At 40.5% G+C, this 132,250-nt stretch overlaps 2 protein-coding genes and 1 pseudogene across 8 annotated transcripts; 1 reads left to right on the forward strand and 2 right to left on the reverse strand.

The window, feature by feature from the left end:
* Positions 1 to 3,879: 3,879 nt before the first annotated feature.
* On the reverse strand, positions 3,880 to 19,853 carry MLH1 (mutL homolog 1; the record flags this gene model as incomplete). The annotated part of the gene is given in 25 exon segments (XM_040545863.1): positions 3,880 to 4,205; positions 4,704 to 4,817; positions 5,176 to 5,268; positions 5,943 to 6,107; positions 6,616 to 6,679; positions 7,485 to 7,593; positions 9,278 to 9,426; positions 10,165 to 10,185; positions 10,217 to 10,404; positions 10,406 to 10,451; positions 10,453 to 10,535; positions 11,246 to 11,278; positions 11,280 to 11,345; positions 11,347 to 11,401; positions 12,344 to 12,368; positions 12,371 to 12,436; positions 12,991 to 13,103; positions 14,533 to 14,621; positions 14,940 to 14,982; positions 16,245 to 16,336; positions 17,220 to 17,292; positions 18,358 to 18,431; positions 18,999 to 19,097; positions 19,232 to 19,322; positions 19,759 to 19,853. Coding segments are annotated over 25 exon segments (2,214 nt in total), but the record flags the coding sequence as incomplete, so codon positions are not given.
* A 4,112-nt stretch (positions 19,854 to 23,965) lies between these two features.
* LOC121065011 (solute carrier family 12 member 7) lies at positions 23,966 to 104,052 on the reverse strand. Of its 7 annotated transcripts, XM_040547404.1 has the most exons (26): positions 103,754 to 104,052; positions 91,444 to 91,541; positions 89,087 to 89,209; positions 82,618 to 82,764; positions 81,805 to 81,859; positions 67,946 to 68,076; positions 66,673 to 66,914; positions 62,125 to 62,336; positions 58,647 to 58,814; positions 56,602 to 56,700; positions 55,897 to 55,954; positions 53,940 to 54,114; positions 52,464 to 52,582; positions 50,497 to 50,595; positions 48,224 to 48,343; positions 46,542 to 46,646; positions 44,120 to 44,288; positions 40,038 to 40,233; positions 39,505 to 39,674; positions 39,224 to 39,355; positions 37,757 to 37,864; positions 35,565 to 35,681; positions 33,137 to 33,318; positions 31,773 to 31,787; positions 25,357 to 25,490; positions 23,966 to 24,917 (listed from the first exon to the last, which is right to left on the reverse strand). In XM_040547404.1, the coding sequence occupies exons 1-26, from the start codon at positions 103,902 to 103,904 to the stop codon at positions 24,826 to 24,828; spliced, it is 3,417 nt and encodes a 1,138-aa protein (XP_040403338.1). In that variant the 5' UTR covers positions 103,905 to 104,052; the 3' UTR covers positions 23,966 to 24,825. The 7 variants fall into 7 exon arrangements, with proteins under 7 accessions (XP_040403338.1, XP_040403332.1, XP_040403334.1 ...); XM_040547398.1 differs by lacking the exon at positions 35,565 to 35,681 and having other exon boundaries at positions 103,754 to 104,050; XM_040547400.1 differs by lacking the exon at positions 35,565 to 35,681 and having other exon boundaries at positions 103,790 to 104,049.
* Positions 69,509 to 72,391, forward strand: LOC121065012 (annotated as a pseudogene).
* Positions 104,053 to 132,250: the final 28,198 nt, after the last annotated feature.

The following is a 132,250-nucleotide window of genomic DNA, read 5'->3' on the forward strand; positions in this document are numbered from 1 at the left end:
CATTTTGCCACAAATGGCAATGCTCAAGCTAGAGAAGATATTAAATATTCTTGAGCAGCTGAAGCTTCTGATTTGAAATTGTCTAGTGCCCATTTGGAGTAGCGGGCAGCTTCTTCTTTTGAGCCTCCCTGTCTTCAGTAACTGTTGTCTTGACTGATCTTAATCTTGATTTGTGTCATCTGTTACAGAAAGAAAATCCCCTAAAAAAGTTGATGGGATTTGGAAGCTGTGGCAGCGGAGTCTGTAGTTGACTTGCTGGTGGAGCTGCTGAAGAACTTATTCCTTAGAAAGCAAAGGGAATGGTTCCTATGTACTGTAATACCTCACAAAGATGTACCTTGTGACATATGTATATTAGATTACCTCCCAGGTGGTATGAAAATATTTGTTCATGATGTATTATTCAGTGATTCCTGAAGTTGATCTTCTAATGACTAGGTAATTACTGGAAAGTGTTGTCTTTGTGTACCTAATCAAGAGACTGGTAATATATTGAAGTAAAACTTCTCTATGGTGGAAGTATATTTAACAATTGGGACTCACTAGGTAAAATTATTTTATGTTTTTGAGAATTTGTCATTAGTCTTATGTTTACTTTTTTTTAACTCTGTGCATTTTCTTTTTTAATGGATATGTTCAGTTTCTAAAATAAAAATGTGAAACGCAGCTAATGCACTGATATTTTTTTGCTTTATCAGCAGATAAATCAGCACATACCAGTCCTTTGTTTCTTGAGGGCTAATGGGGATTCTGGGTTGCATAGTTTTTGTACAGAATGTGTTCACAGTGCTGTTTTGGCTGCCTGTAGGGATGCAGTATTAGTGCTTAGCAGAATGGCATTTATTTGACAGTTGCGTATGTGGTATCAAAAGGACACAAGGAGCTTTCTAAAATAATTTAGTTCCTGCTCCTGTCTGGTGGTGGGTGTTATGCCAGTTCAAGGAGGAAACTGGAAGTGGGTTGAGCCTTTGCAAACTGTAGAAAAGGGAAGCTTTAATCAATTGTTGCATATAGGTGTGTAGGTATAAAATGTGTTTTTTTCAAATACAAATTTTAAGTGTTAACCAATCAAATTTTTTGTTGATCAAAAAAATTTTCAGTAACACCTAGTTTCTTCCAAAAGGGGATTGTAAGTTTTGTCACTATCTTTGTAAAGCCATTAGTTTTTATGATACCATGAGCATGCAGATAGCAATCTGCACAGCAAATAGTAGGTACCACTGTGTTCCTCGCATGTTAACGCAGATGTATGCACTTCACTGCTCTGTAATACTTCTGTAGCTACATTTAAGCACATTATTTGAGAATATCTTCACACCTATCTTATTTCACTTTAGGTTGCGACCAAGCTTTAACAATTAAAAACATCACCTTTTTTCTCCAAATAATGGTTCTGCAAATGTGTATGACTAAAAACGACGTATCCCATCTTCCTTCACATGGAAGATCATTATGCCTTGAAGGCAGTAGGTAGTTAAATTGGCTTCAGTGTGCTGTTTCTAAAATTCTCCGATGTGACTGTTGAGTTGGTCCTAACTTTTTCATTCTATTGGTTGCGTGACTTAGAACATTCAAGATCTGTTTCAAAGGATACAGGTAAGAATAACTCATTAGAAGAAACAATCAGAAGTTGGAACTTCAAAGTGTTGAAATGTTCCTAATCAAATATTAAAGTCAAAGAGAAGAATGCATCTGGGCTAGCTAGCAGTTCCATTGTTATAAATAACCTTTATCTAGATGTGTGACTTCTTTAACACCTTCCTCAATTTGCAGTATGGAATTCATCTTGAAATCCAAGAAATGTAACCTTATTCTCAGTGCATGCTTCCTCCTGCAGTTTAAGATGCACTTTAATACTTGGGGAAAAATCAGAAAAGGGGGATGGGTTAAAAATACCAGCTGTGAAGTAAAACAAGCCATATGCAGCAGTGATGGATTTTTTTTGGGGGGGGGAGGGTATTTTTCTTATATCAGACACGTGAATAACTATGTAGCAATCTCAAGGTAAGGATTTTGCAAAGCTTTCCTAAGCCAGCATATTTTTTTTCCTGTGGTATATAGTTGAGGTTCCCAGTCTGTATGTTGAATTGAGATGTTCTGTTTTTATACATGGATAGTAGTTGTGCCAGACGGAGTCATTTCCTTGGCAATCTGCTAGTTTTGGTTGCTGCCATGAGAGGTTTTATCTCCTGGAAACCTAAACTGCATCAGTTATGGTATGTAAAAGTTAAAATACTTGATCTGAAATCATTTTGTTCATAAACTTATCCCTCCCAAACCTACCTGCATCCCTCGTGAGATCCACAAAAAGCTCAGTTGTTCCACCCTGCTTTTCCAAGGATGTTTCCTCCTCAGCCAACCCCAAAGATGTCCCCAGAAACCTTTTGTACCAGCTGTTCCTAGAAAATGTTACTTGCTTTTGTTTGTAGCACAAATGAAATTATTCAGGGACAGTACGATACTGGCTGTCATGGTAGATTTCTCAAAAGTTGACATTTTTGTTGATGTGAGCTGTGCTCAGAAAAACAATGAGCTAATAAGTAAAATACAGAGTTGAGCGTGGTGTGCATTTTAACTAAACTAATGTATGTCAGGCCTGGAGATGTGTTTTCATATAATTGTTCTGTTTTTCTGCAAGTTGTGGGTAATTGAGATGATCTGAACAATTAAAAAAGCAGGCAAGAAAGATCGCACTGACCTTTTCTAATTTGAAAAGGTGAATCTGAACTGTTGTAAAGGCAGCAAATGTGGCTGTGTGCTGTTTGTAATTAAATTAGTTTTTTTTGGGGGGGTGGGTGGGGGCTTGAAAATGAGGTTTGGAATGAGTGTTGTTTAAAGAGGCAGATTTCAGTGAAGAAACTAAAGAGAAAAAAATAAGAACCCCCAACGAACTGTTAGCGAAATTGGTACTGTTATTTGGTTCTCATTTTGTAATCCATAACAGGCTTGGGAATGTTTTGAGTTATTGCAATCAGCACTGCAAAATACATCCTGCATTTTCCTCCTGTTAAGGAGACAAGGTGTCTCCAGTTAATAGTTGCTTAAAGCTCTGAACTATAGAAAAAGCAGTTTCATCTGTAATGGAGGTTGGATGATAGGTAGCTCTTAGATTTGGGGAAAAAAATTGCTCTCCCTATTTGAGAAATATTGTTGGAAGTAACAAATCTCCCTATGCCTACTCAGTGAACAGGATGCTAGAATAGGTTGGTGAGCAGAGAGATCATTGTGCTGTTAATTCTTTATTCACTTTGTGAAACCATCAGTTTTAGTAGTTGTATTTCTGGTGTATTCTGCAGATAAAAGTGATATTTTGGACTATGTACAAAACATCTGCTAAAAACTTTTTTTTTGGCATATGGCAAGGGGCACATCTTTTAGTTCAGTTTGTTTTTCAAACCACCTTCCTTACGATCATCCATAAGACCATCTTGCTGGACTCTGGAAAAGTCAGAGGTCAAATTAAAGCATAAGCATTTTTTTTCCTACCTAAGCAGGAAGAATGGCTTCCTGTCACCCTGGAGCCTGCACTCAGCCTGACAACTGCAATTCTTCTTTGAAAGGGATTTCATAGGTGCAAACTTATTTGTTACCTGTCATAGGCATCCTGCTTCCATTTTCAGATTCCTTGGTTAAAATGGCACATGATCCCCCTTATTTCAAGCAGGGGATCTGAAACACAATAGCTCATCCAGTACTAAAAAATTAACCTAAGTGCATTCCATGTATGTTTGCGTGACTTGTTTGACAGTACCTGCCTCATACTTGAACTCAAGCTCATTTGTTTTTTCAAGATCACTTAACTTGATTCATCTCTATTATATTCTATTGCTGGATTGTTTAATATTGACACTGAAACCATGAGTGAGGATTTAACTGAAATGTTTTAGTCAAAGTATTTCTTTATTCTTTAAGTTGAAGGAAAATAGGTTTGCTATTATATTAGTATAACATTAAACACCTTCCTCCCTCAGCTGAGATTATCTATTAAATAAAATAGAAAACAACATGTGTACAAGTCTATACAAATAACTACTTGTTCAACATCTCTCAAAAACTTTATACAGGTCAGGCAAGTTAGCAAGCTGCAAGATGTTGCCATCATCTGTGAAGTGTTTAGGAGGTAAAAGGTAAGTCCTAAAAGCTTTATAAACAACGTGTTCCACAGTCCATTTCCATGGTGGTGAAGCAGAGTCAGAATCCTCATTCTGAAATACAGAAAAAGTAGAAACAAGCTGAAACTTTTACTGAAGGAGAGCATTTCAACTTTATCAGACTTCAGAGTAAAATTCCACTAGCGTTAAGTTAACTGTACAGAATGAACTCTTAAGTTCTGCAAAGTCTGTTTTGAGTTGTGCCACTTGCAGAATGAGCTAGCGTAACTGAATGATTAAGCAGGTACTTAAAATACAGTCTGCTTATGTTTATATGAAATCTATTTCAGCTGAACAAGTTAAAAAAAGACATCCCAAACTCCAAGGCCAAGGCCTGTTGCAATATTAAGTACAGTGCACAGCCTGCCTGCTGTTAAAAGGTTCTGTCAGGAGACATACTTCAGAAAACCTCAAGCCCCACTCTTTCATTCACAGTCTTGCTGCACTGCTACTCGATTTACTTTGTTAAAAGGAGAGTTAGTATTACAAGTCTATAGTTGAGGGAATTCAAGTCTTAACTCTGCTCATTTAAGTAGTTGCATATTACGGTACCTGGGAGTGGGTCAGGGTGATTTCATCTATTAAATATTGCTTTCTAATGGAGTAAAACAGAGAGAGTTCTTTACTCAGGCTTTCAAAGCACTCCTTTTCTTCATCCCAGTTTACCTGTTTCAAGAAAGAAATTATTTAATAGAGCCTGAATAAGCAGCCAGAGACTTAACAAAAATTCCTAAGATGGAAAAGTCATAATATTTTGACCATTTTTGTGTTGGTAAGGTGGAGGCACTGAACAAAAAGGGGAAGAACTGGAGGCATTCAAATCAAAACATTCAATTAGCAGCTACAAATACAGAGGTGAAGTACAACTAATCAGTAACCACAGCAAAAGTGTCTGGAGTATGTAACAGTACAGTTAATCGACTCCAGCCTCTCCTTTGCAGCTTCTGATAAGGAATTTGATTCATTTCAATATTTCCTAAGTGGAAAAAATTCATTTGTGAATGAATTGTTGAAGAACACATACCTCTGTGGCCAGACGAAGGATAAACATAGGTAGTCCTTCCAACAGGGGAATGTAATTATCTATCAGAAGTGGCAAGCCAATCAGATTTCCTTCCTGCAAGGCAAAACTGCTGCTTCAGTAAGAAAAAGAATTGTTCTTTCTTGCAGTAAATGAGCCAAAACTGTTATGTGTTGTAGAACTGATTTTTACTGAACTTGCTGAGCCTTAAGGGCAGCTGAAGTTAAAAGGTTTTAACACCTGATTTTAGGCAGACATTACAGGAAGAAGGTCAGTGGTGGTATTTAACTTACACTGCCTGAATTTTGACCTTTTACCGCAAGGAGACTTCAACTCAGCTTTCTCCTCCACCTCTAACCCTTGACTATACCAGTCCCATTTCTGAGAACTCTGGTGGGGTGCCCGAGTTATGGCACCTGCTGAAGCTGTTCAGTTTGTATGGAATAGGAGTGCACAAAACAAGAACCATGAAGAGCAAATGTGATCCTGTAGATCAGAGTTGGTTAAGCCACACACCTTGCTGGACAGGAGACATGCAGACTAGTTAGTGAAGAGATGACTCATTTGATAACTAATTAATTAAGCTTTGCATAGTCCCCCTCTAAAAGCAGCGTACATCCTGAGCCTTTTTTTTTTTAAATGAAAAGGGTAAACCACCTAAACCTTACAGGAGTTGGCTCTTAGTAAGTACAGCAAGCAAACTGTTGTGGTTATCAGTTACCAAAATGTAGCACCATTTAGAACAAAGAGCAATAGTAGCAGTCATCTACCTCGTCAATTTCAAGAGAGAAATAGTCTTTCAGCATTTCAGCCTTCTTTTTCAGAAACTCAACTATGTACTCAGCAAGACCTTCTTTTGGGCCATCTTCTTCTGTCCAGCCACTCTCAGGGTCCTCTAAAGCAAGCATTGCAAGCTCATATAAAGGAGCTGCCTCCTAAAAATGAAGGAAGCAAATGTTGTTAGTGATCGCACCACGAAAGGCTGTAGCTTTTTCCTTTACAAACAATTTAACTTTACTATACAGCTTTTGGGATGCAGAGCAGACAGTTCTGCTAATGAAGCAATTTAAGGGTAAGTTGATTTCTGATACAAGTCTCTGCAGCCCACGATCTTGCTAAGTGTTGATATTTACAGGATAAGCACTAGCATTCTATACTTTCTAATAAAGGTAGATTGTGTATTATAATTTTGTCCAAATGTAACAAGCAATAGCAAAGCTGGGTGAGTAGTCAGAAGCAACACTAGCAACAAGCCCCCAGGATCACAACAGCTGTAGCTACAAAATGACTCAAGGTGTTTGCTATTTTGTATTACTGTGAAGGCAATGGAGCATCACTCTTACAGGGTGCAAAATCGAACTGATAAACGTATAGATTATCTGAAAGGACAGCCCTACTGTAGATAAGCATTTTTTATATAAAATAATGTAAAATTATACTTACAGAGAGCCTTAAGACTCCAAAGTTTGCAAAGTCATAAATAAGTATCTGGTAGAAGAGTTCTTGGCTAAATTGAAGTAAAAAAAAATTAGTTACACAGACATGATCATGCATCTCCAAGGTACCATAATGAAAAGGGGAAAAGTAAAGATCATCTTGGAAACAAGAAGTGACCATATCCTTTCATATTAATAAAGATCTTACTTTTAACTCAACAGCTTAAGATTCATACACCCTCTCTAGATGTTTTACAATTAAGTGTTTCTTAGTTCTGACATCACCAACACTGATGCAGAGCTGTTACATAAGCATGGACCTGCTATCAGTTTATTCCCAGATAGCTTTTATTTCATGGTCTTTAATCCTTTGCTGTGCTGCAAGAAATACACAGGAACTTGGAAATTGATACAAGTCCATCTCAAATTTTGTAACAAATAAGAGAATATACTTGTGTCTGGCCCAGTAAGATCTCAGGTGCAAAGCTTATGTTACATCACATCCTGCAGCTTCTCTTTACCCAAGTGGATTGAGTCACTGACTTTTCTAAAGCCTCTGCTCGCTCATCTTTTCACTGTAGGTAATGAGTAGTTGCTGTAGACAAGCATAAAGCAAGTAAAATTTCTTTCCCTTACTCCAGTCTGTGAGCACAAAATGCAGTAGCTGGCATTTAAGATTACACTGAGCTTATGCAGCTTTTCACAAGCAGTCCAGACGTGTTTCTACTGTTTTGAACAGGCTGCTTAATCATCAGCCTCATGATTTTTTGGACAGACCATAATTAAAAATAATTTTCTATCATTTCCTTCTTCCCTCTAATGAGCTTGGTAACAGGTAATTATTTGAACTGCCAGCAAGTGTGACAGCTTCTTTACCTGAGTTTTGTTGTATTGAGAAGATACAGTTTTGTCTGATATTGCACCAGAGCCCACTGAGGGCTGACACAGCCAACAAATGAGTGATCACGTAGCATTTCCTGAAGACCTGAAACAAGGGGAAAAAGTAAAAAAAAAGTTAATGTTCTGTGTGCAACTCTGTCCAAATTTAGTCAGTTGAGTGATTTGTGACTATCTAAAGTCTGGCTACTGTTCAACTACTACTGCACTACAGTTTCTAATATACACATACTACCAACTCTAATTTATTTTAAAATGTTAATCATTTCTTTGTATATGTATATATTCATAATATATTAAAGCATAAGTGAGATAGTTTATAAAAATTCACACACAGTTAACTGTTAAGAAAAATCTCTCCATTTGATTTGAACAACCTGACTTTCTGAAGTTGTTTCCAGCCACAGGAGACTAGTAGAGGAGCATAGACTTATTTCAAAGAAAACTGTATATGCAAAACAAATTTGCAACAAATCTCATAGTACCAGACTAGGTTCTGGCAGTGCAGTAGATTAGGCCTGTAGTCAGTGTCGTCTTCCCTCTATAAGTTTCCAGCCTCTTTATTTGAAGAAATAAAAGTGCAGAGTCCAGATTCCATGTTCATTTTATGCACTCTGCCAAAAGTCACTACAGCCCTCAGAAACAGCTTCATCATTATAGGAGCTCGACACTGCCATCACAGCATGTACAAAGCATTACACTAAGCAAATTCCATTGCATATTGTATTCTGATGGAAAAGGTGACAAGAAGAGCATTTCTTACACCGGTCTCTTGTAGGTGTTTCTTACATATGTGAAGATGAGAACCTCAAGCAGCTGCACAAGTTGTGCTGTGTACTTTAGGGCATTTTTGAATATTTCATGGCACAGGAATAACTACCTGATTTCAGTATTTAAACCGCAACAGCCTAATATGGAATTACGAGCTTAGAATTACCAACCTCCTGCAGAACTTATTCTATAGCACCGGTAAAGTGTCAGTACACGCTTACTAGAAACCTTGATCTTAGAAGTTTTTTTTTAAAGATTTTAAAGAGTTATTTATTTCAGAAGTCTGTTAGTCTAGCCATTTTAGCTGTGGAGCTTCTCCCCAGATTCACAATTCAACAATGACAAAAAAACAGAAGGTTCCTAACATTTAGACCAATTGAATATTACTGGAATATGACTCAATATGACTCTTAAAGCAACTGAAAGAGCAAAGAAGAAACAACCCTAGGAAGAACTGCAAACATTTCACCTTTTCTCCAAAGAAAGAGTATTTCACCAGTCTTTTTTGAACTCCTCCCATAAGTGGGGACAGATCCAAATAAAAATGACTAGCAAAAGCAGTAAATAAGAAAATATGACCATCAGGCCTGTCCCATAAAGTTTTTCTTGTGAATATTTTGTAATCATGCAATTAAGCAAAATTTTCAATAACTATTAACAGATATTTGTTTGAAAATTTCAAAATACCATAGCTTTTCAAGCTGTGATTTTTTTGGTATTACTTATGATGCAAGTTAGAGTTTACAAGCTATTTAGAATGAAGCGTTTGCCTACTAACAAGATATGCTAGTTTTTAATAAGTTTTCCCAGTATGTCTCATGCTTTTAGTAGCAGACTGTTCAGAGTTTGACCCTTGACATTTAACAATTTTGTTCGTCAAAAGCTCAGTTAAAAACATGCCCCAGTCAGCTCACTGTGTTGCTAACTTTCTTCCCCTCAGTAGTCCAAGCAGTCGTACTTAGTTGGTGAAATAAGCCTAAGAATCAAAGCCACCTGCTTACTTTCATGCGCCCGGCTGCTAATTTCCTCCCGAAGAGTCAACACACTGGTCAAATTGATAATTCTTCTTTTAGGGGTGCAGGCAGCAGTCATCTCCTTTCTGGAAACATCTTTTTCCATTTCTATGTCAGTGTCTTCCCGGGGTCTCTTTCTGCAATACAGAAACAAAAAGGAATTATGTTCTATCCTCCTATCACTGAAGCAAAACACAAACAGATGGTCTGCTGCATTCACACATTCTACGTTAAAAAAAAGGAAATGCAGGAAGTTTCCCAAAGCTTCCACTGTTTTTATTTTACTTCCTATGCATAATTTGTTAGAAAAAGATAATTCATAACGAATTTAAGACTTTATTATTGGTCATATTGGATGTCTGTTAAGCAACAAGCCAATGGGCTCTAAAGGACACATTACAAATGTTGACATTTCTAATGATGCCCCCACACACACTCCTCTGGCCTCTCATAACAGCTCCATGCAGGGGCTACAGAAGATGACAGTGCTTCTATCTTCACTAGGGTAACGTCTGCAAAATTCAGTGATGTAGTTTCTACCTTTCAGTCATACCACAAAATGGTGTCCTCCAAATTGAGGAGGACCACTATTACCTTTCTCAAGTAAGTCAAGGTCATCATTATTTTTATAGGTTCCTGCCTTCCAGGCATGCACAGAAATCCCATTCCAGTTAGAAAATTTATCACGAGTTATGTAAGTTACAGTTCACAGATTAAGCTGAATTTCTCATTAAAATACCATGAGAAGTTATTCTAGAAAAAGTTTTCCTTCTGAAAAAACAAGTCCACAGGTATCATGAAAACCCTCCAAATTCAAGGCAAAGCCATGAAATAAACGGGTAGGACTGCAAGACCTCAGGAAAGACGAGACTTACCGAGGAAGTACTTTTCGGAGACAAGCGTTCTACTCTTACTCAGCTCTCAGGCATTGCCATGTCCTGCTGAACCTCAGCCGCTTCAAGGATATCAGCTATTTCAAAATCACTGACATCTTCCATTTCAACATCCTGCAGCCTGGCAGGACCCTCCAGAGGTGCTGCATTAACCCCCACTGTCACTTCAGCAGGGCCTGTACTTAGGGGATTGTTCACTGGCTGAAGGAAAGCATCCAGTTTTCTGCTCTCGGGAATCAGTGCGGACCATCTGGTGTGCATAGATTTATCACTGCTTCCTTTGTGGCCCCAGAAAGGTTTGCTGCTGATTTTACCACCTCACTGGAAGAACATTCAGCCCCTGGAAGCAACGTCTTCATTCAGATATGGGGAAGGAGACATCAACAGTAAGTAAGTAAAAGCAGAGACCAATCACGCTTCTCACAGCGCCCTTACTGTTCAAAGGTAACTTCCAAACCCCACAGACACCATGTCAGTTGCTTAAACAGGCCACCAGCTTTGCAGTGGCTTTCTGCATAATATGAGTGTCACCATCTTGGCAATTACTGAAATCATTAGTTTGTATTTGAGACAAGGGAAGGTTAAGTTTTAAAAACAAAAACTTTTAGAAGATTACAGTTAGCATACTATGCTATATATAAAAGAAGTTAGGGAGTTTTTTCCTGCTACTTTTCTGGTTATGTTAAATCCGAAGGGTCACCAAATACACAGAACGAACAATTTCCTCACACATCTTTCCTATAAAAAAGGGCAGAATAAAAAGTTTAGTGCATGTGAAGGATAATATACTTGTAAAAATCAAGAAGATTGAACAGATACTTGACAGAAAATTATTTTAAACATTTCCATGCACTTCTCCAGTAAGTTCACTGCCTCATTGTTAACGTTGGTATATTAAAGCAGATCCATCCCTGGAACAGAGCAAAGATGTACCAGTGTAACTACCAGTGTAACAGTGATGACTATCCATCACTGCCTAGCTTGTGCTTCTGAAGAAGGTAAACACACCCACTACTGTTAAAATAGCGCAGAGCTATGGCTACTTGAAACCATGTATTCTCACCTGAGTGAAGTACATCCTTGAGGAATTAGAGCCCCAGTAACTTGCTCTCTATGTGTTGCTGCACACGCTCTAGAATGCTGTCTTCATGAAGGAAGTGGACCCTCGTGTTTTGTAGGGTGCACGTTCACATCTACATTCTTGGGAGCTATTTCCAGGCTGGAAAAGATTTTAAAGGAAGTTAACCTAAAATTTTCCCTGGATGGCAGAGAGCACACATTGGCTCAGTATAAAGTTTGTAAGACCTGGGGCAAATACTACACTCAAAGAAGCCAATAATAGTCCCAAAACCTACTAAAGTTTCACTACAGTCAGATTTGTTTGGTATATTAAAAAAATAATACTCTGAAGAACCCTATTCTGAACTCAAAGTCACCTTGCACAGGTAAGCTAAATCAACCTCTCCACTGTACTACTAAAAACCATTTTTAGAAATAGCTTTTACTCACAGTGTCTCATGAGTTGTTTTTGATGCCCTGTCATTATCAATGACCCCAAACACTGCAATGCAAGAACGTTATTCTTAGAAAGCGCTGGATATCATTAAGTTTCACTGGTGAATGACGAGATTTAGTTGCTTACCATTAGTTGCTTAGTTCTTAAAATTTTTCATACTCTCCAAACTTTTAAAAGAACAGTCTGTTTTAGCTATTCTTTGTAAATAATTACTTCCAGTAAGCAGCATGCAGTTCACTTTTTTGTTACACTAGCTACCAAGAAGAACAGTAACTATTAAGAAGAGAGATACAAATATAATTCCTAGCAAGAAAAAAATATCAATGGCATTTGGAAAATTATCTGAGTGGTCTTAAATGCACTGCTCTATTCCTAGTATAACTCATTTTCCTAAGCAAAGAGCATAATGTCAAAGGACTTAAGTTCACTGCTTCTGAAAATTAAAGCCTGTCTTTAATTGTTTGTACTGACTTTTTTTTTTGTAACCTTGAAGAATGCATGGTGAATTACTCCTGTCTAGCAATAACCTACCTCAGTACAATACTTAGCACTACCATCAGGAACACAAATGACCTTCTAAACCTACTCACCCTAGCTCCATCCTCTAAGATAGTAGCAAAAGGCTCCTTTTTCCCATTACTTTACCTTAAGTATAGGAATGGATGCGTACTTTTGGCAAGTAAGCAGCATACACAGTCTCTATGGCTTTCCGCAAAGCTGTTGACTCTACCAGTCGATCTGAAAGAGAACAAAATGCTATTTTTCCAAAAATGCTACAGAATAACTAATCCTTCAGAGCAATATCTTCATGCTTTATATTTCAAAAGGCACGCATTTTATCCCTCTTTTTCCCTAGGCCTCTCCAAGTAAAATACAGGTTTAGGCAATGCCATCCTTAGTATGTGTTTTATATTTAGAAGTACTTTCACAAATACTGAAATCAACCAGACTACCTTTTCGGTATTTCATACAGTCAAGGTTCATTGCACCCTGCGCTCATGTTGCTAAAGAAGGAAGAGACCACTCGTGTTACTGGGCAGGACACCCTCATAACCTCGGTTATTTCACAACCTTCAGTTTAGACCCAGTCTTAGCTGCTTTCCTAGTACGTACAGAGCAAAACTTGACCCACATTACACATAGAAAAACCTTAAGATCTACTGTTAACTATAGTATTTGTTCTTCAATGTTTTCAAGAATTTTATACTCACAAGATTTTTGCAATTCTTCAGAAAGTTTTGTTCTGATTATTACATAAGAAGCAATGACTGTACAACTTTTTTTAAACTTACGGTTTATGAAGAGTAAAAATATAGATTTCTTCACAGAATAATTTGCATTCGTGATGTAGCCTTTCATTTTAAAGGCCAGATTTGCATCTTCACAGCCCACTTCTATCAATTCCCTATTGACAGTTCGACAAAAACACACACAAAGTTTCTCCTGTTAATGAAAGTTTCAAACGGTATTCACAAGTAGCAGCATACTGTTCTATGTTCTATTTATGCCACGGTTACAGAAAACTACAGTATGATTTGAGAGCTCCAACATTCTTTGCTGAGCCACAAAATTATCTAACCACAAAAAAATAATGAAGTGCCAACTGCATTTTCTTTCTTTCATTGGTTTCTTTCTGCACCCTCGTATCTCTCCCTAAGAGAATGTAAAACAGTAATCCAGTATGATTGGAGTCTGTAAAACTACCTACAGTACCTTTTTAATACTTATCACAATATCATAGCCATGTATTGACATAGCATTAACAATTTTCCTAACAGATTTTATACTTTTCGTGGTACATTAGTTAGAGAAATCCAGTTACATTTTAGTAACTTATAAGTATACATTTCTAGCAGCGTATTGTGCTAGCTGCTGAAGCTCACATAAGAAAGGCTTATGGGCTTTTATTTCCCATTCGACCTCTCTATATACACAAGTGCCAATTTAATGCAAGTTCCTCTTTTAAGTCAAAATAAACTAAACACAATCTGAAATTGGGTAAAATAGGTTTCACTTGAAAAAGTAAGAAAAACATGTCGAAATGGACAACTTATTCAGGACTGTACAAAGGAAAAACTGTATCAAACAAGCATTGGAAGTAGACAAAAATGCATAGCATAGAAATACTGTCTATCTTATTACTAAGCAGCCTCTCTAGTGTGCTGTATTTCCATGTATTACAAGTTAAATTCCTTAAAAGTGAATTGTGATTTTAGTAACCAAATCAAACTGACACCTTGGTATTCATGGGGAGACCTCAGAGAGCCTCATTCGACTTGTCTGTGCTATGAGTTCTTCTCAGCTGAAGATTTAATAAAGAGATTTTTTCCTAAAGTGGCAGATAAATTTTGAATAGATGACCAGTTTTGTTTCCAACTTCTCTGTCTGGTTTACTTAGCCTCAACTGATACAGCTTTCGTCAAAACATTAAACCTTAAGATTTTAGAAAAAAATTGAGAAAACTTCGAAATGTATCAAACAGACTGCAGTATGAAGAGGTAAGATTTTCATGGTGTAGGAAGAGGACAGGAACTCATAAAGAACACAAGTACAGTTTGCTTTTTTAGATTAGCACACAGAATTACAAGTAGGTTGTTCCCTTTCCGCACATTGAAGGAGTAATTTTACAGCTTCCCTATTTTCTTTGATATATTTAAAAAAAAAAAAGAAGTCACTGTCTGCAATACAAAGGAGAGCTTTTTATTACTGCAACAGTCACACTTCCATGTAATTCACCTTGAAGGCAGGAGAAGTTTGCGTAGCCTGTGTTCTTTAAAAGAGAAGGTGGGAGGAGATTCGCTAGAAAGTCAAAACGAAACTCAACGCCAACATACCTGCTAACAGCATTTCCAAAGATAGACCTAATGTTGTCCACTGTTGAGGCATTTGTTAAAGTTCTAACATCTGACACGGTATCACCTTGCTAAATAGAGCAGAAATAAGTATCAATCAGTTCACAGTTCTGTCTGAAGTTTCAGAAACACATTCAACTTAGCAATAATAATTCTAACAAAAAGGTACAATGTAATTATGTTTTCTATTATTTCCTTATTAATATTCAGAAAAGTAACATGTTAAATGGCACAGGACTGCAGTATGTTAGCCCACATCAGACCTATTCACGCTAATACTCCATCTTTGAAAGTGAAGAACATATGCAGCTCTGTACAAAAGTTCTGTTGCTTAAAAAAAAACTTGACCAGGTGTATATATGGTGAAGTTAAGGACTTTTTTCACATACCTTTTTAACTGAAAAGCTGATACCCGAGTTATGGATGGCGTACCTGAAAAACAGGCAAGCATAAGACTGCGGTATGTGAAAAAGAATCAAATGTCACTACATGAATGTTGAAAAGCAGCTAGTAACATGGGCAAACAAAAAAGTATTTCCTGCTATACAGTAACGTGATTTGAGCCAAAATGAGCTTTTGTAGACCTAACAGCTATAAAAAGTGTTCTGTTTAACCCATCTGTGATCATATAAAAAAATATGAATAAACTTAGCATATTTCTCAAAAAAAAAAAATAAAGAACAACCCAGACCTAATGCAGCTTATATTGACCTGCTTAGTTCAGTTTCATTAAATAGATTTAACTAGAACAGCAAAGCTCACTCAATATAACAGAATTAACTCTCAATTCATATGGAGAAAAATCTGAGAAGTGGCTGGCTTGCCCATCTAACCTCCCCTACCTGGATAGTTCAGCAGCCTGTGGGTCTGAGTTTTGATACATACAGCTGCATAACCTTGGCTTAAGCTTCTAAAGAAATCATTAAGTCATGAGAAAGAACCTTGCAAGATGAAAACGGTAAAAACGCAGAGGTTAGATTGCTGTAACCAGTACAGTTGGTAGCTTCAGATCAGCCCATTCCAGAGTACTGGGACCTGACACTTTACCTCCTGGCTGAAGTCTTCCTGGGCAGTAAAGATACTTTAAGTAGCTCATTCAGGGAGCATGCTAACACTTTTGCTACTCCTTGCTATCTTTTGTTTTCACTGGAAGTACAAAGCATTTTTTTTTGGTTAAATTGAATAGATTCTACTTGCAAAGCTTCCACACGTGGCAAAAGATGCAAAAAAAAAAAAAAAGGGGGGGGGGGGACCCAGTAAGGGAATGTTACATCTGGTAGTGGTTTTTTTTTTTGAGTTGTTGTTGTTTGTTTTCTGTTGTTGTTTAAAAAAAAATATGTGAAATTGCCATTCAGCCTTTTCTTATTCAGCCAAATCTCAATACTCTTACGCATTTTTTACACTGATTCTTTTTTCTCAAGTTCATTGACAGTTCACTCATTTAAGTCTATCATTATTTGTTTGCTGGGATTCTTGGTAATAAGAGGCATGGAGTGAATATACTATGTTTCCTGTTTTTTCTTTATCAAAGTGGACTGTTAACTGTTATCCAACACCATACGCTTAAAAAAAAGCGGAAGAAAAAACACAAAACACAAAAATACCATACATGCATATGCCAATACCTCTGAAAACAAGCAACAAAACAGTGCTCTCCATGACACTAGAAACTGGAGTTTCTTATTTCAGTTTACCTGCCAACAACTTCTAGTATTTTTGCATACTCTTCACTTGGATTTTTTAAAGCTTTCCTCCGTGTATTTATATTGTAAAAGAGATCTTCAACCTACAGAGATGATCACAATTAAAAACATTTAAGAAGTCTCCTCTCACATATAATTAAGATAATTTTTGAATATATACTACAAATTTTCTGAGAACATTTTAGTTTCTGAAGAATCTGCATTTGATTTTTTTCCTTACCTGCTTAGGTTTACCTAACAAATTTAAACTCTAGAGAAATACATGGCTTTAAATATTTTGGTACATTAGTTTTTTGTTTGTTTTTTGAAAAAAACACCACCACCTCTACAAGTACTTGCTTTTCAGTGAAAATTATATTCCTTCCATTGCTGATAACAATGGATTCCCTGATTAGATTGTCATAATGAACCACAAATAAACTTTAAAACAGCTGTTGCAATCAGGGCTATTAATGTTATTAAAACAGCAGCTTAAGTTGTTCATTTTCACTATTTATCGAAACAATATGCAAGTTTTTTCTTTTCTATAGTGAGAAAGGCAGAATTTTGAAGTTTACTCTTTATGTTATCCTGTATAAAAACACAAACGTAAATCTACGGCTGATTCACACACAAAGCCTGGAGGGTGCATATTCCCATTGCAAGGCAAGCACACACCTGCAGACTCTTTGGCCAGGCTGGCTTCTATTTCCCACCCTAAACTTTGCAACACACATGCTCTTTCTCATTTTGAGTTCCCCACTTTTCTTTATCGTAGCCTTCTGTCTCATCCTGATTACATGCTAACATCTGCAGTCCCATCATCTCACCACAAGACCAACTGAAGATCTGCCTATACCACTCCTCAACTTTCCACTCTTTTTTGTGTAATATACCCCACTTCTTCCCTTGCAACGCAACACATACCAATAGGTGGTGCAAATATAAAGACCAGGGAACAGCAGGATAACATACAAAAAGACTTACCGTGATCTGTGTCCCTTGGTTTCCAGCACAGGGTTTTGGAGGGGCTTTAATTTTTCCATCACTGTAAGAAGCTCTAGGCAGAAAATAAAAATAAGTTGTCAGATAGCTGCCAGGAATGGGGGAAGAAGACAGAAACCCCATCATCACCACACTTCTCCCAGCAAAGAACTTGGGTTGCTGCGAATTGGCTGCAGCTTCTCCCTTTCTGCTAGCAGAAAACTGACTGTATTGACCTTACGGCCCATCAGGGCCACAGGAGAGTGGGAGTAACAGCAGAGAACATGTAGTAGATAACAGAATACGCATTTTGAAATTGTACTACCCAGACTGTTCCTATAATTGTAGGATTATTATATTGTAATAGTAGGATTTAATAATTCTTCCACTAGACTTCACACTTCAGTTATATTTTATATATATTATATATATATATATATATAAAAATATAATAAATTATTGACTTTATACATAAGATGTGTTTCCTTTTGGGCCAATAACAGGATTTTGACCATAAAAGATTTCTGACCCATTTAGTTCTTTCTGAAATTCTGCATCTGCATGACTTCCTAAGGACATGCTTTTGACCTCTTACATACCCTACATAATTAATAAAGACCATCATCATACAGTCTTTTGAAAAAAAATGTCAAATGTAAACCTTTTCCCTTCTTTTTCATAAAAATAGCTGAGACGCTAATGAGCTTTTTGCTTATGTTTAGAGCTCAAGTCTTCAGGAGGATATTCAAAACCCTTTGGAGTAGGATCAGGAAACACAAAATGTTTCTGTGTTCAGAGACTTATGAAATTTGCAAGACTTGCTGACTGTGTACATCATTTTATCCTTAAATGCGAAAGATAAAAGTTAACCCTACACTGGCTGCTGAAGTAGAATTCCTTTTAAGATTTCCCCCACACACATTTAAATTATACTGTTTAGGTAAAGCCTACCTTTACAGTCTGCAATAAAAATAATTCAAAACTAGGTTTTCTCAATTCTGGGCCCTGTTTGTAACTGTCCTAGAAACAAAGTATTCATTCAGTGTCCCCATTCCCACCAATAAGAGCACTGAAAGAAAATGAAACGCATCTGTTTCTTATTATCTACCAGCAGAAGTTACTTGGATCATAACTAGCATACCTGTATGCACACTTTGCATCAGCTGTTTTAGTTGTTACCGTAACATGGGCAACATGACTGATGCTAGCCAATGCCTAGAGAAAGAAAAAGCACCTTTGTAAACCTTGCTCTAGACGTCACTGATAGCTGAAGAATCGTACAAGCTTCAAAGAGCACCAGAAAATTCTCATATACTGCCTGCAAATAATTAATAAAAGCTCCTGTAAAAAAGTCGCTGGGGTCAGTAAAGCTTTAATGACTTTCAGTACCTATAAAACCAGTCTTTATGCAGGACCTTCTTTTGGCTTTAAGTACTGTATTTAGCAAAAAGTCTGTCATCAGTGATTTACCATCCAGTCATATCTTCCATTGCCTTTCACCTGAAGCAACCTTGTTCCTGAAGCAACACTTGAAAAGACAGGTCTTGTTTTACTTAAATAAGTTCTTACTCCAGAAATCAAAAAGAATATACACCTCTCACTAGGAATCCATATATTCTTAAAAGACAAAGAAATATATTTTGAACTACATTCATAAGGCAGACTCTCAGAAATCAGAACCTTCTGTATAAAGTTTTGAGAATGAGCAATTATGTAAGCTCTGCACTACAGAAGGACAACAATAAACAATGAACGATTTCAAAACCTTGCTGAAGAGCTTACCTCACCCCTGAAACCATATGTAGAAATACTAGACAAGTCTTCAAATTTTTGTAGTTTACTCGTAGTAAATCTCTCACATACAATGTTGAGATCTTCTTTCTAGGTAACCAGGGATAAGAAATAATAACAGCTACTTTCTGTTTCCACACTTTTCAAGATCAGAAACATTTATAAATCAAAATAAGTGTTAAGAGGTAATACAAAACATCAGCACAGAGCTGTTGGATACTCACTCTGATACCACAGCCATTATCTTGGACTTGGATGAGCTTCAGACCGCCTTCTGTAACTACTACCTGGATACTTGTAGATTTAGCATCCAAGCTGTGGAAAGCAAGAAAGCATAGTACAGAACAACCATTCTAGAGAATAAATAACTATACGAAAGCGAATTTTAAATTGTTCTTATATAACTGAGAAATGTTTCTACTCTAGTTTTCAGTCACATTGGAACTTCTGTTTCAAACAAGTATTTACCACCTTCTTCCTTTTCTTCTAGCAGCGACGTAAATGATTCTAACTCACTATTCACAATTCAGACACGCTTTCAGAAAGTCCAGAGAGCAAGGAGGGTGCCTAGGCCCGGAACAATCCCTTCTCCCCCCACTCCCGGGGCGCACTGCACTCAGCTGCTGCCCTCCACAGGCCTGGCTCACTCAGCTCGCCACAGCGCCCAGGCTGCAGCTCGAACCCAGATGGGCCTCCCCTTCAGAGCGACCGCACGGCGCCCTCGCACCCCCATCCCCACAGCTCGCTTCACCAGTTCTCTATCATCTCTTTGATGGCATTCGCCGGTCTCTGGATGACCTCGCCGGCCGCGATGCGGTTCACCACAGTTTCATCCAGCCGCCGGATTCACGCCGGCCATCGCCACCGCGACAGGAGCGTGGCCCTGCCCTCTGCGACGCCAAGGGGCCGGGGGGTGAGGGCTGCGGGGCCGAGCAGAGGGGGGAGGCGAGAAAATGGCGGCCGCCTCAGGGCCTTACGACGGTGGAGGGAAACAGCCGCGCGCCCGGCCCGTTCGCAGCCAAGCGGCAGCGCGCCTCGCAATTGGGTGAGGCAAGTGTCCATCACTCGGTCGCCCTCCCGCCCCGCGCAGCGATTGGCGGAGGGCTGGGGGGCCGGCCTCGTTGTGACGGGCTGGCGAGGTGGGGGGTCCGTCTTCCCTGTCTTCATGTCTGGGGTCATCATTAGTTGTAACATGCTAACAGCAATCGGTAAAACAGTTTTCACTTTACAGAAAGAAAAAAAAATCAAAAAAACAGCCAGAGTATACTGAGACCAGTCCCCCCTGCTCATGACACCCGGTGATATGGTTAGCATAACCAACGCCATTTCATGAAGCACGCAGCTGCTATCTGCCGGCAGGCTGATTGCAAATCACCCCTTCCACCTCTCTGCATGATTTTTGAAAGCACATGTGCCCACCAGCACTGTGAAAGCCCTGGGCATGGAGTCCCTAAGATATGGTGACACCCATTACGAAGCAAGGGAGCAAAGCAGCATTTGAGATACCGCCCGTCAAACCCAGCAGCTGTTAGTGGGACTTAGGTCAGAATTGCTGCTGGGCAGCAAAACCTGTGACCCCCATGGCCAGGGGCACTGCCAACATCATTTTTTTCCTCCGAGGATTGAGTAACTCATGTAATTTTACATGTATTCTGAATCTAGATCATGATTATTAAGAATTTGACCCAACTGGCAGAGTGTCTAGGTGATCAAAAATCTTAGGTAATAAAAAAGCCATGCTGATTGCTAAAAAATCTATCTAATAATGCAACTCTAATTATAACCACAACTAAGTGGCATCCACATTCTACTCAGTATCCCTAAAGAACCTGCTTTAATTCTTTTAGTTCCCATAGCACAGGTGACAGTACACTATCACAGGTTCGCTTTCAAACAGGGGTTTTACAAGGTACCACATGCCTTGGCCAAAGGCATGAAGAGACACAGTACCTGCAAGAAACATGTGAAGCATGAAGCAAAGCCATTTTTTTCTGGGTGTTGAGGGTAAGAGTGTGAAAACATGGACTGGCTGTGTCTTGCTATAAGGTACCTTACCTTGCAAGGAGGCCAGTAGTCCTGGGAATGGGATGGAAATATCTGGAGAGAGTCAACAGACTCCAAGATTGAATTTGAGCCAGATTCAGAAAGTAGGGAGGTGGTAGAAAGCCCAACCCCTCACAGAAATGCAGGAGCAGCAGGAGCTGGCAGGCAGCGGGGTGCAGATCACATGCACCTGCATCCCAAAAGAGTTAAAGGTGAGAAGGAAACATATGTGGAATGACCTTGTGCAAGTCAGTGTCCCACAATCAGATGGGATCACAACATCAGAACTGTTGCGCCAATGGCAAAAGTTAGCGCCTTTGCACAAAAAAAAAAAAAAATCATTCCCCTCCACCCCACCTCAAGGCAAGGCACTAACTGGCAAGTGCCAAAACAGCAGAAAGGAAGGTCTGGTGGTTCCTCCCAAATATCTACACTGTAGCCTCTTACCACAAGGGGGACCAACACCCTCTATGTTCCTTCAACTACAAAGTGTCAGTCTGGAGGGATTTTACCTGTGTTAGCTCTGGTGGATACTACCGGAGCTGAAGTTACTGTATTACACTGAGATATTAATGGTAAAGAAGCCGCACCACAGAGCACAGAAATTCCCACCCTCCCCCCCGCCAGCCCCCAAGATAAGATTACTTTAACAGTAGGAAATACCACCCCATTTACCACAATGGTGTTAATTGCAACAGTTGAATATATTTTGGGTATTGATGTGTTAGCAGGATGAATTGTTGAAACAGTAAATGGTCACTTCTGCTTCGGGACATCGCAAGGGGGATTTACTATTCAGTCTGTAACTGCTTTGTGTGAATTCCCAAAGTGGGATCCAGTTGTGCTGCCCACACCTGCCAAGGTGGCAACTGTAAAAGAGCATTGCATTCTGAGGGGCAGAAGGAAATTACTCAGACCGTTCAGGCACTTTAACAAGTAGGAAAAAGAAACCATGACTGCTTTTAGGAGAATGTAGATTGTAGAGAGCTGACCAAAGTCAAACCCCCACTTGTAGTTACAGTACCAGACATGGTTACTCTCAGAAGAAATTACCAAAAATTCACAGCCCTGGAAGGTAATCCTCTGGTTCCAGGAATTATATTATAGCAAACAGGTGTACAGGCATCTAGTCACTGGGCCTTGAATAGCTGGCATATGGGTTACATTGGCCCCCATCCATCAAGGGGGTGGTGACGTATATTCACTGCTGTGGATACAGTGTCAAGGTTGTTCACTAAACCCACCAAATATGCCAATCAACGTAGTGCAACTGAAGCACTAGAACAACTCATTAATACAGACCTCCTCACTAAATACATGACCAAGGAACACACTTTAGTGGACACAATATCCTAGACAGGGCTCAATGGCTAGGTAGAGATTGGATATTCCAATTTGCCTACCATCCCCAAGCTGATGGCTTGACTGAAAGAATGAACGGGATGCTGAAGGAACAATTAAAAATATTAACCAGCACTAAAACTTTATAACATTGGAACTTTCATCTTGCTAAATATTTGTTGTTGTTGTTATTTTTTTATTATTATTTCTCTATTGTTAAATTACCAGAATGTTCATAATCAGACATGCAATGATTTTATCACAACACCTATACTACAAAACATGGTAACATAGGGTTACAGTTAGGGTTAGGGACATTAGGGGTTTGGGTTAGGGTTAGGGCTGGAGTTAGGGCCATTAGGGCTAGGGCTATTAGGGTTAGGGTTAGGATTAGGGCCATTAGGGTTATGGTTCAGGTTAGGGTTAGTGTTTGGGCCATAACGGTTAGGGCCATTAGAGTTAGGGTTCGGGTTTAGGGTTAGGGTTATGTTAGCGTTAGCGTTTAGGGTTAGGGTTAGTTTTAGGGTTTAGCATTTGAGTTAGGGTTTATTGTTAGGGTTAGGTTTAGGGCCATTAGTGTTAGGGTTAGCGTTTACAGTTAGGTTTAGGTTTAGCGTTAGGTTTAGGGTTAGGTTTTTAGGGTTAGGCTTTAGGGTTATGTTAGGGTCAGGCCTCGGCCTAGGGTTAGGGTTTGGGTTAGGTTTAGGGCCATTAGTGTTAGGGTTAGCGTTTACAGTTAGGTTTAGGTTTAGCGTTAGGTTTAGGGTTAGGTTTTAGGGTTAGGCTTTAGGGTTAATGTTAGGGTCAGGCCTCGGCCTAGGGTTAGGGTTTGGGTTAGGTTTAGGGCCATTAGTGTTAGGGTTAGCGTTTAGGGTTAGGTTTACATTTAGTGTTAGGTTTAGGGTTAGGGTTAGGTTTTAGGGTTAGGCTTTAGGGTTAGGGTTAGGGTCAGGCCTCGGCCTAGGGTTAGGTTTAGGACTAGAGTTAGGGCCATGGCTAGGGTTAGGGTTTAGGGTTAGTCTTAGGGTTAGGGTTTAGGGTTAGGGTTATGTTAGGGTTAGTGTTAGGATTAGTGTTAGGGGTTTGGGTTTGTGTTAAGGTTAGGGTTAGGTTTGGGTTTGGAGTTTGGGTTAAGATTTATTGTTAGGGTTAGGACCATTAGCGTTAGGGTTAGGTTTAGCATTTACGGTTAGGTTTAGGTTTAGTGTTAGGTTTAGGGTTAGACATGAGGGTTAGGGTTAGGGTCAGGCTTCAGCCTAGCGTTAGGGTTAGGGGTTAGAGTTAGTGTTAGGCGCTCCTAGACAACCAGGGAGCACAGCAAGTCAGGAAAACAACCTGTTGCACTTCAGATGGCTCTCACCTCCAGGACACACCAAGAGGCACTTGTAGGGCCATGGTACAAGGCAGAAGTTACTCATGGATCATTTTGGTATCTTAAGAGTCTTTAGAACTGTAGAAGTAAACAATGACTGAAAACAGGCACATTTCTGACCATAAACTTTGCTTCTATCAAGCACTTAAGTTGTTTGTTCTACTAGTACAAATAAAACACTTACAGTTTCTTTTGGTTTTGCTTTCCTGAAAAGCAGATTTTATTTTCACAGCAGTGTGTACATACAGCATTTCTCAAAATACACAGATTTGAAAACAAGAGACTACATACAAGTCATTGATCAGTTTGCTGTGGTTTACTAATAGCTGTAAGTTTGTTTCCAGCAAGTGGCGGGCGATACTGCATCATAGACTTCCTATGAATTGGACTGTTTGGTATAATTATGCAGTATAGTGTAGCTCATGAAAAAAAATTGCACAATTTACTATTACTGTCACCTGAAGACTTTTGAAGTATACATACCTTTCCTGAAATAGAATAGAAAAATACTATTTAGAGCAAGCGTGGCAAATCATGAACCTCAGGGAGATGCTTTAAAATACCTAACAGCATCCTAATTTGAGTGTTTTTTAAACACATTTCTGAATTAAGTTTCCTGAACTAATCCCAACAGGAGCAACGTAGCAGCATCTTTGTAAGTGAGGAAGCCAACTTCTCCATTTTATTTAGAAGCAGAGCAGAGACTAAGAACAACAAAAGTTGCTTACATTTCTGTAATGTTTAAAAATAAAATAGCATTACCATTTCTTTTTTTTGTTTCACCACAGATTAACACGTATCAGAATATGCTATATATAAATATCCTAATCCATGCAGCATTTATTAATCCACTACAGAAATATTTTCAACATATATCTTTTGAAAATATAATTTAAATATAACATTTTAGTAGAAAAAAACAGAACACCTCACCAGAAGATTCAGTTTGCAGATTGTTTTCAATGTGCTAGAGCTCTTAATGAAGTTGCTCCAATTACATCAAATAATGTTGCACATTTTGCCCCCTGCCCCAAGAATCACAAAACAAAACAAAAAAACAGGTTAAGAATAAATGGTGATCACTTCACGTCCACTGCCTCGGACTAGGAGAACTCTGTCCAGACCTTCTGTCAGTACTTCCAAAAACTCCATGTCTGAAGTATCATTAAGTAAAAAAGATCACAGAAAAGAAGCAAAACAGCTACTAATGACCCAAGATGTCTGGTGTACAACTAAAAAGCAAGTTCATCAGGAAGCTTTCCTGTGTCTCTCCCTTTGCTGCCCAATTATGCTTGGGCACTTCCACCTGCTTATTCAGGCAGAAGAAGTGAAGACTAATTCTGGGGATTTCTACAAGAAAATGTGTTGTTCTGCCCTACTGACCTACATAAAAGAGAAAATAGAAGGTTAAAAGAAAAGTTCAACATTGAGGAATGTCTTGCATCAATTCAACTGATAAAAACTCCGTGGTTGACAGCGGTAGCACTATCAACACTTGATTTTTTTCTGTGAAATCGAAAGTAGACAACGGCACAACCAAAAAAATCAAACTTCCAATTTCAGGAACTATAGAAGCAATATAGCAGAGGATACAGTTTTCATCCCCTTTTCTGTTTTTAGGAGGTCCAGGCATATTCAGGAGAACTAGTTGAGCATGTTGTGATTTATTAAGCACCACTCCATTGAGCTTCACAGCAGTGTGCATTCTTCTTACATTCGACTGATTCCTGTACACAAACAAATCTTTTTAGGTATTGCTACAATACTTGTATATTTGTGCTTATAAATTAAAATGTACACATCTTATGCATTTGAATTTATAAGTGTAATCTGTATGCACGTATAATAACCTATTTTCATGGACCTCACTCGTACATATTCAATATAAATTTGAGAAAATGAAATGCCTATGTTTTAAAGATTTTTTTCTTCAAAAATAAAACTTAGAATTGCCTGAATATCATCATTAAGTGAATTGCCAAAATGCACAACCCTTTCAATTGTCGGTTATCTTTTACAAAGATGACACAAAAGCTTAATTTCAATGGAAATGAAATTTAGTCAAACACTGAGAATCCTGCTAATTGAACTACATAAATATGTAACTGGATTTTGCAAGAAATTCTAAACATTGAAGGAGCTACAGAAATACAACAGAAAGATTACGGTATTTGTTATCATGTCCAGTACAAGACTTCCCCTGTGGTCCTTTACAGGGTTATTGTAAGCCCGGCAAAGAAAATTCATAAACAGCAAAGAATTTATGAGGAAAAAAAAATTCAAAAACACACAATAACACCCCACCCCACCCTCCAATTCCCATAAAATCATGTGAGCTCAGCTGGGCTCCCATACTGCCTTAGGTCTGGCATGTAACTAGTGGCAGGACACAGACATCCTCTGAAGTGCCTGACCAAGTCCAGACTCTTTTGAATTCCACCAACAGTAGTCAAAATGATAGTACAAATGCTTCAGCACCGTTTTAGCCTAGGAAAACAATGGACATGAATGAGATCCCTTTTCCCAAAACAAAAATATTTTGGATCTCAAAATTTACAAAAGAAAACACACACTACTTTGTTCTGCTGCCACAGGCAGAACAGCAGGTCGTTTCAGTGGACTAACCCTATATTTAATTCTAGAATCTTCCAGCAACACAAGGCCACCATCAGATTACATAAATAAATGCAACATTCAGAAGAGCAGACAGACATAGGTTCATTCAAACAAAGGATGGGACAACAAAAATAGAGAAGGCTGGGTGCATGTGTACTTGTGTTCCAGCACACCCCATTTTACTGCAAAGGGAACAGCTGTTAACACAAAACTATTAGAAATGGCATGTCTCAAGTCATATTTTTATCCTTAACTTTGCAGGTGCAATCAGAAAAAAATGACATTTGGCCTGAAACTTAGCAATCTGTAGAGACCAGCCTCACTAATACCCATTTTCCTCCAAAAGACAGTGACATTTTTAAAGCTAAGTTTATCAGGCTGGGGGATTTTCTGTCACAAGGGCCATCTGTCCTGAGTAAGAACCAACTGTAAGCAAACCATATATGGAACAAAAGAATACTTGAACCTCAGCTTTTCAGAAGCAGAACAGCAGCTTAAGGGGACAAAAGAACAACTATGAGGAGAGAGGTGTATAACTGAAGAGGTGCATAAATACTGAATTAGAAATTTTAAGCTACATATAAAATAAAGGGGAAATAGGGTAGATGTAAATTTGTGATGGAGCAGACAAGCATTCAGCACTGAAATAACGGGTCAAATTGACTGTTCACCATGTACAATGTAAACTGAGGTTATCTAACCTCATTTCCCTATCAAGTGTTGGTCAAAATGAAATAATATATGGAACACAAAGTAAGCCTTCTAGTTTTCATAAGAAGCTCAAACTGGTAAACTGACAAAATGAAGACAACACAGGTCTGAAAAACAACAACAACAAAAACAAGCAAACAAACAAACAATAAAAAACACACAGAGCATCATGAGTTGGTTCCACACAAGTACAAGTAGAGATGAGATGCCCCAAATGGTGCAGCAACCATTTGCACTAGTAAAGGCCTCCCTTCTTACTTTGCTCTTAAGACAGGATAGTGGGCATCCAAAGGCTGCAGGTGTCTATACCACCCACCCCAGTGCTGTTTGATGCCTCCACCTAGACAGCTGCTGGAGGGTGAGGCTGCAGTGCAGACTTCAGACTGCAGGAAGTGCCTAGATCTTTCTCTTGTGGCAGGCACAGAGGCTTACCTGTTTGCAGAAGTTGTGCCCAGATGGAGGGCCTCCTGCAGCAGGTAGCCAAGCTGCTGTCAGAAGTGAGAATCTGACTGCACAACATCAGGGAACCTGAGGAGTTAGGTGGTTCCATGTGCAGTCTGCATCAGACCCACAATCAGAAACTCCCCCCGCAGGAATACACAGAAGGAAACAATGCTCAAAACAGAAAAATGAAGCTTGTTATGGCAAGGACAATCTGAAGGGACTTCCCCCACTGCCTGATATGCCCTTGCAGAACCAGTTTACTGCTCTGGGGACTACAGAGGAAGGACCTGTCATGTCAGGGGAGACACTGGTGTTGACTGAGCCAGCTCAGTCTATTCCCAGTATAATGATCAGTCTAACCAAGAAAGAACGATGGGTGATAGTCATAGGTGACCCTCTTCTGCAGGGAATGGAAACACCCATTTGCCAACCTGACTTAACCTCAAGAGAGGTTTGTTGCATATAAGAGACTCATGCTGGGGATGTCACCAAGAGACTACCGAGCCTTGTACAGCCCACAGACTATCCACTGCTTTTATTTCATGTGGGTATCAATGACTATCGAGAGCAGTCCAAGGCATATTATGAAGGGCTACAGAGCCCTTGGAGCAGCTGTAGAGGCTCTTGGAGCACAGGTGGTCATCTCTTCAATCCTTCTGGTGAGAGGAAAAGGCTTTGAAAGGAACTGGTGCTACAGACGGGGATTTGGCTGTTTAGACCATGGGACTCTTTGAGAAACCTGGTCTGGGGACCACCGGGGACTGATGGGGTCCATCTGTCAGAGAAAGCAAAAAGTATCTTTGGTTACAGGCTTGTCAAGCTGGTGAAGAGAGCTTTAAGGTTGCTGGGGGAGAGGAACGTTAGTCCATAAGACTTTTATTGGTCAGCATCAGCAATAAATGCTCAGAGATGGGAAAGGGCACAGGTGTCAGTGGGAGAGCACCTGAAGGGGAGCACAAAGGAATTCCAATCACTTCATCCAATAAAACAGTTTCATCGGCCCAATTTAAGTGCTTCTATTTCCCATGCTGCATTTATTTAAACAAGGTAAACTTGAATTTTTCTTAAGTCTCAGGACTTTCATGCCTGGAGTGCTGTGATAGATGGTTACAGACTCTACAGGAAAGATATGTAGGGAAAGAGAGGAGGTAGGGTAGCTGTTTACAGTAGGGAATGCTTTGACTGCATGAAGCTGAGTGATGGTGATGAAAGGGTTCAGTGTCTCTGGGTAAGAGCCGGGGAAAGGCCAATAAGGCTGATATTATGGTGGGAGTCCATTACAGCGCACCCAACCAGGATGAAAAGGTAGATCAAAAATTCTATAAGCAACTAGAAGTCTCACAATCACTAGTTCTCGTTCTCATGGGGATCTTCAACTTCCGCAAAGTCTGCTGAAAATATAATACAGCAAGAGGGAGACAGTCTAAGATATTGCTGGAGTGTGTGGAGGATAAATCCCTGACACAGGTGGTGAGGAAGCGAACTAGGGAAAGTGTCCCACTTGAGCTGTTGTTTGCAATCACAAAGGATTTTTGTGTGAGGTAGTGGTTGGAGGCCATCTTAGGCAAGCAATCACAAAACTATAGAGCTTTTGATCCTTGGTGAAGTAAAGGAGGCGATTATCAAAACTGCCTTGGATCTCCAGAGGGCAAACTCTGGCCTATTTTGAGATCTGGTTGACAGAGTCCCTTAAGGAGACAGTTCTGAAAGGCAAAGGACCCAGGAAGGCTAGACCTTCTTCAATAACAAAATCTTAAAAGCACAGGAGCAGGCTGTCCCAATGCACCAGAAGTCAAGCCAGTGGTGAAGATCAGCTTGGCTGAACAGAGAGCTTCTTCATTCAGGAAGAAAAAGAGAGTTTATGAGATCTGTAAGAAGGAGCAGGCAACTCAGAACTGCTGTCAAGTTGTGCAGGCAGAAAATTAGAAGGGCCTAAGCCTAACTAGAACTCAATTTGGCTAGTGCAGTAAAAGAAAAATGTTTTTATAAATACATCAACAGCAAAAGGAGAACTAGGGAGAAACTCCATCCTTTGTTGGATGTGAGGGGAAACATAGTGATGGAAGATGGAAGATGGAAGATAAAGCTGAGGTACTCAATGGTCTTTTTGCCTCAGTCTTTACTTAGTAAGACCTATTGTTCTGAGTATACTCAGCCCCCTGAGTTGGAAGATGGTGACAGGGAGTGAGATGAAGCCACTATAATCCAATGGGAAGCTGTACATGACCTCCCCCATGTTTTGAATGCTCATAAGTCTACAGGGCTGGACAGGATCCATCAAAGAGTACTGAAGAAGCAAGAAGAAGTCCTCACCAAGCCACTTTCAATAATTTACCAGCACTCCTGGCTAACCAGGAAGGTCCCAGATGACTGGAGATTAGCCAATGTAACTGCAATCTACAAGAAGGACAGAAAGGAGAATCCAGGGAATTACAGACCTATCAGTCTGACCTCAGTACCAGGAAGGTTATGTCATCTTGAATGTCATCACACATTCTGTGATCAGATCCAGCCAGCAGGTCCTGCTGCCTGACTAACTTGATCTCCTTCTGACAAGACGACCTGCTTATTAGATGAGGGAAAGGCTGTGGATGCTGTCTACATGGATTTTAGTGAAACATGTGACACTTGCCCACAATATCCTCCTGGAAAATCCAGCTGCTTATGGCTTGGACAAGTATGTGGCTCAATGGCTGAAGAACCGTCTGGATGGCAGGCTCAGAGTCACAGTGAATGGAGTTCAATTCACTTGACAGCTGGTCACCAGCAGTGTTCCGCAGGGCTCAGTACTGGGGCCAGTTTTGTTTAACATTTTGCTAAAAATGATCTGGATGAGATCAAGTGGACCTTCAGTATGTTTGTTGACAGTACCAAGTAAGGTGAAACTGTTAATCTGCTTGAGAGTAGGAAGGCTTTGCAGGAGGATCTGGATAGGGTAGATCGACGGACAGAGTCTAATTGCATAATATTCAGCAAGGTTAAATGCCAGGTACTGCACTTAGGTCATAATAATCCCTTTCCACAGTACAGGGTTGGGGAAGAGTAGCTGGAAAGTTGCCCAGCTGAAAAGGACCTGCTGGTGCTGCAACAACCAGCTGAACATTATCTGACAGTGTGCCCAGGTGGCCAACAAGGCCGACTGGCATCCTGTCCTGTATCAGAAATAGTGTGACCAGAAGGACTAGCAAAGTGGCTGTCCCTTTGTATGCGGCACAGACGAGACTGCACTTTGAATGCTCTGCTCATTTGTGGGCATCTCACCACAACAGAAATATTGAGTTGCTCATGTGTGCAGAGATGAACAACGAAACTGGTGAAGGGACTAGAAGACATGACTTAAGAGGAGTGGCTGTGGGAACTGGGATTGTTTAGGCTGGAGGACAACAGGCTGAGGGGAGACATTATCACTCTTTAAAACTACCTGAAAGTAGGTTGTCAGTCTCTTTTCTCAGATGGCACTGACAGGGTGTACGGAAACTGTCTCAAATTGAACCAGGGGAGGTTTAGATTGGATTTTAGGAAGAATTTCTTCACAGAGAGGATGGTCAAGCATTGGAATGCATTGCGCCTAGAGAAGTGGTGGTTTTGCCATCCCTGGAGGTATTTAAGAGACGTGTGGATCTGGCACTAAGAAATATGGTTTATCAATGGAACTCAGTAGGCCAGATTGACAGTTTAACTTGATGATATCGAAGGTCTTTTCCAATGTAAATGATTCTTTGATTCTACTCTATGATTTTTGTATGCTAGTGCCATACCCAATCTATTATCTGAACTCACTATAGTTCTATACATGGATTGTGGAAGTGAGGCAGAACTGGCATTTGATGGAATGTGAAAGTTCTTTGTGATATAACTACTTGGACAAAAAGAATGGAACTTATCACAGTGGGGGCTATTTTTCTAGACCAAATTTATATTCACTTTTTATTGTATTTATTTTGTTTATTTTAATCTGGTGGAGAAGAGTACTGTCAGATTTTGCATTCTTCTAGAAACTAAAGTACTTGCTCTGTGACTTACCTTGAAAGTTGATGATATTTAGAAGAAAACATTAACAGATAATGAAGAAAACTATTTTTCAGTGATAAATGCTAAAACACAGCATAGAAAACAATGAACAAAACAACATACAAACTGCAAATCATGATTTAGGAACATGCAGACAGTATACACCACCACAAGAACCAGGGAACACAACCAAAATTGCTTAAGTGAAATGAAATTTAGAGACTTACAGATTTCCCCATTCTCTACATGGAAGGGAAGCAAACGTATAAAAGTTATTTTTATGCTATCAGGTACATGTTAATTCAACAATAGCAATGCATTGTACAGGCACACCAAGTTCAAACTATAATTTCCACCCTGATAATATACAGTAGTTTTTAAATAATAATACCTAAAGTCTACACCTTGTACAATTCTAAAGAAACAGGAAATCTTTCCAACATTTAAAAGAAAAAAAAAAGTCTAAGAATTAGAGCACCTGTTTTTTGTTCTGAGCTCCAGAAGGTGAGCAAGATGTTTGGAATTTGCAACAGGCAAATTCTTTCCAAAAAGCATAGAGCAAATCCACAAAACAATTTAGGATTTTAAGAAAGTACACCTAGAATTAGTGCCTATTCTGACTCTAAGTCCTAGATTTAAGATATGTTTCCTCTAGACATTAAATTTCCCTTGCCATCCACAGTTTTGATTTGAGCATGGGCAGAGAATAGACCAGACCATGCTTAGAATTCCTTTCCTTCCAGGACTCAGAAAAGATGCGTGCACTTGAATCACAAAACAGGAAGGAGGCAAATAAGCTGACATCCTTCCCTCATCAGTTTCATGGGTCTACTATATCAGGCCTGACAGTAGCTCTTATTGAGTAAGTGACTTAAGTGACTTAAGTGACGTAAGTGATTTTAAAAGACATTAAGAGATAAAGCATAGCTTCTCCAGGAAATACTGAATATATCAAGACATACGTATAAAGCAATATAGAACTTGTGCTTATATACTCATTTTAGAGGAAGAAGACCTAATAAATTTTTTCCAAAAAATCATATAAATCTCTTTCAAGATATTTAGTTTATTTGATTCTTTGTAGTTCTACCACCCCAACAAAACACAGTAAATTTAAGGGAAATGATATACAGTAAATAGGTACCCAGAAGAAGACAGGAAAACGAAAGTTATCATTAAGCATTTAACATTTGTGCTTTCTGGTACAATCCATAAGCTGAAAGTCTTAAAGTCTGTCATACTTGAGATCCATCCACAACGTTATGAATATTTTTATATGTATATTAACAACATTCATTACTTTTTTAATATTATATTCATTATATTTTTATATGTATATTAACAACGTCCATTACAGACATTCCACCCAGCCTGTCTCACAAAGATGGCATTTAAGTGAAGTGCATGGAAAGACCGTGTTTGTACTCAACTTTAAATAAACCTGAATCTCTTAAACACAAACAAACAAACAAACAAAACTATATAACAGCAACAAAACACACCAACCAACCAAAATCCACCCAACAAACAAGAAAACCCTACACCCAAAACACAGAATCGAATACAAACTCCAACTATCACGTGTACTTACGGCTTCATGTTGAAAATATCTTTAAAACCAGACACATTTGTGTCTTTGTTTTTATGCTTTTCAGCTACAAACTTTTCTTTGGTCCAGGTCATTTGCACTTTTTCTGGCACAGAAGCAGCCACACTTGCTTTGACAGCTGGAGTTGAGTGCGAGGCTGTGTTTCTGTCATGGATCAGTTGAGCCTGGAGACAGACAGACAGGCAGACAGATAGACACACACACAAAAGAAACCAAACCAAAATTCAGCCAAATGATCACTTGTAGATTATAGATTATTAATACCTTGAAATTGAATTTCACTGAAGTATAGCAAAAGAAAAAAACAGAAAAAGCCACCTTATTTTGTGAACAAATATCAGAAAGTGTTTTGACATTGTCATGAAATGAAACTGCTTGTAAAAATCTAGTTATTTGTTTATATTTGCAGGATTACTTTTGGGCTGGGACATGATTCTTGTAATGAACTAAAGTGATTTTGAATCCAACCTGAGGTTAATCTTTATTAATACCAGGGGCTTATGACAGTGAACAATGTGTAGGACAGTGCTCTCATTCTTCCTCAGGTTTCTATCAGATAAATTGTTATTTTTAATTTACTGTGACAATGCTGTAAGCACTGCACTTGAAAGATTTTATGTGCCTTTATCTGAACTACCAGCATGACCATTACAGTTCTAAAACCACAACATTGGATTTTAGAGCTTCTATGGTTGAAGTGAAGGCCAGCCATGTTCCATTTTGATGGAAGGAGCATAGATTATTTCTGCACGCAAATGCATTTTACATAACAAAAGCCAATCACAGTCTTACCATGGAAGAGCCTTGTCTTCTGTTCTAATAGCAATAACTCAATAAATCAAACCTTTAAGAATATAATGTTATTGTCTCATGTATAAACACTTCTGAGATCTCCATTTCCCACTCGCCTTTGTCCTCTTGAGGAAAAAAAAATAGAATATTTAATTCTTGTTTACTTTCCATCACAATACATTGTCCATAGGCTTTTGTATTTCCATCAAAAGGATCCCAAGTACAGTACCTTAGACTCTTATGATTGTAAATAAATAGGTATCGGTGGAAGGATGATTGTTCTTGTGGTTTTTGTTTGCTTGCTTCCTTGTTTTTAAAGTTTTAACAGTTAGGAACCATCTTCAGATACTTGTTAAATTGTGAATTGGATCCCCTATTCCATTCAAGAACCTCAATTACTCACGCTAGTGAGGGGCATTGTCCCTCCATACATGTGATGATTCAGAAGAATTGATTTCATTTAGTCACAATCAAAGGCATGAATAAAATTGAAGCAGATAAGAAAACAGCATTCATTCTCAGAACACTGATTCCCCCCCAAGTGGTTCACAGACTGTAGTTGTAGCTGTTTTAACTGCCTAAGTGCTCCTGTGTTTTTCCTAAATTATTTCTCTCATCCCTAGCCTAACCTTGAGGATTCTCAAATCCTGGAGCTCATTTTTCTGGTTCACATCTCTCTGTATGATGGTCTTCATATCTCCCCCAAAAAAGTAAATCATGAGTCAAGAGTATAAATCAGAAGTTACTGTGAATACAGTAGCTATTGTGAATACGGAAAAAGTTAACAAAATACATGCAGCTAGTATACCTGCTATACTGCAGTATCCAATAAACTAAAACTTCAAACTAACAAATGTAAGATGAATTCAATTCAGTTATGCTTTAGGGGAAGCTAGTTGTCCATTTTTGGAAAGACAGTGAGGCCAAAACAAATTCCGAACCTATAGCACATTTTCACAAAAATGCAGAGACAAAAAGGTACATTTTTGTTAGTGCTACTTTGATAACAAATTAATTCCATGTAATAAAAGGCATGCTTCCATACTTCAAGAAGAAAGGGAAACACAAAGGAATACTGCACTTCTACAAACTAGGCTATGCATCTTTACAGATAAGCAACACTTCAAGTGCACACTAAAAGCATTGATAACATCAGTCAACTTCCTTTCAAACTCAGTAAGCAGAAAAATAGTAATGACTAAAAAAGCCCTATCTATACAGTCTTTGAGAAGCTTCATCACTTCAGTAAGGGAACTAAAAGGAAAAGCAATGCTCTGAAAGCATGAAATGTGCTCATTAATCAAACACCCACTATAAAAATTTGTAAGAGAGAGAAGGCAGAGAAATAGTGTTGCTTCTAACTCTTAAGAAAACCAATTGCTCCCAGATAATATATGCATTTTTTTAATCGAAACTGTGACAAAATAGGATGCAATTCATGTCACAAACATCATCTAGAGAAAAAAAAACATAGCATGATTAAGACTATACTAAAATTAAAATTTATGAAATGCTGTTTTGGTAACAATCAAGATGTTCATTTCTAGTTCAGTTTGCAATAGTGGCACTAAGTGTTGCAATGGGAAAGACCTATACAGCCAGTACAATGTCCAGCTACCTCCTCCTCTCCATAGTCATTAGTCATCAGTGCCTGTACATCTTGGCCAATGGACTGTAGACTAGAGTAGCTTTTTCTTCTGATTGAGCCTCGAGACTCATCAGTGATGCTCTGAATCTGGGACAAAAAGGTTACCAATGACAAAAATAGTCTAAAGAAAAAGAACAGATGATTGTATTATTCAAAATAAAAAATGTCTTCATTTAAACAGATGAGATTTGGTATCAAAGGCTATTATACACTTGGTTTGTTTTCAGAGATGTGCCACTTGTTTATATATGTGTATATTGTGGAGTTCTGTACCTAACTGCTAACAGTTTCAAAAAAAGTCTCTTTACAGAAATTTGTTAAATCATGAAATGAATTGAAACATTATGGGAACCTCAAATACTCACATGTTCATGAGGGTCATATCCCTTCCTATGTGTGATGATTCAGATGAATTGATTTCATTCAGTCACAATCTCAAGTATGGACAGAACGTAAGCAGATGAGAAAGCTGCTTTCAAGTTCTAACTGTAGATTCATTCCCCAGGGGTTTACAAACTATAACTGTGCTCTTCATCTACATGTGTCCACACTTCTGTCAATCTTACAATCTATGCAAGAGTACTTACGTAGAACAACCCAACACCAAGTAGCGTTGGGATGGATGACTGCCATATCAAAACTCGAACAAAATTGCTGCCTGCCCCAACAGTTAGAACTAACCAGAGGAAAAAGCCAACCATAACCAAGCAGATCAGCAAGGAAGTGAATCTCTCTCTACATTTTTTTCCATCACAGAATCACAGAATGTTAGGGATTGGAAGGGACCTTGAAAGATCATCTAGTCCAATCCCCCAATATTTGAAGCATTATTGACAAAGTCAAGTAAATAAACGTTTAGCAGATGCACCTAAATCTGCAGATCTTATTCTTTGCAGGCATATATAGTAATTACACTTGAACGAGAGCAAACTAACCAACTTCACCAAAAAAAAAAGGGAAAGGGGGAAGGGGGAAGGGGGAAGGGAAAGGAAGAATCTAATGTCTCCTGTGCCCCAATTCTGCAAGAAAACCCAGCCATCACATGGTCAAGATGAAGCAAAGTTCACTTAAAAAAAAGTGAAAGAAGGAGGGACGACAAGGACAATTCCTCAGGTATATGAGCAGGCCTATGAAGGAAAAATGAAAAGAACAATGTACAAAAACAAATTATCTTGATGAGGGTTTGAAGAAGTACAAGCACAGAAGAGCTCTTTTTTTCCCTTTTTTTTTTCTTTTTTTTTTTTTTTTTTACTAAAAAGATTTTAGGTAGATTCAGACCAAAGGGAAACTATTATGACACAGATGAAAAAGAAATTAAAATGTACAGCAGCACATTTCTATAGCAATACAGTGTAACTTTAGGAAATCCTACAAAAATGAAAAGGATAACTAAGGACAAAAACAAAGGAACTACACAGGCATGAAAGATTAATGTCAAAAAAGCTTAGGTGTAAAATGAGTTACAATTCTCATTAGACAAAAAACACCAAGACAAATATTCTAGTTATTTCATGAATGAGCAGTTAAACACTGTAGAGATCTCTCATTTGGCATGGGAGGGAAATCACTACAAATGACAGAACAGCCAAATTATTTAATCACTTTTACAGCACTAAAACGTGTTGGTAATAATAGGATAGTTAATAGAATAAATGAATGGAGAGAAACACTAACCAAAAGTGAAAAAGAAGATCATTTTTAATAAAGTTACAAATATTCAGGAAAACACAGCTGCATAAAATTTGTCATTACAATGTACAAAATACCATGGAGGACTACCAAGAGTAGGGGAGCAGCAAACAGCATCCTCATCTGGAAGAAAATATGGGCTCAGAGGATTAAAAGCTAGTCAGCCTAATTTTGTCTTCTGGTGCCACAAAAAACACAAAACCCAACAAGAAAAAAAAAATACACACACACACAAACCCACAAAAACAAACAAACAAAACCACCAGGAAAACTATATGAACACTTAGTCAAATACATAGGGATTTTTTTTCTTCAGATTATTTTATTCAAGTAAGTGAAACCTTCTGCAGAGAAAGTAACATAGAATACAGTTATAAAAGCTTTTGACAAGTGAGAAACTGATAAGAAATCACAAATAAGAAACACTATTTTCAGATTTTTGACAGAGTATCTTACCAAGCTGAAATTCCTACCTCTCTTTCCCTTTCATTCTTTGATAGTTGCATCTGTTTTAGCATCTGGGATCGCTGTTCCATCATAAGTGTCTTTTCATACGTAAATGCAGAAATGTCATTTTCAAACTGCAAAAATGATTGGCATTAGAAACATCCGAAGTACTACTCAAAAAATGACCAACATTTAGACACTTGTACCCCACTTATTACTGCATTCATTGAGCCCTAGATTCATTTATGGCATTAGAGAAATCCCAAATGTATATCTGATTGACCATTTCTGCTGTTTGAAGATGAAGTGTTAAGAATAAAGACAATCTCCTACTATAAACTGCCATACTATACCAACAGCAATGTAATATTAGCTAAATTTGAGGTACTTGGGACAGACTTTCCATTGTTCTGTTCCAACAAGGCTGCAGAAGTGAGGAAGGGTCAAAGGCATTTGTTCAAACTGTCTGCATTGCTAACCCCTGAGAATATGAGTGTTATTACTATCTAAAGACACTCTGTGTCTTTAGAAACAGTCTAGAGTCGCAACGTAACACATTACCCTTTCTCCAGTGAGAACTGTTCACTATAAAAGCACTTATGAAGAAACTCTAGTGTATGAGCTCACATGAGCTCAAAGCTAAAATACAACCTGTAGCACTTATCTGTGCTGTCACTGACATTTAAAGTATCTCATCATTTGGAAGATTCTCAGGCTTAAATATGGCCCACGTAAGAAATGAATAAATTGTGCTTCCTGTGCTGACTTCTGCTTACAATGCAACCAAGGCCTTTCTTGTGGCATTCTGTCCATCTTCTTTCACCTGTGTACGCCACAGCATTTTTTTTAAGTTATTTATGCTAATTTAAGTGATTCTTAAAACAGTCTAAACTTGCTTTATGGCATGATAAATATTGAGAGATCAGCTATCTCAAAATATTCTAAGAACACCAGATCTTGAAAGGAACAACCCATTCCTATGCCCCGTTCATATCACTTCAGAATGAGTGGAGAAGAGATTTCTGGTCTTAGGTCTGAAAGTGAAATTACGCTTTTCCTTAGTTGCCAAATGGGTATGTACAGGCTACAGCTTTATCCCTTTCTTTTTAGCAGCTTACACTAGTGTTAAAAAAAAAACAAAGTACAAAATTTACTTTGTCTGAATTTGAATCATGAATCTGTAGCTACATTGTCTTGCTGTTCAGTGCCAAAGAGACTGACAATGCCAAAAACAACAGACAGTATCATGGGGTGCTGAAGATTCCTTATTCCAGAGACATTTTTACAACAGTTAGAGAGATGGACACGTTAGTCATTTCTCATGCTGGATGCCAGGGATTATTAAACTAAGCACATTTGGTCTTTTTTACCAGTGACCACTCACTAAAAATCTTTTCAGTGTTTTATTTATGCTAACATGTTAGTTTCAAAAAGACTAAATCCAGTTTCCCAAGTTTAGTCTCAATTTCAGTGAAAAAAATGCAGTAACATACCATTTCAACAACTTCCACTTCAGCATTCAGGCGAAGATGGTACAAGAACATCTGAAGATCCTTCTTCATTTGAATGCTATTATCATCCATTTGAGCAACAGTGAAGATACGCATTTTACATTTTCTCCAAACCTATCCAAAAATGCATTATTTATAACTATTCATACTACAGTGATTGCTATCTCCAAGTATAATTCTTTCACGGTGAAAAGTATTTCACTAGAAACATTTAGAACTATTTATTACAAAATGAAATCCCAGCCATTTTCTATTGTCCTTGCCTTGTGCTGTCGAAGGAGAAAAGGCAGTAACATCAGCATACCACCATCATGAACAATCCACCACACATCTATGTTTCCTTCAGTAAAACGTTCTTGATTTGTTGGAAACAAATCAATGTTCTTAGCCACCAATAAAGCCTGCTGAGCTGCTGTTGTTTCTCGTACAGTGTCTGCAAGGGAAAATAAGACATTTGATCAAGAACTTCTAGCTTTCATTCCCCATGTTTTATTTGTATGGTGTTTTTTTTATTGTTATTGTTGATGTTTGTTTAAAATTTAAGAGCTTAAATCCTCCCAGATTCTGCCTTGGTGAAAGAGGACATTCTGGGTTTAGTGAATAATCTGCTTAAGAGGACAAGAGAAGCCATGGTTAAAGAGACTGAGTGCTGAGAATACCCACTCCACATGAAGTTAGAAGCGGGGAAATACCAAGTGTCCACTAGATATTCAGCCTCACATTTTTCCCCCCACAGCAAATACAATAGCTATATAGTTGTATTACAACTGCAATAAGAGAGTCAATAAACACGTACCAACAAAATTTTTCCAAGAGAAATGATTTTCTGTCCGCTTCCATGACTGTGGCCATGCCATCAAGACTGTGTTGTGTTTCATTCCTCCTAGACCAGCTGACTGAATCAAATGTGATATTCCATCTCTGAAACTAGGAGATACCACAATCTGGCAAAATCCTTTGGTCTTTTCTACTCCCATTAAGGCCTTAACATTCTGTGTGAAAGGAAGATTACACATGAGGAAGTACAGTCAACAACACTGATAATAAATACCATAAGGAATAACAGTACTACATAAGAGAAAAACATTAGACACAATGTACAACCAACATCAAGGAGCCACTCCAATTCTCCAATAGTGATTTCCAACCTAAATATGATTTCATGATGCTACAATTCTATGGTAACTAAATCCCAAAATAACCCCTGAAAAGGCACCAGAGGTTTTACATTTGTTTAGTTATTCAGCCTTTTATTTCCAAAGAAGAATCAACAGGATATGAGTAAAATCACATTAAATAAAGCTAGTAAATGCTGCTCCAAGTGAAGCCAAAACTTTCTTCACTGAGAAAACGCCGTATCTATGGAAAGGCAAGTCCTTCTTTTGGAATTGGAAGGGTATGGAAAATGGGATGACAAAGACTTTAGAACTCCTTAAGAAAGAGACACATTATTTATCTGCTCCTAACATGGTAAAATAGATGTGCAGGAGACAATCAGAATCACTGGCTGACTAATGATAAAATAAGCTGACTAGATTTAGTTCCCACACTTCTCAATTTCAACATGGCTCCCCTTCATTTAAACACTGGCATATAGTCACATAATCAAATAATTTAAAAGTAGCATTCCAAATGGCATCAAGGTTTTGCAGATGACACCAAGCTGGGGGAAAGTGTCGATCTGCTGGAGAGTAGGAAGACCCTGCAGAGGGAACTGGACAGGATGGGTTGATGGGCAGAGGCCAATGGGATGAGGTTCAACATGGCTAAGTGCTGGGTCCTGCACTTTGGCCACAACTACCCCATGCAGCACTACAGGCAGAGTGGCTGGAAAGCTGTGCAGAGGAAAAGGATCTGGGGGTGTTGGTCAATGCTCGCCTGAACATGAGCCGGTCGTGTGCCCAGGTGGACAACAGAAGGACAACAGCATGCTGGCTTGTATCAGGAACAGTGTAGCCAGCAGGAACAGGAAGGTGATCGTACCCCTGTACTCTGCTCTGGTGAGGCCACACCCCAAGTACTGTGTTCAGTTTTGGGCCCTTCAGTACAAGAAGGACATCGAGGCCCTGGAATGTGTCCAGAGAAGGGCCACGAAGCTGGTGAAGGGTCTGGAGCACAAGTCCTACGAGGAGCGGCTGAGGGAACCAGGGTTGTTTAGTCTGGAGAAGAGCAGGCTCAGGGGAGACCTTAGTGCTCTCTACAACTACCTGAAAGGAAGCTGCAGGGAGCTGGGGGTCGGCCTCTTCTCACAGGTAACTAGTGATAGGACTAGAGGGAATGGCCTCAAGTTGCGCCTGGGGAGGCTTAGGTTGGAAATTAGGAGACATTTTTTCTCAGAAAGAGTAGTCAGGCATTGGAACACATTGCCTAGGGAGGTAGTGGAGTCACCGTCCCTGGCGATGTTTATGGAAAGGTTGGACGTGGTGCTTAGGGAGGGACATAGTTTAGTGGGTGACATTGGTACTAAGGGGGTGTTTGGACCAGATGATCTTGGAGGTCTTTTCCAACCTTAATGGTTCTATGAATCAAAGGTTGACAAGGGAACGTCAGATTTGGCATTTCCTATGTTTTGATAGCATGACTTTGAAAATCCTATCATCATCAATCGCCTATGTGGGAGATAAGCATAGTTTCTAATGAAAGCACCAAAGCACCAAAATATGTATTTACGGAAAGCACCAAAATATTTTTGTCATTTTCTGTTTATTTTAGAAGAAAATCGTTTGGAAGTTCAGAGGAATAGATGGTTTTGGACTCACAAAATAACCTTCAATAACACATACAATAGCATTAATGCATTCCTATTTTCTTTCAGATGAAGCAGCTTGTAAAAGTGGACAGTCACTAGGTTTGCTCTTTGGCTTCATAGTTGTGTCAGATACGAAGAAGGCTGAGGACTGAAGAACTGTCAATTCTGCTCTGCATTTGGCCAGTTTCAGGAAGTTTCTGGGCAGTTCATGCTGCCCACAGTGTCCTTCGAAAGGTTATCCCTACCATGGTAGCATCTTGTTCCTGCTTTCCTCTCAACAGAAGAGAATCCTCTGAATTCCTGCCCACTTTTTATTCCTTATAGTTGCAAGCTCATATCTCTGTCTCACTGTATATAAGTTCTCACTAGGTTCTCTTGTCTGCTGTTCCTTAAGCGTATCTCCATCTCCCTCCTCATGATAACAGGAGGTCAGACAAAGGAACTGTTGCACAAAAAGTAACACAATTCTCTGCTCTTAGGTCCTGTGCCTGACCACACAAAGACTTCCAATCAAAAAGTACTGTTGCAAGAGAAGCTCTATAAAACACCAGTAAGGAGACATTTGATTACAAAATGATTGGTGCTAGCTTAGTGTGGTTTCACATAAGAAATTCTGTTCAGTATAGAAGAAAAAAAAGTCTTCTGAGAACTTGGTATCAAAACTGACAAGTCTGTGTGTTCAAACAGTATCTGCAAGGGCATGTATATATATATATATATATTTCCTTTTCAAGAGAGAAAGGAGAAATTTTGATTTTCCACAAATCTTCTAGAAAACGCATTTTCTAGCTGATGTTTTCCAAAACCACTGAGCCATTCAGAAACTGTTTTAACATTTGTCTTCATTTATGTTTTAAAAGCAACAGTGTCCTTGATCTTGACAGCAGAGGGTCTGACTTTTCAGAGAACATAGAGATTAGGTCTCCCTTAAATTAATTCCCAGATCCATCTCTCAGAAATGCTTATCTATGTTAGAGGTGTCAGGTCCAAATAATTTAGTGCTTTAGGAGTCTTTACACAGATTTCAAGAAGCCTTGGCTCAAAACAGTAGACAGTTCAACTGTTGCTCATTTCAGTAATACTGCAGATATTACCCATTTTTGAAAGAGATAAAAGACTACATGGTATTTTCTAAAAATGTTTTGTTTCTCTGTAAAGTTAGGAGTAAGACAGCTTTAGAACTCTATAAGCAATTATATATCTATATTACCACCAAATACCAATACTGGAGCTACTGCAGTATACGAAGAGGTACACAGTTTGTTTAAGATGAAGCAAAAATGTAAAATTGCTTTGCTTTGAAAATCAAAGTTTTATGAACAACAGATATTCAGAACTTCAGTCTATTAACTTGCATTTTTCATTCAAGGGACAGATTTAAAATTAGATTTCAGATATTTTCAAGTGCTTCCCACAAAAACATCTCCATGTAAATCCAAATAGGTAGCACAGTCAAATACAGGTTGTCAGAAAAAAAAGAAACATTCAAATTAAATTAAATTGTGTTTGTAAATACAGTTAGATGTCATCATAAACTATATGACAACTTGCTATTTTTTTCCACCTCATCCTACCATCTTTGGGCATATGGGGCAAATAGTAAACAGAAAAAGAATGATGTTGCTTTATATTTAAGCAACCAACTAAGATACAGAAAAAGATTGTTCCTAACCTTAGCTCTTCTAAGTACTTCTAGGACAATGTAGAAAGCAGTATCAGGTATACATCTAGAGAATGAAATTATGCCAAAATTCTGCATTTTACAATGAATAAATCTGTTTTCTTCATAAAGTTATTGTTAAAAATCTACCACTTAAGATTTTTCAAGAATGTAATTTGATTGCGAACCCAGGGCCCTCAACACTGAAAATACATCTAAGAAGTATCGGCATTGTCTCATTCCATTCGGAATTTTCATAAATAATTTTGATATAGTAAACCAACCTAGTTTTTATTTATATATGAATATATAAAATATATACATATATCAATTGTGCTGACAGTCAGAACATTTTTGAAAGCATTTTTTTACAGCAGTTTTCAAATTATTCAAATTATCGTTTCATTCAAATTATCAGATTCAACATTTAAATGCTAATACAAGAGTATGTAATACATCTTTTACATACCTCTTCAGCTTTCTGAGTTTCTGTACATTTATCCAAATAGGTTCCTTGAAGCACAGATCCCACAATAGTCAGCCCTTTACCAGCCTTCAACTGGGAGGTGAAAGAAAGCAATCTTGGATGTTTCACCAACTGTTCACAATCCAAATTTAACAAGACCAAAAGCTGAGGTCTGCCAAAAAAAAATTTACATAAGAGCACACACATACACATACATAAAAGCAGGGAAGAACTGGAAAATAGAATTAACAAGCAATAAAATGCAGATTCAATGGCAAACATTCAAACATCAAGCAAAGAAATCATAATTAGCAGTAGCTACACCATTTCAGGTACATGAGCCACCATCCTCAACACCTTACCCTAAGAGAACAGGTTTACTAAGAAAATTGTTGAAACAGAATTATCACCCTTTGGAGGTTATATAGTCCAACCTGCTGTTTGAAGCAGTTAAATGTTAAATTGCACACCAGATTGTTTAGGCTTCAGTCCAGTTAGATCTCGAAAACCTCCAGGGACAGAGATTCTACCACCTCTGGGCAACACCTACCGATGCTTAACCGTCATCATTTTTATTTTTTTTCTTTCCATTTTATCGTTTTCTCTCATTCTCCCACCATATATTGCTGTAAAGAGTCTGTCTTTTCAGCTGTCTCCTCTTACGGACTGGATGTTTACTAGCTAGTTATACTAGCTTTTAGGTTCCCCTTAAGCCTCCTCCAAGCTGAATAAGCCTAGCTCCCTCAGCCTTTCCCCACAGGAGATATGCTCCTGTGCCCCACTCATCTTGGTGGTCCTCTGCTGAATGTACTGCAGCTTACTGATATCTGTCTGGTAGTGGGGTGCCTAAAACTGGATTAAATACTCCAAAGATATTCTAACGAATGTTGTGTAAAGAGGAATATTTACTTCCCCTCAGTAGGCTAGCTATGCTCCTGTTGCTGCACTCCAGCAATGCCAAGGCCTACTGCTGGCTTACTATCCACTCAGAACAACAGGTTCTTTTCACTATCCTTATCCTGTACCATTGCACTGGGCTAGTCTGTCCCATGGAGTAGACTTTGCCTTTGTCCTCCTGAATTTTCATGATGTTGATGTTGACTCATTCCTCTACCTCTTTAGGTCTTTCCTAGAGAGTCATGATGCATTGACTGCATGTCATGATTGACAATGACGATGCATTGACTGCATTGACAGCACAAGTTTGGTTTCATCTGCATACTTAATGAGGTTGTATTCTGCTTCCTTCAATACACAATTTGCTTACTTTCCCCAAACAAAAGTTCTATAATTTTCCTGTCACTACTAAAAATTCAAAAGAACTACAAGAGAACTGGAGTGTTATTTCCCTCCTCAACACCAGCATAGCTTAAGGTGGAACGAGAAGGTCTAGTTCTACCAATTACGTTAACACAATAGCAGGATAAGTCATCTGTAACTGACTGCAGACATTTAACATTTACATTAAGTTATTTTAGTTGACATTTAAGTTAACATTTACACTAATGTTTATCATAGACGTCAAGCTCACCCACAATATAAAGACTAGGAACAAGCAATGGCTCATGGATTCTTTAGTAACTGCTTGGGTTCTTCAGCCCCATAACAAAAGGTAGAATAATACAAATAATGCTGTCACACAGAAGAGCAGCAGAACATTGCTTGTGCATGCACCCAGGGATACAGTCACATCTAGTGGCAGTTTCTTTTTTGTGTCTTCCACTGATCTGTGAGTTATTTTAATTTGCACTGCATATATCAGAAGTGACAACGTGTGAAAATACTTTTGTTTTTAAATAATTTTTTGTGTTGGCTTTGAGAAAATTGATAGTTTACCAAGTAAAAGGAATAGATTGTAAAAACAGTAATGGACACTTAACCCCATTACAAACAAAGTACTCCAAATGTGAGATTTTAATAAGATCTAAGCACTTTCAAAGATCTTGCTATTAAATTACATCTACCTTACATTATATTAGGTATAAAAAAAACATATTGCCACAAATAATGACTCCTCTGTGTATTTTTACAATGTATTTCATAGAAGCAAAATAGAAGTCTTACAGAATTGCAGCATGTTTCTTTCGTTAGAGACAGTGGGACCAAAGTAAACTGTTCCTTTGAATGTGAAAATCTCGATAAAAAACATTAAAACCCGTCTGCATTTTAGAAAACTACATCAACATCACATGGATTTCAGTTCTAATTTACACATATCCCTACCAAGCTGATTACATGCTGACCACAAGTTAACTTTCAATTACAGTAAAACAATAGTAGAACTGCAATGCCATCATTTCCATGACCAAGTAAAAACATTATTTTAAAGACGAATATCACTTTGGCCACTAGCTTTACCAGTAGTATTCCCAATAGATTTACATATTTCTAGAATGATGTGAACTTAGATGGCATAGACTTTTACCTCCAGTTCTTGGTGTGAGGAGGACCATCTTCAACACGAAGCAAAGCATAACGAGCTGCATTCAAAGACAGTCCGCGTATTCCATCACCCCACTCTTTTTCTGCTCTTTGTGGTGCAGAAGACAATTAATTAATTTAATTAATTAATAGGATGCAGTTTATTTACACAAATTAAGTACATTTTCTCGGGTGTGGGATAAAGAACATAAACAATGAAACTCACCATTTTTTTTTTACATGAATGCTTGAAAAAGACTCATCTCGCAGACTTAAATCATGAATGAAGACTAACCAATAATGAAGCAGTCTCAGGTTCTTTCAAGAGTTGTATTTATTAAGTATTTATTATTATTTATTGTGGTCTCTTTTATACTTCAAAAGATTTTTGTTTTAATCATGAGAACCTCTTAAATTGCTTGTAAGTGGTAGAACAAAAAAGTGAAATTTGAGTTCCTATGCATTAGTTTTACATCTCCTCCCCACCCTCCTAAAGCTGTCTCTACTTCCTTTCCTTCCCAGCTTCTCACAGATGAACATAAAGCTTATGCTTCTTCCCAGGGAGAGAGATTTGTCCGGACAGAAGTTTTTAGACTGTTTCAGAGTGAGTTCTTGCTCACTCCTCAGACCAAATCTGCCTTTGCATTTGTAGTGGGAGGGACTGAGTTTCCGCAAAAAAGAATCTTTCTACAAGGTAGATGCAACAGCTTATGGTCCAACGTTTGGAGAATCTGTATATGAATTTGGATGTATACATATATATACATCCAAAATATTTTATGTATGTATATACATACATATACACACAGGCAGAATTCCTTTCATCTGATCTGACTTGCTGGCTAAAACAAGCAAGAGAATTTGTAATGAATTCAATAGTGGGAGCTGTTATAATCCAGGAAGACTATATCCACGAAAGCATCTATCCTGGAGATGGAGGTATTAAAAGATGGAGAATCCACAACACGGAACAATCTATATCTGTTGATCTACTGAACACTTGTGCTTAATTACTCATCAGAATAACTAGACTCATTTCAATTTTCTGGTCTTGCTCTTTTTTTTTTTTTGCCTAGAATTGCATTGGGTCTTTCCTTAGAAAGGGAAAATGTACACACCAAAATCATAAATACAGAAATAAAATCTAGAAGAGATTATTTAATGAACTGAGCATGCTCTTTAACTCTCTTTCTGTACTGCATTTCTTACAGGTGTGGCTCTTAAAGTACATTGCAAATTAAATTCTAGCCTTCAGAAAATAGATCAGCGGGCTCTCTGGATTGTTCTGTGTGATTGATTCTAAAAAGTGCTAAAGTCTACATAAAAGAGTAGAGTTTTATGGCTTTGGCACAAGATAATATAATATTTTTGTAGTAGTTCCTGTTTGGTGTAATAAGACGATATACCTGAAGTATCAAATTTGACAGCAAAAATTTTTGTTCATATGAAAACTTCCCAACCTTATTAGTTCTTATTTTGATCAGTTATGCCTGCTGAGGAGTTCAGAACAGAGCTTCCAGAGAAATTAGAACCTGCAAACTTGTAACCCTTAACAGAGATGGAATCTCACCTGTTTTCAGGGAACACTTTGTTCTATTGCTTCAGTTGTATCTACCTTATATAAAAAAGCTTTTTGCTGAATGTTAAATATATTAAATATAAAATACATAAGATATATGGTCTTACCCTCTATATTCTATATACTTGTATATACATCCTGCAATTAACATGGCAATCAAAGCATAGTACCAGGAGCAAATGAACATCAAGGCAAGACATAAACTCATCCCCAGGAATGAAAGAGTCCTAGAAGAAACCATTTTTTCAATTATTAAATAGACATGCACGTGTTCTACAAAGTCAATTTCTTACTTAAGTCAACTCCCAGAACGACCTCTCTATACCTTCAAAAATTTCATAGCTAAATATATAAAATACATTGTCACAGCTTTAGTTTATAAAAGTTACATTCTGAAGCCTATGTGAAATAAATGTAATTGAAGAACTAGATATAATGGATTTACCACTATTGCCAGTTCTGTAACTCTACCATTATTTTTAAGTAGGATCTGTTTCAAAACATGCTATCGCTTACTGTTGATTTGAATTTAAGCTTTAAGATTTCTCAAACAATACTGAAGAACATTATGCTAATTCCAGCAAAAAAAAATTAATTTAAATTAAATTTTACTAATGAATTGTATGTTCTACTTACAATGTGGCATGTCTCAGGTAAGAACACACACGCATAGTAGAACAGATTACTGAAAACAATCTTTCAAAGGCTTTAAAGAATGACTGAGCTGAAAAAGTCACAGAAACATTTCCAGATTAAAGTTTATATGCCTGTTTTGTACCTAATATCATTCAGACAGATGTAGGTCACCTCAGAACAGGACAGTTTTGTGTCTACTTTTAGTCAGATACTACATCTTGAATTTCTTCATACCTGCCTTGCAAATCAGAGCTAGCTTTTACTGGATTGACAAAGAACATAAAAAGAGACAACTTTTATTTGGCTCCTTTAGTTTACTTTTTTATTACCATGCAAGTATTGAGTACAAATGAGTTCAAAGAAATGCTTTCTAGCTGTTCTATCAACCTAAATGTAGCCTGTCTAGAAAAGCAACAGATGCTCTTCAGGCTTAATTTCACCTAACCTAAGAGTCTGCTTTTACTCAAAAAATAATCCCAACCCAACTCTGACCAAGCATTTTGACACTCAGTTTGCCTGGCAGAAGTGATTATATAGACACAGTCAATCAATTGGCTCACTGGTCTCTCTGAGGGAGGGGACAGGTTGTAGAAGTGTTGCCAAATCGTTACAAACTTTGCAGCTGCCATGTCAAAACCCTTTGCTTTTTATTCCTTACCACGGCCCATCCTCCTCTTGCTACCCTCTATCTTACTCATCTGCTTTAGCTTTTTTGCTTTGGACCTCCTACTATTTCTTCCATAATCACATTATGTGGGAGAGGAGGGGCTTTAAAAGACAAAACAAAACAAACAAACAACCTCAACAAGACACAACACCCACATTTTCTTCTTGATGTTGTGAACAATACTTGCAATGATAAACTTCAGATACAGGCACTGAAATATTTGGAGGTTTAAGTGCCAAACTAATAAGTACCTACTAAGCATATTCAAAAAGATGTGTCAGGGATATAATTGTGGCATTTCATTTCCACTCTACCCTCTAAAGGGGAAAAAATAAACAACTCTTACATCCTAGAATCAGGCCAGTATATCTCCTGAAGGCTGTAGTTTTTAAAGCATTTTGGCAGTAAAATTTTTCAGTAAAATTTCTCAATTGAATCATTGCTAATAAAAAATTATATGCATTTTTAACATCAACTCAAAATTAAAGTACTCAATCTTACTCTGAACTTGTTCTAAGACACTTAAGAAAAATACTTTGTATTTGACCTCATTGACTCTCAAGTATTCACTTTTCTTCAATTTCTGAAGCAATGGCTAAAGCATGACATAATTTAAAAATACTGATTGGTTACATAGCAAACTGATACATATTATTATTTTTTTCTGTAAAAGTTTGTTTTTTGTATATGCTGATTATTTTTCTTTTTGCATAACAAAAATGAAAGTCAGCATTCCTGAAGATTTTCACTATTTCTTTATCTATATATGAAAGATGATACTCCATTACATTTTCATTCTTGCGTATTCAGAAGGTCTGTTAGATAAGCAACGTCATCCTCTCAACAGGCCCCTTCTCAGGGCCTCTGTATTAGTCACTGGTTTTCATGCTTGAAACTTTCACCAGCCCTATTCTAAACACACAACAGCAAATGTTACCGTTAGAGAAATTGGTTCATGGACTGAATACTAACTCATTGAAGTCAGAAAGGATATTTTGCTTAATTACAGCAATGCAATTAACAAATCAAGGCTGCATAAGCAGTTTTAATTCTTCTGAATGAAAGAATATCTCCTACCAATGGTAATACTTGAAACGAGGTCTCCAGTTGGGAGTCCGTAAAAGCGTCTGAACTGCACAAGCCAGATTTACAAACATATAGCACATCAGGAAAAACCTGTTACGGTAAAACAAACAAACAAAACCATTTTCCAACAGGAATGAACTAGACAGACTTGTGTTAAAAGGCTAAGTCTAAACACAGTCCAAACAAAGTGCAGAAACTTCTCTACTGTGTTCACAATGGCCAACAGAACACAAGATGTAGATTAAATTAATGCTTTGTCTGCATTTTGGTGGGGATAGAGTTAATATTCTTTCTAGTAGCTGGTATGGTGCTGTGTTTTGAATTTAGGATGAGAATAATGTTGACAGCACACCCATGTTTTAGCTGTTGCAAAGCAGTGTTTACATTAAGTCAAGGACTTTTCAACTTCTTATAGTGCTCTGCCAGCAAGGAAGCTGCAGGTGCACAAGAGGCTGGGAGGGGACAGAACAAAGACAGCTGACCCAAACTGGCCAAAGGGGTATTCCATACCATGTGACATCATGCTGAACAATGAAACCAGGGGAATTGGCCAGCTGGGGGGGAAAGAAGCACTGTTGCTTGGGCACTGGCTGGGCATTAGTCATCGGGTGGTGAGCAACTGCACTGTGCATCACTTACTTTGTTGTTCTTCCCACCCGACCCTCAACCCCCCATTAAACTGTCCTCATCTCTTGCTATATATCTTATATCTTAGCTTATATCTTAGCTCTTAACTTATATCTTAGCTCTTGCGTTTCTCAATTTGCTCTCCCATCCCACTGGGTGGGGCAGGGATCAAATGGCTGTGTGGTGTTCAGCTGCCTGATGGGTTAAACACCAACATGCTGGTAGAATGTCATGTCTCAAAACATGATGTTAGAATAATTTTCAGTCTCAAACAAAGATTTCACAGAAAACACAGCTAACATCTGACAATAGTGGTGTATTGGTTTTGGCTGGGATAGGGTGATGGTTGGACCAGATGATCTTGGAGGTCTTTTCCAACCCTAATGATTCTGTGATTCAGTATTAATTTTTTTCATATTAATTTGTATGGTGTTATATTTTGGATTTGTGACCAGAACAGCACTGATAACACACTGATGTTTTAGCTATTGCTGAGCAGTGCTTGTACAGCATCAAGGCCTTCTCTGTTTCTCACACTGCCCTGCCAGTAAGTAACCTGTATGTGCACAAGAATTTCGGGGGGACACATCTGGGACAGCTGTCCCCAGAGGATCAAAGGGATATTTCATTCCATATGAAGTCACGCTTAGCAATAAAAGCTGAGGGAAAGGAGGAAGGGGAGGATGTCTGGAGTTATAGCATTTGTATTCTCAAGTAACTGTTATGAGTGACAAAGCCTTGACTTTTTTCGAAATGGCTAAATATTTGCCTACTGATAGGAAGCAGTGAATTCCTTATTTTGCTTTGCTTGCCGATGCAGTTTTTGTTTTAAATATTAAGCTGTTTTTATTTTAACACATTATTTTTTTCACTTTCACCTTTCTGATTCTCTTCCCCCATCCCACTGTGAGGGGAGTGCACGAGTGGCTGTGCAGTGCTTAGCTGCCTACTGGGGTCAACCCAAGACACATGGAATAAACTTCCAAGACAACGTCAGTAAAATAAATTTCAGTTCATACCCTAAAACACGAAACTGTTTAAATAGGGAGAATTTTCATTTAACTTCTTTTTTAATATGTATATTTTTTTAAAGTTAAATGTTTTTACTAGCATTCAAGAACTCTGTCAAGGAAAATTACTTGTGCCTTGAAATTAATTCCAACCAAAACATTTTTTTCATTTCAGATTATCTCAAGGATCAAATAGAAATGTAACTTGTTGGAAGACAAAGCCTAGAATGCATTATTTCGAAGAGAAAAAAAAATCTAGTTAATTCAAAAGTAAAGTACTATTTAACTTAAAAGAACATGAAATAACAAATTCATACTTACATTGAAAGAATTGGTGCTACACTGTCCAAAGAGGCTATCAGAATTCCTATTTCACAAATACCAGCAGTGAGGAGCAGAGCCCACGTTGGTTCTCCATTTGCTTTTCCATGACCAAATACCTAGTTCAATTCAAGTATACAGTAAAACTGGGGAAAGGTGCATTTTATACTATTGTCAAACATATTGCGGATTGTGACCTAACTAACTTGAACCTAAACCAGTAATTAGTTACAAAGTAAAACAAGAAAATCTATAACATAAAACAAAAATGTATGTTTTCCAATGTTGCAATCTTTACTAAAATAAACAATGATAAAGTGCTACTGCAGCTGCTGTTGAAATAAACTTAATTAACTTGAAATCTGAATGCATCAGAGAGTTATGCTTAGTCTATAAAAAGCTAATGGTTGAAAGCATTATTTTTTGTAATATACAAAATAGACATCAAGTCTGTATTTACAAACATAAATATTGATCCTTATTATTGATTATTCCTAAGAGGACTTAGGAAAGCCCAGGATTCTGCACAAAGCCCTACGAAAAATCATCTAGCATGTGGTAATTTCCTTTGTTGTGAGAGCCATCCAGCTATACTGATGATAGATGGGGGAAATGCCTCACCTAAAGCTAGAGCTACATTCAGTCTCCTCCACACTCCCCTCTGCAATTATAAGCACCTAAAGCCTCACTCCCATTTTCCGTAACTGCTTCCTTTCCAAATATCTAGGTGCTTCACTTCATTCCTTCTCCTGTCTTCTCCTCTTCCCTTATCTTCCTCTCATTGATCAGTCTACATTCCTTTATATTATAAAATGTCATTTTTTCTGCTCATGTTTTAAAAGAAGTTTTTTTGCTTCTTTCTTAAACACGTCATACTCTTGCTCCTGTATTCATCTCCTCTCATTTCTCTTATTGTCCATGGAAAGGCTGTATGACTCCAAAACTGTAAGTACCTTCCAAGTCTAAAATCTCTCTTCAAACATGTTTTTTTTTTAATTTGTATTTAAAAAAATGCATGACATATGGAGTCACAGAATGGAATTATATTCTTACATCTTTCTTGACTTCAGCCTACAAAAATGAATAAAAATGAGAACTGTATCTCTATGACATTAGAAGTTAAGTATCATGCATCTCCATCATAAAATTTAATTAACTTATTTCAAATTACAAATTGTCAGCACAATCTGGACTCAAAAAAAGTTTAGTTGTTTCTTAGCTTGTTCATTTCCATTCACAGAATATTTTTAATTTTGACTCTCTAATATTTATATGTAAGGACAAAAATAATTAAATTGCACAGAAACAGACATGTTCAAACTTTGGCCTGAAAAAACAACATATTACTGTACAAGACTACAACTGAGCTCCAAAACGTTTCCTCACAGTTCTGGAGGAATAACAGAAATAATGCCTCATATTTTGTTAACAAAAGATAAACCACATTTGAAATATAAAGAAAAAATATTATCTCACTTGGATAAATGGTACAATGCCATCTCTTGCAATGGCCTGCAACAGACGGGGTGCACCAGTGAGACTCTGTAGACCAGCACCACATGTTGAAAAGAATGAACCAATCACAATAACCCATGGAGAAGGCCAGGCCAGTGTACCAACCACTAGATTTCCATTAACTGCTTCTCCAAACCTCAGGGAAGTGAAGAACAAAACAAAACAGTGAACAAATACACACATAAACCATCAAACTCTAGAAGAATTTCTTTCGTAGCTTCTAAACCCATATCTCGAACTTTTTTGGACAACATCGCTTTTCAGCAATAAACACCACATCACATCATGCACTATAGGATTTCCCAAACAACCAATTTATTATGCTGTATTAAAGAAAACATAATTGATTGATTTTAGGTATTGCCTTTTAAGCAGACACTGACATATGGACAACGAAATACAGAGAAACTGTTTGCATTGTCATGCTAACTAATGCAATTTAAAAGAACAACTATGACAAACAAGGTGGGGAGGGCGTGGAAATAAAAGAAAGAAGTGTTTTCATAACATAGCACTGAGTATCCAATCCAAACATAATTGACTTTATGCTCATTTATGGACATCTTGGGTAAAGCATGAAAAAGTACTCCCCCCCCCCCCCCCCATGGTAGTATATAATTTCTTTACGTTTTCATTTTCTTAAAAATACCAGAGAAAAGAAAAGGCTATAGGCTAAGAAAAATGACATGCTTCATCTCTTTTTGGACTGGCTATTGACAACGCCAAGGTAAATCAGATTAATATAACAAGCCAGTGTTCAAGTTCTTGTGTATGCTTAAGCTTGGATGCACAGCTACGTACTATCTTCACTACATGGGAAGACAGAGGAAAAAACACTACTTAAATATATAGGAGAAAAAAAAAAAACACTATGCTTCTCTGATGACATATAGCTGCTTCTTAACGCTGGCATCGAAGTTTGGCTTCCATTAAAACAAAGAGTAGGTACAACTTGAAAAGATTGAAGACAAACACTAGAAATGTACAAGCTTTTTTCCCCATGGCAGATATCATGGCAATCCAAGATGAAAACAAAACAAAAAACAGTCTTTGAAACAGACAAATCCCCCTACATTTTACTATTATGCTGATTTATTCTCATTGTATTAGCTTTGATTGGAATCCAGATTTTAACTTACACTTTTCCTTCTAGACTAAAAGAAATAAATCGCCTAAGCATTATCTCTTTCAGCTTCCAAACGATATCCCAATGTCCCTGTTTCATCAACCAAAGCAAATTTGTGCATTGGTCAGTATAAAAATAGACTCAGAAACAGGCAGGGAAAGAAAATTGAAGTCTGCTAGCACATTCCCCACAGTATCTTCTTCACCTCAGTCTCTCAACAGAGAAATTTATCAAGATCTGGAGGTTCTGTTCATGCTTATCTCTATTAATTTTATGCCGTTCATGCTTCAAAAAGTGAGCCTCAGAAAATAACACGGATGACAACTAATCTGCATAAGCATCACGCAGCCAGTAGAAATTATAGGCCTGATGGTGCATTGCAGTCTTTCTGATGAACTCTGCTTGTCATGCAACTGTCAAAAATTTTTCTGCCTGCATTCTTCAGGAACATATTACCTCTCCCTAAGTAATATCATTCCCCTTACTCCACCTCAATAGAAATACTAACTATGCTTTTTCTCTCAAGACCATTTTATTAGGAACAGTTCCACTTAACAAACATTTATCTCAGATTCTTCTTCTACTTTTTGCAGTGATACAGTCCATTAACATTTCCAGTTTTTGCAGCCATCTCAGCTCAAGAGATAGTCTTTCCCTACAGTTTTACCTAAGTGAAAGAAAAATATTCCACATGGATGTTTCCCAGAATAGCCATTAATGAAAATAAGTCTGATTAACATAACCCATTTTCGTACATGTTCCTGATAAAAGTACAAGTTGAATGCAACTTACTTATCTCTTAATATCACACCTTCTATACAAGCACCAAACAGCACTATGCAAGAGAGATCTGTTATTGAGACTGAAGGAGGATTACACTGTAAATGAAATAGTTATAGAGAAAAAACTATTTCCTACCCAGGGATGAAATTAAAATGTCTATGATAAACTTCTTTTTTTTTTCATTATTCTCCCATACTACAACTTTTTAGTTTATGTTCCCTACAACTGTATTTGATCCACAATTGATCTGGAAAATATTTTAAGCAAGCAGTTCATGCATCATGCAACTGGATATTTTCTCATACAAATATATTTGTGTCTTCTAGTTATTGAACAACTAACAATTTCTTTTGCTGTTAGTTTGCTTTAAGACTTTCAGTAGTTATGCTGAGTATAATGACAAAGCAATCTGCCAACTGAAATACGCTAAAATGTCTATGTCACTTAACTGAAACCATAAATTGTAACTTGGAGCTTAAAATATTAGTAGAAGATAGGAGATTTTACATACATACACATACATATATGTATACATCTACATACACACACTATATATACATATTTGTGTGTGAATAGACAGATATTTAAAATTTCAGTTTAGATTTCATTAATTTTATATTCAGGCAACTCAAACGACTTTTTATTGAAATTCTATAAAGTACTATACCTACAGAATGTCCACTAGAAAAAAAAAAGCCACAGAACAAAGGATACAAATAAAAGAAGTAGTTGAAATAGCTAAAATTGTTCCAGTAGGAATAGATTTCTGAGCATCCTTAAGATCGCCAGATCTGTTTGAACCTGCCATAATACCTGGAGAAAAGAAAAAGGTCACAAAAACATGGAATGTTAATTTCATTTAAATAACCAATACCTCTCTGACCTGGACAGGATGGGTTGATGGGCAGAGGCCAATGGGATGAGGTTCAACATGGCTAAGTGCTGGGTCCTGCACTTTGGCCACAACTACCCCATGCAGCACTACAGGCAGAGTGGCTGGAAAGCTGTGCAGAGGAAAAGGATCTGGGGGTGTTGGTCAATGCTCGCCTGAACATGAGCCGGTCGTGTGCCCAGGTGGACAACAGAAGGACAACAGCATGCTGGCTTGTATCAGGAACAGTGTAGCCAGCAGGAACAGGAAGGTGATCGTACCCCTGTACTCTGCTCTGGTGAGGCCACACCCCAAGTACTGTGTTCAGTTTTGGGCCCTTCAGTACAAGAAGGACATCGAGGCCCTGGAATGTGTCCAGAGAAGGGCCACGAAGCTGATGAAGGGTCTGGAGCACAAGTCCTATGAGGAGCAGCTGAGGGAACCGGGGTTGTTTAGTGTGAAGAAGAGCAGGCTCAGGGGAGACCTTAAAGCTCTCTACAACTACCTGAAAGGAAGCTGCAGGGAGCTGGGGGTCGGCCTCTTCTCACAGGTAACTAGTGATAGGACTAGAGGGAATGGCCTCAAGTTGCGCCTGGGGAGGTTCCGGTTGGAAATTAGGAGACCTTCATTTGATTCAGAAGTTTGTGTTACCACCCATCATGAAATTCCAGAAGGCTCAGAAAAAAGTCAATCATTTTTAGAATGGGGAAATATACAAGAGTAGCAAAATGTAGGGGATGGATGTTTTAAACTAATAAGGGTTTAGAAATTTTAACCAGTGTGACCAAATGTACTAACTTTCTACTAAACAGACCACACACAATAACATATGTAAGCAAATCAATTAATAATAACAACAGAAACAAAAGGAAAGGAGCAGGCATGAAGTACAGAGGGATCACAGGTCAGGGGATCACAGTCATACATTTGTGTTTGAACCTAAATACAGAACAAAAATCACTTTCCAACACACTGTAAAAGAATGGAGAAAAATCATGCACTATTTCTGCCATCTTTCCTAGAATTGCCCTGATCACTGTTAGAGGCAAAAAGGAGAAGCTAAGGTCAAGAATCCAGTGCAAAAGCACTGCCAAACTCTACACAATGAAATTGTAACCACAGGCTGGGATACAGTAAGATTTTGGTAAACAGACAAGGGTGGAGAAGAGGGATGGGAAACAGGAAAGAACCTGAAGTATAGAAATGAGAACAGTGAGGGGACAAGCATATGAAGGGACATCTCCATTTGGTATTCTTCTAGCAAATAATGTTGCAACTTTGCATCAGAATTCTGTTTTGTTACTTGATATTGTTGCTTGAGCTAGGATTTTTCAATAAAAAATTATTTAGTTATTTCAGTCAAACAAGACCTGAGGGAAATGATATAAAACTAACCTAACTTTTAATCTTGATAAACAAAAAAATCTCTACTAGTCACGGTTGAAAAAAAAAATGGAAGTTTAAACAAAGCACACGCAGTTCAGGGCTTGAATACCTGAAACACCTTAATACCCAACTGTTCTCTCTCATGCATTTGAAGATTAACACATTCACATTATGAAGGTAAGAAATTTTCAACTCAGCTGCAGCTTATTCTGAATAAACATTTAGTAACACATGGAGCTTTCTTTTTATTTCCAGGTATAGAAATAAAAAAGTATATTTCTGTTTTATTTCCAGGTACATAAACAGCACTTGAACTGATCCATTAAGTTCTATAAACTCCTAAAATAACCAGTAGCCAGCTATGTCTTTCTAGCACCAGAAAATCTGCTACTTAAAACTTGGACAGAGACTAGGAATATTGTGTCAGCGATAAACATTCACACAAAAATATTTTTTCAGCTATGAAAACACATCTTCATTCAAAGAAAGTAGGCATATCTACCTGTTACAGATGGGAAATAAATCCCTACAAGCATTGTGAAGTAGGTCATGATGTCTGTAAAAACATAAGGGCGTCCACCAATTTTCATGTCTTCTGAACCAGAAACTGATGACTGATCTTTTTTCTCAACTATTGATCCTTTTTCTGAATAGGCACTCCACAGATTATCTACAAGGGGAAAAAACAATAGCAACTGTCAACTCTGTTTCATAATATTAAATACTGAGAATGAAATACCATCATAAATTAGATGACTTTTCTTACACAAAAGTCATGATGCTTCCCAAAACTCCCTTATGAAATGAAGAACGTAGAATCAATAACATCAATATCAGTTGTAATTTGTAGACATTTCCACTGTATGCCAGTAGAGATGCAGTGGTGTATGGGATGCATCATAGAAGATTTTCTCTTCCATTAAAGAAAGATTTAGTTATAGAATTAAATTCTAATACACTTCTAGAACATCCACTTACATTGCACAAACATAAGGGTGTATGATCAGCTATAGTAGTCAAAAAAAAAGAAAAGTATAGCAGTGAAAAAAGAAATATTTGCAGATTCAGGCAATCTTAGCATACATCTACATTTCTTGTTCTTAATTTTTGAGGAACAGGTAAAAAAAAATGCTTCTTGGCAGCAACCTGAGTTGAGACCTGCTGTATAGTATAATCTGGACAATAGTTCAAGACTTGGCTGCTCATGATTAAGGTATTCCACATGGTCACTAACCAGACTCCAGAAGAGAACAGACAATCAAAGGCGGTTTACTCTGTTTTTGTTGTTTTTTTAAACAAAAATAAAACAACCCCCCCCCCTAAAAAATAAAAAATAAACAAGAACCATAGCTTTTGAGAGCTTACATTTGGAGAAATTCTAGTTATGCCCCTTAAAACGATGATAAGGACACCTAAACCTGACTTACTTTAAAATAAGATAAGGTTTCCTATCACATGCTAGGAGACAAAACAGATACTCTCCCTGTTAAAGAGAGATTCTATACAAAGGATTTTCCATCACAGAAATAAATACTTCCTATAGACTGCCAGGACAATAGATCTGATGGTCAATTTTCAGTCATCCAGTGCAACTTTCGGGAGCTGAGCATAGCATTCTAAGCCTCCACAATAGCAACATGTTACCTTGAGCACAATACGAAGATTCAGAGTCAGACGTAATCTAAGTGGCCAAAGATAGAGTGGCTGTACGCAGATTTGGCAAATATTAGAATTAGTATGAAATAACCATAAACAGAAGCATGCATGAGAGAACAATGCAAGAGTAGAATAAAGGTTAAAAAGAAAGGTAAATATGAATTGCTACAGTGCAGCTATGTGTTCTTTCATTCAAATGAAGAAGAACAAATTGATGTAAAGATGAAGACTGAAGCCACAAAAGCAGAAGTTAAGGAAAACAAGAGAACTGTAAAATTCAGGAATTTCAGCAAGTACTTGAACAGTGACATAAAATGACACAAGATCTCCAAATTAATGTCCAATCCCTCTGAAGTGTATAAAGGAAGTCTAGAAATCACTTTGTCATTGCCAATCAAAATCACTAAACACTTACAGGACTCAACAGCAAGTTTCCTTTGTTCAGTGTGACACAGACATGACACTATCCTGACCACTCCAACAAACATATTTGTATTTGTGGATGTGCACATGCGAGCACAAACAAGAAAAAATAGCTTAGAGATTTTTAATATGTAAATCACTTTCTCCTTTCGTGAGATCTCTCACTGAGCTTGGTTACATTAAGTTCCTATACTCACTGTCCCCAAAGTGATAAACCAAGTGGACTTGAAATTCTGGGTGAAGAAAAAGGGTTACTTTCTGAAAGATGTAAACTTACTGTATACAGATGTCCTGTAAATTGTGGGAGGACTCAGCACACACTTCCTGAGACATCTATCTATGATATCTGAGTATTCCCAGCTACAGCCATAGACACATGGGTATTATTGTCTTTGAATTTGGGTAATTATTCATTCACACTGCTTTTTTTTTTTCTTGAGTTTTAGGAACTGGGGAAGTAACAGCTTTTTAGAAAGAAAATTGTACGTCAAGAGTATTCTTGATGGAAATATAAGTGAAGGGGATCTACTTAATTTAGCCCACTCAGATTTCCCACGTGTTTTTGATAGATTCCTTGGGTGAAGAACATTAAGACAGTCATGGGACAAGGGGAGAAGTCATCACATGAATAATAAAAATGGTTCAAAGATAGAAAACAGGTAAAATTAAATATAGATTCAGTTTTACAATGCAGGAAAGTCACCAGTGAATTTCCACAAGAAATCATACCAGGATGTAACCAGTGCTTTGCAATGTACTGGACTAGAAAAAGGAGTTAGTTGCAAGATGAGAAAGCTTACCAGTAACACTCAGTTATTCAAGGTGGTGGAAGCAAAAGCCAACTGCGAAGAACTACAGAAAAACCATACCACACTCAATGACTGAGCAGAAATAGATGAGTTTCTTCAACAGGTTAGCAATGAACACTGGTAAGTGTTTCTCTAACATTGAGCTTTCAGCAGACTCTGAACAGTTGTTAGAAAACACGGCATTATATGACACTGGAAAAATGAAATACACTTTTATATGGCAGTCCTGGTTCAAAAAAAAAAGTAAACAGAGTACATCTGGAAAGAAGATGGACAGAAGGAAGGAAAGAAAGAAGGAAGAAAAGAAGGGTGGAAGGAAAGAAGGAAGGAAAGAAAGAAGGAAAGAAAGACAGACTGCTACAAAAGAGAAACAGTAGTTTGAAGTTCAAATTGTAGCAGAAGTTAGAACACAGGATTGTATCCTGAGCATGCAGGGGGAATGTAAAGCAGCATCAAAAGAAATACTTCTTAAAATATTCAGGAAAAAAATGTATGTGGTAAATTATAAAATGCATGGAATAATAAATCTCAAGTCACATTTCTTGTAACAGTCAAAAAAAGATTTACATTTTGATTCTGAAGAAGTTGAATGATTTTATATACAAATACATTTATATACAAATGTCTCATGTCCAAGTGTTATATTAAAAGCTTAAAAAGACTGTTTTTTTCAAAACCCAGAACTGACTTGCCATACAATGTTGGACAAACAACAGACTTCATTCCTCAATGTAGCACTTGTAAATTGGAAAAAGTTCTTCCTCAGGAGAGTTTGAAATAACTATATCTGGTGTAAAAAAAGAGCTAAACATTTCATTTTTTTTAAAGCTGTAATAAACACTTCACTACTTTTTTGGATAGAACAACAGTTTTTGAACGAGTGCCTATAAAACCCCAGTGATCCCAAATCAAAGCATTTGATACTAAGCTTCCAAAAACAAATGGAAACATTAAAGGAAGCAACACTCCAGGAAGCAGTCTTTCACGGAAACAGATTAGCGCAAAAGACTAGTGACAGGCTAGACCACTATATTACTGAAAAGCTACAGGCCAAATCAGTATTGCCTAAAAATTCAGTGCTTTCTGACTTACCAATTAGAACTCCACTCATTATTCCCGGAATCCCTTGAATTTCTGTTACATTATTGAGACTAAAGTAGTCATCACACGTAGCATTATGTAAAGAGCTATTGCAGAAGAGGCGCCACAAGGTTGTAGTCTTTGTTTCATTATTGCTTTCAGTAAATTTGGCACAGACATCAAAGCTGCGTTTTGACAACGTACGGTTTCCAAGAAGACAGATGCTACCAAAAACAAACAAACAAACAAACCAACCAACATGATCCTTCAGCATAGTGTTGTGTGTTAAAATATATTTGTCCATTAAATTTCCTCAGAAATACATTATTTACAATACCCGTGTAATGGGCTATACAACGTCTACTAAAGCAATATATAGTCTCTGCACATAAAACCATCATCAATAATCTTAAAAACACCAAACAAACACTTCAACTTTAAGGCAGCTATTTTACTTTCTGATTTTTTCTTTGGAGGATACAATCAATTTAAGCAGCTTGGCCACCAAATAACAGGAGTGAACAAATCATGATCTCTATAAGAAAGAAGTGAAATTTAGTAATTGGAATATTTAATACAATGACAAGCCTGACAAAGGAAAACTATAAGAAAGATTAAGCAAGTGCCATGCATTTTCCAGCAAACAAATATTTTATGTTAAAAGGTAGGAAATAAGACAGGACGATCAATCAGCAAGATCTAAGAACACTGAACTCCTAGTTCAAATACAAGTATTGTATATGTTCTCCACAGAAATCAATTAAAGCACTTAGAAAACTCAGAATGGTTTGCAAAAAGCGAATAGCTAACAAAGAACATCAAACATCTGGGAACAATCTGTTGTTAAGTCTATGTTAAGCTACACAAAAAATGTTCTGGAAATATCTCCTCCAGGCTTGTTTAATAAAGTGATACATAAAAATACAGAGAAATTGTCAGAACAGCCATGGATCAGGTTAGGAAAGTTGAAGTCTTATTAGAATTAAATTTGGCCAGGGACATTAAGGGCAACAAGAAAGGCTCCTATAGGTATACCAGTGATAAAAGGAAGACTAGGGAAAATGTGGGCCATCTCCAGAAGGAAGAACTGGAGAACTGGTTACCCTGAATACGGAGAAGGCTGAGGCACTCAACAACTTTTTTGCCTCTGTCTTCACCAGCAAGAGCTCTAGCCGTATAGCGCAAGTCCCAGAAGGCAAAGGCAGGCACTGGGAGAATGAAGAACCACCCACTGTAGGAGAAGATCAGGTTCAAGACCATCTAAGGAACCTGAAGGTGCACAAGTCCATAGGACCTAATGCGATGCATCCAAGGGTCCTGAGGAAACTGGTGGATGAAGTTGCTAAGCCACTACCATCATATTCGAGAAGTTGTGGCACTCTGGTGAAGTTCCCCGTGACTGGAAGACAGGAAACAACCCCCATTTTAAAAAACGGATGAAAGGAAGACCTGAGGAACTACAGGACAGTCAGTCTCACTTTTGTGCCTGGCAAGACCATGGGGGCAGATCCTCCTGCAAACTATGCTAAGGCACGTGGAAAACAAGGAGGTGACTGATGACAGCCAACATGGCTTCACTAAGGGCAGATCATGCCTTACAAATTTGGTGGCCTTCTATGACAGGACGACAGCACTGGTGGATAAGGGAAGAGCAACTGAAATCATCTAGCTGGACTCATGCAAAACATTTGACACTGTCTGGCATGATATTCTTGTCTCCAAACTGGAGAGACATGGATTTGACAGACAGACCACTCAACAGTTAAGGAATTGGCTGGATGGTTGCACTCAAAAAGTCAGTCAATAGCTCAATGTCCAAGTGGAGATAGTAACCAGTGGTGTTTCTCAGGGGTCAGTATTGGGACTGGCTCTTTTTAACAACTTTGTCCCTGACATGGACAGTAGGATTGAGTGCACCATCAGCAGATCACCAAGTTGTGTGGTGTAGTCACTGTGCTGGAGGGAAGGAATGCCATCCAGAGGGACCTAGACAAGTTTGACAGGTGGGCCCATGTGAACATCAGAAGTTCATCAAGGCTGAGTGCAAGGGCCTGCACCTGGGTCAGGGTAATCCCCAGCACAAATACAAGCTGGTTGGAGAATGGATTGAAAACAGCTCTGAAGAGATGGACCTGGGGGGGGGTGTTGGTTGATGAGAAGGCAATGTGCACTTGCAGGTCAGAAATCCCACCTGCATCAAAAAGCCTGGGCTGCATCAAAATAAGCATGGTCAGCAGATTGAGGGAAGTGATTCTCCTCTTCTCTGCTCTTGTGAGACCCTACCTAGAGTACTGCATTCAGCTCTGGGGCCCCCAGTATAAAAAGGACATGGATATATTGGAGCAAGTTCAGAGGAGGGCAACAAGGATGATCAAAGGGCTGGAACACCTCTTCTATGAGGACAGGCTGATGGAGTTGGGGTTGTCAGAAGGCTCTGGGAAGGTCTTCCAGTACCTATAAGGGGCCTAGAAGAAAGCAGGAAATTGTATCAGCAATTGTATTAATAGCACAAGAAATAATGGTTTTAAACTGAAACAGTGTAGATTTAGATTAGATATTAGGAATAAGTTATTTACTCAGGGAGTAGAACAGGTTATCCAGAAAAGTTTTGGATGCCCCATCCCTAGAAGTGTTGAAGGCCAGGTTGGATGGGGCTTTGAGCAACCTGGTCTAGTGGAAGGTGTCCCTGCTTGTGGCAGAGGGCTTGGAACTAGATGATCTTTAGGATCCCTTCCAACCCAAACCATTCTATGATTCTATAACATCTGGAAAGACGGAAAGAGAAGCATCAAGTGAAGCATTCATGTTAGTCAGATAAGCAAAAGTACACATGTAGTACACATCAAGTACTTTTGAAGGAGCTCAGGAAGCTAGTAACAAACAGTAAAAACAACATTTGCCATTAGAACAAGCAAAAAGCATACTAAGTGACAATATTTACTTAGTGTAACATCCTGTTTCTGATAGCAGTCAAGAGTAGATGCCTTGTGAAGGGTATAAGAACAAGGGAAGCTTACAGGACACTAGTACAGCTTCAAGGTATGGCATCACTTGGAAGTCAAGCAGATTTCATAGACAGCCTGCTGCTAAAAAGGATGATTTTGCCATTTTACTTTTTGCTTGCTATGGTATTTGATGAACTATTTAACCTATGGAAACTTCTTCCAGTTTGATTTAGCTGGAAGATCATGATGTAAATTAATGACATACACTATTTCAGCATCTGCACAATGGCTAAACCTAACAGAGATGAAGTGAGATGATGGATAGCTAAGTGAAAGAGGAATTTGGTAAGCTGTCCAAATGTTAACAAGAGAAGCTAGAAAGACTTATTTTTTTTTCCAAATCAACGCTAACTCGCTGCACGATGGTGAGTTTGGTGACCTGCTCACCATGAGATCAGCGTTAACATAATATGAAACCATGCTTGAGTTTCTTATTTTAAGGCAGACTCACCAAAATGTGAACAATTGCATTTATAGGAAGAAAACTTTTTTTTTTTTAAACAGTAATATATCACAGTAGCAGTTCCCAGTTCCCAGAAAACCAGGAACAGGTTTTACCTGTTACAAAGACCTATCCCCAGGTCTTTTCAATGCTACATATCTATATGATCCCTCTTTTACATATATAGATGAACGAAAGATTTAAATATTTTCCTACTGGAAGTTCCAGTTTCTTAGAAATTCATGATTACTTCAGAAAAGTGCCAATTTTGAACATACCTTTATTTTTCAATAGAAAAGTTAATATCATTTTACAGTACAAAATACTGCTTTAATGTTCAGTTTATGAAGCAACCATCAACACTTCAGAGTACTACAGAATCCAGAACAATCATACAGCACAGGATCAGTTCTACATAATAGATGGCAATTCACTACAGTAGTTCCCAGGCTCTTCCACTAATTTGTTAAGTGGTACTATTGTTTACCCTCCATGCAGGAACAAATGCACAAAAATGTAACTTGCATACTGATAACTGGACACCAGAAAAAATTCTTAGCAAGCTGGCGATGTACAAAATAAGGATGTTGAGGAGCGATATGCCATGTGTGACAACAAAGCTAGATTTTAGTAACAAAAAGGTAGAAAAGTCTTCATATAAAGCAAATGAAATTAACACTGCAAACCTTCTATTTTGAATAGGGTGAAATGGAAACTTTGAAAATTTCATCATCATGACAAAGTTTGAAAATATGTTACCTATGGTTCATAGTTACATTTCTTTGAAGGTTTTATTTTATCCTGTAGATTTAAGTTTTTCATTCATTAGATAAAAGAGCTATATTTACTGTCAGCAAGACCACCTTCACGTTTAAGTGTGAATGGAATAATGGCCAGTAATATTAAGTACTAAAGAACTTTTTCCAGAGTATTATGTCTGGTGAACAAAGATTCAAATATGTAGTTCAGACAAGCAAACACATAAGTGCCTAATAAACATATGAATAATAATAATAAACTTATGAACATAAACATAAGAAACCTACCACTAAGGTCAATTGACATACATATTTTTTTAAATAATAACCTATACTACTTAATAACGTCACTTACGGAAAGTCAGGTGGGTCAAAAGCAGTCTTAATAACTCCGGCATATATGGCAATGATGGATAAAATCACACAGGCAAGGAAGACCAGTGCAAGTTTGTTAACATACTTGACTCCCACAAAAACTACCACAGCCATCAGAATGATAATACATGTTCCATAAACTCTCATGTTATTCAGCATAGCCTCTGTTTCTTCACCACCGTCTTCTGCTTTAAATATAGCAGCACTTGGAGAAATGTAAGTCTGCAGGAAATATGGCAAATTATCATACATATTTTATTACTTCACAATTACTTCACAAACAAGTTCTATCAGATGACAAAAGTGTTTATCCAAGAGCAGAAACAACTATCTCACTTGATCTGGTATAATGAAATCGCAAAAAATTATTTTCAAGATTTTTACTGGTACAGAGACACTGTAGCAGACTCAATTTTAACATACGAGTTTTTAACTATATGCCCCTCCTCCTTTTTAACCCTATCTATTATATAGATTAGTTTGAAGACCTGCATGTACTCAAAGTGACATTATCAGCAAACTGTAAAGTTGAATAGTCAGTGACCTATGTAAGGGAAAAAGGAATGGGGGTGGGGATAAGAGGATAAAACAGAGTGTATATGCTGAGAAAGAGGTACTGCTTTTGATCCAGCTTTTCTGCTAAGAACTTCTGCCTCTCATAAATTTGTGTCTCTGCCAGACAAGAAAGCACAAAAAGGAATGGAGGAGGACGAGCAGCATAACAAACATGTTTCAATACGACAGGTACAGATTCCATACAGAACCTATACTGTAGCCTAGTCTGATTGCTTTTCTTTCTCTTCTAATACCTTTACTTTGGATTTTTTTTTGCTAAGTCTTACCAAAATTAGCATAGTTTTTCTTGCAGCTATGTATGTGCAGCACAGACACAATTTGTGGGACCATTTTTATTTAGAATGCATTAAGAAAAGGTGACAACAAATATTGTATCTGGTACAAATTAGTAAAGGTCAGTTACTGAACTGTTTTGTTCCTAATTTAAGTGGGAAATAATGGACATCAGTCTTTAACGTGTTTATGTATCGCTGATCAAAGTTTGTTGAACTTCTTCAAATAATCATAAGTATAGTAAGAATATTGACATACCAGAAATATAGCATCAAAGCATTCAAAAACAAACTAGAATACAGTTTAGGCCTTATTATAACTTATTTATGATTGCTGAGTAATGTCTAAATACAGTAATCTCCCACAGTAGCCTGAATACAGCCACGAGACTTAATAGTACTTACCAATAAAATTTCAATGGTACCAAGAATGTACATTGCTCCTGCAAAGGTTGTACCCAAGTAGAAACAAAGTCCCACTGCTCCACCAAACTCTGGTCCTAAGGATCTTGAAATCATGTAGTAAGAACCTCCAGCTGTGAATTTAACCAAAAAGGTTCCAACCTTTCAGATTAGTGATGGCAATAGAGAACAAAAAAAATGAGTAATTCAATCAACCTAGATACATATTTGGGAAAACTGCATGAACCTCCATTGAAGTGTTCATACCAAACCTGTATTTTTTTTTTTTAAAAAAAGCTGAAACTGGCAAATACAGATGTTCACACTTTTTTCCTTTATTACACAAATAATTCAACATATATCAAATAGCAGCAATAGAAGTCTTGCTCCGTTTTACTATTTTCTTCACTGATCCCTATTGATACCCGGTCGTCAAGATGATAGCTCTGGTGCTGGCTCAGTCCACAGTGCAGTGGTTGATCATGACAGTCAGGACTGTATAACCACCAGCACAACCAAGAAAAGGCAACACGTGATATCTGCAGGGGACTCTTCTGAGAGGTACAGAGGCACCCATTTAATGACCTGACCCACTCTCAAGAGGTTTGTTGACCAGGGGGTCACATTAGTGATGTTGTCAAGAGATTACCAACCCTTGCACAGCCTGCAGACTACTATCCACTGCTGTCATTCAATGTGGGCATCAGTGACACTGTCAAGAGCATCCAGAGTGTTTCACGAAGGACTACAGAACCCTTGGAGCATCTGTAAGAGTCTCTGGAACAAAGGTGGCTTTCTCTTCAACCCTACCTGTCAAAGGTAAAAAAATTACCACGGTTGCAGGACTGGTGTTATGGTCTAAAAAGCCAAATTGTTGGCCATGTAACCCTTGGAGACACCTGGTCTACTGGGGACTGGTGGGGTCCAACTGTTGGAGAGTTTCTAAAATATATCAGTATAAAGTATATTTAAAGCTTATCAGTGATAAAAGGAAGACTAGGGAAAATGTGGGCCATCTCCAGAAGGAAGAACTGGAGAACTGGTTACCCTGAATACGGAGAAGGCTGAGGCACTCAACAACTTTTTTGCCTCTGTCTTCACCAGCAAGAGCTCTAGCCGTATAGCGCAAGTCCCAGAAGGCAAAGGCAGGCACTGGGAGAATGAAGAACCACCCACTGTAGGAGAAGATCAGGTTCAAGACCATCTAAGGAACCTGAAGGTGCACAAGTCCATAGGACCTAATGCGATGCATCCAAGGGTCCTGAGGAAACTGGTGGATGAAGTTGCTAAGCCACTACCATCATATTCGAGAAGTTGTGGCACTCTGGTGAAGTTCCCCGTGACTGGAAGACAGGAAACAACCCCCATTTTAAAAAACGGATGAAAGGAAGACCTGAGGAACTACAGGACAGTCAGTCTCACTTTTGTGCCTGGCAAGACCATGGGGGCAGATCCTCCTGCAAACTATGCTAAGGCACGTGGAAAACAAGGAGGTGACTGATGACAGCCAACATGGCTTCACTAAGGGCAGGGCAGATCATGCCTTACAAATTTGGTGGCCTTCTATGACAGGACAACAGCACTGGTGGATAAGGGAAGAGCAACTGATATCATCTAGCTGGACTCATGCAAAACATTTGACACTGTCTGGCATGATATTCTTGTCTCCAAACTGGAGAGACATGGATTTGACGGACAGACCACTCAACAGTTAAGGAATTGGCTGGATGGTTGCGCTCAAAAGAGTTGCAGTCAATAGTTCTACGTCCAGGTTGGGACCAGGGATGATGGCGGTGGCAGCAAGGGGCTGGCGGCAGTGCTTTAATAGCTGTGTGCTACTGTTGCACCAGGTGGCCAGGCACCTGTACAGCAAGGATAAAGGTGGTATTCTGCAGCATCTGGATAGGACTGTCCTGAGCAGCTGTAGCGATCACCTTGAGGTCCCAGGGAGAAGGATTTCTACAAGGTTTATGATGCAGACTGTTATGACAGCTTTCGTCTGGAGCTGCAAAAATATCTTCCAAATAATTCGATGTCTGGTCACCACCTACTGCACCAAATGATATCTAAAACCAGAAGTTATGACCTGTAAGTTTTACAAGCCTTGCATAATGGATGTAAAAATAGGGCAGAAAAATTATGATTGATATGCTTCAGCTGAGAAGATACAGCAGCAGCTCTGCAAGTACTCACTGATGGAAGAGCTTGGCTTTTCAGTACTTGACGTGAGGGTTTACCACATCTTCTGACAGCTATGAGACACAAAATCAGCACTACGGAATGAGCTTGATAAAGGAAACAGTAAAGGATGGCATTTCAAAGTTTTTCTACAATGGGTATTGCTTGAGAAAGATGTGATCACTGCCAGCATTCAGAAGACGGAAAAAATTTTGAGGTGATTTGAGGGCCAGAAACAACTTTTATGCAACCTCATTACCGTTTGTTTACAAAGTTTCATGTCAGGCAACACCATGCACTTCAGTGATGACACCTTGGCAGAGAAGCGGGGAGTGCCCAAAGGCCTGTTATCAGGCGGAGACATACTTTAGTATAATAATATTCATAAATAATTAATTCTACATAGAATTGAAAATTTGAGGTCTCTAGGGAAGGGCTTTTCCAAATTTTATGCACTTCACAAAAAGGCATACTCTAAGAGGCAACACAGTCAGATCTCAATAAAAGTAGAAAATTTGGAGCAGGACAATTTATGGAAAAGCAGCACTTGCATGAACACAGGAGCACCTGAACAGAAATGTTATACCCCAACTGGAAAAAGTTTTGTCACCTGCCAGTGGAGATCAAGGAAAGCACAAATGTAGAAGTCCAAACGATAGATTTTGCTCATGTGTTTCCTAGCAACAAAACAGATGAGGGCTACATTTATGACCTGTAAAATTTGATTACTGTACTTCGAAATATTTTGGATAACTAAATTCTTTGTTACGGTTTTTACTGGGGGCCAAAGATAACCAAGAGCAACAACATGATGAATTTCTGCACTTGTAAGGCTGCATAGCTGGGTTTGTATTGTTCTACTATATTTTATTTGTCTTTGTACTTTTGGTAGAAGGGTTTACCTTTTTATAGTCTCACTCACGAAAATAACTGGTTGTTAATTGGGGAGTACAAAAGGGTGAAGACCCTTGAGATAAACAGGACAGGTAAATTAGTAGGATGAAGTGTATATGGTTGGCTTAAATCCAAGGAGTACTGTTGTACAATAAGCAGGGGTTGTGTTACTACTGATAACAACTTTAGCTTAGATAACATTTGCTCACTTAGCCTCGATACTGGGCCATATCTCCGTTAACAGGATTTTAGAAAATGGACTGAAAACTGTGAAGTACAGGACTGATGTCCTCAGTACACTGCCCTCTTGCATTTACTGTATTTGAATAACTGGAGTTAACCTTACTTTGAGAGAAATCCCATTTAGATTCAGACATCTAACCTGGGAACCAGCGTACCAAGAAGTGCTTCTCCATATAATGGGGTGATATTGTTCTTCTAACGCTGGTGTGGGTGCTTCCCCTCTTGGTGGTTATCCATAGCCAGATGTTCGTTGCAGACAAGCTGCAATGTAATTTGTACTGAGATGCTACAGAAATGCTAGACTAAAATGTGGTAACAGGTTTAAACTATACAACTGCTACAGAAACTATTTGCTTCTGAGAAACAGTAAAAAAATTTAGACATTCTATGAACTAATTCAGTATAGGAGATTAAGTCAAACTGTTAATGGAACTTATGATGTTGTGACTAAGGGAAATGTTTCACTCTTTTGTTCTGAAGGCCATTCTCCAAAAGACAGTGCTTTTAAAAGCAAGCTAATTGAATGGGGAGACAACGAATTTCGAGTAAGCATGTAGGGATTTCCTCAAGCTGCTTGCCACTTGAATTTCTGCAAGAAGCGTTTCAGATTTCCTCTGCCATGGAGCACCAACTGGAAGCAAAGAGCAACACAGATGAAGGACCCTTTGCTGCAAAGATCCAGTTCAGTCCAGCAGCAACCAGACAAACCTCCAATGGTTTTGATGAAGTCATGGTCTGTGAACCTGGGCTAAAGCTTTTTTTTTTTTTTTTAATTAACACACAGGCAAAGTGTATGATTTGAAAATTATCACAGGAAAAATTAAGATTTTCATATGGAATACTTGAGATTGGGATGATTGTGTGTCTCCTCTGTATGTTGTGTATGTGGCTTTCCTAATGTGCATATATGTTGTGACTTTTGTATAGCTGACTAGAGTGAGATATATAAAGTAAGCTTTTAATGCTTTAAGCAAGCCCTATCAGTAAAACTTTTTAGAATGGATTTGGTCATTAGAAATATACATCTTCTAAGTATGGACTTAATGTGACATTGTGGCCTTCCTGCTTTCTCTGTATGATGTTTAGCACTATGCACTCAGTCACAGAATCATTTAGGTTGGAAGAGACCTCCAAGATCACCTAGTCCAACCTCTGACCTAACACTAACAAATCCTCCACTAAACCATATCACTAAGCTCTACATCTAAATGTCTTTCAGAGACCTCCAGGGATGGTGACTCAACCACTTCCCTGGACAGTCCATTCCAATGCCTAACAACCCTTTCGGTAAAGAAGTTCTTCCTAATATCCAACCTAAACCTCCCCCGGCACAACTCTAGCCCATTCCCCCTCGTCCTGTCACCAGGCACGTGGGAGAATAGACCAACCCCCACCTCGCTACAGCCTCCTTTAAGGTACCTATAGAGAGCAATAAGGTCGCCCCTGAGCCTCCTCTTCTCCAGGCTGAACAATTCCAGCTCCCTCAGCCGCTCCTCGTAAGACTTGTTCTCCAGACCCCTCACCAGCTTTCTTGCCCTTCTCTGGACTCTCTCGAGCACCTCGACGTCCTTCCTGTAGTGAGGGGCCCAAAACTGAACATAGTACTTGAGGTGCAGCCTCACCAGAGCTGAGTACAGGGCGACAATCACTTCCCTAGTCCTGCTGGCCACACTGTTTCTTATACAAGCCAGGATGCTGTTGGCCTTCTTGGCCACCTGAGCACACTGTTGGCTCATATTCATCTGACTATCAACCAATACTCCCAGGTCCTTCTCTGCCAGGCAGCTTTCTAACCACTCATCTCCCAGCCTGTAGCACTGCTTGGGGTTGTTGTGCCCCAGGTGCAGGACCTGGCACTTGGCCTTGTTGAACTTCATACAGTTGACCTCAGCCCATCAGTCCAGCCTATCCAGATCCTCCTGTAGAGCCTTCCTACCCTTGAGCAGATCGACACATGCACCTAACCTGGTGTAGTCTGCAAACTTACTGAGGGTGTACTCGATCCCCTCATCCAGGTCATCGATAAAGATACTGAAGAGAACTGGCCCCAGTACTGAGCCCTGGGGGACTCCACTAGTGACCGGCCTCCAACTGGATTTAACTCCTTTCACCATGACTCTTTGGGGCCGGCTATCCAGCCAGTTTCTAACCCAACGAAGCGTATGCCAGTCCAAGCCATGAGCACTCAGTTTCTTGAGGAGAATGTTGTGGGAAACGGTGTCAAAAGCCTTACTGAAGTCAAGGTAGACCACATCCACAGCCTTTCCCTCATCCACCCAGCGTGTCACTTTGTCATAGGAGATCAGGTTCATCAAGGAGGACCTGCCTTTCATAAACCCATGCTGACTGGGCCTGATCACTTGGTTGTCCTGCAAGTGCCTCATGACGACATTCAAGATAATCTGCTCCATGAGCTTCCCTGGCACTGACGTCAAACTAACAGGCCTATAGTTTCCCGGGTCTACCTTCCGGCCCTTCTTGTAGATGGGCGTCACGTTTGGTAGCCGCCAGTCGACTGGGACCTCCCCTGATAGCCAGGACTGCTGATAAATGATGAAAGCGGCTTGGTCAATTTTTACACCAGTTCTCTCAGTACCCTCGGGTGGATCCCATCTGGCCCCATTGACTTGCGTACATCCAAGTGCTGTAGCAGGTCGCCAACCATTTCCTCGTGGATTGTGAGGGCCACATTCTGCTCCCCATCCCCTTCCACCAGCTCAGGGTACTGGGTATCCAGAGAACAACTGGTCTTGCCCCTAAAGACTGAGGCAAGGAAGGCATTAAGCACCTCTGCCTTTTCCTCATCTCTCAACACCACATTTCCCCCTGCATCCAGTAAAGGATGGAGATTCTCCTCAGTCCTCCTTCTTGTGTTAATGTATTTATAAAAACATTTTTTGTTTTCTTTTACAGCAGTAGCCAGACTGAGCTCCAGATGAGCTTTGGCTTTTCTAATTTTGTCCCTGCACAGCTTTACAACATCCTTATAGTCCTCCTGAGCGGCCCGCCCTCTTTTCCGAAGGGCATAAACTCTCTTTTTTTTCCCTAAGCTCTAGCCACAACCCTCCGCACAGCCAGGCCAGTCTTCTTCTGCACCAGCTTGTCTTTGGGCACATAGGGACAGACCACTCCTGAGCCTTTAAGATTTCCTTCTTGAAGAGTGCCCAGCCTTCCTGGACTCCTCTGCCCTTCAGAACTGCCTCCCAAGGGACTCTGCCAACCAGTGCCCTGAACAGCTCAAAGTCAGCCCTCCGGAAGTCCAAGACAGCAGTTTAACTGAACCCCCTCCTGACTTTGCCAAGAATAGAGAACTCTACCGTTTCGTGGTCACTCTGCCCAAAACGGCTCCCAGCCACCACATCTCCCACCAGTCCTTCTCTGTTTGTGAACAGAAGGTCCAGTGGGGCACCTCCTCTGGTAGGCTCACTAACCAGCTGCATCAGGAAGCTATCTTCCATGCTCTCCAGAAATCTCCTAAACTGCTTCCTCTGAGCCGTATTGTATTTCCAGCATATACCTGGGAAGTTGAAATCCCCCAGGAGAACAAGTGCTGGTGATTTTGCAACTTTTGCCAGCTGCCTGTAGAATTCCTCATCCACCTCCTCATCCTGGTTTGAGGATCTACAACAGGCCCCCACCAGGATGCTTGCCTTGTTGACCTTCCCGCTGATCCTAACCCATAGAGCCTCAACCTTATCATTCCCAGTCTTGAGTTCCACAACATCAAAACACTCTCTAATATAGAGAGCCACACCACCACCCCTTCCATGCTGCCTGTCCCTTCCGAAGAGCCTATAGCCAGTCATTGCAGCACTCCGGTCACGGGAGTGGTCCCACCACATTTCAGTGATGGCAACCAAGTCATAGCTAGCCTTATGCATGATGGCTTCCAGCTCCTCTTGTTTGTTGCCCATGCTGCATTCATTAGTGTAGATGCACTTCAGCTGGGCCATTGCCTTCTCCCCCGGCACTGACATTGTTCCCCCTGGTACACCTCTAACGAGCCTTATTTCATCCCTGTCCCCCTTCTTTCCTAGTTTAAAGCCCTCTCAATGAGCCCTGCCAGCTCCTGGGCTAGGATCCGTTTTCCCCTTAGAGATAGGTGGGACCCATCTGCAGTTGTCAGGCTGGGTGCCGAGTAAAATGCCTTGTGGTCAAAAAAAAAAAAAATGTGTTGGCACCAGCCTCTGAGCCATGTGTTTATCAGGTGGGCTTTCCATGCCCTCTCTGTACCCCTCCCTGCCACTGTAGGGATGGAGGGAAACACTACCTGTACTCCCACTCCATCTATTAATCGTCCCAGTTCCCTAAAGTCCCATTTGACAGCCTTCAGGCTTCTCTCAGCAATTTCATCATTGCCAGCCTGGACTATCAATAGAGGATAGTAGTTAGAGGGGCGAACCAGGTTAGGAAGGTTTCTGGCAATGTCCCTGACCCTGGCCCCAGGGAGGCAGCAGACTTCCCTATGGGTAGGGTCAGGTCAACAAATAGGGCCTTCTGTTCCCCTGAGAAGAGAGTCACCTACAATGATCACCCTACTTTCTTTCTTAGTGGAGGCAGTCTTGAGCCGTGGAGTTGACTTCCTCACTCCAGGCATCCTCCTGGGTGGATTTTTGACCACATCCTCACCCACCAGTCTCTCAAGCTCCAAGGCCTCATACCTGTTGTGTAAGGGCACCTGGGAAGACGAGGCCGGTAGGGAGGGGGGTTGTCTGCAACGTCGAGCAGGGACCTGTTTCCATTCCTCCTCATCTCCTAGGTCCCCTCCCTCTGCTCAACAGTGACAGGGCAGAGGGTCCACCACTATTTGGGGTGTCTCACCCTGGTGCCTTTCCTTCAGGCCTTGCAGGGAGTTGCTCCACCAGTCTGTCTCCTGCTCACACTCCCTGATGGCCCTCAACCTCTCCACCTCCTCGAGCTCTGCCACCAGGCTGAGCAGGTCATCCACCTGCTCACATCTCACACACACAGTGTCTCTGCCGCCCTCAGATAGCAGCAACAGGCTCAGGCACTCTGTGCATCCAGAGACCTGAACTGCCGCATTTTTGAGCGGGCACTCAGTCTGGGTGGCCACAAACTTTCTAGAAAGAGCTCTCCGCCTAGTGGAGACCATGGCGGTTTACCTATAGGTAGACAGCCGGTAGATGAGTTGTTCCCGTGAGCGGGGCGGAACCCTCTGCCCTGCCTCAGCGAACTGCCACGCCACGCCCTGACTGATCCGCCACGCCCTGTTTGCCCATCCTGGTCGCTGCGCTCCCCAGGGGCTGCCTTTGAACGTCAGGGGAGGGGCGCTGCTGGCTCCGCCCATACTCGTCAGCCTCCCTCACGAGGGCTGCCGGGTACTGCCGGCTCCCTCGACTGCCTCGAGTGGCCTCGATGCCGCAAAAAAGCCCTGCCCGCCTCGATCACCTGCTCCGCTGCAGAACACGTCCGCCCCCGAGCCGATTGCCTCGGCGAGAGGGGCAGACGCGTTCTGCACATCATCTGTGTATACATCTTTGCAAGTTCTCAATTTAGCATCTGTTTCCTATGTCAGAGAAAAACAGTATTTGTTCAAGAAGTGTTTGAAATAAAAGCTGAAGTTTTAATTAAAAAAAAGTTTACCTGCTAGTCAAACTGAGGTGTAAAAAGGAATTGCACAGGCAGTGGAAGCAGGTACATGTGGCTTGAGAAGAGTACAAGGATGCTGTCCAGATGTGCAGAGATGGGATCAGGAAACCCCAAGCACAAACAGGGCTTGGCAAGGGACACAAATTAAAACAAGAAGGGATTCTATAGGTACATTAGTCAGAAAAGAAAGTCCATGAAGAATGTACCACCTCTTGACAAATGAGAAGGGAGAACTAGTAACAACAAACATGGAGAAGGCTGAGACAAAGAAGCTGTTGAGTACCTCAGTCTTAACTGCCAGTCAGGCTTCCCACATCTCTTGAATCCTGAATCTCTAGACAATGGCTATGTGAGCAAAGTCCCTCCCACCATAAGCAAAGCGCAGGTTCAAGACCACCTGATAAAACTTTTAAGTTTTTTAAGTTTAAGTCCATGGGGTCCAATGACATGCCTCCCAGGATCCTGAGGGAATTGGCTGATATAGTTGTCAGGCCACTCCCCAACATATTTGAAAAGTCCTGGCAGTCAGGCAAAGTCCCCGGTGACTGGAAAAAAAAGAATCATCACTCCCATTTTTATAAAGGTTCAGAAGGAGGACCTGTGGAATTACAGACCAGTGAGCCCCACCTCTGTGCCTGGCAAGATCATGGAGCAGATCCTGCTGAAAACAGCATCAAGGCACATCCAAGACAAGGTGGTGATCTGAGACAGCCAGCATTGCTTCACCAAGGGCAAATTGTGCCTGACCAATCTGGTGCCTTCTGTGAGGGAGTGACTGCATCAGCTGACAAGGGAAGACCAATTAATGTCATCTACCTGGACTTATGTAAGGCCTTTGACATGGTCCCGCATGACATCCTGGTCTCCAAATTGGAGAAAGATGGATTTGAAGGGTAGACCATTCAGTGGATAAGGAATTGACTCAATGGCCACACCCAGAGAGTGGTGGTCAATGGCTCTATGTCCAGGTGGAGGCCGGTGATGAATGCTGTCCCTCTGGGGTCTGTCTTGGGACTGGTACTGTTTAATATCCTTATCAATGACACAGACAGTGGGATCAAGTGCACCCTCAGCAAGTTTGCAGATGACACCAAGCTGAGCCATAGTTGATACAACAGGAGGAAGGGATGCCATTCAAAGGGACCTGACAAGCTTGAGAAGTGGGCCCATGTGAAACTAATGACGTTCAACAAGTCCAAGTGCAAGGTGCTGCACCTGGGTTGGGGCAATCCCAGACAGGAGTACAGACTGGGTGAAGAACTCATTGAGAGCAGCCCTGCGGAGACAGACTTTGGGGTTCTGGTGGACAAAATGCTTGGCATGAGCCAGCAGTATGCACTCGCAGCCCACAAGGCCAACTGCATCCTGGGCTGCATCTAAAGAGGAGTGGCCAGCAGATTGAGGGGGGGGGGGATTGTCCCCCCTCTACTCTGCCCTTGTGAGGCCCCACTTGGAGTACTGCAACCAAGTCTAGGGCCCCCAGCCCAAAAAAGTTGTATATGTGTTACAGTGGGTCCAGAGGAGGGCTACAAAGTCCATCAGAAGGTTGGAGTACCTCCCCTACAAAGAAAGGTTGAGTGAGGTGGGGATGTTCAGCCTGGAGAAGAGAAGACTCCAGGGAGACCTCATTGCAGCCTTTCAATAGGTAAATGGAACTTATAAAAAAAGGTTACATGAACTTTTTACTCAGGCAGATAATGATAGAACAGGGAGGAATGGTTTTAAACTAAAAGAGGAGAGATTTAGATATTAAGGAGAAATTCTTCACTAAGAAGATGGTGAGGCACTGGAACAGGTTGCCCAGAGAAGTTGTGGATGCCCTATCCCTGGAAGTGTTCAGTGCCAGGTTAGATGGGGCTTTGAGCAACCTGGTCTAGTGGGAGGTGTCCCTGCCCATGTCAGGAGGGTTGGAAGTAGATGATCTTTAAAGGTCCCTTCTGACCCAAGCCATTCTACGATTCTATTTTATGATTGTTTTCCTCGTGGATCAGTACTGGGACCAGTACCATTTAACATCTTTGTCAGTGACACAGACAGTGGGATTGTGTGTACCCTCAGCGAGTTTGCAGATGACACCAAGCTGTGTGGTGTGGTTGCCATACTGGAAGAAAGAGATGCCATCCAGATGGACCTAGGTTTGACAGGTGGCCCCCATGAATGTTGTGAAGTTCATCAAGACCAAGTGCAAGGACCTGCACCTGAGTCAGGGCAATCCCATGCACAAATACAGGCTGGGTGGAGAATGGATTGAGAGCAGCTCTGAGGAGAAGGATTTGTGGTGTTGGTTGAGCTGGCTTTGTGTACTTACAGCCCAGAAAGCCAACCATATGGCTAGGCTGCATGAAGATTAACATGACCAGCAGGTTGAGGGAGGTGATTTGTCCTCTCTACTCTGCTCTACAATTCTGTGATTCTTGTGAGACCCCACCTAGAGTACTGAGTTCCGCTCTGGGACCCTAACATAGGAAGGACATGGACCTCTGGAGCCCTTCTGCTATGAAATCTGGCTGAGGGAGTTGGGGTTGTTTTGACTGTTCTCCAGTCTGACAGGTCTGGGGAGAACTTATAGCAGCCTCCCAGTACTTAAAAAGGGCCTACAAGAAGACAGGGAAAGACTCTTTATCAGGGATTGTAGTGATAGGACAAGGAGTAATGGTTTTAAACTAAAAGAGGGTAGTTTTAGATTAGATATTAGGAATTCTTCACTATGAAGGTGGTGAGGCAGTGGCCCAGGTTATCCAGAGAAATTGTGGATGCCCCATCCCTGGAATTGTTTAAGGCCACATTGGATAGGGCTTTGAGCAACCTGGTCTTGTGGGAGGTGTCCCTGCCCACTGACAGTAATAAGGGAAAAACATTTGCAAAGCAGCATATTGATTTGCAATATTAAACAATTCTTTACCTGCAAGATCTCTCTTAAACAACCAACCAAACAAAAAAACCCCTCAAGCTTCAAAGGATTAGGAAAAAATGGTAAAAGTTGACAGGACACTTTAAAAAAGGTTTATGCAACTAAGCTCTTGAAATTCATTGCTGACATACCTCATTCCTGCTTCTTTCTATTAGCCCCAGTTTCCATTCTTTCCCTAAAGAGGGAGTGTACCTATACAGATAATTATTATCTTAGGCTTGTTAATAACCAGCAAGATGTTAGAAGTGGAGGCCTAAATCTATTAACCTTAGAAAACGTTTGTAAAAGGTCTCTCCTCTGATATAGTAGACGTCATCCTAGCATCAAGTTTTTGGTGAACACTCAGACAAGCTTAGGAAAAAAGTTACAAACAACCCTGTATTTTAATCAAATTTCTCTTTATGAGGAGAAATTACTTCTTTACATCAGAATCCAATGAGAAGTTTTGCTAAAAATGCATACATTTCGGGAAGCAAGACTGGTATCCCAAAAACAAATAGAGAAATGAAAATGCCCAATGGGAATAGCAGTACTTCTTCATGGCAGATAACATTTTAAAACAAAACATAAGATGGAGAATTAATTCATTTAAAAAAAGCAGATTCTTTCTTTACAGTTTTTAAACATTTCCATCCATAATGTTTTTAAAGCAAGGTTCCTTACCACCTAAGATTTTGTATTCTATAACATTTACCAATGAAGCAAGATTACTGGAAGTCTGGTACAACCACTGGAGAATAACATTGGAAGTTCGTAAGTAAATTTACCAATTAACGCTCAATAAAACCAGAAGGGATAGTGTGGCAACTATCTAATCAAGCCTACAATACACTTCAGACTATCCTTGAATGAAGCAAGATACTTTTTTCCAGAGTTAGAGCTCTTCCAAAGGGAAGGAAAGAGGAAGCTGAATATAAACGATGTTCACCAAAAACAAACCTTTCTCCTCCTCCCCCCAGACGTGAACAATACATTAATTTTCAGTTACATATGCACTGATACAGATGTTGAGATAGATGCGTTGCTAATAAAAATTTTGCTTTTTGATTTACAAACCAACAAAATCACTGAAAATGAAGAGAAAAAAACAAATGAAGACAAGTCTAGTGTAAGAATTACGAACACTCAGAAATGAAACAATCTTTTCAATAAACTTTAAAAATACATGGGAAAGGGCAGAAGATTTTACTTACCTGGAAGGTGATTAGGATAACTACATTATAAAAACATAAGTCCTTTTAAAAAATCTTACTGCATTTATATTTTACATACTATAGTGCATCTGAGAAATACAATTATTCTAGATTCTGCACAAATTGTAGTGTTTAATTTTACCCAACAATTTATTCATCAGTTCTGGAACCCCTTACTAAACCTGAGAACCTCTGCAAGTGAGGATTAATTTATTTAAAATATGTATATAAAGCTTAAAACATAATTTTTGTTACGTATACTGTTTAGAGTTCATAATGTTAGTTGGAAATACCAGTATTCAGACATGTCGATAACTGAGAAGGATTAGAAGAGCTATAAAAGCTAACTAACTTTGTGTCTAAATGTCTTTTTCATAATTGAAGAGGAACAAGTTTGTCTATTAAATTGATCCTGAAAAGGTTTAAGGTGATGATCATAACCCAGAATGCCTAGAAAGCGATTTCTGCCAGCAGACTGGCTGTTAGGCTGCTATGCTTGCAGAAAACAATATAACTAGTTCCAATGTACAGAAATTTAATTATTTAGAAAAGTAATCAAGTAATCTATGCAGCTTCAGGCCAAAAAAGAGAGAAGCCTTATTTTTAAAGAGATCCGCTTTACCTTTATACAAATCTCCTGTAGCTCAAATTATATCTTGTCTTTTATTCAAACAATCTAACAATCGATGACAAAAATTCCATCTCGCCTTAAGTCATATAAATCATTACAAGAAAATAGACACTTGACACAAAACTCCAAACATTACTTCTCATTCCAGCTTTGACCACTCATCATCTGACCATTCATTATTTAAGATAAAACTGTTGATTACCTGGAACAACACCATTTGTTGCTATTGCACTCATTGAAATTGCAGTTAGCATAGTCTGTGGATAATGAAATAAAGAAAAAATTTTAAATTGAAAGTTTTTGAAAGACAGGACAAGACAAAATGATCTAAGTGTAATTAAGAATGTATTTATTTTTTAATAAAATGTTACAACAACCAAAAGCAGTCATATCTTTGGTTAGGGATTTCGATGTAAATTGAGTACTAAATTAACTAAATCTTCCAGTAGAAGATTTAGATGCTTCAGACAGCCTTCAAATAGATTGGAAGAGTACAGCCCACTGAGTATACTTAAAAATAAGAGATGTTTTCATTCCAATTAAATAGTATTAACCAACTAGTCAAGGATCATTGCTACAACAGTATCATCTACTAGTGGTTTTACATCCCACAAAATGAATTTATGAACATGATACTAGTAATTTATGTTTCAGTTGTTCTGAAGTAGTGAAAAATGAAACCATTCAGGACTCAATATATATCATTAAATGTTTGCTAAAAGCTGATTCAATAAAAATTCATAAAATACCTCAAGCTAAAACTTACTGTGTTTGGCTCAGAGAAAACCCCATACAGGCTGAAATGATGTGACATTCAGTGCATATATTTAAATATAATAGAAGATATTGTCATCTCAACCCATTCCATGTCTCTCAATTGCACTGATATTTAAATTTCACAGAGATATTTAACTTTTATGGAGAAATCTTGCTCTGCTTATTTATACACAAGAAGGCAGCAGCATTCTGGTAACAGAGTAAGTAAACTAATAATAAAGAAAAAAGTTTAGCTTACACAAGCACAACACATGAACACGATGATGAAAGACTCGAGAACTCCAGCTGTTCCTACAATCCATGTCAAACGTAGGAACAGAATGACTCCTAAGATGTTTTGCAAGCAGGGCAGATACACACCAATAAAAGTGCCCATTCGTGGAACCTGGAAACAGAGACCATAAATCCCTTTGCACTAAACAAAGTCCGTAAGTACTTTCTCCTTCAAACACTTAACACAAGTACTCCATGAACAAACACCAAATAAGATTGAGTGGTAGCTTCAGAATTTCCAGCTTCACAAACATTCACATACTAGTTGTTCAGAAAGATTCCTGAAAAGACAGAATTATTTGTGATAGCAAAACCTACTTTTCCTTAGGAAGTAGGATGAAATCTTCATAAATCTTTGCTATCTCTTGGTTACAAAACTTCACACAACTTCTTCCAAAATACCAGTTACAGGCTACTGGTGAGAGAATTTACTGGCATTATCAAAATACTGAATATACTCAGTAAAAAGTTGATCACTAATTGGCCTGCGTCTAGCCCACAAAATTTTAGACATTTTTATTTTTTGTAAGTTGAAAACAGCAAAAAAAATAGGAGGGAAGATGATATAACAAGACCAGAAGAAATACAGACCTGACTACATTTTATTTTTGCAAAATAGTTGTAAGAACTGCTGTTACATAGGCACTTCGTTGAAGTCAGGCCTTTTCTGTTGAAGTACTCAACTTTGAAGCAGTACACAGTAGGTCTCCAGGTAAAGAAGTTAGTCTTAAATCAAATCTCAGGCTGTGATAAAAGCAGTCAATTCAGATTAGCAAGCAAGCATTGCACTAAGTTTCCAAGTACTTAAAAGGACACAATGTCACTCAGACTATAACCAATATGATTAAAAAAAGTTAATGTCTATGTGCAACATCAGTGTTACTATCTCAGTTATCATGGAATTATAGAATGGTTAATGTTGAAAGGGACCTCTGGTCAAATGCCACCTAAGACAGGTTGCCCAGGACCACATATAGACAGCTTTTATAAACAGCTTTTCAAGATCTGCCAAGAGGGACACCCCACAACCACTATGGGAGACCTGTGCCAGTGCTCTACCACCTGCACAGTAAAGAAGTGCTTCTTGATGTTTAGATAGAACCTCTTGTGTCCTAGTTTGTGACCACTGCCTCCTGTCCTGGCACTGAACACCACTGAAAATAGCATGGCTCTATCTTCATTGCGTCCTCCCTTCAGGTTTTTATATATGTTGAGATCCCTCCTAAGCTTCCTCTTCTCCAGGCTGAACACTTCCAACTCTCACTGCCTCTCCTCATAGGAGAGCTGCTCCAATTCCATATTATGCTGCTCTGCCAGGCTACTACTTAACTATCATGTAATTTCAAACACTAAAGTGGAAGAAAAAAATAAAAAAACACCACACATACAAATCATACTTTCAAGCCACTATTTGGTGGAATACAAGTACACTGTTCATTTGGCCAGTCACTTCCAGATGGACTAACACTGTGCTGCATTAACAAAACTCTGCAGCAGTGGGCTGGAGGACTAGGATCACACTAAGAACAGTGTGAATTATCAGTATTGGTTCTCATATGTCAAACTACACCTTCAAATGAAAAGAAAAATGCAGAAGAAACAAAGACAAATGAAGAACAGCAAAAAGCTAAAGCTGGACTTTATTCCATGCCATTGCTCACTATTCCAGTATCAAATTCCTGTACCTGTCAAGTCTTAATGCAAACCATTCTAGTGCAAATATTCAGGCATCATACTATGAAACTCTCCTCCAGTCAAAGAAGTTCCAGGTACAGCCTTATTTTCATACACCTTTTGATGTTTTCTGCAACGTGTTAATTTCCTTCTATTCCTTCAGTGTATTCCTCTATGACTTCAGTGGCAGGGAGGCATACTGAGAGGACCTGGAAAGGCCAGCTGATAAATACATGGCTGAGAGGCTGGCCGTTGCAGGAATTTATTTATTTTTTGATTGTGGAAAGGTTTACTTGACACCTGGCCTGATGGCTGCTGATGGGTCCCACCTGTCTCAAAGGGGGAAATGGATCCTAGCCCAGGAGTTAGCAAGGCTCATTGAGAGGCCTTTAAACTAGGTACAAAGGGGGACAAGGAAGAAATGAGGCTCGAGAGAAATGAGTCTGGGGTAGCGATGCTGAGGCTGGGGGTTAGGGCAGTGGTGCAACTGAAGTGCATTTACACCAATGCACGCAGCATGGGCAACAAACAGGAGGAGCTGGAAGCCATGGTGCAGCAGGCAAACTATGACCTAGTAGGACCACTCCCACAACTGAAGCACCATGATGGGTGGCCATAAGCTCTTCAGAAGGGACAGGCAACAAAGGAGGGGCAGTGGCATGTCTATATTAGAGGGTGTTTCGATGTTGTAGAGCTCAGAGTTGGGAATGATAAGGTAGAGTCCCTATGGGTTAGGATCAGAGGGAAGGCCAACAAGGCAAACATCCTGCTGGGGGTCTGTTATAGACCACCAAACCAGAATGAAGAGACAGATGAGGCATTCTACAAGCAGCTGGCGGAAATCAAGCAATCACCAGCTTTTGTTCTCACAGGGGACTTCAACTTCCCAGACATATGCTGGAAATACAATACATCCCTGAGGAAGCAGTCTAGGAGGCTCCCGGAGTGTGTGGAAGATAGCTTCCTGGCTCAGCTGGTTAGTGAGCCTACTGGGGGGTGTCCCACTAGACCTGCTGTTCACAGAGAAGGACTGGTGGGAGATGTGGTGGTTGGGAGCTGTCTTGGACAGAGCCACCATGCAATGGTGGTCTATTATTGGTGAAGTTGGGGGGGGGGGGGGGGGCATGTGTCAATAAAACTTCTACCTTGGACTTCCGGAGGGCAGACTTTGAATTGCTCAGGACACTGACAGGGAGGGTCCCTCAGGAGTCAGTCCTGAAGAGCAAAGTGGTCCAGGAAGGATGGATGGCCCTCAAGAAGGAAGTCTTCAAGGTACAAGATCAGGCTGTTCCCTCTGTGCCGTAAGATGAGCTGGCAGGGAAGATGACTGGCTCGGCTTAACAGGGAACTTTTACCGAGTGTCTGGGAGAAAAAGAGAGTTTGTGTCCAGTGGAAGAAGGGACAGGCAGCTCATGGAGAGTAGAAGGAAGTTACCAGCATATGCAGAGAAAAAAATCAGAAAGGCTAAAGCCCAACATGAGCTCAGCCTGGCCACTATGGTTAAGGATAACAAAAAAGGTTTTTATATTAACGGCAAGAGGAGGGCCAAGGAGAATCTCCATCCTTTGCTGGATGCGGGGTGGGGGGACATGACTGATGAGGATAAGGAAAGGGCTGAGGTTCTTAATGCCTTCTTTACATCTGTCTTTACCAGTCAGGGTACTCAGCATCCTGAACTGGAAACTTGGGACAGGGAGCAGAAGAAACCCCCTGCAGTTCAGGTGGAAGCAGAGACCTGTTGCTCCACCAGGACTGTCAGAAGTCCATGGGGCTAGATAGGATCCACCTGAAGGTGCTGAGGAAGTTGGCAGATGTTCAAACACCACTTCCTCTGAGCTCAAGATCAGTGATTCCTTACAAGAAAGAAGTTGAGCAAGGGGGGCAGGAGACCTGCATGGATGGGTAAGGAGCTTTTAGGAAAACTTAAACAGAAGAAGAAAGCATACATGATGTGGAGGAAGGGACAGACCTCTTGGGTGGAATATAAGAACATTGCCAGAGAATGCAGGGGTACAATTGGGAAGGCCAAGGGCTGGTTAGAATTAAATTTAGCAAAAGACATCAAGGACAACAAGAAGGACTTCTTCAAATACATCAGCAGCAAGAGACTAAGGAAAATGTGGGTGCACTGCTAAATGAGGTGGGTGACTTAGCGACAGCAGATATAGAGAAGGCAGAGTTACTGAATGCCTTCTTTGCTTCAGTCTACACTGCTAAGTCTAGCTCCCACACACTACAAAGACCGGAAACGAGAGAAAACGTGGAGAGAGGAAGACGTTCCCCTGGTTGAAGAGGATTCAGTTAGAGTTTAGACAAGCTAGACACCCACAAATCTATGGGATCTGATTGAATGCACCCGAGGGTGCTGAAGGAGTTGGCAAATGTAATTGCCAAGCTGCTTTCCATCATCTATCAGCAGTCATGGCCATTTGGAGAGGTCCTGGATGGCTGGAGACTTGCTAATGTGATGCCTATCTATGGGAAGGGTCGTAAGGAGGACCTGGGGAACTACAGGCCTATCAGCCTGACCTCAGTGCCAGGAAAGGCAAGGGAACAGGTCATCTTGAATGCACACAGCATGTGGGGGACAACCAAGGGATCAGGCCCAGTCAGCACAGGTTCGTGAAAGGCAAGTCCTGCCTGACCAACCTCATTGCCCTCTATGACCGGGTGACCTGCCTGGTGGATGAGGGAAAGGCTGTTGATGTAGTCTACCTAGACTTCAGCACGGCCTTTGACATGGTCTCCCACAGTATTCTCCTGGAGAAGCCGGCAGCCCATGGTGTGGATAGGTACACTCTTTGCTGGGTTAAAAACTGGTCGGACAGCTGGGCCCAGAGAGTGGTGGTGAATGGAGTGAAATCTAGCTGGTGACCAGTCACGGGTGGTGTTCCTCAGAGGTCGATGTTGGGGCCCACCCTCTTCAATATCTTTATTGATGATTTGGTTGAGGGAATTGAGTGTGCCCTCAGTAAGTTTGCAGATGACACCAAGCTGGGGGGAAGTGTCGATCCTCCAGAGGGTAGGAAGGCCCTGCAGAGGGACCTGGACAGGATGGGTCGATGGGCAGAGGCCAATGGGACATGTTCAACACATCTAAGTGCCGGGTCCTGCACTTTGGTCACAACTACCCCATGCAGCGCTACAGGCTTGGGGCAGAGTGGCTGGAAAGCTGTGCAGAGGAAAAGGATCTGGGGGTGTTGGTCGACACTCACCTGAACATGAGCCGGTCGTGCGCCCAGGTGGCCAAGAAGGACAACGGCATGCTGTTTTGTATCAGGAATAGTGTAGCCAGCAGGACCAGAAAGGTGATCGTACCCCTGTACTCTGCTCTGGTGAGGCCACAACTCGAGTACTGTGTTCAGTTTTGGGCCCCTCACTAGAAGGAAGACATCAAGGTCCTGGAACATGTCCAGAGAAGGGCTATGAAGCTGGTGAAGGGTCTGGAGCACAAGTCCCATGAGGAGTGGCTGAGGGAATTGGGCTTGTTTAGTCTGAAGAAGAGGAGGCTCAAGGGAGACCTTATTGCTCTCTACAACTTCCTGAAAGGAAGGTGTGGGGAGCTGGGGGTCAGCCTCTTCTTGCAGATGACTAGAGACAGGACTAGAGGGAATGGCCTCAAGTTGCACCAGGGGAGGTTCAGGTTGGAAATTAGGAGACATTCCTTCACAGAAAGAGTAGTCAGGCATTGGAACGGGTTGTCCAGGGAGGTGGGGAGTCACCATCCCTGGGGGTGTTCAAGGAAAGATTGGATGTGTTGCTTAGGAACATGGTTTAGTGGGTGACATTGGTACTAAGGGGATGGTTGGACCAGATGATCTTAGAGGTCTTTTCCAACTTAATGATTCTATAATTATACAATTCTATTCATTCTTATTCATTTCTACTTCTTCCTCCATAGCTCTGAATAAAAAAAATAAGAGAAAATAATCAGTAGCAGCACCTCCACTCCTACTGAAAGACAAATAACTTCCAGTACTCTCCTTTTTCCTATGTCTACCCTGAGTTTTCATTCTGTGGTTCATTCTCCAAACCCTGCCAGTTCCACCTCATCATCCCTCCTTGAATAGAAGTTTTTGTGATTTGTCAGGCTGCGTGTTTTTGATCCAGGCTTTCTCCTTCTGAACCGATCCCTCTGCGGAAAGTTGGAAGCAATCTAACATCTTATTGCAGATTGACTAGGTTGCATATACTGCTTTCCTAGAGGTCTAGATAGGCATTTTGGGTATCCAGCAGACAACAGCTAAAATCTCTGAGGATTATCTTCGAGCAAATATGTTTAGAAATGTGTTAAAGAGAGCCCTTCCCTCCTTCCCTCCTCTGAACACGGAAAATATAGAGCTATTAACAGAAGAAGAAGGAAAACTTGGAAAAAGTCATTTAATTTCAACCTGAGATAAAAAATAAAATGCATCATTACACCAACCAAAGGAGAAAATTACATTGCATCCTCAAAGCTAGATAAAAATACTTATGTTCATATAAGGATGGAAGGAAGAAGAAAAGAAGGGAAGAGGAAACTGCAATGCTTACAGTGCTTGCTTTGAGTCCTAGTTTTACACATTTCATCTAGGACTTTTACAGCAAGTTCTTGCTAAAATATGCTGCCAAGAAGAACAAATTAAGATGACTCATTGTGAACACTTCAATTTTAAGTACAGTATTATAAATGTCCTGTTTTCAGGCATCCATTGATTTATTTTTTTTAACCTTGAAAAATATTCCTCTTTTTGTAGCTAGCTTATCAGAAGTTTAAATACCTTGACTTCTTTTCGCTTGGTGTCTTCATCTGCTTCATGTTCCACCACACCTTGAGTCAGATTCGTATAGTTTGCTAGTTTATTAAGAAGAGATGACACCATGGGATTGCTATCCATTTCCTCCTGTTGGGATTTTAAGACAACTGTGCTTATTAAAAAGTCATGATTTTATGATACTACTTCAAACAAACAAACTCAGCAGGTTAGCCCTGACTAACTCAAATCCAGAAACCAGCGTGACAAAATACTAGTCATCTGTCAATCAACAGAAGTTCTAAATCTTTTTAGAAGTTCAACACTACAAGGCTATATTGCTTTTTTTTTTTTAAAAAAAAAAGCAAACAATCTTACAATATGCAGCTTGTAAAGCTGGAATATAAGGGAAATCTAGAGAAGGGCCATTATTCTAAAAATTATAAGGTACAATGTTTATGGAATTGTACTAGCAGCATCATTAGACACTAGCTGGATGTTGGAAAAAACACCTAAAGAATTGCCTCTGATAATTCTCTCAAGCACAAAGTATCTTCAGACTTGAAGACCTCTCAGGAACCACAATTCTTAAGGATCGTTCCCAAACCTACTGTTGTAGGCTTACAGATTTTTATCTCAAAACATGCATACTACTTCCAAAGCATGCATTTGTTGAAAATATAGGCACATATATTCTTATCACATGTAATTAAACATAAGTAGTATTACTTAACACAGAAGTCAGCCCATCTTTCTTCAGCCAAATATCTGCTACAAAACCAAAGCATGCTAGAAATAAAAATCCCAAAAGAAGCACATATAATAAAAATATTCCAGGAAAACAGAACTATGAAATTAAATCAAGCATGCAAGATCAAACACTGGGAGGTAGATGAGATTAGGATAGCAAACAGTAGGATATAAGAACTAAGGCATCTTTGCCTGAAGGCATTAAGTCATGATAATCACAGTCAACAAACATTAACTTTTTTGTACTTTTGTACGAAATGTTACAAACAAGTCAGCTGAAAACATGAGACTAGGAAACATACAACAAAATACATGCTATGAAAAGATTGAACACTACATCAGCGATGGTGATGAAGTCACTAGAATGTTTTCAAGAAGACACTATAACAGCATGATCCATAATCTGAGATATGCAAAAGATAGTTTTCTTTATACCATCAGCTGAGGATTTAACATCAGGCAACATTAAAAATAACTGTTGCAAGCACATATTCAAAGTAGATTAGGGACAATGAAGAAAAAAGCAGCAGGTATGGACAATTTATCAACACTGAGGAATACAGCGGCTTATTTGAACAACAGGTAATTTAGGATATTAATGAGTTAAGAGTCTGAAGGAGAGAAATTCAGTGACTAAACTCGATCACGGTTTCTGTCAAAAAACTATTAAAAAATTCTGTAAGTGACAAATAGACATTTAATGACTAACAACACTTTGATCTTTAGCACAATCTTCCCTAAGATTTAGTGAAAAGTAGTAAAATCAAGTATTCTGGTCATACAGAAGAAGGGAACTGAAACATGTCTTCTGTGCAAAGATATTTAGAAGAACGAAGGGAGGAGTGTAAGAGGAAGACAAGAATGGTGGGTTGAATACAACAGCAAGATGAGCAAGCAATGTAACAAAGATCTTGTTTATCAAAGCACCAAAGCAAGACCAGTGGATGCTGCTGGAGTAAAACTTAAGCTAAACTTACTGAAAGTACCATTTCAACGTGAAAACAGCACTTAAGTGTACCATATCAATATACTTTTTTTTTGCCCTGTAAATGATTGCAATTACTCAGTGAATTAAACAGGCATTAAACTTGCATTATAAATCAGATTTTTATATTAGAAAGCAGAAATAGCTATGCTATGCTATACATTGTAACTGGACAATATATTTAAGTCATGGCCTATCACAGCTTATACCTTTGCTTCTTTAAAAATAGTCTGTTTTTCCCCAGTTCAACATAATATATTTCCCAATTCTTTTAATACTTGATAAAGCTTTGTTAAAACCACTAGATTAAAACTTTCAGCAGCTATCAACAACTTCTAATTCCTAGATAACCAATTTTAAATGCAAGAAGGCTCATTTCTTCTCTTCACAGCAATGCATACCAATATTTACTGGTTTTGCATATATAAACTAGAATTTAGAAAAAAATGAGCTTTTTTTCTGATTACAGCATTCCAACTTGTTGAAATGTAATGTTTTTCCCACTAAATTTCCCACTGATTTTCCCCCACTACACTAAATTTCAGGAAAAAAGGAGAGGGTTTTCCTTGTTTTCTATCTTATTAGCACAACCTGAATTGAAGGTAAAATAAATTTTCTTATGTAATATTTTATTAAAAAAAAAACTTACCTCAAAGAGCGCCATATTCTTTCCTTCATACATATTTCCTCTGTCCATCTCTGCACTGCTAATAAATGGACTACTTTCCCTGGCAATCCCATCCCCTGCTGTAAAACAAAACAACAACAAGGTTTTAGCATAAAAGGGATGTTCAGAAGATACTGTTTTAAGAATATTCCAGAAAGCAAATGGAACTAAAGTCAAATTGCTGCTTCAAAAAGCGGACAATTACAAGTTATCTATCTTGATAAGGAATCACCATTCTGAAAAATCTACAGATCACTTGATGTAGCTATATTGTTTTAAAAAGATATAATTAGCTTTTTTTTTTTCTGTTGTTTTTGTTTGCCTTTTTGTTTTTGAAGTCTTAGGTTTCCAAAAATGAAGGGGTTCCCAAGGGTTAGTTCAAGAAGGTCTGAGTCAGTTGCAGAGACTGTGTCCACATATAAAGAAATAAAATTTAAAATTTAAATTAACACTCTATAAAGGTTAGTCTATTTTGTCTTTTAAACTTCTTCATATTATCACCTCTCTAGTTTACTTAAAAGCTCTCATTAATAGAACTTGACATAAACCTTTGGGGGATGTGGGGGGCATATTATGCTAGCCTAACTTTTCCATACTTTATGGACTCCATTAAAAAAAACAAACACTTCTGTAGTGTTGAGGCAGGAATTTATGCAAAAAGCTACAAAAGAATTCTTTTTAGAAAAGCTGCAAAAGTTGTGGGGATCTAGGATTCTTGGGATCTATATCTATGATTCTCCTATGAGATGCCATACTTATTCTATTCCTTATTGAAATATCAATCTCACAAAGCTGTAGATCCCCTGACCTGCTCTAAAACACCTTTTTTTTAAAAGATACAGCATCACTTCCACTAATTTCCAGTCCATGCAATACAAGAGGCATTATGTGCTCGTAACTGTCACAACACTGGAATTCCCAAATAGCTTCAAGTCCTTTGCTTGTGCTTTTTGGCCTATATTTACAAGTTACAGCAATAACACCTACATAGTCTCTTCACCACAGAATTAAAAAAGAGCTGGAGAACAAACTGTTCTTTTCCATATGTTCTCTACTCTATCCTCCCAGGGCACTTCCCCCCCCCCCCCAAAGTCCCAGAACAATGTTATTACTAAGATAGACACCAGAAGGCAGTCACGGCACCTCAAGTACCATCCTGGTTGTAATAAGAAAAATAGATCTCAGTCCTTCAAGCAGATGAGACAGAATATCCTTCAGGAATGTTGTCAACCAGTCTTCATAGCTCCCTTAGCTTCACGGTATCACAATACTTACTAGTATCAAGACATAGAGATTCAAAAGATAGCTGTCGTCCATTAGGCCTCTAGAATTTATTCCATGGTCCAGTGAAGATTCATCCACAATCTACTGTTCTTATCTAGGGTTCCACCATAACGTCCAGCCTTCATTTTTCTGTTTCTCTACTTAAGATTATGATTTTTTTGTTTCTCTACTTAAGCTTATTGCTGATAAGCTTATCATCGATCCCACTGCTTCAAGTCCTACAACCTGAATAATTCCCACTCCTCTTCACTGACCAGCTATCAAACTTGTGTGTAGGCTTGTTATTTGGTTGTTGTTGTTGGGGAGGGGGGAGGGAAGGGAGAAGGTTGTTTTGTGTAGTGTGCATTTTGTTGTTTTTTGTTTGCTTTTTATAGAGCATGATGGAATGTGCCAGTTTAGTATATGATTGTCAGAGAAATTGGCTTTTATCAGCTCCATTACACTGTTTTTCCTATGTAAGACATATCTGTGAACAGAGAATGATGAAGACATGTCTCAAGTTTGGGAGGCAATATTGAGAAAGGCCATAGATCCATAATCCATGCCCTCCCATACACACCTTTTTTTTCCTTTTTATAAAAAAAGGATTGCAGAGTTTCAAAAATGGATAATGATTTCCAATTCCAGTGACCACCAGCAGATGCCATGCCATTAAGGAACGGTTTTGTCCTCCACACAACTGTCATATTATCAGAACTCACAGATTCATATTCATAAAACTCTATGCAAAAAATCCATATTCATCTTCCTTCTCATCTTTGCATCACGTGCATCATCTCTTCTCCTCATTAACGCCTCAGTACTGCATACCTGCAAAGTACTATTCTCTCCAGTTCATTACTCTTACAACTGCTTGGCTTCCATAGGCCAAGTTCCAGACAATAAACAACACATCCAGATTTGCAGTTTTGCCCAAGCCTCTCTAGTACAATTAATGAGAAGAGCAACTATAGCTATTATAACAACCCAGCCCCAAAACCAATCTATCAGTTTTCCAATTGCAGATGCAATGTAACCCACACAAGTTATTACAAACTGTCCTAGGGTTGTGTTAGCCCAAAGTTCAGAACTGCCAAGGTTATCAAATAATTTCTCATTAACATTTCCATGCACCAAACAAAACTTATGTTTGAAATAAACCTGCATTCAAAGTGTTGGTCATAAAGCCAAAGAAGCACATTATTCTTCACGAAACTTCTGAGGAATGAGAATTTGAACAGTGAACCTCACAACCATTGATAGGTAGAATACTTTAAGGTACATTACCAATAAAAAATTTCTAAACAAATCCTAACAAGTCAATTTTATGCAGCACAAGACAGAGCTCAACAGTATAGATTTACAGTCAACGTAAACAGGCAGAGACCACTCTGTCACAAAAAAGGTGTCCCTCTCATCTTATAACTTACCCAATCCCGGTCCTCACACAAACAGAACTGTAAACTATTCAGCAGGGGTTGGTGGAGTAATACAGAGTTCAGAGAGAACTATTTTGCTTTTATTTTCATTTTTTGCTGCAATTTTGAATCCAGTTGAGTTTGTGTGTTCACTACACAAGTGCTTATGCTGTCACTACAGAGACAAGAATAAGCAGCCTGAGTAAGCAAACACTTCTTTAGCACTAATGCCAATCTAACTAAATCATAGAACGACAGTAAAAGTTCTGCCCTCACCCTCCTCCTCCACAATTCAAAAGAGTTGGAACATTAAAAAAAGTATTACAGGTATCTTGTCTTAGGCAAAATGACAGACCAGAGCTTGGGAATTGAGAAGGCAAACAGTCATCTAAGTGATCCTAAATTTGCACTGAGATGCCTGTTCAAGAGATTAAGGACAAAAATACTAGACCATCTAATCTTATTTCCTGTCTTTACACAGGTTACAGAATTTCATTAGGCTCTACAACTTTGACAAAACATGCTGAGATTTGACCCTCACGTTTTCAGAATTGAAATAAAAATAAAATGGTAGATATTTTCCTGTTATAATTAATGTTTTTTAATTAGAGGAAAAATCTCAAAGAATTGTTCCTTATTTCTACATTTGAATTTGGATCTTCAAATTTATATCTGTAACTTCCTAGTACACCTTCCAAATTTAACCACTTACACTCAGTATTTTCCATCTGTGAAGGTTATAATACTCATCAAGTTTCTCAAACTTCTTTTGGAAAAACTAAACCAACTAAGCTCATAAAGCATTCTCCTAATCTTCAGTCATTTTTGTGGCAACATCCTTTCCAGTTTTTAAGATATATAAGAAAAATATAAACTCTAAAAAAATCAAATACAGCCTTCTACAGTCTCAGTTGTGCTATTTACAGAAGTATAATAATCACCTTTCGACTGCAAGGATCATGCCCTTTACCACAGCATTAAATCAAGATCATGCTATTCTATTCCAGTCTGACCCCTAAATCCTTTCCAGATTCACTGGTTCCTCACTGTTCCACACTATACCTGTCACATACTGTTCACATTCAAGAAATGGTCCTATTTGCCTTTGTATTCAAACAAATTTTGTCCAAACAAGCCCATTTGGCAAGCATCTACCTCTCCTGTTATACTGTAACAAATCAACATTAATCTGAAAAAGAAAACCAGGTTATTTTTTAAATGGCAAAAGAATACAGATATTTCTCACTTCTCTGAAAACTATCTAAATTGAACCATATGGCCACAAATCAGCTTGGCCTTGATAAGTTCTCTAACAAACTAAGCAACAGGTACATTTAAAAAAAAACAACTACATTTTCAAATGGCAACTCTTAATCACAGCCCATGTACATTGAAGTATGATCTGGTTAGCAAGATATAATGATCTTTCTAATAAAAACTATGGTAGGCATTTCATGAAGTTAGTATTGGGTCATATTAAGAACAAACCACTATAAAATGAAAACATGAAGATAAGATGCTGTTTGTAAAAGCAGAAAAAAGCATCTATTGTTAATGTAAATAAATATTTTAAGGTTAAAAAAATTTAAAAAGTCACTTAAATATCAAAATGTCATGTTGCCTGTGGCAAAAAGCATAAATTCCATCTTCTTCATAATGCATATTTACTTCCTATATGTCTTTTTTTTAATTAGCAGGCAATAAAAGGACTCAGACAATCTTAAATTAATTTCTTACCCCTCCTACTCCAAAAATGTATAGAAGTATTCTCTAGAGTGCTAAAGTAAACCCAAATTTTTAAAAAACAATTGCCTTACTTAAATTCAAATTAGGAAAAGACATCAATAACTTTGTTTTGAACACATCTTGACCACCATAATTTTTTTTTCATTGGATGGGCATAGGAAGTCAGTGCAATCTACTTCATTTACAAGTGATACTTTTAAAATAAGTGTCTAAATATTTTTAATAAATCAACTAATTTCTTGCATTATCGCCACCAATGACTAGTACAATTTAAGCTTCCTTGAAAAGCAGAACATGATGTACTTAACCTCCTTGTAAATTCTTCATAGGACAGCTATAAGTATAGAACCTGATACTTAAGTAAAATAGTCATTAAAACGCAATACTGTAGTTATAAAGAGACTCACTTGGATTTTGCCCACTTTCTTCATTATCTTGCTCATTCATAATTAAAGTAAATCAAATCACTCTTCTCTGCTGATTCTTCATGCATCAAGAATGGAAACAAACTGACAGTTACCTCTTCCCAGCATTGCTTAAGACCTCAAATCCTGTTTCTTACTAGTAAGGGATTAATCCTGAAACAAATCATTAAGGTTTCATGCACTGTGAACAGGCACATGATAAAGCCAAACTATATGACAGTCACAAACTCTCTAACCAGAATTAAAGCTGCAGGATTTCTGTTAGCAATAAACACTGTGCTTAGTGAAACGGGCAGGATCAAGTTAATAAAAACCCATCTCTTTACCTAATAATAGCTACTGCTTAAGGTTTTCTTCACATCAAATAAATTCACCTTGAGATACTTTTAAAAAGATTGGTACACACTAACAACAAATAGTAGCAACCTATTTATGTTGTTATCTGTGTATACACAGATTTATGTAGTATCAAAAAAGTTGGTTTTATGCATCAAGTACATATGAACAGATCTTAGGCAAGTATAGTTGCTAAACAATGATTTTATGTAGGAAGAGCTTGTAGTATTGTACTTAAGATGTAGCAGATAAATAAAACACTTGAAAATATAATGCTAGTAACTTTGCAAGCACTCTTTTTAATTTCAAAATACTTGTGTTAAAAAGGGGTCACTTTTACGACTTGGCTTAGAAGTTGTTAATTCTCTTTCAAATTAGATATACCAGTGTTTTCTGGTTTATGCATTAACTTATTTTACACATTCTACACTAGCCTCAAGCAACTTCATACAAACTATTTCAATTCTATTAAACTGATGTTATTGCTTAGAGCAGACTATTTCCTGTTGTCTAATCTTTGCATCAAAACTGAAATCTACTTTTCTCTGTGACCTTAACACTTACACTAAAAAGATGGTCACCTGTGGAAAGGCCAGAAGGCTCCTTCCAGGAATGTTTCCTAAAGCTCCTCTTGCAAGAGCTGCTTTAAGTGAGCGATACTGCAAAAAGCCTGGCTCTTGTCACTCCTCGTTTTGACTCCCACACCTTCTCCCCGCCCCGCCCCCCTCCCCCCCCCCCCCCCAAAAAAAAAAAAAACAGCTTGTGGAACCGAGGAGCACTTGCACTGTATAAGTCTTGCCAGCAGAGGGAGACAGGACTAATCAATAGCAGCGAGCAATTCGATTGTTTCTGTCCTGGTAAGTTTCTGTCAGGCCAGTTCTAAGGTAACAAAGCCAAGCTCTGTCATATTTTCAAGGAAAGTAAGCTTCCCATTCTTCAAGATAGAAATAATCTACTAAAAGGTTTCACTCGCTTCAAGCAAGCAGTCTTGCAAGAAGAGGCTTTCAGTGTAAGAAGGCACAAACATGTCCCCCTGTTAGAAGGCAAGAAACAGAGTAAGTTTTTCCTTTCTTCTTCCAGAAAGAGTGAGATCTTAATTTGTTCAGATACATATTAATTTTCATAATAATGTTTTTTAAAGCAGTTGCCACTAATAATGTCATCTTCCAAAGGCTCCTAGAACGATTCCCTAAACAGGCTTGAACAGTGCTTATTTTTCGTTGCTGTGAGTGAGCTAGAGGATACAGCTAATTAAAGGAGCTAATTAAGAATGCTAGCTGTTGACAAATTAGGAAGCAAATAAATACTTTCAAAGGACAGGGACATTATTATGCTATGTTTCCCTGTAGCTATGATTCAAGAGCAAAGTTATTTAAGGACCAGAGATAATACACTGGGGGAAGGAGTGAGAAGGGGAGGGGGGCAGGCTACTGCAGACAGAATCCTGATAGCATGACCTATACTAATCACAGAAATAAAATAATGAATATTCTGCTAACTACTATCTGAACAATTCACAAAGCCATGGCATACAAACAGCTGCAGTTATACACGTTATAGTATGCACAAAACATCCTCCTTATTTAACTGGTACATCCAATACAATAAAGTAAGAAAACAAGTATTACCCAATTATGCAAGTACCACCACATAAACCAGGAAAGGGTTATGAGAATCTATTAGGAGAATAATTAGGAGAATCTATTTTTGAACAATGGAACCCACGTTGGGTAAAAGGGGAAAAAATCCTCAGAAGTTCATTATTTCTACTCAAATCCAGAAAATAAGTAGTTTTTGATAAAACTATAGTTCATTAGCTTAGAGAGCAAATAAAAATAATCTGCATTATTTTTAAGGTGGTGATGTGTGTTGAGATGGGAGTGGAACAGCACTGTTGTTCTACAATGAGCTGACTCACGGAAATAAAGCCTACTGAAAAAACTTTGTATTCCTATTATAGCCAGTTTCTTGCTGTTTTGGCTCCCTAAAACAGTCCACAAACAGTAATACTGGAGACAGACCTAGTTTATTCAGCAAGTCAGTTTAGTCAGATGTGCCTTTCTCTGCAACAGGAATAGTACTCTCCATTCCAAAACTGCATTATACAGCACGCCAAGGGGCAGGGGGAAAGTAACCAATAACTTCTCTAAAGGGAGACTGCCTCACAAAGCTGAAAGTGCTCTTTCGGAGAATCAATAAGAACGGAAATCGAATTTATATAGTCTGCCATCAGGATCTCTGACTTAGTCTGCCAAGACATTTGAAATGAATGTGAATTTGAAATGAAATTCACTGAACATGCTTAAAGAAATAAAGTGACCATGGACTGAAAGAGGAGATCTCAGATAAGCCATCAGTAAATGAGTATGAAAATAGACAAGTATGGTCTACTCAGACAAGGGAAATAGTCAGATGGCTGTTTAAGTTCTGCTGAGACACATACTGTACCATATATTAATAAAATGCAACAACAAAAATAATTAGGTGCCCAGAGATATGAGGGCTGGAAAATCTTTCAAGTTATTTAGTTTAGTCAAGACACAAGGTAATTGTGAAGTGCTGAAGAGGACCTTTGAGACTAAATGGATATTAACACAACAGGCAAAATTCAACATAGAATTGTAAAAGTCAGTATTTACATACATGAAGGAAAACAACCCTAGATAGTATGGCTCCAAGCTAGCTGATTCTTATCTTTCATGAATGAGATACTCTGTTTATGACTTTCATAAAAATACCCGTACAAAGATTTTTTCAAAACACAGCTTGAACATTGGGAATGAAAAAAAAAGTCCATGTTAGACAAAGGTATAAAAAGCAGAGTCCATTCACAACATGATTATTACACACTGTTCTTGAACCTCCAACTTTCCAAAATGGACAGAAGTAGAAAAAGTTCAAGAGAAAGACAGTAAGGAGAACAAGTAGTATGGAATGATTCCCATATAGAATGACTTATCATACTCAGTTTGTAAAGTGATAGGGTTGAGATGGGACTAGCTTTTATAAAATCATGAGTAATCTGGAAAGGGATCGACAAGTATTAGCTTGATTTGATGACTGGTTCAGAAATAAACAAAAAAGAGGTAATATGCCACTGAACAGCAGAATTTACTGCCAGTTTCTGATATACCAAAAACACATTATCTTCCTGACTACATAGGAGAAACATGCTGAGTGTATTTAGAATAAAAATAAATTTAGAATTTGATTCATTTTTTCTTAATTTTGTGAGTTTATATTTTTAAATCAAGTTTCACAGAAACCTCAGCTATATCTGACCCACAAGTGGTTGGAGCCTGGAAGAACATGGAAACAATATCATGTTCACCAGCCCATGTATATCCCTAGACAACAGCATCAGCCTCTGGCCAGTACTGGAAACACCGTGCACACCACTGATTTGTTATCCCTCTCTATCCTGCTTATGTACTTAATCTATGGAGATTTAAATAAGTGTGAAGATATGGAGAAACTGCAAGGGGATGAAGCAGAAAACAAAAATGTAATGTATTTTTCTGTGCAGTAAGTTCTGAACTGCAGACTGGTCCTGTGTTTAAACAGAAGCAGACAGAAAATCAGCTACTAATGTCAGTGAGATTAGCCTGTCTTCCCTCCATTGCATATATGCACCCTCAACTATTCCCTTGTTTTCCTGGAATTAGCATTTTACAGAAATTAACAGAATCCCCACTTAAGTACAAATACTATGACTTCTCTGGAATCGATCAAGTTTGCCATTGATATTCCTTGTAATTGAGGTTCTTCAATTGAATTTTTTTTTGTAGGAGTTACTTGTCATATTGGTTTCTAAATAAGACACTGCTGTGGCTAGGTATATAACACTGCAGGATGCTAGTTAATGTTACAAAACATCTGAGGTGTTGAACTTGTAATGAAAGACAAATTTGATCGATTTCAAAGTTTTTAGAGGTCTATACAATAGGCACTTATTACTGATGTATGTGAAGAAAAAAAAGCCAGAAATTCTTATAAAACTTCATCCATTACTCCCCCTACAACAGAACACTCTTTCCTTCTCTTCTTTTACTAATTACTATTTCCTAAGCACTCTTCCCTTATAGGGAACTATAAGATCACTGAACAAGATAGGTACACATAAATATATACAAAGTAGCAGGAGGAATCTGAGTCAGTAAAGCCCCAACCTTCAACTGCATTGTTCAATCCAAACGTTAATTTCTGCCCTTCCCCATAACTCTTCATCACAAATCCTTCTGTAGCCAGTACTATAATCCAGGCAAGCAGCCACTCATGTAAGCTTTCACCTCCTATGCACACATATAAGCGTCACACAATCAGAAAATAGAAGGCTAGAATTTCAAATGTTTATGAAGTGAACATAGAGTACGAACATCTCAGCTTACTCTCTTATCACATAGATGAGTATCAGATGAGAATGTATGAAAAAAGGGAGACTACACAGAAAAGCTGATAATAAATCAACAGAACTATTTTACTTGCAATACACACTTAAAAAAAATGACTAGTGTAGTCAAGGCAATTTCAAAACAATTATATGTTAGCCACACAATTCAGTTAAAACTGATAAAATTCTAGATAGCCCAAACAATAAGATTACATGCTGAGCTATACAGGCTAAGGGTGACCTAAAGCAGGTCTCATTCCACCTGTTTTCTTACTGAAAGAAAGGTGGAAGAACACCTTCTTACAGCTTTAGCAATTCTCACTTTTTACAGCACTCATTCACTTCAACTCCAAAACCAGAAAAAGCATGTTTTTCCCCACTGCACTAGTTCTGTTTTCTGCTAGTTTTAACACAAGCCTTTAGATGGGCTTAACCACAGTATCTTTTAGCTGAGGTTAATATTAACAAATCCAGTATTTTAGGATTTCTTAAAGCTCTCAGAAGAATTAATGAGTTAAGGATAACTATTTGATTACAGAGCATTAATCTAATGATCTCATGCATTACAGGTTTACATACCACAGATACGTATAATACCTAAGGCAACATTACATATGCTGTTTATTTCCTCAACCTCTGTATCCAAGTACAGCATCTAATCTCTCTTACTGAACTTAGACCTCTCTGACTGTACCTTGTCTACAGGTTGAAAAAGCTTTTTCAGTGCTTTCCTCTCTACTTGTCATTTCCTGTTAATGGATCTGTAAAAATTAAACTCATTGGCTCCAGTGATGGATTTCTAGAAGACTATAGTCTTCTAGAATGTGCAAATATAACTCTCAGGCCCACATAAATTCTACTTAATTATATGAAAAATTACAAACTCTTACACCATGAAAAGGTTATAAATAAACCATTACAAAAGCACCAGCTCCACTCTTCCCTTTTCCAACCCTGCAAGATTTCTGAATGTTCCAGACGCTTCATATATATGCACACTCTAACAAATCATGTCTAGCCATATTCATATTTATGTTCAGTATTTTGAGATGTGATATAGCCTAACACCACACTCTGTGCCTTTCTGACTACCTCATCACTGTAAGGAAAGCCGCCTAAACAGATTAATTCTGTGTTGCAGTCACTCTTAAGAAATTCATTTTTTTCTGCCCTTTATCCAGCCAGTATAGGAATCAAACTGCTCTCAAAGTTTATACTGTTTATGACTTCCTATTCAATTTAGTTTAAGAATAACAACAACAAAAAAACTTTAACAAAAATTGCCAGTTATTAGAACAGTTGCTCATTATTTCAACATACTGAAGGAAATGCAACTACAAATAACATGCAACTTTTTCAGGCAGGTTGGGGGGTGAGGGGAGCAAGCTCTGCGGGAAAACAAATGAACACGTGCTCAAACACAGATGGTGTTGGACTAGATCATTAAAGTTCCCTTTCAACCAAACCATTCTATAATTCTGTAACAAACAACCCAATTTTGTCAGCTTGTTTTTCTCAACCACCTTTCCAAGGAATCTTTATGCACAAATGGATGAAAATAAATAATTAACTTTGTCAAATATTTGTTTTCACATCTTCGTGTTCACATCCTACATCATATGGTATTATCCTTATTTTATTTGTGACCTATATCACCAGCAGAAGAAACCACCATTATGACAAACTGCCTTTTTACAACCTGTCTTTTCACCTGTAATCATCTAACATCTAAAAAAAAAAATTGTATTAGGAACATGTTTCGACTGTAATACAGTGTCCAAAATAACATGCAAGATTCAACCAGCTTTCACAGTGCTAGCCTACTCAGGGACCATGCTTGGCATTGCTGCTGCAACATACTTCAGAAAGAGGAAGTGTTGAGGGCTCTTGAGCCAAAGGAAAATAGAGTTATTACTTCCCTAGAAGGGCCTTATTATCTGAGTGACAAAAGCTCTTATTTTCCCACCACTGCTTGTAGACAAATACCCGTTCTGTCACAGAACAGGCTGCCCTGAACAGAGTCTTACAATGTTCAAGCTCCACCTCAGGTTTGATTCTTCTCACCTCGGTGCCATCACGAGTGAGGCCTAGTAGAAGAGAACATTCCTAATGCACTACTATCAGGTAAAAAACCTACCACATCTAATAAAACACAGACGCTGATGCACAGGCACATAGCTAGACAAACACCTGAAACAATTCAGGTATGATTACGCTCTTCTTCACAGTCAGCAATCTTTCCTCCTCTCTCTCTAGTAAACTCCACCAGGACTTGACTTTTAAACAGAAACATAGCTTTTATGCCTTCCCGCTTAACTGCCAGCGGCGCTGGTTACTCCTGTTCTCCCGCAAAGGCACGAAGTAGACCCAGACTTGCACCGCGGCTCCCTGTCCTCAGCGGGCCGCCGCGCGCACTCGGCAGGCAGCGGGCAGCCCAGCTCCCGAGGCTACAGCTGACCCGGGAGTACTTCCTCGTCTCGGCCAGTGGCGACTGCAGTAGTATGTAGAAACACAGAAATAAACTCTCAGCCACCTCAGGCACCGGACTTGCGTCCTCTCCCGCACTTCCCCCACCTGAGCAGGGCACGTAGACCCCGCACCACTCGCTACAGAAAAGAAAGGTATCCCCTTTACATGTAGCATAGGCCCTCCAGGAGCGACTCGGCCCGCCCCTCCGCAGCCCGGTGGCACCGGGAACCTCGCTCCTCACACACACAAACACCCGGCGCCACCCCGCTCCTCTCTCTCACTGGGGCCCCGGTCCCTGTTGTCCTCTTCCTCCTCCTGCCGCTGCGCATCCCGCTCCGCCGGGTCCCGCTCCTCGCCCTGCGCCTCTACCGGCACCACAGTGAAGTTGGTCGGCATCGCACGCCACCGACCCGAGCGCAGCTCCCGGAACACACTGGCACCTCCCCCCCCAAGGTAGCGGGCAGGGTGAGGCGAGCGATACCGCCTCCCTCACGTGAGAGCCATTTCCTCACGCAGCGGGAGGGAAGTGGCCGACACCAAGCCACCGCCTCCTCCTGCCACCGCTTGCAGTAAAAAATGGCCTAAGCGATTTTATTGGAGACAAGGCTCCGATGTGAAAGGTCGCTTGGTGCACGCAGGTGAGAAGGGAAGGTCTTATTTACATATATGCAACTTCCCAGTTCAGAGCTGAGGCAGTCTGTAGCAGATTTTGTTCTCCTGCAGGGGTGATGCGGAGCGCCTAGGTGCTCCTAAGGCAGGGAGAAGTGGGTCCAGCTAGTGCCTTTGGGTAAACAGCCAGAGGAGGGTGTGTGTTTGTGTATCAGTGCTACGGCTATTGGGCACAAAAACAAACAAACAAACAAACAAAAACCACCACACACAACACACCTTCCTCTCCTTGTCAAATCTTGCCTTGCACATATGCCTGCAGCACTAGGACTACCAGGCGGCTGCTGCTTCTCATATCCCAGCAGACAGAAACTATCTTCCAAAGGAAACCAAAGCCAGACTGTAGGGTACTGAACCTCTAAGGTATGACAGCGTCCAGAAGCCCCATGCAGGGGCTTTGCAGGTCACCTTTTAGATGAGTGGAAGAGAAAGTCCTCTGCGCACCTTGGAATTACCAGATGCAGATGGTTCCCAGAAATCTGCTCCCCTACACAGTAGCTGTGGGTTGTAGAGGACAGCAGAAGGCTCCATGTTCCATGCTCAAGTAAACATGTAAACTCTGACCTAGAGTGAAGCAGATTCCAAGAATCAGTGAATGGGCTGATTAAAAAAAAATATTAATGATGTAGCATTAGTGATGAGCTGTAGCTCTTGATTATCCTAAACATCCTTCCCAGAGCAGGATTGTACCATCTCCACTCCAAAAGTGGGAAAAGCAGGCTTGGAAACTAAGGTCCTTTTTTTTCTTCTTCTGCTCTTCTCCCTTCCCAGCAAAACGTTAGAATAGAGCAGGACTCTTATCATTTTGGTGCGTATCTATGCATTTTTGAAGAAGACTCTGAATGGTCTGCAGGTCCCATACCTCAGTGGGATGGAAGATGTCAACCTAATGCACGGTCTGATGGAGTAGATGCCTCCAAAGAAGGGGGATTCTGGACATCAGAGATGACAGGGAAGTGTACCCAGATATGGTAGGATAGATAGCAGGTCAGCAAGAAAAGGAGAGGGAGAGAGGCATGGTAACTGATGTCTGGTATGGGCTTGGCAGTTTGCCCTCATTCAGTCTGTAGTATAACTATAGTAATGAGAAGATGGCTGCATGAGAAAGAACTTTCTTTCTTAGAGATGTGTCTCCTCATCCTTCCCCTGCCTTTTCCAAGAAACTAACTGCAATGGTATCTTTGTTAGCGACAAGGGATTTACAATGTTATTGATAGTACTGCAGAGGCAAGGATATTTTGGGGCACATTTTACTTTAAATTTAATTTCATCATGGTAAAAGCTATTATCAAAATTAACAGTACTATGGAACCAGATACAATGATAAACTAGAATGGCAAATGTAATTTTAAAATATATTTGAAAAATTATAATTCTCTCTTCAAAACAGACTGAACAGTATGCATGGTGTCATGTATAAGCATTGAGAAGAGAATTTGAAAGAGATGATAATTTTTCAATACCATCCATCCGGTGCTTAAGAAATCCACTGAAAGAAATTCATGTACAATGAAGAAGATGAAAACTTCACATCTGTATGCACAGAAGGTGGAATGGGGAGAAATTAGGACTGCAGTGTTCAATTTTGATTCAACATGATACAACTTACACACCTAGAAATGATAAGAGCAAGAGAAAACAAAACTTTGGACCAAACAACTTTTGAATGAACACGGAATCATAGAATCATTAAGGTTAGAAAAGACCTCTAAGATCATCTGGTCCAACCATACCCCTACTACCATTATCAATGACTAAATCATGTCTCTAAGCACCAGCTCCAACCTTTTAAACACCCCCAGGGATGGTGACTCCCCACCTCCCTGGACAACCCGTTCCAATGCCTGACTACTCTTTCTGTGAAGAAATGTCTCCTAATTTCCAACCTGAACCTCCCCTGGTGCAACTTGAGGCCATTCCCTCTAGTCCTGTCTCTAGTCATCTGCAAGAAGAGGCTGACCCCCAGCTCCCCACACCTTCCTTTCAGGAAGTTGTAGAGAGCAATAAGGTCTCCCTTGAGCCTCCTCTTCTTCAGACTAAACAAGCCCAATTCCCTCAGCCACTCCTCATGGGACTTGTGCTCCAGACCCTTCACCAGCTTCATAGCCCTTCTCTGGACATGTTCCAGGACCTTGATGTCTTCCTTCTAGTGAGGGGCCCAAAACTGAACACAGTACTCGAGTTGTGGCCTCACCAGAGCAGAGTACAGGGGTACGATCACCTTTCTGGTCCTGCTGGCTACACTATTCCTGATACAAAACAGCATGCCGTTGTCCTTCTTGGCCACCTGGGCGCACGACCGGCTCATGTTCAGGCGAGTGTCGACCAACACCCCCAGATCCTTTTCCTCTGCACAGCTTTCCAGCCACTCTGCCCCAAGCCTGTAGCGCTGCATGGGGTAGTTGTGACCAAAGTGCAGGACCCGGCACTTAGATGTGTTGAACATGTCCCATTGGCCTCTGCCCATCGACCCATCCTGTCCAGGTCCCTCTGCAGGGCCTTCCTACCCTCTGGAGGATCGACACTTCCCCCCAGCTTGGTGTCATCTGCAAACTTACTGAGGGCACACTCAATTCCCTCAACCAAATCATCAATAAAGATATTGAAGAGGGTGGGCCCCAACATCGACCTCTGAGGAACACCACCCGTGACTGGTCACCAGCTAGATTTCACTCCATTCACCACCACTCTCTGGGCCCAGCTGTCCGACCAGTTTTTAACCCAGCAAAGAGTGTACCTATCCACACCATGGGCTGCCGGCTTCTCCAGGAGAATACTGTGGGAGACCATGTCAAAGGCCGTGCTGAAGTCTAGGTAGACTACATCAACAGCCTTTCCCTCATCCACCAGGCAGGTCACCCGGTCATAGAGGGCAATGAGGTTGGTCAGGCAGGACTTGCCTTTCACGAACCTGTGCTGACTGGGCCTGATCCCTTGGTTGTCCCCCACATGCTGTGTGCATTCAAGATGACCTGTTCCCTTGCCTTTCCTGGCACTGAGGTCAGGCTGACAGTCCTGTGTGGGAGTCTGGCCATGGGGGTCGACAAGCCCCATGGTTGGTGACAACATTGGACTCTTAATGATGAGGCCATCAGGAATGTAAAGAGTTTAGAGGGAACAAAGAAGGGTGATTCAGGAGACGCCTTGCCATTCCGGGTTGCTTGTTCTCCAGCCGTTAAGGCGTGGAAGTTGCTGGGTGTTTGCGTTTGCCTGGCAAAGTTGTTGACCAATGAATGGTTAGTGGAAAAGTACTACTGTGGGGCAAATAGTATAAGAAGGGAGCCTGTCCTCAATATGGGGATGCAACAAGGAATGAAGTTATGTCATCAATAAAGAGGTAGCAGTTACTGATCCTAAAAGAACCCTGGTGTCCACGGGGTCACAACGCAACAGTCCTGTAGTTCCCCAGGTCCTCCTTATGACCTTTCTTATAGATGGGCATTACATTAGCAAGTCTCCAGTCATCTGGCACCTCTCTGGATGACCATGACCACCGATAGATGATGGAAAGTAGCCCAGCAATCACATCTGCCAACTTCCTCAGCACACTCAAGTGGATCCCATCTGGCCCCATGGACTTGTGACAGTCCTGGTGGAGCAACAGGTCTCTGCTTCCACCTGAACTGCAGGGGGTTTCTTCTGCTCCCTGTCCCAAGCTTCCAGTTCAGGACGCTGAGTACCCTGACTGGTCTGACTGGTAAAGACAGATGCAAAGAAGGCATTAAGAACCTCAGCCCTTTCCTTATCCTCATCAGTCATGTCCTCCTCCCACCCCGCATCCAGCAAAGGATGGAGATTCTCCTTGGCCCTCCTCTTGCCGTTAATATATTTATAAAAACCTTTTTTGTTATCCTTAACCATAGTGGCCAGGCTGAGCTCGTGTTAGGCTTTAGCCTTCCTGATTTTTTTCTCTGCATATGCTGGCAATTTCCAGCATACATCTGGGAAGTTGAAGTCCCCCATGAGAACAAAAGCTGGTGATTGCATGACTTCATCATGACTCCCCCTCCTTCCCCCCCCCCCCCCCCAACAAATATCCTTGTCAATACTGAAGCATCAATACCTAAAAAAGGGGGAAAGAGTGACTCGGGAGAGTTGAGCTAAGTGGTTCAAAGATAATTTTGTTTTGAGGAAAGATTATATATACATTTTGCAGAACAAGATTACATATCTGAACAGTTAAAGTTGTTCTAGTATTACAGCCCATATGAAAATAGCAAAGGCATTTGGTTTGGTACCAGTTGAAATTTGGTTGGAAACTTCCATGGAGTTCACTTCATATGCCTTCCATATATTTCAAAACAATTTCCTGACAGTGTTAAGAGGCAGAAAATATCAAAACATAAAGCAGGGAGCAACACAGGTTAGGATTTGCTCTGACAATTTAATTTCCTTAATCATTTAGATTTTTCTAGTAAGGTCTGTGGGTGACAAAGATTGCAGTAATAAGTAATGGAGGGAAACATCTTTATCTGTTCCATTCAGAATAAAGACATACTGCCATAAATATATCAGAGGATCAGGACTACAGGAAGTGAATATTTATCTTGGGAAGAAATAACTCTATCTTTTTTAGAGTGTAATCCAAATTTAGCATGACACCTTTCCAATCTGACATTTGCCTTCTAACAGCCAGATCTTCCCCACTGTTACCATCTTGTGACTAAAAATGTAAGCCAGCCACTGTGCTTTTTATTTCCTGGGCATTCCCAGAGTCCCATGCACCATGCTAAGTGGAACCGTTCTACAATTCAGTTTGACTACTTGTGTCTCATCAATGAGAGACAGAGGAGCGTCATACTCTGCCATCACCTGATTCCTTAGTCCGTTGTCACTGCAATCTAGACTACAGTTCAGGTTAACACATTACAGTGGACATCTTGAGAGTCAGAGTTTCCATCGTCCAGGTGATCATAGCAAGGGCATTTCTGTAGACATTCTACAGTACCTTGTTGTGTCTGAAGCGAAGTGTCTGACTATATGTCTGTCTTGCAGGCAGACCACATGGAAATGGAAGCTTATGAAACCTGATGCAATTAGTCACTGCCAACACAGTCAATGCAAGTAGTAAACTGGCATTTTCTAGGCAGCCTGAACAAAACCACAATGGTGGAATCACACGGTTTTCGAGATATGGAATACTGAGCAGCAGCTCCAGAAATCCTCAGTGACATCTCTGTTACAGAAGAAGTTAGCTACAGTCTTTCATGGTCAGAGCATGCTGATAGAAGAGCACATACTTGTATGAAAATGGAATGCCACTGAAATGTGGCATCTGGCAGCACTCTTTCTAAATAGCAAAATCATTGATAGAGAACATTCTGGAGGATCCTTTGCTGGAATGATTTAAGAAGCTGCATTCACCACAGTATGGAGCATGTTAGGATACTGGTACAAAAAAACTTTACATGTATAATTATTGAACGGTATCTGCAAAACTAGTAGCAAGTATTTTTACTTATAAAAGGCTCAGAACACAACTGGATTCAACAACTAGTCCTCCACTGGGAAGACATATGAATCTTAGTTGACCCAAGGCTGAAGAATGGGAAGGGGAGGAAATCACATCTGATTACAATCATAGAATCATAGAATGACTCAGGTTGGAAGGGCCCTTAAAGATCATCTAACTCCAACCCCCCTGCCATAGGCAGGGATGCCACCTTCTAGATCAGGTTGGGCAAGGCCCCATCCAGCCTGGCCTTGAACACCTCCAGGGATGGGGCATGCACTTCTCTTGGCAACCTGTTCCAGTACCTCACTGCCCTTACAGTGAAGAATTTCCTCCTAAAGTCTAGTCTAAATCTATCCTCTTTTAGTTTAAGACCATTCCTCCTTGTCCTATCATTATCTACCTGAGTAAAGAGTCCTTCTCCATCTTCTTTGTAAGACCCCTTTAAGCACTGAAAAGCTGCACTGAGGTCTCCCTGGAGTCTTCTCTTTAGGCTGAACATCTCCAGCTCTCTCAGCCTTTCTAAATAGGAGAGGTGCTTCAGCCCTCCGATCATCTTTGTAGCTCTCCTCTGGAGAGCTCTAACATGTCCACATCTTTCTTGTGCTAGGGGCCCCAAACCTGGATGCAGTAGTGCAGGTGGGGCCTCATGGGGGCAGAGCAGAGGGGGACAATCATCTACTTCCAACCCTCCTGACATGGGCAGGGACACCTCCCACTAGACCAGGTTGCTCAAAGCCCCATCTAACCTGGCACTGAACACTTCCAGGGATAGGGCATCCACAACTTCTCTGGGCAACCTGTTCCAGTGCCTCACCATCCTCTTAGTGAAGAATTTCTCCTTAATATCTAAATCTCTCCTCTTTTAGTTTAAAACCATTCCTCCCTGTTCTATCATTATCTGCCTGAGTAAAAAGTTCATGTAACCTTTTTTTATAAGTTCCATTTACCTATTGAAAGGCTGCAATGAGGTCTCCCTGGAGTCTTCTCTTCTCCAGGCTGAACATCCCCACCTCACTCAACCTTTCTTTGTAGGGGAGGTACTCCAACCTTCTGATGGACTTTGTAGCCCTCCTCTGGACCCACTGTAACACATATACAACTTTTTTGGGCTGGGGGCCCTAGACTTGGTTGCAGTACTCCAAGTGGGGCCTCACAAGGGCAGAGTAGAGGGGGACAATCCCCCCCCGCCTCAATCTGCTGGCCACTCCTCTTTAGATGCAGCCCAGGATGCAGTTGGCCTTGTGGGCTGCGAGTGCATACTGCTGGCTCATGCCAAGCATTTTGTCCACCAGAACCCCAAAGTCTGTCTCCGCAGGGCTGCTCTCAATGAGTTCTTCACCCAGTCTGTACTCCTGTCTGGGATTGCCCCAACCCAGGTGCAGCACCTTGCACTTGGACTTGGTGAGCCTCATGCGGTTCACATGGGCTCACTTCTTCAGCCTGTCCAGGGCCCTTTGAATGGCATCTCTTCCTTCTTTGCTATCAGCTGCACCACTTAGCTTGGTGTCATCTGCAAACTTGCTGAGGGTGCACTCAATCCCATTGTCTATGTCATTGATGAAGATACTGAAAAGCACTGGTCCCAAGACAGACCCCTGAGGGACACTGCTCATCACTGGCCTCCACCTGGTCATAGAACCATTGGCCACTACTCTCTGGGTGTGGCCATTGAGCCAATTCCTCATCCACCAGATAGTCCACCCTTCAAATCCATGTCTTTGCAATTTAGAGATTAGGATGTCATGTGGGACCATGTCAAAGGCTTTACAGAAGTCCAAGTAGATGACATCAGTCGGTCTTCCCTTGTTGACTGATGCAGTCACTCCATCATAGAAGACCAGCAGATTGGTCAGGCATGATTTACCCTTGGTGAAGCCTTGCTGGCTGTCCCAGATCACCTTCTTGTCCTGCAGCTTTGCCTCCAGGAGCATTTGTTCCATGATCTTCCCAGGCACAGAGGTGAGGCTCACCGGTCCGTAGTTCCCTGGGTTTTCCCTTTTTAAAAATGGGAATCTTCTTCTACCCTTTTTAAAAATGGGAATGATGTTTCCCTTTTCCCAGTCTTCCCAGACTTTGCCATGATTTTTCAATATGATGGAGAGTGGCTTTGTGACTACATCAGCCAATTCCCTCAGAAGCCTGGGATGCATGTCATCAGGTGTCATGCAGTGTCAGCATGTGTACTGAATAATGATGTATCAGCTCATGTCCTGGTATCATGACACAGATTTCTAATAAGACTGGGATTTGCTTTGTAATCCTTTATTTCATGGACAGGGTTTGCATGACAGTAAACTCAAGTGGATTCTGTCATAAGAGCAGAACTCAAGAGTTCTGGTGGTTTGTAAAAGCTTTCCAAGGTCTAGAAATCTTTAGATTGAGTCGGATCACTTCGTCCTGTCATTAGTTTATATGGTGATAATTTATTGTGATTTTTAGTCCATGAAGTTGGGTAGACTTCTCTGGTGCCACGACAAACAGCAGTATTTCATAGAATTCTGGCTTCAGATTACAATAGAAAAAGATGTGTATTGTGTAATCTGTTGAAAAAAAAAAACAGATGGATAAGCAGCAAAGTGCAAAGGTATGTGTTTGCCTGCATTAGCCAATATGGTGTTTTTTCACATGGAATTCTCTGACATTGGAGCCTCTCATAGGGATTTCACTTTTCTAGACAGTAACTGAGATTAGTTAATACAGAAAGTTTCCAAAATACAAGGCATGTCAGGCAGAGAACAAGAAGCTAGCTGAGAAATTCCTCAAATGAGAAATAGACCTAATTGCTAACTGGACTCGTCCTCAGGATAATCAGAAGTTATGGAAGAAACATGGAAAGAAACAACATATTTCCACAAATTTCATATAAAGTTGATGAATTATTCAGCACTATTGTTGAAAAGGGTAAACTAGGCAAACTTCTTTTGAGACTCAGCTAAGTTTGTTCCAACCAGCAGAGTTAATGATATGCAAAAATTTCTGTCATGCTCCTGAGTGCACTAATAGGCCTTAATTGCACTACAACCATGTACACACCTTCTGCCCATGGTCCAGGGGCTCCTGGGCTGAAAGAGACCTGAAAGATCATCTAGTTCTAACCACCCTTTAATGGACAGGTGCACTTTCCACTAGAACAGGTTGCTCAAAGCCCCATCCTACCTGGCCTTAAACACTTCCAGGGATGGAGCATACACAACTTCTCTGGGCAATCTGTTCCAGTGCCTCACTACTCTCTGAGTAAGAATTTCCACCTAACATACAATCTCAATCTACTTTTTTTAGTTTAAAACTATTTTTCTTTGTCCTATCACTACACTCCCTGACAGAGTCCCTCTCCTGCTTTCCTGTAGGCCAACTTTAGATACTAGAAGACTGCTATAAAGTCTCCCAGGAGCTTTCTCTTCTTCAGGATGAACAACCCCAACTGCCTCAGCCTCTCTTCATAGAAGAGGTGTTCCAGTCTTTTGATCATCCTTGCCCTCCTCTGAACTTGCTCCAGTACATCCATGTCCTTTTTATACTGGGGGCCCCAGAGCTGAATGCAGTACTCTAGGTAGGGTCTCACAAGAGCAGAGAAGAGGAGAATCACTTCCCTCAATCTGCTGACCATGCTTATTTTGATGCAGCCCAGGCTTTTTGATGCAGGTGGGATTTCTGACCTGCAAGTGCACATTGCCTTCTCATCAACCAACACCCCCCCCCCCCCCAGGTCCATCTCTTCAGAGCTGTTTTCAATCCATTCTCCAACCAGCTTGTATTTGTGCTGGGGATTACCCTGACCCAGGTGCAGGCCCTTGCACTCAGCCTTGATGAACTTCTGATGTTCACATGGGCCCATCTGTCAAACTTGTCTAGGTCCCTCTGGATGGCATTCCTTCCCTCCAGCACAGTGACTACACCACACAACTTGGTGATCTGCTGATGGTGCACTCAATCCTACTGTCCATGTCAGGGACAAAGTTGTTAAAAAGAGCCAGTCCCAATACTGACCCCTGAGAAACACCACTGGTTACTATCTCCACTTGGACATTGAGCTATTGACTGACTTTTTGAGTGCAACCATCCAGCCAATTCCTTAACTGTTGAGTGGTCTGTCTGTCAAATCCATGTCTCTCCAGTTTGGAGACAAGAATATCATGCCAGACAGTGTCAAATGTTTTGCATGAGTCCAGCTAGATGATTTCAGTTGCTCTTCCCTTATCCACCAGTGCTGTCGTCCTGTCATAGAAGGCCACCAAATTTGTAAGGCATGATCTGCCCTTAGTGAAGCCATGTTGGCTGTCATCAGTCACCTCCTTGTTTTCCACGTGCCTTAGCATAGTTTGCAGGAGGATCTGCCCCCATGGTCTTGCCAGGCACAAAAGTGAGACTGACTGTCCTGTAGTTCCTCAGGTCTTCCTTTCATCCGTTTTTTAAAATGGGGGTTGTTTCCTGTCTTCCAGTCACGGGGAACTTCACCAGAGTGCCACAACTTCTCGAATATGATGGTAGTGGCTTAGCAACTTCATCCACCAGTTTCCTCAGGACCCTTGGATGCATCGCATTAGGTCCTATGGACTTGTGCACCTTCAGGTTCCTTAGATGGTCTTGAACCTGATCTTCTCCTACAGTGGGTGGTTCTTCATTCTCCCAGTGCCTGCCTTTGCCTTCTGGGACTTGCGCTATACGGCTAGAGCTCTTGCTGGTGAAGACAGAGGCAAAAAAGTTGTTGAGTGCCTCAGCCTTCTCCGTATTCAGGGTAACCAGTTCTCCAGTTCTTCCTTCTGGAGATGGCCCACATTTTCCCTAGTCTTCCTTTTATCACTGGTATACCTATAGGAGCCTTTCTTGTTGCCCTTAATGTCCCTGGCCAAATTTAATTCTAATAAGACTTCAGCTTTCCTAACCTGATCCCCGGCTGCTCGGACGATTTTTCTCTATTCGTCCCAGGCTATCTGTCCTTCTTCCGTCCTCTGTAGGCCTCCTTTTTCTGCTTGAGTTTGGCCAGGAGCTCTTTGTTCATTCATGCAGGTCTCCTGGTGTTTTTGCCTGACTTCCTCTTTGTTGGGATGCCTCACTCCCTAGCTTGGAAGAGGTGATCCTTGAATATTAACCAGCTTTTCTGGGCTGCTCTTCCCTCCAGGGTTTTGCCTCATGGTACTGTACCAAGCAGATCCTTGAAGAGGCTAAAGTCTGCTCTCCTGAAGTCCACGGCAGTTAGATTGCTGTGCTCCCTCCTCACTGCCCTCAGGATCCTAAACTGCACCAGTTCGCGGTTACTGCAGCCGAGGCTGCCCTTGAGTTTCACATTCCCCACTAGTCCCTCCTTGTTGGTGAGAATGTGGTCCATCATAGCACCGCTCCTCATTGGTTCCTTTATCACATGGAGAAGGAAGTTACCATCAATCCATTCCAGGAACCTCTTGGACTGCCTATGCCATGCTGTGCTGTCAGTCCAGCAGATACCAGGGTGGTTGAAGTCCTCCATGAGGACAAGGGCTTGTGAACATTAGCCTGCTTCTATCTGTCTATACAGGGCCTCATCTGTTTGGTCTTCCTGATCAGGTGGCCTGTAGCAGACTCCCATTGTAATGTCCCCTGTCCCTGCCCCACAAGCTCTCTGTCAGCTCCTCATCCATCCCCAGGCAGAGCTCCATGCACTCCAGCTGCTCACTGACATAGAGGGAGATGCCCCCTCCTTGTCTCCCCTGCCTGTCCTTCCTAAAGAGCCTGTATCCTTCCATACCAACACTCCAGTCATGGGAGCCATCCTACCATCTCTGTAATGCCAATGAGGCATGGCAATGCATGCCCTGCAGGCATGCAGACATCTCTAACTCCTCTTGTTTATTCCCCATGCTACATGTGTTAGCATAGAGACATTTAAGTTGGGCCCCTGAATGAAGCTGACTTGCTGGAGTGGCTGGAATTCCTTTGTGCTGCTCTTCAGGTGCTCTGCTGCTGACCTGTGACCCTTCTCCAGACTCTGGGTGGGCATCACTGACACCAGCATCAAACTGGGAGGAGTGGGATGGATTAAGGTTCCCCTTCTACAGCAACTTTAGTTTAAAGCCCTCTTCACCAGCTTGGCAAGCCTATGAACAAAGATGCTCTTCCCCTTCTCTGACAGGTGGACCCCATCAGCCCCCTTCAGCCTGGATTTCTCAAAGCCATGAGTTTAATGGTTTAACTGTTTAATGGTTCCCATCGTTTAAGTAGCCAAAGCCCTGCCTGCGGCACCAGTCCTGTAACAATCTGTTGATTTGCCAGATTCAGCTGGCCCTTTCAATCCCCTTCCCTTTGATTAGGAGCATGGATGAAAGGACTACCTATGCTCCCGAGTCCTTTACTGGTGCTCCTATGGCTCTGTAATTCCGCTTGATTCTCATCAGACTGCTATTGGCTGCATCATTGGTGTCCATGTGAAACAGCAGCAGTGGATAATAGTCCTTATACTGTACAAGGTTTGGCAGTCTCTTGGTGACATTCCTGTTACGAGCCCCTGGTGAGCAGGAAACTTCTCTCAAGAGCAGGTCAGGTTATCAGATGGATGCCTCTGTACCTCTCAGAAGAATTGCCCATTACCATTGCCTGTCACCTTTCTTAGTTGCACTGGTTGTTATTCAGGTAGCAGACTGGGCTGCTTTACTCAGCTCTGCTCCCCCTGCAACAGGTCTTTCCTTTTCAGTCTGCAGAGGGGTGAAGCAGGTCTGTAAGCGCACCTCAGGCTTTGGGGGAGGACTTCCTCCTGCTGGGACTTGTTGCCAACTTCCATTCTTCTGTGTTATTCCTCTACCCCTCCTGCTCCCCACCAATCGCCTCGGACAGTGATCAAAAAATCTTAGCAAGTGTGGATTCCCAGAAGAGCATTTCATTTCAGTGCTGACACAGGTAGTTGTTACTGTGATAGTTATATCTGAGCTGACAAGGTATATAGCATTGGTATCAGCAGTGACACACTGGGAGCGCCTTTGTAAGCGTTTCAGCTTTATCAATGAAAATTAATGAGTGGGTATATTGTCCTTGGTATCAGCAGTGACACACTGGGAGTACCTTTGTAAGCGTTTCAACTTTATCAGTGAAAATTAATAGGAGTAGGACTATAGAGAAAGGGTGAAGAAAAGGGAGAATAACATTAGTATGGATTCTATTTAAAATATCACTTAAGAGTTGTAAGGAACATGGTACTGGAAATAACCAGCACTGTCATAACTGAAATTGAACGTAACTCAAGCGCCCGACCACGCGTTAATCTGTGATCTCGGGCCCTGCCCCAGTCAGCGGCGGGGCCAGGCCGCACCCGCCGGCTCTCGCGAGAGGTGCTGAAGGGAGTGGGCGTTGCCAGGGCAACGGCGACTGCGCCCCCCTCCACCTAGGAACAGCCTCCGGGAGGGCGGGGCGGGGCCAGCAGCGCGTGTGCAGCGCTGTGTAGCTGGTGTGGCGAGGCGCGGGAGCTGGGCAAAAGGTGTGGGCGGGCTGCGCGGTCGACCACGCTCGTACCTTGGTGTCCGCCTGGCAGAGAGCTCGCTCCAAAAAGGCTGTGGCGACCCAGACGCAGGGCCCGCCCAGAGACGTGGCTGTTCAGGCCTCTGGCTGCAGGGAGCGCCTGAGCCTGCCGCTGCCGGGGGAGGACAGCGGGGAGATCGCCTGTGCTCAGGGGGAAGGGCTGCTCGCCGTGGCGGCTGAGCTTAGGGAGTAGGTGGGGAGACTGTGGAGCATCAGGGCGTGTGAGCAGGAGATTGTCTGGTGGAGTGACGCCGTGGCGTGCCAGGGCACTGGGGGGATGCCCCTCAGAAGGTGGTGGAGCCCCTGCCCTTTTGCTGTCAGGCAGAGGGAGGGGACCAAAAAGACGAGGAGGGTTGGAAGCGAGTCCCACTTCGGCATCATGGGCAGCCCCCATCCCTATCTACCTTGCTTTCCCAGGTTCCTTTCTGTAATAGGTTTGAGGCCCTGGATCTTAAAGGAGAGGTAGGTGAGGATGTGGTGGAAGGCCTGCCTATGAGATCATGTAGGGAGAGGCAGTTGACACCATGCCTCAAGACTGCCTCCCAAAAGAAAGACATGAACGTGGTCTATCTTGATTTCAGTAAAGCATTTGCCACAGCATCCTCACAGCTAAACTGAGGAAGTGTGGTCTGGATGATCAGGTAGTGGGGTTGGCTGTGAAGTGGCTGAAGGGAAGAAGCCAGAGGGTTGTGGTCAATGGGACGGAGTCAAGTGGGAGGCCTGTATCTAGTGGAGTCCCTCAAGGGTCAGTACTGGGAGACCAGTGTTGTTCAATATATTCATCAATGACTTGAATGGGGGAATGGAGTGTGTTGTGAGCACATTTGTTGATGACACTAAACTGTGAGGAGTGGCTGACATGCCAGAAGGCTGTGCTGCCATCCAGCGGGACCTAGACAGGCTGGAGAATTGAGTGGGGAGAAATTTAATAAAATATAACAAGTGAAAGTGTAGAGTCCTGTATCTGGGCAAGTGTACAGTCCTGCATCTGGACAAGAACAGCTCCAGGTACCAGTATAAGTTGAGGACTGACCTGTTGGAGAGCAGCGTAGGGGAAAGGGACCTAGGGGTCCCAGTGGACAGCGGGATGACCACGAGCCAGCACTGTGCCCTTGTGGCCAAGAAAGCCAATGGCATCCTGGGTTGTATTAGAGGTGGTGTGGTTACTACATCGAGAGAGGTTCTCCTCCCCTCAACTCTGTCCTGGTGAGACTGCATCTGGAATATTGTGTCCAGTTCTGGGCCCCTCAGTTCAAGAAGGACAGGGAACTGCTTGAGAGAGTCCAGCGCAGAGCCACGAGGATGATTAAGGGAGTGGAGCATCTCCCTTATGAAGAAAGGCGGACGGAGCTGGGTCTCTTTAGCTTGGAGAAGAGGAGACTGAGGGGTGACCTTATTAACATTTATAAATATGTAAAGGGTGAGTGCCAGGAGGATGGAGCCAGGCTCTTCTCACTGACATCTAATGATAGGACAAGGGGCAATGGGTGCAAGCTGGAACATTGGAGGTTCCACTTAAATATGAGACAAAACCTTTTCACAGTGAGGGTGACAGAGCACTGGAACAGGCTGCCCAGGGGCATTGTGGAGTCTCCTTCTCTGGAGACATTCAAAACGCGTTTGGATGCGTTCCTGTGTGACCTTACCTAGGTGCTCCTGTTCCAGCAGGGGGATTGGACTAAATGATCTTTCAAGGTCGGTTCCAATCCCTAACATTCTGAAATTCTGTCATGCTGTTTAATGAATGATTTATGAGAAAGTCACATATGTTGCCCACCAATCTGTGTTTAGAACCAGGATTTAATAAAGCTAGTGTGCAAAATGGGATACTGCGTAAGCAGTAACAAGACAACAGTCTACCAGTAGTAGAAGGAAACCCAGCCCCTGTTCAATACTTTTTTTACTTTGTCTTTCATTAAAGATGGGTCTGCTAATGGCTGGCAAAATTAAACATTTTCACAACTGGTCCAGAATTAGGAAAGAACAGTCTATAGAAGACTTGAATGTTTTCACATTGGTGGCACCTAATGAAATTATCCTTCTTGTATAAAATAACTACATAAAACAATCTTAAAGATATTAATGGACAACTTTTTGTTTGTTTGTTTTTTGTTTACGTCTGTTTAAGACTAGGACTATACAGTCACTGCCCAGACTGCCTTGCTGTCTCTCCCAACTCTGAGTATCTTTCCTCAACCAGTCCCAACATTTTTCTGTCCATCAAAGTAGGTGTTATGACCAAGCTGGCAACTCATACAGAAATCCGCTTTCCTTATATTTTGAGAAAAATGATGAAAACTGTAATTGTGTCATTAATGTAAGGGCGTAAAGATGTTGTTACTACTTTTCCACTCTTTTCTTTTTTTGGTAAAAAAATAAATTAATTGCCTCTCACAACCATCAACATTAACAGGACAGCTTTGTACCATTAAGAATTCTTGCTTGATAGAGTGTGAGACTAATTTCAATGTTTCATAGTTTTATTCAAAATATCTGTTTTACTTTCATTACATTCTAGTACCTCATCAAACTTACAGTCAGCATATGCTTTCTACAGTCAGCATATGCTTTCTACTGAATATGTCTCCAATCTAGGTTGCTATACTGAAACCCAAAACCTTAAGTATTTAAAATTTTGTAATGATTATGTACCTGAGTCCACTTCTCCCAGAAAAACTAGCACACAGCCACTTTGACCTGTTTTTCTGGAAAAGTGTTTTGGGGCTGAAAATGCTGATGGCTCTGAACTGATACTAGCAGGAGACAATCCACAAAAATTTAAAGGTCTTTACTGAGTGGTAACAGCTAATTTAGAACACTTGATTGTGTATATTTTTCCAAAGGGCTTTACTTTGCAATTGGTAGGCATAGCACTTCTTGCCATTTTACCACCAAGTCACTTAATTCCATTAGATGGTTGTCATCTACTTCAGTTTTAACAACCATGGAACTAACATATCTCCAACCTAAATTTATGTGCAAACTAACTGGAACTAACTTTATCTACATAACAAAAACTGCAAATTTTGTCACTTTGCTATGTTATTAATAAATTGAATAGCACAAGTCTTGACACAGGTCTCAGCAGTACTGATGAAGTTACAGTTTACTGGCTATTTATTCCTGTGTAGAACAACTGCAGGGGGACAACTGTTCCCAGTAAACAAAACCACTCAAATTGTTTTGGTTTGGTTTGTTTTTTTGAAGGAAGTCTGTCACTGAGGTTGACAAAAATCTCTCAACCTTTGCCAAAAAGAAAGGAGCTTGCAGGGAATAAGCGGGTCCAAAAGTCCCTTTCCTGAACAGTTAGGTGGTAGAAAATTCAACTATGCTTGCATGAAAAAGTCTGTCAGTTCTCTAAGATGGAATAGCAGAAACGTGTTCTGCTTCTTGTCACACAGTAAAGCAAAGATTTGTTTGCCAAGGTTTCTTATTTTAGGAAAGCTGGAAAGCTTTTTTTAAAAAGTAGGTAAGCTTTTTTTTTTTTTTAAAAAAAAAAAGGTAAATAATTAAAAAGTTAAAGCATGCCAGTGAAGAAAATGAGTAATAAGTGAAGTTTCTCAGACTAGCACAGTAATTTAGAGGAATAATTACATGAAATTGTGGTAGGCCATACAAATAAGCTTTTGATGTGGCAGTAATGGAGAAGGCAAAGCAGCGTTGGAATCTGAATTCCAAATGCAGGAATTGATGTCTGGATATTTAAGTAAGTGCAGAAAAGACCCACATAACTGTTTAGTCCAGAAACTGCATAAAATGGCTCAGAATATAAATGTTAGAATAAATGTTTTCTATTACTAAAGGCATAGAATTATTGTTTTACAGTATGAGACTAGTTTTGCATGTAGATAATACATGGTACTAAAGAGCAGTTAATCTATCATCAGTGATTGGATGCTAGAACCAGATAAAGAGCTATCAGCTTAGTAGTAGGGGAAATTAAAGGTTTTTAAAGTACATCAGTTTGGGCAAAATGCTTTAACTTTCTCTATAAGTTTAAACTTCATGGATTTAAAAATCTGTACAGCCATCCCTGGTCCTGTCCCTACTTTTCTTGTTCTTTGAAGTCTGCAGCTTTTTTTTTTGAACATAACAAGACACTAAGGTCTTGATCTGTGCTTCCATCTACATGGTGATCTTTTGTTTGTTTGCTTTGTTTTGTTTGCCAAGAGTTTCTTTACGAATTATTTTTAAGTTTTGGAACCAGTCTGACCTTATTATAGTTGCTGAAGCGAGTCAGTACACTGCCATCTTCCTAAACTACTGAAATGTTTGTACCTTTCTGTTGTGGTTTAGCCCGGCTGGCAGTCAAACACCGCACAGCCGTTCGCTCACCCTCCCCCCTCCCTCTCCGGGATGGGGGAGAGAAACGGGAAAGTGAAGCCTGTGAGTTGAGATAAAGACAGTTTATTAAGACAGGGAAAAGAATAACAACAATAATAATAATAATAATAGTATTAATAGTAATAATGTGTACGAAATAAGTGATGCACAATGCAATTGCTCACCACCCGTTGACCGATGCCCAGCCTATCCCCGAGCAGCTGGCCCCCCCCTCCACCCCGGCTAGCCACCCCTATATATTGTTCAGCATGACGTCAGATGGTATGGAATACCCCTTTGGCCAGTTTGGGTCAGCTGTCCTGGATCTGTCCCCTCCCAGCTCCTGCTGCATCCCTAGCCTGCTCGCTAGCAGGACAGAGAGAGGCTGAAAAGTCCTTGGCTTGGTGTAAGCACTGCTCTACAACAATTAAAACATCAGCATGTTATCAGCGCTCTTCTCATTCTAATCCAAAACATAGCACCCTGCCAGCTACTTGGAGGAAAATTAACTCTGTCCTAACTGAAACCAGGACAGATATCCACCCCTTATTCCATACCATTTATGTCATGCTCAGGTTACACTCTTTCCAATACCTTCTAATTAACCACCATTTTCATCTATGATATATAGCAACCATGGTAGCGATGACATACAGTGTTATATGATAATTAACATACTATAATTCAACTCATGGGCTATTCTCACCCAGTATTAGGTCCCCTTGAGGTACACACCGGACCTCCCCATTCTCTTGCATTACCCACCAAGTGCATCCAGGTCCCTGAGCAAAAGCAATCCCACGAATGGGCTTGCCTTTTCCTGAGGCGGGAGTAGCCCAGACTGTCTTACCCAGCATGTTTCTTACGTGCACTACAGGAACTTTATCCCCTTCTACAGTGCGTAACAGGTTTGATTGGGCAGGTCCAGCTCAGTTGGCAGATCCTCTAGTATTGACTAACCAGGTGGCCTTTGCCAAATGTGTTTCCCAATTTTTGAATGTCCCAGCACCCATTGCTTTCAGTGTAGTCTTTAACAGTCCATTGTATCGTTCAACTTTCCCGGAGGCTGGTGCATGATAAGGGATGTGATACACCCACTCAATACCATGTTCTTTGGCGCAAGTGTCTATAAGGTTGTTTCGGAAATGAGTCCCATTGTCTGACTCAATTCTTTCTGGGGTGCCATGTCGCCATAGGACTTGCTTTTCAAGGCCCAGGATAGTGTTCCGGGCGGTGGCATGGGGCACAGGATATGTTTCCAGCCATCCGGTGGTTGCTTCCACCATTGTAAGTACGTGGCGCTTGCCGTTGCGGGTTTGGGGGAGTGTGATGTAATCAATCTGCCAGGCCTCTCCATATTTGTATTTCAGCCATCGTCCTCCATACCAGAGAGGCTTTGACCTTTTGGCTTATTTAATTGCAGCACATGTTTCACAATCATGAATAACCTGTGCTATAGTGTCCATGGTCAGGTCCACCCCTCGGTCACGAGCCCATCTGTATGTTGCATCTCTACCTTGATGGCCTGAGGTGTCATGGGCCCATCGGGCTATAAATAATTCACCTTTATGTTGCCAGTCCAGGTCCACCTGAGCCACTTCAATCTTAGCAGCCTGATCCACCTGCTGGTTGTTTTGATGTTCTTCAGTAGCCCGATTCTTGGGCACATGAGCATCTACATGGCGTACCTTTACAACCAGGTTCTCTACCCGGGCAGCAATATCTTGCCACAATGCAGCAGCCCAGATGGGTTTGCCCCGGCGTTCCCAGTTGTTCTGCTTCCATTGCTGTAGCCACCCCCACAGGGCATTTGCTACCATCCATGAATCAGTATAGAGATAGAGAACTGGCCACTTTTCTCGTTCATCAATATCTAAGGCCAGCTGAATGGCTTTCACTTCTGCAAACTGACTCGATTCACCTTCTCCCTCAGCAGCTTCTGCAACTCGTCGTGTAGGACTCCATACAGCAGCTTTCCATCTCCGATGCTTTCCCACAATACGACAGGACCCATCAGTGAACAGGGCATATTTCTTCTCATTTTCTGGTAGCTTGTTGTACAGTGGGGCTTCTTCAGCACGGACCACCTCCTCCTCTGACAATATCCCAAAGTACTTGCCTTCTGGCCAGTCCATAATCACTTCCAAGATTCCTGGGCGACTGGGGTTTCCTATTCGAGCCCGCTGAGTAATCAGTGCAACCCACTTGCTCCATGTAGCATCAGTTGCATGATGTGTAGAGGGGACCCTTCCTCTGAACATCCAACCCAGTACCGGCAGTCGGGGCGCCAGGAGGAGCTGCGCTTCAGTACCGACCACTTCCGAAGCAGATCGAACTCCCTCATATGCTGCCAATATCTCCTTTTCGGTTGGAGTATAGCGGGCCTCAGATCCTCTGTATCCCCGACTCCAAAACCCCAGGGGTCGACCTCGAGTTTCCCCAGGTTCTTTCTGGCAGAGGCTCCAGGTGGGACCATTCTCCCCGGCTGCGGTGTAGAGCACATTCTTTACATCTGGTCCTGTTCGGACTGGCCCAAGGGCTACTGCATGAACTATTTCCTGCTTAATTTGTTCAAAGGCTTGTCGTTGCTCAGGGCCCCATTCAAAAGCATTCTTCTTACGAGTTACTTGGTAGAGCGGGTTTACAATCAGACTGTAATTTGGAATATGCATTCTCCAAAACCCCACGACACCTAGGAAAGTTTGTGTTTCCTTCTTGCTAGTTGGTGGAGACATAGCTGTTATTTTGTTGATCACATCCATTGGGATTTGACGACGTCCATCTTGCCATTTTATTCCTTAAAACTGGATCTCTCGCGCAGGTCCTTTAACTTTATTTTGTTTTATGGCAAAACCAGCCTTCAGAAGGATTTGGACTATTTTCTTCCCTTTCTCAAAAACTTCCTCTGCAGTGTCACCCCACACAATGATGTCATCGATGTACTGCAGGTGTTCAGGAGCCTCCCCCTGCTCCAGCGCAGACTGGATCAGACCATGGCAAATGGTAGGGCTATGTTTCCACCCCTGGGGCAGCCGATTCCAAGTATATTGGACTCCCCTCCAAGTGAAAGCAAACTGTGGCCTGCACTCTGCTGCTAGAGGGATGGAGAAAAATGCATTAGCAATATCAATTGTGGCATACCACTTGGCTGCCTTTGATTCCAGTTCGTACTGGAGTTCTAGCATGTCCGGCACTGCAGCACTCAGTGGTGGCGTGACTTCGTTCAGGCCACGATAGTCCACTGTTAGTCTCCACTCACCATTAGACTTTCGCACTGGCCATATGGGACTATTAAAAGGTGAATGGGTCTTGCTGATCACTCCTTGGCTCTCCAGTTGACGAATTAGCTCGTGGATGGGAATCAGGGAGTCTTGGTTGGTGCGATATTGCCGCCGGTGCACAGTTGTGGTAGCGATTGGCACTTGCTGTTCTTCAACCCTCAGCAACCCCACAACAGAAGGGTCCTCTGAGAGACCGGGCAAGGTAGACAACTGTTTAATGTCCTCTGTCTCTAAGGCAGCTATGCCAAAAGCCCACCGGAACCCTTTTGGGTCCTTGAAATATCCTCTTCTGAGATAGTCTATGCCAAGGATGCATGGAGCATCCGGGCCAGTCACAATACGGTGCTTTTGCCACTCATTTCCGGTTAGACTCACTTCAGCTTCCAATACAGTTAACTGCTGGGATCCCCCTGTCACGCCATAAATACAGATGGGCTCTGGCCCTTTACAGCTTGATGGCATTAGAGTACATTGTTCACCGGCGTCTACTAGAGCCTTATACTTCTGTGCGTCAGACGTGCCAGGCCATCGAATCCACACAGTCCAATAAACTCGGTTGTCCCTTTCCTCCCCCTGGCTGGAGGCAGGGCCCCTCTAGTCCTGGTCAGAATCTTCATTTCTGTGTTTAAAAGACTGCCTGCTAGAAGTTGGAGCAGCAAACTTTTCAGAGAACCCCTTTCTCCCAATTGTTTTCTTTTGCAACTCACGTACCTGTGCCTCTAGGGTCTCAGTAGATTTTCCATCCCATTTTCTCATGTCCTCTCCATGGTCACGTAGGTAAAACCACAGGGTGGTGCGGGGTGTGTACCCACCATATTGTCTTCTTTGCACGGATGCACGTTTACCCCTAATAGCCGAGACGCTGGTTTGTACAGGTGGGGAAGAAAATACACTCTCTTTAAGTTGCTGGACCTCTTCAAAAAGTTTCTCCAAAGTATTCTCTTCTAGTTGGTGGCCACTGGTTCGTTCAGGTGGGGTGGAAGATAAATTCTCTTTAAGTTGGTGGACCTCTTCAAAAAGTTTCTCCAAAGTATTCTCTTTTAGTTGGTGGGCACTGGTTTGTTCAGGTGGGGGGGAAGATAAATCCTCTTTAAGTTGGTGGAACTCTTCAGAGAGTTTCTCCACAGCCGAGACGCAGGCCTGTAGGGAAGAGGAGAGATTTCCTTCGTACTCCCGGAGTTGTTTAGCCATGTCACCCACTGTGGGATCTTCACCGTTTTTCCAGGTTATTATTGCCAATGTGCTGGCCCATGTTGATGGTGCATTCCGTACAAACTTCCGCCATATGGGTCGAGTACACTGGACTTCATCTGGATCTGTGGATGTTTGTGCATCGTCTAAGTCCTTATAAATTACTTCCCGTACGGCTAATTCCCTCAGGTACTGAATTCCCTTCTCCATGGTGGTCCACTTGACTGGTAGACATACAAGTTCTTCCTTATAGGGATACCTTCCCTTCACAGCTAACAGGAGACGCCTCCAGAGGCTGTGAGATCGTGCTCCATCTCCAATTGCTTTGTCAATGCTTGCATCTCTAGCAAGGGATCCCAACCGCTTGGCTTCCCTGCCCTCTAATTTCACACCATTGGCTCCAGTGTCCCAGCACCGGAGCAGCCAGGTGACAAGCTGTTCACCTATACAGCAACCAAAATCTTTTCGCACATCTCGTAGCTCACGCTGGTAAAGGGTTCGGGTAGTTACTGTTGACTTACTGACATCCTCATCCTCATCTTCATCCTCCTGCACACTTGATGGCCCAGCCTCGTCTTCTCCAGACCCAGACTTAGCAGAAGACTTTCTGCGTTCTAAACGACCTGAGTCTCTATACCATTTTTTCACCTTTTCTACAGGGGCAACTTGCACTGCTACAGCTCGCCTCTCCGACCCAGCCACAGGGTCTGCCACAGGGGTTGGAATACCCTCTGCAGGGGCAACTTGCACTGCTACGGTTCGTTTCTCCGACCCAGCCACAGGGTCTGCCACAGGGGTTGGAGTACCCTCTGCAGGGGCAACTTGCACTGCTACAGTTCGTTTCTCCGACCCAGCCACAGGGTCTGCCACAGGGGTTGGAGTACCCTCTGCAGGGGCAACTTGCACTGCTACAGTTCGTTTCTCTGACCCAGCCACAGGAGTGGGAACGGCTGCGGGAGCTGGAGCCGGGACGGCTGCGGGAGCTGGAGCCGGAATGGCTGCGGGAGCTGGAGCCGGGACAGCTGCGGGAGCTGGGACGGCTGCGGGAGCTGGAGCCGGGACGGCTGCGGGAGCTGGAACGGCTGCGGGAGCCGGGACTGGAACGGCCGCAGGGTCTGTCACTAGGTTGATAGTAGCATCAATTGCAGCTCGATAGGCACAAGCCAGACCCCAGCACGCCACAGTGATTTGTGTCACTTTGGAACTGCCAGAGTCATGACACGTTTTTTTCAAGCATTCTACCAGTTTTTTAGGATTTTGCAGTTGTTCAGGGGTGAATGTCCAAAACACTGGAGGTGCCCACTGCCCTAGAAACCTGCCCATATCCTCCCACACTCCCTGCCACTCGCAAATATCCTGCCTCAAGACAGATCTCCGGATGAGATTCCTAAGTAGTTGTTTAACCTTAAACAAAACCTGAAGCGCATTCAGGAGACATAACAACAAGAACATGCTGGTCTGAGTATCCCAAGGATATTCAACATCTTGGAGAACTACCGTAACTAGCTCGGGGGATAAGAGGGTGGTGAAGGAGGAAGGGAGAGTGAACAGGTAGGAAAAAATATCTTCCCCTGTCCCCTCCAGAGACTGACTCCCTGATGAAAAAAGGCAATACGTGTAATTGCTAATAGTTTCTGAGATATGGTTTCCGAAGTATAGAGTCGACGACAGTGCTGAGTACAAATACCAGGTTAGAGTCATGACCAGATACCTCATCATTTCATAAGCCATCGTTACACCACACAGTACCATAACAATCTTAAACCAGGGCCCGGAAAGGATAAACAGCACGACAGGGAGCACATACAGAAAGTAACTTGCTATAAAACTCAATTTGGGAAACAGGCACAACAGACTTGAGATTAAGGCAATCAACATTGTGACTAGCAACTATTAAGCAGGTCGAATACTTATACCAATTTTAGTTTAACACACTCTGGTCAAATCTGTCGATATCTCAACCCTTCGAGCCCCACGTTGGGCGCCAAATGGACTGTTGTGGTTTAGCCCGGCTGGCAGTCAAACACCACACAGCCGTTTGCTCACCCTCCCCCCTCCCTCTCCGGGATGGGGGAGAGAAACGGGAAAGTGAAGCCTGTGAGTTGAGATAAAGACAGTTTATTAAGACAGGGAAAAGAATAACAACAACAATAATAATAATAATAGTATTAATAGTAATAATGTGTACGAAATAAGTGATGCACAATGCAATTGCTCACCACCCGTTGACCGATGCCCAGCCTATCCCCGAGCAGCCGGCCCCCCCTCCACCCCGGCTAGCCACCCCTATATATTGTTCAGCATGACGTCAGATGGTATGGAATACCCCTTTGGCCAGTTTGGGTCAGCTGTCCTGGATCTGTCCCCTCCCAGCTCCTGCTGCATCCCTAGCCTGCTCGCTAGCAGGACAGAGAGAGGCTGAAAAGTCCTTGGCTTGGTGTAAGCACTGCTCTACAACAATTAAAACATCAGCATGTTATCAGCGCTCTTCTCATTCTAATCCAAAACATAGCACCCTGCCAGCTACTAGGAGGAAAATTAACTCTGTCCTAACTGAAACCAGGACACTTTCCTATTCTTCCTTACTGATTGGTCTGTGACACTTAAAAAGACCACTGTATTATAGACTGCCCACAGATTTTAACTTACACTGTTCAGATGATGTAATGTCAGCAGCTTAAGAGTTATAACATGCAGGAGGGCTGTGGCCCAAGCCTAGAAAGCTACCAAGAAACCCCACAAGCAACCCCTGTCCCAGGCAAAGAGACCAGTCCTGTGAGTCTGCCCAAGAGACCTGTGCACCCTGACCCAAACTGCCCAACTTCCTTGGGCAGCGTGTGGACTTTGCACTGTGCTGCAGGCAGCATTGCCCACTGAAATGGAAAAATAGAACAAAACGCCTATTCAGGAGAATCAGCTGAAGTCCCAAAGGTCTTCTTGAAAAAGGACTAGATGCACCAAAGCCTTGAACTGGAAATTGAACTTCAAGGTAAGTTTCACTCAGAGAATGTGGGTTGTGGAGGAGCACTCTTTACCCGCAGCTCTAGGGAGCTTACATCAACTTGTAATACTATTACGGGTTGGAAGCTTGTGTTTCCTTATATCCTTAGTCTGATACTACAAACGAAAAGCAAAAGACTAAGAAGGAAACTAGGAAATAGGTCTGTGAACCAGGATTATCCTTGAAAGGCACAGCTGGCCTCTTCGAATTGCATCTGGGTACCTAAGAGCGAGAGACAGCCTGAAGATACCATCAATAAGGGCAAAAACAAGGAACTGTAACAGTAATTTATCATCTGAAAAGGAAAAAAAATAGTCTGGGAAAAGTAAAATTTTGTTTGAAAGAACAGGAAACACCATTGCCTATTGGTTGTCTCACATGAGGCAGAAATTAGCAGCATCTGTTGGCTGCTCTACAAGGTGGTGTCCTATGCTCTCTTACTGTCTCTGTGACACAGAAATGTCTTGCTTCCTACCAAAAATTGAGAGCTGCTCTCTCCAAGAATTTCCTCTGCTGCCCAAACTTTTCTTTCTACAGGATTTCCTTAACAAATTGAACTTTCACTGGAGATGCTTGCCCAACTCCAAACTCTGTGATGCAGATGATCTTCAAACTGAGACTTTGTTCATTATTTATTCAGACTCACTTCTGGGGACTGGGCTCTTCAGTGATCAGTTTTCTTAACTGGACTGTTTTGAGATTGATTTTCTTAATTAGATATTTTTGTGGTTGGTTTGACACACACCACCACACACACACTTCTGGGATTGGTTTGGTGCGCTTTGTACCAGTAATTTTTTTGATGTATATACACATAATCTGTCATAAGTATATTCTTGGTAAGTATAACCTACATATAGCCATTGTTGCAGTATTTATATGTTTGTCATGTGTAATAATTATATTCACTGACATAATATTGATAGAATTGTTGAACCTATAATGCTAATCTATATTTACTGTTGTATTACTAATTTTTACGACATTTAATTGCCTTCCTACTTCCTCTAATTCTTGCTATTAGTGCTATTCTCTTAAAGCTATTACCAATATTACCAAAAAGCATGTTTATATATATATATATATATATATATATATAGTGCTCTCCCTTTTAATCATAGTATATTTGCTAGTGGTGATTTGTGGTAATTATAATAAATAGAAATTTATGAAAATGAAGCCTCTGTGTCCTTGTATATTATGAAATCCTACAAACCCATTATTGTGATCTCTATATCATGACAAAGCCCAAAGCTATTTTTAAAATTTTTGACACCATGACAACAATGTAAAAGTAGAATAAGAGGTCTCTTTTCCCTGTGCTTCCAGTTTGGGTACGTAGCAAGCTGCTATTGCCCTTGTGCTGCACTTGTTATGAAACCTGACAGGCTCTCTGCAACCAGAGCTCAGAAGAGCCCTTGACAGCAGCTGTCATACTCCAGAACTGAACAAGGCTCTGGAGAAGGGATATAAGATCTGCATTTTGAAGTGAGTGCTAACAGTATTCTCTCAAATCATATAGAACTATAACTAGCAGAAGCAGGAAGCTTCAGGCTACCCTGTCAATTGCACAGATGGTAACAATAGTAAATATGCTAAAGATTACAGGCAGAATGAAGACCTGAACATATTAAGAAATATTTGTGACCAGAATATATTAAGAAAAACACCAGATTGACAAACTGTTTTTAAATTCTCAGAGGTAAACTTGGACAGAGAGCCAAACTAACAAACATCTCCATTATAAGAAAATTGGAAATTATCTTAAGAATTAATTAAGAATTAATTAAGCAAATTATCTTTTCTTATTCTCAAGATGCCCATTCCACAGAATCAAGTGATTTTGTTGTAATAAATTTGTGATGATAGAAGCTGTTTGGCTGTTAAATGTATTTGCATCATTATGAAATTGAATATCAGGCAATATTCAAAGAATATTTCATTCACCTCAGAATGAGAGCTCTGTCTTCAAGGATGGCAATAAAAAGTCAATACCATTCTGAATGATTTTAAATTTAGACATTTTTATGAAAAAAAAATCTTTGAATCATTTTTTTTTATTATTATTATTTTGCATTCATTTAAAGTAAAACCTCTGTTAAAAAATCTGGAAGGTTATCTCCAGAATTAGTATTTGAATATATCTGTAAGAGTCTTTAAATTTGCCAACACTGTAGCACCTGAAGAATTACAGACTTGTGATGAGTTACAAAATTGCATATATGGCTTCTGGGGTCCTACCAGATCATAAAAACTATTTTGTTTCATGCGGTCTATTCTGTTCTATGAGAAGATGGTATTCCCATAAATGAGTAAAAACTACTGAATGGTGGACATCAGAAAAATACAAAAGCTGTATCAGGATTAAAAAAATAAATTAACAACTACGTTTTGGAACAAAACAAGTATCAGAAGCTATAAGCATTGAACACTTTCAGTATGACTGCCAAACTACCTCTTTTACCATTTAATCGATCATGGTCATTTTGAAAAAGAAAAATGAAACATAGATGTTGGCCTATTAATAGAATTGTGCATGGCTTCTGAAGCCTGCATGCAATACTAGTGAACAACAGTCAGAAAGATGAATAAAACTAACTGCTAAGATGATATGGAGAATAAACTATTCAAAAGGAGACTGAAGAGAGGTCAAGACTGCCAAGATGTCCTTGTGCAGCAATACTAAGATAGAACCTGATTAACTGATCTCTATAAACACTTTTGATAACTGTTTAACTATGAAAAAAAGAACTGTCAAGGCTCACAGACAAAATCAAGTCAAGAGCATAGCCTGTTTAAATTGACCATGAAGTGTGGAATCGCATTGGTTAGAAGGCATATCAAGAGGTGATCTTGACAAATTACCTAAAAGCATGCATTACTAAAAGCATGCCCATTTACAACAGGTTGCTCGGGACCTTGTCTAGCTGAGTTTTTAATGAAGAGTCTAAGACATTTCTGGGCAAACTCCGCTTGTGTTTTACCATCCTTATGGTAAAAATTATTTTGTATATATCTAGTAATTATTTCTTGTGTTTCAGCTTGTGTCCGTTTCTTTCCATCCTTCTACACTGGACTCTAGCTCTGTCTTCCCTATACCCTCTGATTAGTTACTTGTGGACAGCAGTAAGATCTCTCCTTAGCTGTCTCTTTTTGAGGCTGAACCAACCCAGTGCTCTTACCTCTCCACGTATGTCTTGTACTCCCACCTCCTGACCAACTTGGTGATCCTCTGTTTGACTCAGTCCAGCCAGGTCTTTCTAGTACTGGAGAGCCCACAGCTGGATCCCATACTAGAAAGACCACAAGTGCCGAAGGTTTGCTCTTAAGGAGGGCAATC

Source organism: Cygnus olor, chromosome 2 (assembly GCF_009769625.2).
Source record: "Cygnus olor isolate bCygOlo1 chromosome 2, bCygOlo1.pri.v2, whole genome shotgun sequence".
NCBI lineage: Eukaryota > Metazoa > Chordata > Aves > Anseriformes > Anatidae > Cygnus > Cygnus olor.

What these genes read in the sequence shown, in the direction of transcription:
- LOC121065011 (XM_040547404.1), bottom strand. Translation starts at nt 103,904, where the DNA reads ATGCCGACCAACTTCACTGTGGTGCCGGTAGAGGCGCAGGGCGAGGAG. An exon ending in TGTTCATGTGTTGTGCTTGT is followed by an intron (nt 81,860 to 82,617) that starts GTAAGCTAAACT and finishes CATTATCCACAG; the next exon opens with ACTATGCTAACTGCAATTTC. An exon ending in AACAAATGGTGTTGTTCCAG is followed by an intron (nt 68,077 to 81,804) that starts GTAATCAACAGT and finishes TTAAATTCACAG; the next exon opens with CTGGAGGTTCTTACTACATG.